The sequence below is a fragment of the Alexandromys fortis genome, unplaced genomic scaffold (genome assembly GCF_014885135.2).
Source record: "Alexandromys fortis isolate MF-2015 unplaced genomic scaffold, M_Fortis_MF-2015_v1.1 scaffold_86, whole genome shotgun sequence".
Taxonomy (NCBI): domain Eukaryota; kingdom Metazoa; phylum Chordata; class Mammalia; order Rodentia; family Cricetidae; genus Alexandromys; species Alexandromys fortis.
The window spans coordinates 3,946,632-4,088,010 of record NW_026067965.1 but is presented as its reverse complement, the minus strand read 5'-3'; the positions used below and the strand labels follow the sequence as shown (position 1 = coordinate 4,088,010).

The following is a 141,379-nucleotide window of genomic DNA, read 5'->3' as shown; positions in this document are numbered from 1 at the left end:
TTTTGACAAGTGCCAGAGCTAGTGGCTGCTGCTCCCCTGGCCCGAGCCTCCCCTGGTTGCCAATGTGTAAGGCTGGGAAATGAGGCCTTGCCACCACCCCACCAAAACAGAGGTGAAAGTTCAAGCCTCAGCCGGGTAGGGGGCAGGCAGGACAGCCCCCCCCCCTTTCAGGCTTAGGGTCCAACCTCAGCCTTCATACTGGATCCTGGGCACCACATTCCCATCCACTCTGCAACCCCAGTGCCCTCATTTCCCCACCAGCCCCTCTGACACAGCCTTGCTAATCAAAGGCACTATGTAAAACTACTTTGCAGCCCTAATTCTGGGAACCCTCAAATCCCCAGCAGGCCCTTAACCTCACGTCTCAGAGCCCCAAGGAGACATGGGAAGAAAGAGGTTTCAGGACACAGCCAGGCCAGGACCACATGAGCCCGAAGTTCTGCAGGATGGAGCCTGAGAATCCAAGAATATAAAACCCCAGGCCTGTGAGATGGCTCACTGGGTCAAGTCATTTGCTTCCAAGCCAGGCAGCTGGAGTTCAATCCTCAACCCTCAGGACCTACAAGATCTGAGGATTGCCACCAGTGCACCTGCAAGTGTGTGTGCGTGTGTGTGTGTGTGTTTATACACAAACAGTCCATACATACATATAATAATAATAATAAATATTTTTAAAATTGCTTCAAAATAACGAAAGCACCACCTCCAATCCAGAGATCCAGAGACAGAAAAGGAACCAGAGAGCAGCCAGCCCCTCCCCTCCTCTGGGACCTTCATTCCTTAGGTCACAGATAAATGACTCAGGACCCATCTACTTAGAAGGCCCAGCAACAGAGGCCTCCATCTCTCCCCCTCCCTGTACCTTCTTGCTCATCAGCCACCCCACAAGCCTGGCCACCGATAAGGCTCCCCAAGGTTCCTGAGGCTCCCAGGAGAGCCCTTCCAACCAGACCCCCACGGGCCTCCTCCTCACACCTTTAGCTCTTGGAGCCATGGAGCTGGCACACCATCTGGAATATATTACTCTGGACCCGGGATAATCTGATTATCTGGTCGTGGGCCAGTTGGATGCTCAGCCAGTGGCAGCCACAGGCAGCAGAGGGGTGATGAGGAGGGAGGGGGTGGGAAAAGAGGAAAGAGATTTGGCAGATCACCCCTCCCCACCCCCGGAAAGGCTCAAGAGGAAATGCCAGAAGCCCCGTGGGTCTGAGGCTGGCTGATAATACGGAGGGAGTAGGTATCACCTCTCTCTTTAGGGGGTCATATTTATGACACCCATCCAGGTAAGTTGGGGGTGGGTCTGGGCCTTAGGGTGAAAAGAGGAGAAACTGAGCTATAAAAGGATTAAGGATCTGAGCTAGCTATCCCCAGAGCAAAGACGCAAACACGTACGAACGCAGGAAATGTGGCACGCCCCCTCGCTTCCTCATTCTAAAGAGATCGGGTACTCTCCGTGTGGAGACCTCTGCCGGCGCCTGGGTGTTTTTACGTTCGTGCCTTCCCAGTTGCTGCCAGCAGAGGGCGGTGTACAGCCACTTGAAAGCTTTATTTGTTGATGCTTTTTTTAATTATTGATTTTTATTGAGCTCTACATTTTTCTCTGCTCCCCTCAACCCTCTCCCAAGGTCCCCATGCTCCCAATTTATTCAGGAGATCTTGTCTTTTTGTACTTCCCTGTTGGTGCTTTTTTGACAAGATCTCCTCCACCGGAGGAAACCAGAACGGCCTCAAACGGCATATATATATATCCAAGACTGGCCTCAACTCTGGGAAATTCCTCCTGTTTCTGACTCCTGAGTGCTGGGATTACAAACATGGAACATCGTGGAAGATTTAAACCTGACCAGGCCAACCTTCCTCCAATCACTAGACTTTTGCTGGAACTGTAGCTGAGGTTATATTTTAAGGTGGGGTGAGATGGGCCAGAGAGAGTGTGGGGGCAGGGGGATAGGGGATGTCCATGCCTTTGGGATGGGCTCTGTGAACTTGTCTGCTCATCGACCTGGCAGAAAAAATGAATTTATATGCAGACAGCAAAGCAAGACAGGGGCCCAGGGAAATGAGAAGGGAGGTCAGGAACACACAACCCTAGGTCCAGCTAAAGCAGAGAAAGAGCTGAGCTTGGTAGTGTGTGCCTGCGACACCAACCCTTGGGAGGTACAGGCAGGAAGATCAGGAGTTCAAGGTCATTCTCAACTACTAGGTCTAGCCTAGGCTCCCCACCTCCAGAGAAACAAAAACAAACAAACAAATATCAGGAAAGTCAGACCCCTTTGCTCCAGCCAATCTGGGAAGATCTGCAGAGCCAGTTGACTACCAACGTGAGGAGTGCATCTGGGGGCTCCTCAAGAGCCCCAGCACCCACCGCCTGAAGGAAGATGGGACAGGACGTCACTCAGACAAGAGGAAGGTTTGGGAAGCTCTGGTCCCTCTGTTCCCCCACACACACCCACCCACCCAGTGAAGCATTAGGCAAGGGGTCTACAGACAGGAGCAGGAGTGGGGATCCCACACCACGCATGTTCCAGGGCTAACCAAGGCCCTCAGATAGCTCCAAGGCTCTGTTTCAATGGCACAGGTACCTGGCATTAAACCCAGGAATGAGCTGGAGACTCTGGCCATGCCAAATGGGCTGTGGAACAAATAGGGGAAGAAGCCGGAGCTTAGACTGGTCACCTGACTAAGAAAAAGAAGAAGGGCCTCGTGGGGTCAGCACTTTGCTCTTAAAACCAAGGATCTGGTGGATCGACCCTTGATTTGTTGAGGTTCCTCTCCCAGACAAGTCCAGAGCCAGCCCTGGGCCTGACGCAGGAGATTTCTTTACCCCTCAGATTATATCCAGTCCCAGTCCCTGGGAGGGCATGAAGGGTGGCCAGGGGCCAGGCTGCTGGCCTCAGCCGCCCATCTCTCGAGCTGGAGTGGGCTGGCCTGAAGTTTCAAAACATTTTCCTACGCACCTCATCCAGTCGTTCTGGATGGGAACCTGTCCTGACGAGAAAGGAGTAAAGGGCAGGTGTGGGCGGGCTGAGCGACAAACTCGGATGCAGAAACAGCCACTCAGTGGAAGACTGTGGCTCCAAGCCTGTAAGACAGCTCTGCACAGCCAGCAGCCTGAGGTGCTGTGTGTTTTGCAAGGGTTTACAGTGTATATGTGCAAACTCAGAGATAGAATCCTCAAGGCTCATTGTGAGCATGTCCTTGGATTGTCAGGATACGGTCTCCAAACCGTATCCTGACACGGCAGTTTGGTCACCATGTAGAATACAGTGGCCTAAACCAAGGGAGCCACCGCATGGTAGAGCAACCGAGCTTTACCGTGGGATCTTAGGGACCGTGATGTACATATTGTTGGCTGTGTCATCACCATGCAGTACTTATGCTGGGGGGAGGGGAAGGTCTGAGTTCAGATTTCAAGAGAAATGTGACTCTTAACTGTAATGTTTAGTTTTCACAAGGAGATTCCATCTATAAATTATTGAAACAAAATTTTCAATATTTGTTTATTATGTATACAGTGTTCTGCCTGCATACCAGATGAGGGCACCAGGTCTCATTACAGATGGCTGTGAGCCACCATGTGGTTGCTGGGAATATAAACTCAGGACCTCTGGAAGAGCAGCCAGTGCTCTTAACCTCTGAGTTCTCCAGCCCTGCTGACATTATTTTTAAAACTTTCTTCTCTTCTTTTTAATCTTTTAAAACATGTGCAATCTATTGTTCTTTTTTAAAACAAGGCCTTGTGTGACCCAGGTTGGCCTCACTGACACTCCTAATCCTCCCAACTCTGCCTGCCAAACACTGGGATTACAGGTGTGTGCCACCATGCCTGGCTCACGTGTGCAATATTAAAATGAGTTTTCAGGGCTGGGGTATAGCTCAGCGACAGAGTACTTTACCCAGTATACATGGGTTTCATTTCTAATAATACGTGAACTGGCTGTGGGACTCACTGGGGTCCCAGCACTGAGGGTATTCCTCAGCTATACAGGGAATTCAAAGCAAGCCTAGGATACTTACGATCCTGTCTCAAAACAAAAGCCTGAAGTACACGAGAGGACCCGAGAGCAGGGACTCAGGTGATTCTTGTATGTTTGTTGGTGTTCAGAGCATCCCTAGTAAAACAGTAAACCCTGGGAATAGCTCAAGGGGCCCAACAGGAGAATGAATGACAATGTGGTCCAAACCTACCATGCAACACTATCCAACCATAAAAAGGATGGCCTGTGGTCCATGCTACAATTTGGGTGACCCTCAGAAACACGATGTTGAGTGAACCGAGGCTGACGCCAAAGGCAGAGGTTGTGTGGTTCCCCTGACGGGAGGTATCCAGGTATCTGGAGAAGGCAAAGCACAGGAAGGGGGCAGGTGAGAGGCTATGGTGTGATGAGGGGGAAGCAGGGCACTTTTGTTGCTTACAGGGTCCTGTTTGAGTGATGAAAACAGTTTGGAAATAGGAGTGGCGGCAGCTGCAGTATCACCGTGTGTCTATGTCATGGAGCTTTCCAGAGGGCTGCCGCTCATCCTGTAAAGGCCTCCCTCACGTGACTGAGGGCCTGGCATGGATTCTCAACACTGAGGGAAAAACCAAACATCTAGGATGGGTGAGGCTCCAAGTTCCACCCCCAAAACAAAGACAGGGGAAAAACGTATGTAAGTGTGGTGTGTGTGTGAATGAGTATGTGTGTGTGTGTGTGTGTGTGTGTGTGTGTGTAGACAGAATATCACTCTGTAGCCCAAGATAGGCTCAAATTCATGGCAATCCTCCTGCCTCAGCCTCCTGAATGACAGACTTGTAGCACAGTCACAAGGCTTAGAAATTTTTAGGTTGAAGATTCACTTTTAAAAATTAAGAATTAATATACAAAATCTTAAATTGTGACTTCTATCTCAACGGGATTTTTACTTTTCTTCTGCTTTTTGTAGGGAAATACAGGGCCATAAAGATGGTTCAGTGGGAGAAGGTGCTCACTGCCAGGCCCAACAACCTAGGTTTGAGGCCTAGTGCCCACATGGTAGAAAGAGGGAACCAACTCCTACAAGTTGTCCTTTGACTTGCACACTCAAGATGGGACATGGCCCTCCCCCTCTTCCACACACTCACTCATTCACTCACACACACACATACACACTAAATGAATGGATTAAAATTTGAAAAATCTTTCAATGGAAAATATACTAGAACCTTACTAAAAATGGAACAAAACAAAAAGCCAAAAAGCCAGGAGCTGCAGAGATGGCTCAGTCAGTACAATACTTGCTTCAACCTGCGTTTGGTCCCCTAGAGCTCACCTAAGACATCATGCCCCTGTACCCCACACTAGGGAAGTGAAGACAGGAGGATGCCCAGGACTTCATGGTCGGTCAGTCTAGCTGAATCCAAGAATTCTGTAGTCACTGAGAAACCCGAAATGGTTGAGGGAGACAGTGTCGGCCTCTGGCCTACACACACACACACACACACCGTGTGTCTCTAAGTGCCTGTGAGGTAGAGGTAGAAGAATCAGGAGTTCAAGGTCATCCTCAGGTATAGAGTGTTTGAAGCCAGCCTGGGCCACAGAAGATCATATTTTTTTTCTTACTTTTTTTATTTATTATGTATACAATGTTCTGCCTGCATGTGTCCCTGCAGGCCAGAAGTTGGCACCAGATCTTAATTAGAGATGGTTGTAAGCCACCCTGTGGTTGCTGGGAATTGAACTCAGGACCTCTGGTAGAACAATCAATGCTCTTAACTGCTGAGCCATCTCTCCAGCCCCCATAAGATCATATTTTAAAAACAGAAAACAAACCAAGTGGTAGAGGTGCATGCCTTTAATCACACACACACACACACACACACACACACACACACACACACACACACACACCAGTCAGGCATGGTGACACACACCTTTAATCCCAGTAGCTGAGACTTAGAATTGAGACAGGGTATGCAAGGCAGAGCTTCCCCCTGAGTGGATAGAAATCGGGCGCTTATTTTCCCCAGTGCTTTCTTTTTTTTTTTTTTTTTTTTTTTTTTTAAATATTTATTATTTATTATATATACAATTTTCTGTGTGTATGTCTGCAGGCCAGAAGAGGGCACCAGACCTCATTACAGATGGTTGTGAGCCACCATGTGGTTGCTGGGAATTGAACTCAGGACCTTTGGGAGAGCAGGCAATGCTCTTAACCACTGAGCCATCTCTCCAGCGCCCCTCCCCAGTGCTTTCTTACTGCTATGTAAGGTCTGTGTATCACTTTGGTAGAAGAAAGAAAAAAGGGAAGGGAAAGGGAGAAGATGGGAGAGGAGAAAGAAAGGGCGGACACTGTAGCCCCTGCCGTCCAGCTGAGTGGAACCCCACCATCACCCCCGTCCCTCTCTCTCCATTGCAACACTGGCAGGTGCCTAGTGTGTGCTCCACCCCCCATTTCACAGAGACTGAGACTCAAACCCAGACTCTGCTGGCCCTGGGTAGGAGCTGCCTCCAGTCAGCCTTGTTGCCCTGCCTGGCTTAGCCTTCTGGACAGAGGAAAGCAGAGGGTGGGCTCCGAGTCCTGGCTGTGAGACAGCTCCCTCAAGGCCTGTGACCCCAGTTCCCTCGAGGCCTGTGACCCCAGCTCCTACAAGGCCTTTGACCCCAGTCCCTTCAAGGCCTGTGACCTCAGTTCCCTCAAGGCCTGTGACCCCAGCTCCTTCAAGGCCTGTGACCCCAGCTCCTCCCTGCCTACCCAGCACATTCTCATTCACACCCTTCCACACACATTGCCCTGATCCTGGCCCAGACCCACTGGACCCTGCCCTGTTCCAGCTCCAGCCAGTTCCCGCCTGCTGTAATCAGAGTGTCCTCTTTCGCTTCCGAGTCCCCCTCCAAAAATATCCCTTGGGTCCACGGCCTTCCTAAGATCAAGTACCCCACCCAGCTTAACCACACCATGTCCTACCTCTCCCCACTCTGTCCCGGGGTTCTAGCACCCCTGGCCCTCCCCACCCAGGCTGACTTCCAGGTCTGTCTCATACTTTTTATTCTGTCCACAACCCCTCTCCCTGCAGAAAATCGACCATTTCAGGTCCTCTTTTACCACGGAGCCGGGCCCTGACTGCCTTCCTGATTTTCAGGCCCCTTGCATACCAGGTCCCCCTCAGACTCAAGAGCGGGCCACTTGTCCCTTAGCCCTGCCCCTGGCGTTATAAAGCGCCTGTGATTCGAAGCCAGGTGCCACTGGGTTAGAGTCTGGCTCTAGAGACCTTCCATGAGAGATAGCTCCTCTGTGGGCAAGAAGGACACTGTCGGATGAGCCGTGGGGTTTGAACTCAAAAGTGCTTAAGATGGCTCTTCTGAATCCTGGCAGGAGACACCCAGACCCTGGGGCGTCTCTGTGGCCTTGCCCTGGTGGCTGTCAGTTTCTGGGGCTCCCTATGATACTGGTGGTGCCTTGTCAGGACTTCTCTGGCTGTGCCCAGCATCAAACACAGCATCCCAGGACCAGAAGGGGCTGACTCAGAGCCCAGGGACACCTTCCATTTCTGGTCCAAAGACACAGCCCTGCCTTTCCTCTGGCTCCCGCCCCAAGGATTCTCTGGGGTGTTGAGAAGCCTCTGCTGCCTGTTTTGGAGGCCCGTGCACACTCCAGTTCCCAAGTTAACACCTTCTGCCCCGAGGGAGGCAGCCTTTCCTGTCAACAGGCAGCCAGAAGGTGTGAAGGCCGCCAGTGACCTGGCCCACGGGGAGCCCAGGCTGGCCCTCTCCACTGGCCAGTAATGAGAATACCACCCAGCCCTGCAGCCCCTGCCCACCTGCTCGTGCTGTGCCCTCCTGCCCTCCCTTTTCCCACAGCCTGACACCCTGGGGCAGGAGACTCATGCGAGGAGGCAGAGAAGCCAGACTTACAGTCACAGGGCAGCCTTAACAGGGCTTCAGCTTCCTGGATCTGCTCCTAAGTATGTACAGCCATCAAGGACAGGTTGGACCAGACACCTCACCACCATCACCCCCCCCACACACACATATGCAAGCACCCACATGGGCATGCGAGTGTTCACGTGTGTGCACACGCTACCCTAACGCACTCCTCCAAAGGGCCAGAAATGGAAGCACAATCCAGGTGCTTCGGGACACCTGGTGTGCGAGGCCGCGTTGAAAGGCCCACAGGGTAGCTGGCTGGAGTCGGGTCTCCCTGCTGTCTGAGGCAAGTAGCATAGCACACAGCACACACCAGGGTGGATGACTGGGGGATTCACAAGGCAAGACTAGCAGAGGGCAAGACAGGCCTTACTTGCTCGTGGGCACCTGGGGCAGATTCTAGCACAATGAAACCTGGTTTAGGCACATCTGTGTTCAGGGGGATGTTGGAGGGCTGAGGGGTTTAAGAAAAGCAGCGAATAGTTTGGGTACATGGGTCAGAACCCCACCCCAACAGGAAGCAGTTCTGAGCCTCCATTTCCAGTCTGGTCTGGTCTGGCTGGCTGGCCAGCACCTACAGCTCTGACCTAGGTTCCCTGGCTCACAGTGCCAACCTCACCCAAGCTGAAAGGGCAAAAGTGATGGTGGTCTTAGAGTCCCAGTCCTGACAGCAGGCTCAGCAGGGCCACGGACCCCAGGCACAGTCAGGACAGGGCGGGACAGTGTCAGGTGGACCCCGGCACACTCCCACTTGGCACTCCCCAGGATCCTCTCTCCGGCTCTGGGCCTCGGGGGGAATCTCATAGGCTCCAGACCCACTAGTCTACTCTGTGACAGTCACCTGCCTAGCCCTTGCAGGGCCCATCACCATCGCCTTCAGGGTCAGGGCACTCCATCTTTCACAAGGCAGCTCTTGGCCAGCGGCTGGACTGGAGCATTGGCTCAGTGGTTAACAGCACTTACTGCTCGTGCAGAGGTCCGTGGTTCTGTTCCCAGCATGCACATGTGGCTCACAACCATCCAAACTGAACTTAAGCATGGTTGTGAGCTACCATGTAGGGGCTGGAACTGAATGCCAGTCTTCTGGGAGAGCAGCTCACGCTCTTAGCCACAGAGTCATCTCCGTAGCCCCTCCTCTGAGGTTGGTTTGGTTTCTGAGATAGGCCTTTACTTTGTAGCTCAGGCTAGCCTCCAACCTGGTACACAGCCTGGGCTGGCGTCAGAACTCCAACATCCTTCTTGGCAATTCCAGCATGGCTTGAGGTTTGCTTCCATGCCCTTGGCACCTGGAAGGCACCCAGCACCACCTCTCCACAGGTGCTGCTTGCCTCTCACCCGATGCCTCCCGAATCTGAACTCTCACAAGGGCTCATGTGGTTCTGTGCACCCCATCTAATTGCGGCTAATGGGGGGGGGGCACAGGCCAGCCTGTCGTGATGACTTTGGATCCTGGCTGGTAGCCATCATTTCCTGAATACGGGTCTCACTCTAAATTAGATCAAGCCATATCACCGCTCAAGATCAGAACCTATCTGTGCCTGGGCTGTAGATATATATATCACTAGAGACCTGTTCCGGGTGAACATGCCCCCAGCATCTTCCAGAATACTAACTCTGATATGAATCCACTTGACCAAGTTGCACCCAGATGACTTGGCTCCTCTGTTGATGAGGAAAGCCAAGCACACACTCAAAATGTCAGCTTAACATAGTGGTTTGTTTTCTTTCACATTAAGGAAATTCAGGGGTGAGCAGTCTAGAGGCAGCAGGGCACTCCATGTTGTTCTCAGGGACGGAGTTTCTTTTGGCTCTCCCATACTTGGCATAGTGCATGGTTTCTGCCCTTGAGATTGCCTTGGAATAATCTGGTTAGCTCAGGTTCCAGCCATTGCATAATTTTCAGGTAGAAAACAAAAAGACAGGAGCGTAGGGGGATAAGCACAGGATGGTACCTCCGAGTCTTGGGGCATTTTCCCAACACAAGCTAGGCAGGAGCTGAGGCAGGAGAATCACAGGTTTGAGTCCAGTCGAGGTAACATAGTAAGACTCCCTGTTTTTTTGTTTGTTTCATTTTTGAGTTCTCCCAGAAGACTGAGCCAATGAAAACCACTGACATCTTGTTGGTCTTCCAATGTGCGGGAGAAACCAGGCTATACCAGGCCTTACCAACAGCCACGGCATCACAGATCCCATTAGTAAGGAAACAGAAAGCAGGTTAAAGCAGAGGAGTGTAATGAGCAGCATCTGCTACACTCCCGAAGACCACGAACATTCTGCTGATTCTGCTGGCCTGATCTAGCCTCTTCCTCCTCCCCTCACAGGAAGAGGGGAGCCTGTGCAGCCAGGACACTGAGGCCCAGGCCCCAACCTTCTCAGCCACAGCACACAGCAGGGAAGATAACAAGAGGGACTCACGAAGAGAAGACTGGAGGGCAAGGCTCAGGCCTAGGGCAGATTACCACAGGGGAAATACCAGGTTCAGGCACACCTATGTTGAACAACACGCTTAAGGGCTCCAGGGCTCCAGGGCTTCCGGGGAAAGAGCAGACAGTTCCAATACCTGAGTGAGAACCCTGCGCCCAGCAGGAAGTGGTTCTCAGTCTCCATTTCTTTTCTTTCTTTCCTTTTCTTTTTCCTTTTTCTTTTTTTGTTTTGTTTTTTCAAGACAGGGTTTCCCTGTGTAACAGTCCTTGCTGTTGTGGAACTAGCTCTTGTAGACCAGGCTGGCCTCGAACTCACAGGGATTCATCTGCCTCTGCCTCTTGAGTGCTGGGATTAAAGGCGTGCACCACCACCACCTGGCCCCTGAGTCTCCATTTCTGGTCTTTTCTGGCTGGCTAGCACCTACAGATCTGCATGTTGCTCAGGGGACCACAGGACAATGTGTGTGCTGAGGATGGACACAAGGGGACAGGAGTGTGGACCAAGGTCAGTGTTGAGAGTTCCAGAGACCAGAACATTTCCCTCTGCCAGGGCTGACACAGAGGAGACCAGAGTCTTCATGGTCCAATCTACCCCTTGACTCATTTGCTGGCCCTGAATGTCCTGGAAGAGGTACATCAGCTATGTGATCCAGGCCATGTGATTTTCCCCCAATGGTTATCCTGAGACCAGAGCCATAGAAGGAAAAAAACAAAAGTAGAGCCAGGCATGGTAGTGAAAAGCCTTTAATCCCAGCACTTGGGAGGCAGAAAAAATCCTGTCTCAAACAAACAAACAAAAAAACTAAATTACCCAAACCAGTTGGAAAGGGGTGTAACTGGGGCCCTAAGCCAGGCCCCATGCTATAGCCCAAAGCAGTAACCACTGACCCACACAGTCTTTTTGTACCAAATAGAGGCTGGCGAAGGATCGGCATTTGTCTACCCCTGGACAAATAAGGCCGGCACAGAGTGTGCCCTATGATTCACGAGTCTGGCTGGGCCGCTTTACATCTTCTCGAAATATGCTCTGAAGCCCTAGGGCCTGGGCTCTGGAGCTAGCCCACACCATAGAAGGGGGGCAGATAAGCCCAGAGAAGAGAAAGTATTATGTACCAGGTTCGGGGCTCTGTGCTGCCGGTAGACTCTCGGGGTTCACCAAATGCCTTCACAGGAAATCCCTTAGGCTGGCTCTGCAGGTCGGAGGAGGGGTAGGATAACGTCAGAAACTCAGAACTTCCTGGAGATTATAAGGCCAGTTTACACACTGCATCCCACGACTGCAAGTCTAGCTGGCTAGGCAGAACACTCCCGAGTAAATAACTAATAAACAGCGGCGGGATTTTTGTTTTGAGAGGCATTCATTAGAAACACCACGAGAAATGTTTATCTGAGATTTCAAGTGACCGCTTTTGCAGTTCTGGGACCTGACCTAGGGCCTTAGCCAGCGCTTTACTGAGCTACATCCCAGTCCCATAGTCTAAAAATTCCAGATGCAAATGCAGATGAAGGTATCCATGGAGCAGCCACAGCTGGGCAGGCAGAATTAACATCTAAGGCTCTATCTCATAGCTGGTAATTGTTGCTAATTGTATATTTTCAAATAGCTAAGGGAAAAAGAGTGACGGCTAACACTTGCGATCCTAGCACTCAGAAAGCTGAGGCAGGAGCATTTCCATGAGTTTGTAGCCAGCTTGATCTAAAAGATGCTGCCCCCCCCCGACACACACACCAAAAAAAATTAGAGCTGGGTGTGGTTTCATGTGTTTGTAATCCCAGCGCTTGGAAGGTGAATATAGGAGAGTTGATTGTCGAGTTCAAGGACAGACAAATGAACTTGAGAATCTGTCTCCCAAAAAAGGTATCAGGGTGTTTTAAACTGAAAAGGGTATAATCAGTCAGTCATGAAGACTTTCAAGGCTGCTGTGTCCTATTGGATGTGGTTTGAGTATATCCCTGCAGGTTCCTAAGTTAGAATTTTGATTCTCAGTGTGGCAATAAGAGGTGGTATAGAAACTGATCTGTTGGCATCAATTTATAATTCCAGCACTTGAGAGACAGAGACAGGAGAATCAGTCCCATCTCTAAGTCCAACCTGGGCTCTATGCTTGAAGAGGGAGGGGACTTTTAAGATGTGGTATCCTGCAGGAGGCAGATGGGTTGTCCTTAGAAGGATCAGTGTGTTCTCACAGGGCCCCAGTCAGTTCCTGCCAGAGACAATTATTATAAAAAGGGCAAAACCGTGCAGTAACACAGACCTCTAATCTCAGCACTTGGAAGGCAGAGGCAGAGGCAGACATATCTCTGTGTGTTCAAGACCAGCCTGACCTACACAGAAAGACCTGGTCTGGGGAAGGTGAGAAGAACATTTAAGTTTTTTTTTTTTTTAATTAGCTTTTAGAAAGTTCAAACATGACAGAGAAAGGAAGAGTCGGTTTTGTTGTTCAGTTTGCAGTACTGGGGATGAAACCCAGGTTCTGGAACATCCAGGAAAAAGGTCAACCACCAAGTTCATCCCCATACTCAAAAGATAGAAGTTAAAATGCAGGGAATCTCCCAGCAAATGAAGCAATGAGATAAATCAAGAGATGGAAATAAAGCCGGGCAGTGGTGGCGCACACCTTTAATCCCAGTACTCAGGAGGCAGAGGCAGGCCGATCTCTGTGAGTTCAAGGCTAGCCTCGTCTACAAGAGCTAGTTCCAGGACAGGCGCCAAAGCAACACAGAGAAACCCTGTCTCAAAACACAAACAAACAAAAGAGATGGAAATAAAAGAGAAAACAGAACTCGAATCCAGGAGGTTCAACTGAACTACATAGTGAGACCCTGTCTCAAATTTAAAAAAACCCGGGCTGGAGAGATGGCTCAGTGGTTAAGAGCATTGCCTGCTCTTCCAAAGGTCCTGAGTTCAATTCCCAGCAACCACATGGTGGCTCACAACCATCTGTAATGGGGTCTGGTGCCCTCTTCTGGCCTGCAGGCATACACACAGACAGAATATTGTATACATAATAAATAAATAAGTATTTTAAAAAAATTTAAAAAAAACCAAAAAGGCTGGATATGGTAATACATGCCTTTAGTCCCGTCACAGGCAGGTGCAAGTTTGTGCCCAGCCTGGTCTACACAATGAGTTCCAGGCCAACTGGAGCTGCATCATAGAGAAACCCTGTCTCACAAAAAGAAAAGAAACTTGTGTCTTTCCGTTCTGGAAGCTGGGACATTCCGGAGCACGGCGCCAATATGCCGCGAGGGCCGCATCCTATGGCAGAAGCCATCCCAAGTCCAAAGAGAGTGAGCACGGCAGAGAACTAGCCTTTTCGACAAAGTCAAATTCAGTCAGGAGAGCAGAGCCCTTGCAGCCCCTGTCACCTCCCAAAGGCCCGCCCTCCACACCGTTGAGGAGGAGGAGTATTTTCAATACAGGAGTTCCAGGGGACTGACCCAACACCTAGTCAGTACTGTGTACTTCCTAAGGAGATCTGAGTTCACATAGATGTCATGACTGCGCTAGACCATGGATGACCACCTAGAGCTGTCAGTTTGGAGAGTCACAGGGCCTTGGGGAGGGGTGGCTTAATCTGTCAGGGTTCCATCTCTCGCCATGAAATATTTGGCTATGTAATTCGCATGATAAAAAGTTAACTTGCGAAATGAGGAACCTTTACATGGCCATTATCGACTCCAGGCTGTGCTGGCTAAATCAGTTCTTGGAAACTTTTAAAATTTATTTGAACTAAAGCTTTTTTATTTAGTTACTTTGTTTGCATGAATATTTTGTTCACGTGCATGTATGTACACCATGTGTGCCCGTTGGATCCTCTAGATTTGGGGTCACAGATGGTCATAAGCCATTATGTGGGTACTGGGAGTCGAACCCAGGTCCTTTGTAAGAACAAGTGCTCTCAACCACTGAGCCATTTCTCCAGCCCCTCTTAAGTACTCAGGTCACACTGACCTTGACTTACTGATATATATATTTATATATATGCATATACACACATGCATATATATATATAATTACATTCAAGGTGTGCCTGGCCCTCACACCCCTGCCCTAGCAGCACCCTGTCATCCCACCACCAGGTCTTACCCTTCTGGCATGCTCTCCATGTCCCCTCTCCCTAATCAAACAATGCTCTTGGTTCAAGGCCCAGCGGCAACCGGTTGCTCAGCCTCCGTGGCCAAGGCCCAACTGTCCCAGGTGCTCTCATTTAGCCCCTTCCCGGAGGTCATGCAGGACATGGGCGCTCCGTTTAAACTGTAATTGTCGCTGAGGGAGCCTGAGCGTCTTAGGTTTTGTTAAGTCAGTTATTTCCCACAGCCGTCCTAGGAGTAGATGCCCTACTCACTCCTGTTTCACCCACCGGAAGGACGAGCTCAGGCAGGTTGAGGGCCCTGCATAACAACAAAAGAGCGCCCATAAACGCTTTGATACGCTCTCACATGGGCTCCGTTTGTTTTCGTTTTTTAGAGACAGGCGCTTCTGCAGTCCAGGCTGGCCTGGAACTTTCTGTGTAACTAGGGATGGACGTGAACTCCTGATCCTCTTGCCTCTGCCTCCCAAGTGCCTGGATCATAGCCGTGAGCCTCCTCCCCGGTTACAGTATCTGCAGAAGAAAAATGTTCTCAGACAAGGTCTTAACGAGTTGTACAGGCTGACCTCACACACTATCCCATCCTCCTGCCTCAGTCTCCCCAGTGCTAAATTGCTAGTATATGCCGCCACACCTGACTGTCAGTCCCTTCTTTATAAGTGGCAGGTGCACTGAAGACCCATGGTAAGGCTTTCAGGACCATTCCAGCAGGGTCAGAAGCCACCCTGCAGCAATCACTGCTGAGAGGAGGAGGAAACTGGAGTTGAGAGGCATTAGATGATGTCGAGGTGACACAAGGCATAATTAGCTTTGGGTACCCACTTCCTTCCACTGCCTATTCTTCCCCCCCCCCCCGGTTCCATTTTTAGGGGGTAGAAAGAGCTGAGGTCAATGAGAAGACTTTCTTAGTGTCACTCAGCAAATTAGCTAATGTGGGGCCCGAGGAAACCCCTAACATGTCCTGCCTGCCACTGGGCCTGTCGCTGGTCCAGTCCCATGCAGCGCACCAGAGAGCACTGGGTAAACGTTACTAGCTATTGCTCATCACAGGCTAATGATAAAGGGCGCCCGCTCCTCAAGTGGGCCAAGGAGGCGCAAGAGGGACAGCCAGATACCCTGCAGTCCGTGGACCGGCCATCCATAGCGGCCGTGGGTTCCTGGGCTGCAGTAGCTGGGCGGAGTGCGTGTGGGGGCTCAGTGAGAAGCTTAGCAACTCCATCCAGATGCGAATTGTCCCTCCCACACTTCCCGGCAGCAGGGGCCTCAATTAGAGCCTTCAAGGGGTCAGAATCCACACCTCCGCAAATGGGCCCGCTTTCCCAGGGCCCCCCCTGCCCAGACCTTCCCTGGGCTCTGTGGGTTTTGACACCTCTCTGCAACCTGGCAGGGGGCCACCTCACACCTTTGGTCCAGATAAAAGTTAGGGCCTGGAGGTGACCGGTCCAGCTTCCCAGAGTCACACCAGCCATGGCCCAGTCACCCCCTCCTCGGAGCCTCCAGGGCCTCGACCACTGGGTCTTCTCCCAGAGCTGGGGCTGGACCCAGCACTCAGACTCCACGTCCCCGGCCTCATCCTCGGATTCATCCGGATCGTGTCCCTGCTACATCACCCGCCGGCCCTCGCAGTCCTCGGGCCTGGCTCGCAGCTCGAGCAAAGCCCAGGCCGCCCCTACAGCGACCCGACGTGCGCGCCCCGCGCCGGCAGGAGGACAGCGGCAGAGCGCCAGCGAGCGGGAGAAGCTGCGCATGCGCACGCTCGCCCGTGCGCTGCATGAACTGCGCCGCTTCCTGCCGCCGTCTGTGGCGCCTGCTGGCCAGAGCCTGACCAAGATCGAGACGCTGCGACTGGCCATCCGCTACATAGGCCACCTGTCGGCCGTGCTGGGCCTCAGCGAGGACAGTCTGCAGAGCAGGCGCCGACGGAGCGCAGACACCGCGTCCTCTCACCGATGCCCTCTGTGCCCCGACGGCGGCCAGTCGCAGGCTCAGTTGCTTGGCTCTGGCCTGGGATCCACCATTAGTAGTGGGGTGTCCTGGGTGTCCCCTCCCGCTTGTCCCGGACCCCGAGTTTCACCTGAAAACCTTGGGAGCAGGATCTCCAACGTGGATCCCTGGGTGACACCTCCTTATTGTCCCCAAATACAGTCACCCTTGAACCAGTCCTTAGGAAGAGTCCACGACACCTCTCACTGGACACCACCCCAAGCCTATTCTGGTGTGCAGACATCCCCAGAGCCTAGCAACAAGACTGGACTCTGGTCACCATCCACTGCTTCCGCAGAGCTGACTGAAGTGTACCAGGTAGGTCCCAGGGCTTCTGCCGCTTTCTCCAGGGAGGTCCCCAGGCTTCGGTTGGAAATAGAGTAGCTGGATGGTCTCTAGCCTGTATGGGGTCTCCAACTTTTCAGGTCCCAGGTTCTCTAGTGAAGGGGAGGATGGAAGGAGCCTTATTGACAGCTATAGGGGAGAAGACAAGTCCCTGGGACGTTAAAGCCACCTCCGCAGTGACCATCACTGCTCTACAAGTCTCCACAGCCTGGGGAAGAGAGGATGGCCCTCGGATTTACACAGAGGCCTGGGTGGAAGATGAGGGGTTGCAATGCCAGGAAATTCTAAGTTCAGGGCAGGATCGAGCCCCGGGGGTACGGGCAGCACTTCCTGAATAGATTCTTCTGGCGTTGGGGACCTTTGTGTTTTCTTTGAGGTCTGTTCATTTGTGAACGCCTTGTGGTTCATAAAAGATTCTATTAATGACTGAGTTTTACTGAGCGCTCAGCGCTTGCTGACACCGTTCTTTGTACGTTACTGCGTCTGATTATTCATCCCTGCTAATACAGCCCTGTGAAGCATTAGGCATTCATCCCCATTTTACAGGTGGGAAAACTGAGATGGAGAGACTTCTCATAGCTAGTGAGGAGCAGAGCTAGTGTCTCCAGAACCAGTGTTCTTGACCTCTCTGCACCCCACTGCCCTGTTGGGGCCATCCAGACACCACCAGCCGCACTCCGGGGCGCGGAGAGGGGGGGGGGGACAGCCAGGTTTGAGATCTCCAAACAGTGGCCAGGGAACAAGCCCTTCTTGTCTCTCTTGCAGAGTCTTTCGGTGTCTCCAGAACCCTGCTTGTCCCTGGGAAGCCCACCCCTCCTGCCCCGCCCTTCGTGCCAGAGACTACAGCCTCAACCTCAGTGGGGCTGCTGGGGCCACCACGCAGAGGCGCTCTCCAGCTCCAAGGACCAAGGTTCGGGTCCGACCTGCCGGCTCCCTGTGGCCAGCCCCACCCCGGGCTCAGGCCTGCAGCTCGGTAGCTGTCCTGAACTTTGGCAGGAAGACCTGGAGGGACCCCCACTGAATATCTTCTACTAATGGCCTTGCCTGTCAGTATGGAGGCGGACTGGTTGGGAGTGCCTTTGTCTGCGTCTTCTGTGACATTCTGAGTTTTCTGTAGTCCCGAATCCCTTTCCCCAGGTGGCGCCTTTCATGGAACCTGTCTGGAACAGACAGACAGTAGGTACCTTCCCTGACTGGAGGGGGCTGTGACAGTCCCCTTCACTCCTAGGTATCCTAGACCAGTGGTTCTTAACCTTCCTAATGCTGCAGCCCTTTAACACAGTTCCTCCTGCCTGCTGACCCCAACTGTAAAATTGTTTTCATTGCTACTTTGTAACTGTACCTTTGCTACTGTTATGATTCATAATGTGAATACCTATGTTTTCTGATGGTCTTAGGCGACCCCTGTAAACTGCCCCCCCTCCCCGGTTGAGAACTGCTGTTCTAATGGCTCCGAGCTCTATGGAGTCTAAGCTGCTCTGAGAATGGGGTGTCCTAGGTCTGGATGATAGAGCATGACCATGCCCTGCTTGCTGGTGACAGCTGGCCGGAATCTTATATGCTTGTTTTATAATTAAAAAGTAAGCCAACAAAAATTTGTTTGCTTCTGATCTTTCTTTTATCAGCTTACATTTTCGTTGCTCTTTTGAAAGGAAGTATTTCTGTTGAGGGGAACGAGCCTGCCACTGCTCCCCCTCTGCAATCCAGTCCTGCCAAGATTGGCATGAGCTTGTCAGTTTGACAGTGTTTGCTGTGCCTGGGTACAGGAGCTCCTGACCTACAGTCATAGATGTCTTCAGGGTGCATGTGTGCCGTCCTGGATAAACAGGGCTGAATGGGGATACTAGGTGCCCAGATACTGTGAGGTAGGCCTCTTTCAAAGTTATAAGAAATGTGATGGCCGGGTGATGGTGGTGCACACCTTTAATCCCAGCACTTGGAAGGCAGAGACAGGCAGATCTCCGAGTTCAAAGCCAGCCTGGTCTACAAAGTGAGTTCTAGGACAGCCAGGGCTATACAGAGAAGCCCTGTCTCAAAAAAAAAAAAAAAAAAAAAAAAAAGGAAAGAAATGAAAGAAATAAATGTGGTGCCAGGTGTGGTGGCTCAAGCTTTTAATCCCAGCACTCCAGAGACAGAGGCAGGTGGTTCTCTGTGAGTTCAAGGCCAGCCTGGTCTACATAGTGAGTTCCTAGGGAGCTAGAACTATATAGAAAGACCGAGGCGAGGCGCTTCAAAAAACTTTTTTGGCTGGGCGGGGTGGTGGCACACGCCTTTAATCCCAGGCAGAGGCAGGCGGATCTCTGTGAGTTCGAGGCCAGCCTGGTCTACAAGAGCTAGTTCCAGGACAGTCTCCAAAGCTACAGAGAAACCCTGTCTCAAAAAACAAAAACAAAAAAAACCTTTTTTGTTGTTGTTGTATTTCTTTTTTTAAAAAAAATTTATTTATATATTATGTATTATGTCTGTGTGTATGCCTGAAGGCCAGAAGAGGGCACCAGATCTCATTACAGATGGTGTGAGCCGCCACCATGTGGTTGCTGGGAATTGAACTCAGGACCTTTGGAAGAACAGGCAATGCTCTTAACTGCTGAGCCATCTCTCCAGCCCTTGTTGTTGTATTTCAAATGATTTTGAGTGACCCCTTCTGGCTAGGCCCAGTTTTAGTTGTGTGGACTTCTATGACAAAAGACACCAACTGGGTGTCTTGAAGGAACAGAGTTCTAGAGGCTGAAAACCCAAGACCAAAGTGCAGGCAGGCTTGGCTGTTTCTGGGGCCTCTCCCTTTAGCTTCCAGGTATCCTCCTCCTTTTATTTGTGTTATAATCTCTTACAGGGATACCAGTCATGCTATGTGTATGTGTGCATATGCGTGCTCACGTGTGTGTGGGGGGGTTGTATGAATGTGAATGTGTAGGTATGCACACACTCCACATGAGGAGACTAGAGCAAGGACCAAAGTTGTCTCTTCCTCAACTGTTATTCTCCACCTTATAGCCTTGAGACAGGGTCTCTCACTAAACCAGAAGCTCCCTCTTTGGGCTAGCCTGTACCTTACAGCCTTGAGACAGGGTCTCTCACTAAACCAGAAGCTCCCTCTTTGGGCTAGCCTGTACCTTACAGCCTTGAGACAGGGTCTCTCACTAAACCAGAAGCTCCCTGTTTGGGTTAGCCTGCACTTTACAGTCTTGAGACAGGGTTTCTCTCACTAAACCAGAAGCTCCCTCTTTGGGCTAGCCTGGCTGGTCACCTCAGGTTCAGTTTGTCTCTGCCTCACAAAGCTGGGGCTAAAGACACAACCCGTCATGTCTAACTTTTTACAAGAGTCCTGGGGATCCTCAGGCTTGAAGAGGTTCTTAATGATCCTCCTGACTGAGCCATTTCCCTAGTCCCTCCTCCCCCATTTCATCTTAATTCCCTCTTAAAAAAAACTGTGTCCAAATTCAGTCCCATTTTGAGGTACTAGATGGTAGGGATTGAATTTGTTTCCTGTCACTAACACAAAATACCAAAGGTAATTAAATTTGAAAGGGAACAATAGCCAGCCAGTGGTGGCACACACCTTTAATACCAGCACTCGGTAGGCAGAGGCAGGTGGGTCTCTGTGAGTTCGAGTTCATCCTGGTCTACAAGAGCTAGTTCCAGGACAGCTAGGGCTGTTACACAGAGAAACCCTGTCTCAAAAAAGGGATCTTGGTTCCTAGTTCTGGAGGTTCTAGCCTAGATCAAGTTGCTTTCGATCTCATGAAGACAGAGGTCATCGCAAGAATGCACGGCAGAGCAGGGCACTCACTCCGGGAACCTAGAAGCAAAGAGAGGTAGCCTCAAGTCCTCTGGTAAGGCCTCCCAGTAGTACCCTCTGGGGCACCAAGCCTTCAATGCATGGACCTGTGAGGGCTCAGGCAAAATCTAAATCACAGCAAGGGGCTTCAATCTCAGTGCTAAGGAGACCCTGTTCAGCCTGTTGTTAAGTACCAGTGAAAAATTATTCCCCAACAAATCAGGCAAATTATAGGGAGCCCCATAATCAGTCCCTAGATTCTAAGTGTAAAGATGAGGATTGTATAGGGGCTTGGGGACCATTTTATTCTTCAGTTACATCAATCCCATCACTTGGATTTGGGCCATCTTCAGCAAGCCTAACAGGCTTCTGGGAAAGAATATGATGATCTACGTGTAGGTAGAAGCAGCCAATGTTTGAGTTGCCTGGGGGAGAGCAGAGAGTTGAAGAGGGAATCTCAAAGGAGGCAAGATTAAGTGGAACCCGGTGAGTTCGTAATGAGGAACTCATCCTTCCTGGGTAGTAGAGTATAGAGGCTGGGAATAGGGGTGAAATGGCCAGGTTGGGTCCTTTCAACACTTCATTAAATAAATAAATAAATAAATAAAAGAGCTATTAGGACTGGGGATGTAGCTCAGTTGGATCAAAAACAAGTCATCAAAACAGCCTAGGTGGAGAGAGGGAAGGAAGGAAGTTGTTGATTCCCTGGCCAGGATCTTGACCTTACATGAGGCCTCCCATATGTGGGGACCCTGGTCCTATATGGAGCCAGTTGTCTGTTGATATGCCCTAAGACAAGTTACTCCCTTGTTGGCACAAGTTTCTATCCCACCAGCAGCTCCCAAATAACACACTGAGGCTTATATTAATTGCAGATATTCAGCCAATAACTCAGGCTTGTTACTAGCTAACTCTTACATTTAAATTAACCCATATTTCTTATCTATGCTCTGTCACATGCCTTGATGATACCTTTTCTCAGTACAGCATGCCCATCTTGTTCTTGTTTCTTTCTCAGTCTGCTGGCAATTTTCCCAGACTCCACCCTTCTCCCTCCCATCATTCTCAGTTTGGCCTAAATTTATCCTGTTCAGCTATTGGCCAGTCAGCTTCTTTATTAAACCAATCACAGTGACACATATTCACACAGTGTAAAGGAATATTCCACACTCCCTCTCTGAGCCTCAGTTTCCCCCTCTCCTAAAGGAAGAACTGGCTTAGGTGATTACTAGAGGTCTATTCTTTTTTTTTTTTTCTTCATCTGTTAGAAGTGGTTTAGTTCCAGCTTCAGGGTCTAACAGTCCTTAAGGATTGTCACTAATCCGGGAAAGATGAGGAAAAGTCTACAGCACACGTACATACGCACACACGCATGCACTCATGTGTGCACACACACAAGCACACTCACACACAGGCTTACTTCAGAGCACACTACACTCAACTCTTCTTTGCTGAGTAACTGTGGGTGAGCTATGGAAGTCCTTTGCGTCTGTTTCTCCAAATGTGTAGTGGAGATCATAATAGACCCCACCTGTCTCTCAGATGGAAGATGATGGCCGCTTAAGAAACGGAGTAGCTGAGTCGGGTCACAGCACTTATGACCCAGTCAGGTGACTCCCAAACTAATTGAATACTGAGCCACCTGGGCACAGTGTCCCACTTAGAGAGGGACTTTGAGGTCCAGCAGGATTAGACTCAATAGTTCTTCCTTACACCTTCATTTTCTTTCTTTCTTTCTTTCTTTCTTTCTTTCTTTCTTTCTTTCTTTCTTTCTTTCTTTCTTTCTTTCGGGTTTCTCTGTGGCTTTGGAGCCTGTGTTGGAACTCACTCTTGTAGATCAGGCTGGCCTCGAACTCACAGCGATCCACCTGCCTCTGCCTCCCAAGTGCTGGGATTAAAGGCGTGCGCCACCACCGCCCAGTATGCCTTCATTTTCCAGTTGAGCAAAGAGATCTAGGGAGGAAAGCAACTTCCCACAGCTCCCAGCTAGGTGTAAGCACCACGCACCTGACTCCAGTCTGCGGCTCCCTCCTTCCCAAGAGAACAAGGGGCTCAGTACCTGGGCTACCTGTCTCCCTAGATCTGGCCTCAAGGCAGAACCAGACAAGTGCCAGAGCTTCCTGTGATTGACACTTGCTTAGGATGAGCTCCCAAAGGGACAGAAAGACATCATTCCTGCCTCAGTCCCCAGCATGGAGGCCCAAAGGGATGCGGGGAGTGGGGGAGGCAGAAGACCCACCTACAAGTTGCTACTGGAAATGAACTTCCTCTGGATTTTGGCAGCCTCAGTCCCCAGCTCTCTTCCATGTGTTCCTTGAAGGCCACCCCCTTTGGGGACCATGCACCTCAATCAATCCAACCAATCGCCAGGCTGGAGTTTCCTGGGAGGCTAGACAGCTTGATGCTTCTGGAACAACAGAAACAGGTAGGCTCAGCCCTGCCTCTCAAAGCTGTAACTCCTCCCTGTCTCCCCACCCATCCCTTGTCTTCGAATCTCATACAGACCGCCAGGAGCTACATCTTAGAGCAGAGGGGATGGAGATGTTGGCGCCAGTTGGGATGACTGGGGGCCCTTTTAGCATCTTTAGGAGACTAAACACTGCCTGAGTATTCTCCCAGGACTTCTAATGGCCATGCTGTCTCTACATGCAGCAGCAGTTGAGGCTTGGAGGAGTGGGCCTGGTTGGCTCAGAATCAAGGGTGGGGTAAAGGTTAACTGAGCTTGGTTCATCCCTCACCTTCAGATGCTATTCTGAGACCCCTGGGACTGCTGCTGTCTGCTGGAAGCACCTTCATCCCTGCTGGCAATGGTCTGTCCCCTGGCAGGCAGAGGCTGGACAGGCCATAGGCAGCCTGCATTCTAGTGAGTTTCTTCTCTGAGACCTTAACTAAACTCCCGTGGGCAAGCTTTTAGCTCTGGGTATCTCGACTGCATTTCAGAGGACTGGCATCTTCCAGCCACACAGAGCCTTATGAATGTCAGCATTTTAAGGAGACAGGGAACAGGAGCTTGTAAATGTGGATGTCACAGACTCTGGCTCAGCTAAAAGGTTCGGTTACCACTAACTTTGACGATGGAGTCAGAGGTCAGCTCCTATGCCAGAGTCATGACTTAAGCTCTCTGGCCTCGGCTACCTTATCTATAAACCTGAGATGAGTGTGGCTCTGTAGCTCCACAGCGCAGCACGAGCCTAGCGTGCATTAGGTTTGGTCCACAGCACTGAAAAAGTCAAATTAAAAACAACAACAAAAAAACACAGGTTAAGATAGTTTATGATCATTTAGCATCAGCTAAGAAAGAGGGGATGCTGATAGACAGCTGATAAGCCAATTCTCCCCTGTGATATCACAGGGACCCGAAACAGTGAGACCGACCCCTCCCCCAGCTGAACGCCAGAAGGTCAAGTGCTAGCCACGGCTGCTGGGTACTGGCGACAGGAAGGGTTGGTGCAGAGTGAAGGAGTCCGGACATTTAATCTAGGGCAGCCCAGGGAGCCTCTCACCAAGGCCAGGCCACAGGATCTTGCCCCTCCTCGCCCTTTGATATGCAGAAGGGGAGAAGTTGGGAGCTTTCCCACCCCTGTATCAAACTACCTCCTTCTCACTTGGGAAAGAGGGCTGCTTGGAGCCAGAGGAAGCTATAGATGATGGTACTTGCTGGGTTGCTAAGCATGACCTTGAACTCCCGTCCCTCCTGCTCCTGGGTCAAAAAGTCACCTACAAGCCAGAGAGGTAGCTCAGTTGATAGTGCCTGCTGCTGCTCAGCCTTGAAGACTGACTTCAGAGACCCTCAGAAGGTGGAGAACAATCCAGAAAGACAGATACTCAATGTGGACTGCTGGTCAACACACACGCAGATACACACGTGCACACACGTGTGCATGTACACACCCACACAAAAGCAGCCAAGAAGATAACAGCTGCGGTATGTCTCACGCCACGAGCCTTTAATTCCAGCTCTCAGGAAGCAGAGGCAGGCAGTTTCTGTGAGTTCAAGGCTAGCCTGATCTATTTATATCTGGAGGCCATCCAGAGCTACAAACTAATCGATCGATCGATTGATTGATTTTTAAGAGGGATTCCTGTTGGGAAGTAATGATTGTGGGTAATAACTGATGTCCCAAGGTCCCCTGTGGCTGTCAGTCACCTTTTTCCTTCAGACCATTCAGCGGGGCCTGGTTGGGCTGAGGTTGTGTGAGCTTCCTACAACCAGGCTATGTTACTGTTTTTGGCGAAAAGAACTGACTCCTTGCTTGGGACCCCACAGTAACAAAAGATAAAAAGCCCTGCCTGCCTTCTCTGTCTGTCTCCTTTTCCATAAAGCTATGAGACAGACCAGGGGCTCGGTCAGTGAAGCACTTGCCTCACAAACATGAGGATCCAAGTTCAGCGACACAGCACCCAGGCATAAAGCTGGTTACAGCGGTGCAAACCCATAACCCCAGCTCTACAAGGGGGGAGACAGGAGGGTCTGCGGGGCTCATAGGTGAGCTCTGGGTTCAGTAAGAGACACTGTCTCACAAAAAATAAATAAATAAGCCAGGCAGAGGTGGCGCACACCTTCAAAAGATGGAGGCAGGTGGATCTCTGTGAGCCTGGTCTACAGAGGGTGGCCAGAGCTGCTATACAGAGAAACCCAGTCTCACAAAAAAACTCAATAAACAAAACAAAATTAAAAATAAGTAAGTAATAAGTAAATAGGTGGATAGTGATAGAGGAAGACCACCTGTGGCCTTCACACACATCTGCACACACACAAGGACTTAGACACACAGATACCAAGATACAAATAAAAGAGGGAGACAGGGAGATGACTCAGTGGCCTTGCAAACCTGGCGGCCAGAGTCTGATCCCAGGAACCCAGGTAAAAGTGGAAGGAGAGAACCAATCCCACAGAGTTGTCCTCTGACCTCTACACACGTGCGGTGGCATGTGAGCGGCTGACCTCTGCCTGCAGGTCTATTAGTCACTCGAGCATCTGGGGGAGGGGGATGTCTGAGCTATCTCACCTCTCCTCAAGGCCAGCGTCTTGCTCTCGGCCTCCTTTTACAGTGTCTGTCCCATTCCCAACCCCATAGGAAGGTGCCACAAAGCATCCAGTGCCAGGTGGAGCCTCAGAGACAATCAGTCCACCACGAGTCAGTCCTCACACAGAGAGCTCCTTCCTCTCAAGCACAAAGGACTTCTTGGATCGTCTTGAACCAGAAAAGGCAGTGATCCCAAACCATACCTAGGACTAAGACGACTTAATTATGAATGACCCCCCTCCTGCCTGCTGCCCCAATTCTTTTCATTCATTCACTCCTAAAGCTTGTGACAGAGATGGACTTGGGAGGCACTGGGGCCCTTTATCAGTACTTCCCAGTGTGCTTATTATGTTTAACTCCGTCTTCTCCCTCTCTCTCTCCCTCCTTCCCTCCTCAGATAGGGTTTCCTTAGGCTGGTCTCCAACTCCTGATCTTTCTGCCTCTGTCTGCTGGGAACTGGGAACAAGAGTGTGCCACTGTGCCTTGCTTGCTCATTTTTTTAATTTGTAAATAGAGACAGGCAGCCCAGCCTGGTGCTTTTGCGCCTCTGCAATCCCCAGGGGCCAATATGTATCTGGCACAAGAGACTATCCTTACCAGCCACTCTCCATTCAAGTCTTCCCAAGTTCTCCTCACCCAGCAGCCTGCTTGGCCCTCACCTTCAGCCCAGCCCTTCTGGTTCCCCAGAAAATCCACCTGGGAGCCTGGAAAAGAGGTTCATGCCCAAGGTCATGACTCAGCATTTAGGTTTGGGGTCTCTATTATACCTTTCCCCCATTCCCAGGTGCCCAGTGTCTCTTTGAGTGCCCACAATAGGAGGGCCACAACCCACCACACTGCCCCCCTTGAGATCTGGTAGAGTGGGTCCTGTGGGAATCACCATACCCACCCCCCTCAACTTCCAGGAGGTTCCTCAGGGCCCAACCCTGAAAACTTGTCCTTGGAATCGGCTGCAAGACACCGTATGGGGCCAGGAGGCATGCTCCTTCCTCCACTTCCCTAGACCTATAGCATGCCCCCCAACTCCCCTCTCCAGCCTCCCCAACTGTGAGTGACAAAAGTCTGTGAGCTGATTTTAGAAATTCTTTATTTACATTTTCTCTTAAAAATATATATAGATCTTGGTGCCCTGTTGATTCTTTGGTTCTGGGTCCTGTGGGGAAAGCGGTAATGTGTGCAGGGTGACTCTATCCGAGCAGCCGTTGGTCCAGTAAAGTCTTCTTAATCTGGCCTCAAAGCTGGGCTTCCCTGAGATCAGCCCCAGAGGCCTGGGCCTGGGGCAGAGTTGGCATGAGGGGCAAGGGCTGGGCGGTGCCAGAGCAGCCTGACCAATAGGAGCAAGGCTGGCTCCACTGGGTCCTTGAGGGTCGGATGCTGGTGTATGGTGCGCTGAGGACAGAGATCCTGCACAGACTGCGGAGATTGGTGTCGCAGGGACCAAGTGGCTCTCAGGTCCAGGTCTCATTCCTGGCTGTTTGCTGTGAACCACTGGAATACCGTGTCCTTGTTCTCCTTCACCCACTTAATGTTGGCTTTCGTCTTCTCCAGAGCTTGCTCCAGAGCCCGGGTGCCCGAGCCGAAGCCTGTGTCTTGGTTATCCGCCTTAAACTGTTCCAGCTGCCAGGAAAACAAAGCGTCAGGTCTGGGCTGGCTCTCAAACTCAGCCCTGAGAAGAGAGGGGCTTTCCCAGTCTCTCACCAGACTCACAGGTCCCTGGGGATGGAGACCGTATCTTATTCCCTGTATAAGGAACTAAATCCCTTACCACTTCGTGGGGCTAGAAGTACTCTCTACACAGAAGTGGGGAAATCACAGCCCTAGGTGGAATCTATAAAGAGGGTATCGGGCTCCGTTGCGCAATATTCCAATGAGTTGGCCCTGACTTTCAGCTGAAGAATCTCAACCCGGTAGTGAGCAAATGAAACAGGTGCCACATAGGAGCAACAACTGCGGGAATTTCTGACCCTCTGATGATCCAGTGGCTTCAATGCCTAAGTAGCTTTTATTTATTTATTTATTTATTTATTTATTTATTTATTTATTTATTTCAAAGAAGTAGATACAGGGGTGGGGGTGCAGCTCAGGAGCACAGAGCTTGCTAAGCCTGATCGAGGCCCTCATCACTTTAAAACAATAAAGTGGGACAGAAGACTTTTTTTTTTTTTTTTTTTTTGGTTTTTCGAGATAGGGTTTGTCTGTGTAGCTCTGGCTATCCTACAACTCACTCTGTAGACCAAGCTGACCTCAAACTCACAGAGCTCTGGCTGCCCCTGCCTCCCTGAGTGCGGGGATTAAAGGCGTGCGCGTGCCCCCACCGCCCAGCTGGAAGACTATTACTATCCATTCACAATATGGTTATGTGCACACCGAATCTTAAGGTGTCCGCGAAAGAACTGTTAGAACTCAGGCTAAGCTACCTCTCACCGACAGTTTGCCCAGCATGTGTGAAGCCCTCGCTTCCATACCCAGGACCAGAAGAAATAAAAGGAAATTGTGAGAGCTAATAATTTAGCAAGGTTTCACAATCCACAACATCAGCGGTACACCTAGGAACAGCCATGACAACCTGAGAAGCGACACGATTGCCCCCTTAGAACAGTACCAGAAAATTTAAGAACTGAGTCAGGCACGCCTTTGATCTCAGCACTCGGGAGGCAGTAGCAGGTGGATGTCCGTGGGTTCGAACCCAGCCTGGTCTACAGAGTGAGTTCCAGGACTGGGCTACAGCTACTGGGAAACCCTGTCTTAAATTAAAGCCAAAAAACAAAAACAAAAAACAAAAAAGAAAACAAAACAAACAAACAAGCAAAAAACCCAAAACCAAAGGTGTAGGGGTGCACCTTAGGGGTACAGCGCTTGCTCTCATGTCAAGTCCTGGGTTGAAGCACCAGTACCACAAATACACTTTTAAAATATTCTACATATGAGAAAAGAAAACAACTCTTTAAAACACACAGGCCTAAAATGATATGACACTCAAGTATAAGCAAAGAAAAATAACAAATTAACTGAATTTCATAAAAAGTAAAGAGTCTCTGCCAGGCGGTGGTGGCGCATGCCTTTAATCCCAGCACTCGGGAGGCAGAGGCAGGCAGATCTTTGTGAGTTCGAGGTCACCTGGTCTACAAGAGCTAGTTCCAGGATAGGAACCAAAAAGCTACGGAGAAACCCTGTCTCGAAAAATCAAAAAAAAATATTAAAGAGTCTCTGCAAGTGGGAAGCAGAAGCAGGAGGATCTTGTGTTCAAGGCCAGCCTGGGCTGTATGGTAAGACGATCTCAACAAAACAAAATAGAAATATGTGCGTATCAAAGGTGAAAAGACAGCCCACAGAACGCGGGAAGGTGTTTGCGAAGCATGCAGCTGTATTAAAATCCACAGAGAACGGTCACAGAACAGCAATAAAAGGCAGCAGCCCAATTTCAAACCAGGCAAGAGACACAGATAGAAGTTATTCCAGAGATATGCCAACAGCCAGTAAGCTCCCTCATTATTCGTCCAGAAAAGACCATAACAACGCCTAGGGACACTGAGAAATTAGAACCATCCTACACTGTCGGCAGGAATGTTGCAACAGTAAATTTGCTCCGGACAACATTTTGGCCATTTATTCAAAAAAGCTAAACGTGAAGGAAAGCAATGACCCAGCAAGTCCACTCTTAGCAAAATGCCCAGGAGAAATGAAAGCGTGTTTGTATAAAACTACGTGCATAAATGTTCACAGCAACACTGTTCATAAAAGCCAAAAAAAGGGGGGGGGAGAACTGAAAAGCTCATCCGCTGAGGAATGGAGGAACAGACGTGGTGCATCAACACAAGGGAATACTACTCTGCCATACAAAGGCACCATGCATCTTACAACAGGAACAAACCTTTTAAACCTGAGATGCTAAGTGAAAGGAACCCGACACGAAAGGGTCACATATTACATAATTCCGCTTTTAAAAAGGTCACAGAATTTCATGGTTCTATTTAATGAAATGCAAGAGTGAAGTAGATGAGTGATTGCCAGGAGCTAGGAGGATGGGACAGAAATGAGGAGGAACTGCTAGCAACTAGAGGATTTCTTTGGGGAGCTGGTGGCAAAGACTGGTTGTACAACCTTATAAATATACTAGAAAGCACTTAAAATGGTAAATTTTATGGTACATGGATGGTAACTCAATTTTTAGGTAAGGGAATCTAGGTATACAATCCTAGTTATTCGGAAGACTAAGGCTAGGAGCTAAGGGTTAGCCTAGGCAATCAATCAACGACTAAATTTTAAAATTCAAGATTTTTTAAAAATGGAAACATTAATATATACAAAGTCTCTCTATTTGGTCCTTGTCCTGTGAGCGGACGCCACCACATTCAACTGGGACAAATAGAGCCTGGGACGGGACAGGTCTGGTCCTTACCTGCTGCAGTTCATATTCGGTGGAGAAGCGCCGGGTCACTCCCTGGATGAGATTGGCAAAGGAGAACGATCCTCCTCCGTAGCTGTGGGGTGGGGGAAGGATGAGTGTGAGCAGTGGAGGGGCAGAGACCTAAGGGACATTCTCTGCGAGCGTCAGGGAACTATAGAAATTTACAACCATTTTGAAGGATACACAGGAGACAAAACAAAATGGACCCCCCCAAGATCCCAAAGAGACCCTGCCAGGACATGCAGAAGCCAAGTCTTGAACACAGCTCAGGCTGTAGGTCCCTGACTCCTTGTCCCTGTCAGAGATTTTTCCCCTGGCTACAGTTTTCTAGGTAAGAAAGTCCAGCACAGGGGTGGGGAGGCATGTGGATCACCCCAGCAACCCCAGCCTTGGCCATTGGTAGTCCAACACCCTAGTCAGACTCACTCCTCAAAGAGCTTCTTCCAGTTGCTCCGGACAAAGTCCCAAACCAGAGATTGCCCGGCCGCATTGTTGGCAATGTTGATGATGGTGGAGGTGGCATCCTGCCTCCGGATGTACTCAGAATTCAGAGTGTAACTCAGGTATCTGCGGTAGGAGGCAAGGGTAGGGACCACTTGAGAACTGTGGGGCCATGATACAGGATTGGGAGCCCGATGTCTCACACCCAATCACTGCCTCTAGCATTGCTCAACATCCCTTTGATGTGTGAAGGGCTGTGGAGCAACCTGAGTGCTACCTCCCCTCTGCAGGTGGGAAACTGAGTCACAGGGTCACTGGCCAAGCAAGCATGTGCCGCCCTACAACTCCCTGAGAACAGATGAAGGAAGGAAGAAGTTCCAGCCATTGCAGTCCTCTCACCAGGTAGGGTGGCCACTCCTCATTTTGATGTAAAACTAGACTCAGTTGAATGGTTTGTCACTAATGCTGAGGGAGCACTCATGGGTCTAGGGGTCATGAGTGTCCTGTGGATCAGAAACAATCTCTAGCAGTGGTCTCTGGAACTTTGCAGGTCTGGCCTCTGAGAGGGCTGGCTACCAGGGTGGGAGAGACCTCACTGAGGTGCAGGAGACCTTGCCCTGATGTTCACACCAGAGTCCACAGCAGTTAAGAGTTAGGGATCCGACCCTGACCGTAACCCTGTATTCCAGTCTTGGCTCGGTCACTTACTAAGCCTGTGGTCATAGAGTTATTAATTGCTTTGCGTCTGAGCTTCTCTGTCCTCACCAGCACAAAGCTGCGAGGCTGTAGGAAGAGGAGCACAGAGGCTTGGCTGAGTCTGTGGGTGGGGCCATGTCCTCACCTGTTCAAAATCCACACATCCCTGCTACAGGCCAGGGCTGTTCGGAGTTTGTCAGCCTCGTTTACGAGAGTGGCGCTCCGGAACTGTCCCCAGGCAAAGTCCCACTCAGCCTCGCCACCGAAAGCAATGGCATTGCAGTAGACAGTAGACCGAAGGTTGGGGTGGATCCTGGCGTGGGGGAGTCGGGAGAAAAGGATCAGTGAAGAACAGGGAGCAAGGAGTAGCCAGTGACTGGCCAGGGGCAGATGAGGACAGGCAGGGAAGGAGCCGGGGAACACTCACGGGTTAACAGCAGGATTGCTCATCCACTGATTATAAAGTCCAGAAACCAGGTTCTTACACTCCTGGAGACCACTGGAGCAGGCCGTGCTGATGGCGTTAACTTCATTGTACCTGTCCCAGGGGTGACGTGTGGTTAGCACATCCTGCCTGGACCCCCACCAAGACTGACCTCTCAACACCACACAGCCAGGACCCTAAGACGCTGGTCCACCTGACTCTTTGGGGATTTTTCTGCTTTCTTCCTGCCTGTGATTTCTGGGTTCCCAAGGTAGCCTCAGGCTTTTGGTTTGAGTCTTTGTTAATGAAGTTAGGACTGGGGACGTAGCTCAGTTTGTAGAGGTTTGCAGCAATCAGGAAACCCCAGGTTTGATCCCAACACTGTACAAACTGAGGGTGGTGCTGCACACCTGTAATTCTACCACTTGAGAGCCTGAGGCAGGAGGATCAAAAGTTCCAGGCCAGCCTGGGCTACATAAGACCCTGTGACAAAGAAACCCACAAAACCCAAAACGCTAGAAGAGCCCACAGGCCAGGTGGGTTCTCAAGAGAGCTCCCAGGGCTTAGAAGGGCTCTCTCCCTGGCTGGTGGTCAGACATGGAAGGATCCAGAGAACACTTCCAGGCGGTATTCTCAGCTCTCAGGTCATGTGGGACGTCCGGGCTCACAAAATTCACACTTACTGTTCCATGAGCGTATCTGGGCGAGTGGCCCAATTGTTGGTTTCAGCTTTGAAGTGATTGAAGAGGGGTGTGACTTGCTTCAGTAGGTATTTCTGGGGAAAGAATGTAGGAGCAGTGTCAAGGATCCAGGTCCACCTGCCTGGGCTGGCAGTCTCTGCAGGCGTGAGTGGGTACTGGCAGTCAGGGAGAAGTCAGGCTGCGCCCAAGGCCAGCACCTCAGTCTAGGTTTCAAATGGCTGAATTGGTGTTCTTTCTCCTCAAATCTGGTCAGTCCTAACCCATGTCATCCACCCATCACTGTAACACCAGGTCTCCCTTCCTGATCTTATTGTGAGCAATTTAGAGAACACAGATGAGCAAACACAGTGGACAGACCCAAACTACAATTTCCAAGCCACAAATTCATCCCCTCTTATTCTTGCATTCCTTTCTTAGCTGTGCTAATTCTGTGCACTGTTCTTTTTTACCTAACTCATGTCAGCCCCAGACTGTTTTAAAGTCCTTTGCAGATTCTGATTTGATGTGGCAGACTGACTTCTGTGACATACTGAAGTTATTCTTCAATGGTAAAAAGAATCAACCTCTCCCCTCCCCAAGAACATTTTGTTCTTACAGGAGAGATAGTGGTGACTGTGATGCCAACACAGGGCCACTGGGAAGGGAGGAAGGAGGTAGGCCCAGTCTGGCAGAGATAAAGGATTTGCCACCAAGCTTTTGCAGAAAAGGACTTGCTAGCCAGGCAGTGGTGGCACACACCTTTAATCCCAGCACTGGGGAGACAGGCCAGCCTGGTCTACATAGCAAGTTCTAGGACAGACAAGAATACACAGAGAAATCCTGTCTCAAAAAAGAAGGAGGAGGAGGAGGAAGAGGAGGAGAAGGAGAAAGAGGGGAAGGAGGAGGGGGGAGAAGAAGAAGGAAGGAAGAAAGAAAGGAAGAAAGAAAGAAAGAAAAAAATGAAGAAAAAACATAAAAAGAACTTGCTGTAATGAGGCTCAAAATTAAAAAACCTGGGGTAAGACTAGGGCTGTGAGTACTAGAGACTGGAATCCAAGTCTGTAAGTCAAACTCCAGTGGCAGCTGGCCCTCATTCACAGGAGATTCTAGACTAGAGACGCTGGGGGTGCTGGGCACCACACACAGTGAGAAGGGTTACAAGGAGGTCAGAGGCAGAGGTTTCCATCAGTTGCCACTTTGTCCCCCTAGAATGGGTACTACCAACTTCACTACACGCAACAGAGACCCATGCAAGGGAAACCAGACTATCCTGAGCGAACATTTAGGACCTATGGCTATTTCCACCTTCCTATGGTGCTTCCAATCCCTTTTTGTCATTGTCTTTATCATCATCATCATCACCACCATCATCACCATCATCATCACTATCATCATCATCACCACCATTATCATCACTACCATCGTCACCATCACCACCACCATCATCATCATTACCACCACCACTATCATCACCATCATCATCATCTCACTATGTAGCCCTGACTAGCCAGAAACTTGCTCTGTAGATTAGGTTGGACTCACACTCAGATACTTCTACCTCTGTCTCCTGAGTGCTGGGATAAGGGTGAGCACCACCACACCCTTTCATTCCAATTCTGGTGTAGCTTCTGGTCACTGTTTATTGCCTCACCCTCAAATCTAAAATTGCCTCTCAGCCTCCAACTTGACAAGAGACCAAAACAAACAGAAAGCTAAGAGGAAAGAAGTCAACAGAGGGAAAAGGAGACTCCGCAAGCCCTGTAATAACCGCCCTCAAGAGAGACGAGAAGACCCTGTATGGGACAGAAACGAGAGGGAAGAATAGAAGCATCCCGCAGGTGAGGGGACCGTCCCTGGGGGAGAGTGAAGAGTCCCCAATCTGGAAAGTAGGAGGGACATAAAAACCAGGCCAAAGCAAGAGAAAGAACTGGAATTACTCAGACTTCCAGAAAGGCAGGAAATGGACAACAGATAGGGAAGAATTTCAGAGGGACAACAAAATAGTTCTGATACAGCGCATCTGTGTCCAAGCTGGCAAGACCCAGACTGGCCCACAAGGACTGCTAGAAGAGCCCAGAAGGTTCCAGGAAGGAAAACTGTTCTCATACCAAGAACTGGAAATGACAAAAGCTCTGGACTTTTCAACTGTAACACGAGAATCCTGGTGTCAACAGATCAAGACCTTAGACATTCTGGGTTGTGATTTCCAGTTCAGACTTTCCAAACCCAGATAAATTCTCAGCCCAGTGTGAAAGCAGAACAAAAGACATTCCTGACAACTTGCCTGAGAAAACCTACCCTCACAAATCCTTCCTCCAAACTCTCAAGACCATGTACTCCCTGAGAGAAAATAGACAAGGGAGCCATGGGATTCAGGAAGCAGAGGGCTTCTCAATCAGAAGACCTAGTGCATGGCCCAAGCAACAGTCCTGGAAGTGGCAGAAGACGCCAGGAAAGGCACGACCCCTCCTATGGGATCAGTCCACAAAGCCTTCCTAGACAGGGGAACACAGGTGCCCACACAGCACTCCAGCTGACTCCGAAGGGCATCCAGACCCCAGGCGTATGCTGCATGCTGGTATTGTGATTGTGCTACAGCACCAGTTTGAGAGGAGCCTGGGCAAGCACAAAAAAGTTCCGTTTACCAAAACAGGCATTTGCTATCCTAAGTCGATAGCGGGTTACTTTTAAATAAAAAAAAATAAATAAAATAAATAAAAAAAAAGATGGTTCAGAGGTTAAGAGCACTTGCTGCTCTTCCAAAGGACCCAGGTTTGATTCTCAGCACCCACATGTTGGCTCACAACCATCTATAGTAAATCTAGTTCCAGGGGCCCCAGACCTTCTTCTCGTCTCTTTGGGCACCAGGCACACACATGGTGTGCAAACATAGATACAGGAGAAACACTCATACACACACACAAAAATTAAAAATTAGGGCTGGAGAGATGGCTCAGAGGTTAAGAGCACTGGCTGCTCTTCTAGAGGTTCTGAGTTCAATTCCCAGCAACCACATGGTAGCTCACAGTCATCTATAATGAGATCTGGTGCCCTCTTCTGGTGTGTAAGCATACATGCAGACAGAACACTGTATACGTAATAAATAAATACATACATATGTACATATTTTAAAAAGTTAAAAAATGTAAAAGTTTTAAAGACTTCCAGGCCAACCGAGAAGTGGTGGTGCACACCTTTAATCCCGGCAATTGGGAAACAGAGGCAGGTTGATCTTTGTGAGTTCGAGACCAGCCTGGTCTACAAGAGCTAGTTCCAGGACAGGTTCCAAAACCACAGAGAAACCCTGTCTTGAAAAAAAAAAAAAAAAAAAAAAAAAAAAAAAAAAAAAAAAAAAAAAAAAAAAAAAAAAAAAAAACAGCCAAAAACTGGGCTAAGGAGTTTGTTCAGTTAATCAAGGGTTTGCCATGTAAACATGAGTTAGTTCACTTTCCAGAATACACACACATGCAGACACACCACACAGACAAACACACACAGACGTATCACCAACACCTGCAATCCCAGGGCTAGGAGCTAGGCTGCAGGGTCAGTGAGCCCAAACAACAAGGTGGAGGGAGCTAAAGTGCTTGCTGCCCAAGCATGAAGACCTGAACTTAAGTCCCTGATCCCATGTAAGTGCATGCCTGGGAGCCCAGCTCTGAGTGGACAAACATAGGCTAGCAAAATAGTATTGACCTCTGGCCTTCACACATACACAATCAATTAAATCCCAACAAGTCTCTTAAATGTGGTCTACAGAGCTAAGACTCCACCAAATGAGCTTCACAGTGTAACCAAGCCAACCCCAGCTACCAGACACGTTAAGAATTCCTTTGCCCATCCCAGCACTGGGGGGGCAGAGGTAGGAGGAGGATCTCTGTGAGTTCAAGGCCAGTCTGGTAAGACTTGCAGGCCTTTATCTTCCAGTGCAATGTCCTCTCCAGGCCTCCCCAAAGCATTAACTTCCATTATTTCCAATGGACAGATTTTGCTAGAAATCTTGTCTTCATCGCAGTGGGGAGGGCGGGGGTTGTCTACTCTTCTAACCTTCTCTGTGCCTGCTCCTTCTAGATCCTCCTAACTCTGTCATCTTACCCACACCTACTTATTTTCTTGAAAGAGCTTGGACAGGTAATAAACCTTCCCAGCGGTCTAACTCGGACGCGGGAAGTAGCAACTCATACCTTCATGGGGCCGTAGACCTCGGAGCGGTCGAACATGAGCTTGAAGTAGTTAAGGCTGGTCAGGGCAGCCTCCCAGGGCATGTATTCTGTCTCTTTGTTGAGGAAGAGGGTGTTGTTTAGTGCCAGAGTGACGGGGATCTTTTGAGCACTGGAGACAAACAGGAAGGCCCAGGTCAGCACCCACCAAACGCAACTACACTCTGGGGACCCTAGCTCAGGTTCTCAAGGGCACACCTAAGCCTGGGTCCCCTGAGGCCTTCATATTTTCCATGGGGGAAAGAGTGGCACCAATAGGGCCCCGCCAGTCATGTTTTCTCGTCTATTATCCTTATTCTGTTTAGTTTTTACTATGATAATTGTTTGTGTGTGTGTGTGCACGTGGGTATGTGTGAATGTTTCTATGAATGTGGAGCCTAGAAGCCAACGTCGGCCTCTTCATCATATTTTTTCAATGACCAATACTCTCCATTTTATTTCTTGAGATGCAGGTCTCTCACTGAACCCGGAACTCACAGAGTCCATGAGGCCGGCTGGCCAAAGAGCCCAGGAACCTGCCTCTCCCCAACAGTGTTAGGGTTACAGCACACACACTACTATAGTACTTTGCTGCACCAGGCTTTTATGGGCTCAGGGAGTCTGAACTTGGTTGTCCTCATGCTGAGTGCCAAGCACTTTACTGACCGAGTCATCTCTCCAGATCCTTCTAGCGGGACCCTTCCTCCCTCTTCTGGCTTAGGCATGTGTGGGCATTGGGTCCACAGATGTCTCTGGGGAATGTCACTCATGTCAAAGAGCTCAGCACCTCACCATGCACAAAGAAAGTGTTCAAAAAACATCGCTGTGCCCAAGCTCTGCCGCTCTGTCCTGCTCAGCCCAGAACTTTTTTTTTTTTAAATTTTAAAAAAGCACCAAGTGTAGGTCTGGTGTGCACACAGCACTCTGGAAAGCTGGGGCTGTGGGGGGGAAGTGGATGGTAGAGCGGGATGGGCCTGTGTGTGGCTGCTGTGACACCTGGGGTAAGGTGTTCTTACGCTGTCAAAATCCTTCTCTGTGAAATGGCCATGTGGGGACCCCAGGAAGCTGCTCTAGGGTAGCCCCTGGCACAGCACCTGGTGGGCATCTAGAACAGCAGGAAGAACATAGGTCCAGTCACAGGCTTCTTTCTGCCTTAGCCAGGATGGCACTCACCTGGCCAGGTTGAAGGAGTCGTGGATAATCTGTGCACGATTGATGGCAGGGATAGCCTAGAAAAGGAAACCGTGTGACTAAGGGGCAGACCCTGCGGTCTGATGACCCATCATCCCATGGGGGGCAGGGCAGAAGGGATACCCACAGTGAGGTCTGACTGCAGCTGATTCTGAATCTTCTTCCAGTTGCCTTCATCGTAGTTCACCTGGTAGTAGCCCGTCACACCCAGGTTCAGCAAGACCCACTCATTGGCTCCAGAGGTCCTGAAGTCAGCATTCTGGCCTGTGGAGCAGGGCCAAGGGCAGGACTGAGTGGAGTGTGCCCAGAAAGTCATGAAGGACCCTGAGCCTCCTCTCAGCCTCTGCCTCTCCTAGACAACTTCCACGGGTAGCCTGTGTAGGACACAGTTCACTTTCTGGACCTTTGCATGGAACCTGATCCTGATTCCTGGCCCACCACCTGGTCATCCCAGCCAGAATCTACAGTTAGACTGTCAGAGAGTTCCTGGATGTTTCTAATTGTGGGCCTTCCTTTCTGCTGCCTGTGATTGGCCTTCACCTTCAACTCTTCAGTGCCTGGTCATATAAGGTAGCTTACTGTACCTGCCAATCACTGTCCTGTTTCACAGGAATTCCCTCCTGGAATTCTCACACAGCTCAATGGAGCAGATGTAGTCAACTTGACAGAAAAGAAAGTAAAGGCCAGAGAGGGTCGGTAACTTGCCCGAGACTACACAGAAGCAAGGTGAAGTGGAAACAAAGGCATCAGCTCCATTTGTGGAGTGAAATAGTAAAGGTAATCTTCCCTCAGCTCTCCCATAACCCCCCTCCCGGAACACAGGCCAGGAGCCAGCAGATAAGATAGGGATGGATTACTTTTCTTGGTTTCCAGCCAGTAGTGACCCTGCTGCTGCTGCGCTCCACTTTTGAGAAACGGAATGGGCACGATCCACGTGTAGCTGCAGTGAGAGACCCAGAGGCCAGTCAGTGATGATGGCAACTCTTGGGCACACCATGGGTACCCCTCTCAGGTGCCCAGTGATGGCCCAACACCGATCCCAAGTGTCACCGTGCTCCTTCCTGTGGTCCACCCTTCCCTGGGACCCAAGCCTTCGTGACCCTATGTGCTCACTCAAACTGGGAGGGGCGGGTAACAGTGGACTCAGGGTCAAGGAGGAAGTGTTCCTGGGAGATGTCTCCTGTAGCGGTGTTCACAGTGACAACGGGAAAGCCCATCTGTAGAATCCAGCGGTCCATGATGGTACTCACGTTGCCTGGGAGTTTGATTGCTGTCTGGTCGTTCACGGCCTGTTTGAGGGACACAGTGTGTCTGACAAACCATCGTCCTCCTGTGCCTAACACCCAGGCAGCCTTATGGCCAGCCTAGGCCTATGGTGCCCCTAATACAGGGCAGGGGAGTGGAGGACAAGGGACTCCATCCAGTGCTGCCTCTCCTTGTCTGCCCAGTGCTGAGTGAGCTGGAGTATAACCGCTCTGCCTCTAGCTGATGCCACACTGGTGACACACCTGGGTGTGACCCATGGCCAGGGTACTTTCTGAATGTTTAGAGATGAGAACAGAGAGAGATAAAGCAGTGCCCAGTGTCACAGGCAGGAGCAAGGGACAGGGCTTCTGGGGTGTGGAGGAAAGGTCCCCCAATAGGAGGGAACGGGGATGCCACATCCCTTGTTACTGTCTTCGTGGGTCTTTTTCATCCTTTCCCAAATGCATGGGCACCACTTTTATAGTCACAGCAAAAAGCCAAAGACATCTGCTAGTAACTAAAGCCGCGAATCCCCGAAAGCCGGGCAGAGGCGGGGCTGTCAAAAGGGAAAGCTGAGGCAGGGGAAGTCTGGAGCCACAGAAGACAGGGAAAGGGAGCAAGCTTTGCTGGAAGGCAGGAAGGCAAGCGGTGGAGGAAGGATCCAATGAAGCACCACCCAGTCAGCTGCCAGAATGGGGGGGGGAGGTGGTTAATAGACAGGCTGGGGGCAAGGGAGGGGGGACTGGAACCTGCCCAACTGTGACTCTGTGACATTCCCTCCCCAAGAGAGATGGCCTTGGGGCCCAGACGGACAGGGCTGCAGTCAAGGAGTGGTTGGGCAGGATGATAGGGGCCCTAGGGCTCAGGAGGAAATACTGATGAGGAGAGGTGGGTGGGGCTGAGGAGGGGTGGGCAAAGTCCACACAAGACTGGGAGGCAAGTTGGGGGGGAGACAAAGTGATGGGGGTTCATGTGCAGGGTGGACTCTAGCCCTAAGGAGAGGCAGGGAGGAGAGGGGCCTCTGGGGAAGACAGGAGGGCTTGGAAGCTGAGGGACGGAATGTGAGGCAGGGAGGGACAGAGGGTCGGAGCTTGCATCCAAGGTGCTGGTGTGTGCAAGGATGTACCAGGTAGGGAGGGCCACAGGGCACAGGGCAGCCAGGAGTGCTGAGTCAGTTAAATGGTTGGTGCCAAAGTTCTGGCAGAAGAAAGAGGAAAAGGAGATAAGGAAGAGGAAAGGGGATAGAGGTAGTAGTTTGGACATAGGTGCCCTGAAGCTCATGTTCTCAGCACTAAGTGATCTCACGAGCTCCACCATGGTGTGTCTAAGCAAGAACATCAAGTAGGCCAGCTCTGGTGGCACAGGCCAGTAGGACAAGCTATAGAGACAAATACAGGAGGATCTCTGAGTTCAAGGCCAGTCTGGTCTACAGAGAAAGTTCCAGGACAGCCAGGGCTACACAGAGAAACCCTGTCTCAATAAAAAGCTGAATATGTTGGCAAGCACCTGTAATCCCAGCACTCGTAAGTGAGACAGGGAGTCGACTGTTCATGCAGAAAAAAGACCCTGCCTCAGAAACAAGATGAGAGAACCAACTGAAGAGAAGCCACTAAAAAAATGAAGAAAAAGAACCCAAAGTGAACAGTGAGCAGGGGCCTTACCCACTGCCTTTAAGGATTCATCTTTACACCCATTTTATAGACGAACTGCTGAGGCTCCCAACAGTTTGCCTGGACTGGTGAACAGGGAAGCTAGGCACGGTCTCATGCATGCTGTCCCCTTAAGACCTTAGTGGAGAAGGCATGTTACCCACCTTCTGCAGATGCTCCCACAGGTCCAGATAAACGGTGTTGGAGTATTCGAAGGCATGGAGGTAAGACTGTAGAACAACAAACCTTGGTAAGGGATGGGTGGTCCCCAGGGCTGTGGAGGGCTGTGCTGGGGGAAAAGCCGCCATGCCGAGGGAACACCTGGAGCGATACTCACTGCAAGGCCCTTCTTGAACAGGTCCTCTGTCAGGAAACTGGACAGCATCCTGAGGACTGAGGCTCCCTGGGGTAGAGGGAGAGGGAGCTCAGAAGGCCAAGATGGCTACCAGGGACAGACATCCCCAGAGCAGTGACTGTGCTGAGGTTCCCTATAGGATAGATCCCTCCCCACAGCCCATGACTCTCAGGGCCTCCAAGAAGCACCTTGCTGTAGGTGATGCTGTCAAACAGCTCGCTGATCTGGGCCGGCGTGTTGACCTCATCGGCAGGACTGGATAACGGGTGGGAGGAGGCTAGTGCATCCACGGCCATCACACGATACACTTCATTCTGCACTATGAGGTCTGTCTGCAGAGTCCCCAAATGCCATTAGGCGACTGGCCCAGGAGGGGTATCCTAGGCAGTCCACTCCCACCTCGGGCCAATTCTCAGGATGGTGGCTTACCAGATTCCAGGTGGGCTCTGCAAAGTCAGCACCCAGATATTCCACATAGGAAGCAAATCCCTCGTTCAGCCACAGGTCGTTCCACCAGGCCACTGTCACTAGGTTGCCGAACCACTGCAGGGGACATGTGAGTCTGCTGAGTGTCACAGGCCTTACCAGCTAAGCATGGCTGACTGTCTACGAGGCACAGGCCAAGTGAGGGCTGGACACTCCAAGGCCTCTGCTCCTTCTTGCTTCTCCCACAGCCATCTATCTACCTGATGGGCCAGCTCGTGAGCAATCACGGTGACCACCCGCTCCTTGTTGCCGATGGAGGAGTCCAGGGGATCGAAGAGCAGGGCATTCTCACGGTAGGTCACTAGCCCCCAATTCTCCATGGCTCCAGCGTTGAAGTCGGGCAGGGCAATCTGGTCTGTGGAGGGGAGACATGTGAGAGCGGGTGGGCATGGGTGGGGATCCTATGAAGGGATCCCCATGAAGGCCCCATGGTCACTCACCAGACTTAGGTAGAGGGTAGGGTGTATCATAATGTTTGGCAAAGAAGTTTAGGATGGGGCCTGTCACCTTCAGGGCATATTCACCATGGCCCGCGTTGATGGCACTGGGCCGAGCCCAGATTCGAATCTGCAGAACGAGAAAGAGATCGGGTTTTATTTATTATGTATACAGTGTTCTGCCTGCATGTATGTCTGCAGACAGAAGAGGGCACCAGATCTCATTACAGATGAGATCTGGAATGTAGTTGCTGAAAATTGAACTCGGGACCTTTGGAAGAGCAGGCAGTGCTCTTAACCACTGAGCTATCTCTCCAGCCCCAGGCTTGAGATCTCAAGGAGAGTACGTGGAGTCCCACAATCCAATGAGTTGGAGGTCCTTGATAAGTCAGAATGGGGACCAATTAGATTAAACAGAAAACCAAGCATGGTATCATATGCCTATAAACTCAACACTTAGGAGCAGGGGTGTCACAAATTCAAGGCCAGCCTGGGCACATTAGTGGACCCTATCTCAAAATTTAAAACAGAAGGTGGAGAGATAGCTCGATGGCTGTGCTGGCTGATTTTATGTCAACTCAACAAGTTAGAGTCATCTAAGAGAAGGAAACCCAATTGAGAAAATGCCTCCATTTCTCATTGGACTGTAGGCAAAATGTAAGCATTTTCCTAGTTAGTGATTGATATGAGCGGGTCCAGCCCATTGTGATGGTCCTGGGTTCTATAAGAAAGCAGACTGGGCAAGCCATGAGGAGCAAGCCAATAAGCAGTCCCCGTCCATGGCCTCTGAATCCACTCCTGACTCCAGAGGTTCCTGCCCTGCTTGAGTTCCTTCCTGGCTTCCTTCAGTAATGGACTAAGATGTAAAAGTGTAAGCCAAACAACCCCTTTCCTCCCCAGTTTGCTTTTTGGTCATGGTGTTTCATCATAGCAATAGTAACCCTAACACTAGGCATGGAAGTGGTACCCACACTTACATATAGGCAAAACACCCACACACATAAATATGTTTTAAATTTTAAAAAAGGGGGCCAGGCATAGTGGCACACAACTTTAATCCCTCGGGAGGCAGAAGCAGGAAGATCTCTGTGAGTTTAAGGCCAGCCTGGTCTACAGAGTGAGTTCTAGGACAACCAGAAGACTCAAAGACTGTCTCAGAAAAAAAAAAAAAAACAAACAAACTTAAGAGGCAGAGAGTTTAGAGGTTTAGAGCCCGAGTGCTTGCTGCTCTTCCAGAGGACCCAGGTTTGGTTCCTAATACCCAAGTCTGGGGGTTCACAACCACTGTAACTCCGCCTCCAAGGGATTGGACACTTCCTTCTGGTCTCCACAGGCACCTGTACTCCTGTGCACGTACCACATCCAGACACACACTCATACACATAATTAAAAATACATTTTAAAATGGGTTTTAAAAAGGAGTTGGTGATATAAATCAGAGGTAGAAGACTTGTGTGGTATGCACAAGGCCCCAGGTTCAATCCCTAATAGTGTAGGAAAAAACCAAAAAGCCAATAAAGGTCTGTCTCCTGTGGTCAGGAGCTTCCTTACCGACGAGGAATTGTGATTTCTGTGTTCCAAACACAGACTGGGAAGTGCTTAAGAGTGCCTGGGGTCACTCGGAGCTGGGACTCAACAACCTAATAATTCAGAAGCTAGTACTGAGAAGATCTAGGAAGGTCCCTCAAGCCAGGGCAGGGCCATCCCAGAACATAAAAGCCCAGTTCCATACCTGAACAGCATTGGATGAGTTCTGAGCATCATTGGTTGAGTTCCCTGGTTGTATAGAAGTGAATTCGCTCACAATGTAGGCCAGCAGGTATGTGGACATCTTGGGGGTGGGATAGAACTCCGTGATGGTCCATTTAGAGTCTTCCGGAAGGGGCTTGGTCTCTGCGCATGGGGCACGTGAGTGTGTGGGCTTCCCGCTCTGCACTCCAGTCCAGAGCAAACCCAGGGTAGCCAGACTCACCTTTGGGATTCATGTTTGACAGGGCTGTGTAACCAGTGGGGTAGATGAGTGTGATATTGAATATGGCCTTCATGGCTGGCTCATCGAAGCAGGGGAAGGATTTCCGGGCATCAGGAGCCTGCATCTGCGTTGTGGCCACCACTCTGTCCAAATCAGTGTGTTAGAAAGGATACTAGAGGAATATCTTTAGGGTACAGAAGAAGGGGTGCATGGAAGGCTGGCCCAACCTGCTTACTGCCCTTCATCCAACTCCAAACAACCTCAGGACCCTGGTCAACATGCTGCCATGGGAAACCAGTTTCCAGACTCCATCCAAACCCTGGAAGGCTCCACGCGTGTGTGAGCTGAGAGGTCGTTCCAAGCAATTTTCTCTCCTCTCAGTATTCCTGTCCATCCAAGGAACCCTTCCACCCTACCTCCCTAGAGGCTGGAAGACAGTACCCCCAATAACTGCCCCTGCCACCACAGATGAGCAACGGGGCTGCTGAAGTCTCCTGAAGGTTCCAGCCCTTCTTTTCCATGATCCCCAGATGCAGCCCTCTCTCAGCCTGTGCCCACAGCCCAGGAACTTACTTCTTGACGCCATTCTCCTCATACTCGCTGCGGTAGAAGCCAGCCAGGTCGTCGGCCAGCTCCCCCTGGAACTGGCTATCCATCTCATACTGATGGCCCGCTACCAGCTGTCCGTTCAGGTGAACCACCAGGTACTCGGTACGCTCTACCAGCTCAGTTCTCATGATGTTAGGTGCTGGGGAACCACCCAGGGCTCGCAGTTCAACCAAGTGGTTTCCCTTTTGGGTATAGTTGAGCTTTTTGCTGTGGATGATGATGACATTTGTGGCTTCATTACAGGTAAAGCGGACAGTACTGTTACCTTGAAAGATGTACAAACCCTGTTCATTGGGTTCGAGGTATGGTTTCAGAGTCACCTGGTAGGAGTCAGGTATCAGAGTCTTGGGCAGGCGGTACCGGTTCCAAGGTATGCTTTCATCTACAGTGGTGGCTGGGGTGGTCGAGGTGGTAGCTGAGGAGGTAGTCGAGGTGGTAGCTGAGGAGGAGGTAGCCGAGGTGGCTGTAGAAGTGGTAGCGTCAGGCAGTGTGGGAGCTGTGGCAGAGTTCTCCGCGTTCTTGTTCTTCTCCTGAGCATAGACCACTGACAGGGCTACGATTGTGCATACAGCTGCCACACCCAGCACAATGCCCAAGATGCCCAGGGTCTTGGAAATGTAGAAACCCTTGGCCATGATGCTGGTGGGCAGGGAGCTCGGAGTGGCTCAGGCCAAGCGAGAAGCAGAGCAGCCCTGGGCCAATTTATATCTCCCAGGGGGCAGAGCCCTACTGTCTTTGGATTGGACAAATATTAACCAGGGCTCAGGCGAAGGTCACTAGCTTAGATAGGGGTATTCTCTGCCCAGGCTCTGGAGAGATCAGAAACGAAACAGTGTGCAAAGCTGGCTTGTGTGTGTGTATGTATGTGTGTGTGTAGGGGGGTGCCTGCTGGGAGCAAACAGTGTCTGGTTACAGGCTGCAGGTGGCCGAGAAGTGGGGGGACCAGGCAGAGCTGGGGCTGAAGGGCAGACTGCAGGCTTGGCACCCAGAGGGCAGAGGGGAAGGCTGGTGACACTGATCCACCTGCAAGCACAAATGGAGGACAGAGAAACACGAGGGTTGAGGTGAGACTCAGCCCAGGAGGTGGAACAGGCAGAGCAGAATAAAGACAATTCCCAGCACACCATCAAAAACAAAAAACAAAACAAAAACCCACTCGATCCACCTTTGGGCTGGGTTCCTTGAGGAAAGTCAGGGCCTGTGGGGACATTCTTCAGATTCTCTCCCTTTCTTTCCTGACCAAATTCTTAACTCCCCAAGGAAAGCAACATAAATCTTTCTTTCTTTCTTCTTTCTTTCTTTCTTTCTTTCTTTCTTTCTTTCTTTCTTTCCTTCCTTCCTTCCTCCTCCTCTCTCTCTCTCTCTCTCTCTCTCTCTCTCTCTCTCTCTCTCTCTCTCATAGTTATAGCTTCCCTCATGAATAATTAATAGTATTTCCCCCTCAGCTTGCCTAGCAGATTTAAGGGGAACATATGGACCATCCCGTGTTCCCATGTTAGAAACGTAGATCTATGACCTTCCCCCAGCACAGCACTGCCCTGCTTTCTGTCCTGGGTAGACATGAACACTTACCAACTCCACTAACACATGGCCTTGCACCAGTCCCGCCTCTCAGACCGCCACACTGACTGATGCTCACCCCAACATGCAGCTCACCCCTATCTCCTCCCAGCATTCGGCAGACCCTGCTGTATTCCCAGGAATTTTCTGCTTCTTCCAGTGACCCTCAAATCTCTTACGCATCAGACTGTTGCATTCCACTGTTTCAAACCTTCTTTTCGCTCCCTGGGACCCAGGCCCCGCCTTCCTAAGGGATCCATACACAATGTGCAGAAGCCAGCCTGCCCACTTGCCACCCTCACCCCAGAGGGACACACACACCACACACATACACACACACACACACACACACACACGCTGTCATAATATTTCAACCATCATCTAGCCCCTCAACCTCAGGGCCTTTGCCTGGACAGACTTCACTCTCACCCTGACTAGCTTCTATAGATCCTTATATTATTATACTCCCTCATCAGCTCCAGCCCCAGTGGGTTGGCTTTCCCATCATGCATGTCCTCTTCAGATCCCTGTACCTCAGCATAGGCTTCTACTCCATTCAGAGGTAACTGTGAACCTCAGGCTTCTTAGACTAAGGCCTAAGCTATTTCTTTTCCTTTTCTCTTTTTTTTCTTTTCTTTCTTTCTTTTTTTGTTTTGTTTTTTGTTTTTGTTGTTGTTGTTTTTTGAGACAGGGTTTCTCTGTAGCTTTGGAGCCTGTCCTGGAACTGGCTCTTGTAGACCAGGCTGGTCTCGAACTCACAGAGATCCGCCTGCCTCTGCCTCGTGCTGGGATTAAAGGCGTGCGCCACCACCGCCGAGCTGCCTTAGCTATTTCTGCCCCCAGACTTGGCTCTGTGCCTGGCACCTGGTAGGGACTCCGCGTGGATCTGTTGGGTACATGCTCACGTATGCAACTGAGTGACTGCGTAAGTCATTCCAGAAGAAATCCCTCTTTCAAGTCCTCCAGCCTTTATCTCCACCCTGCCTCTGCCAATAAGGCATTTTAAGAGAATAATTGCCCTTCCTCTGAGCCCTCCTCCAGCCCATCTGACCCTCCAGGACCTCATCCACCCGCCACCAGCCCTGGCCTTCAGGGAGGTGTGTGGAATGAATGTGTCATGGGGACGCAGGTGTATGAGAGAGCCGGGGTCAAGAGCTGCCCTCTGCTCTGGCTAGAAAGGCCAGGATCTGTGGTTGAGATGTCTGGTTCTGAGTGTCTACGATTCAGACTGAGGGTCTACGGTACTCTGGGGTCTTCCCCGGAGCCTCGATCTGGGGCCTGAGTGGACGTTGCAGCGAGCAGCAGCTCTACCTATGAGGCCTGGGCTGATGGCCAAAGGGCATTAGTAGGAAACTCCGTGTCGTAAAGGCACATAATGGTGCCCCAGCTTGCAGAAATAAGGGTTGAGGCCTCAAAAGGTTTCACTTGGGTCCCAGGTTTCCTGCAACAGAGCCAGCTTGACAGAGCCAGCAGGTTAACCCCCTGAGGGCTATGTCCCCCACCCCCACCCCCGCGTCATACCCCTTCAGTACATCCGTAACTGGTCCTGCAGCTCCCTCCTACCTGAACAGCAGGCCAACCCACAAGTCCATTCGGCTAATCCGGTCTCCAAACAAAGAGCTAGGTTCTGCCCAGCCCTCTGCAACCTCTTCCTGTTTGCTTTGGATGCAGACCATGGGCCAGCTGGTCAAAATCTGGGCTCTTCTGCAAAGGGGCCCTGGTGTCTGGATTTGGGGCAGCTCCAGGAATGGCACCAACCCAGGCTAGGGGTGTGTGGGGTGCCTGGGCTCCACAGCCCCTCCTCTCCATAGCCCCTGCCTCAAGGCAGGTCTCACCACTTCAGCACCCCAGCAGGCAGGTTCTCGTCTGCGGGGTTCTGTGGGGTTCTCGTCACCCTGCCCCGCCAGCTTTGGGAGTATCTTCCCGGGTGTGAGGATGAGATGACCCTCACTGCCTTCAGGGTGAGGCTGCAACTCTAGCTGGGGGCCAAGACCACCCCTGAACCTGACCCCCTGACTGCTCCAGGTTTTCGCAGTCCCCTAGGCCTCTTGTGGCTCGGCCTTTGTTTCTCTGGCCCATTGGCTAGGAGTAACTTTTTCCTCTCTTACACTTTAAAGCCCAGCTCTAACACCACAACTTTGTCATGCTCCTTAGGGACACACTTCTGTGGCCTCCACGTCACTTACAAAAAGACCAGGGCTGTGTCAGCCTCCACACCAGGCCAGCACCAGCCTGTGCTTCACCACAAACATGACAGACAAAAGCTAAAGCACTCAAGGAAAGTCGGACCCTTGATTTGGGGGACAGTTCCGCCCTCTGCAGAGCACACTCCGTCCTGGGCTCTGAGACTGGGCAGAAAAACCACCTCTGCTATCAGCCAGTAGGTCATTTGCTTCATATTTTTCTCAAAACCAATCCATGTTACTTGGCCTGGTGAGCAATAAGGAACCTGACGTCGTGTGTTAAGTTACTTTTTTTTCCTGATCTGTGGCCCACCTCACACCTCAGATGATAACCGAGGCCTTAAGGCAGCCTGAGATCACCCAGCATAGCTGCTGCTGCTGCTGCTGCTGGAGAATAGTACTCTGTCCTGCCTGATCTGGAGGGGATCATTGCTTCAGTGCAGGGCCTTTCTGCAGGTGAGCAAGGCTCTTGCCGTCCTTTTGCTGCTTCCCCCTTTGGGGGTGGCAGCCCTAACCACTGACCACTGTTTCAGATACGCACACGTGTGCACGTGTGTGCACGCGCCCTGACCACTGTTTCAGATACACATGTGTGTGCACATGCACACACACACACACACACAGGTGCACAGGTAGTCTGTGCTCCATACCACACCTCAGGCTCATGATTCCTCTCCAGAGCTCTCTCATCCTGAGTTCTGATGCAGGTACTGTGAAGCTGGCCAATGAGGAAGCTAGGGGAAAGTGTAGTGTGTAGACCATCTGCCCACTGAAGTAGCCTCGAGTAGGACCAGGGTGAAGCCAGCTCTCAGAACAGGGTCATCCTGGCTGATGGCCTGTTCCCATGTCACAGCTGGATTGGGCTGGTCTGGGCCAGCCCCCAGGGTGCTTCCTCTGGGAGCCCTAGACACTGTCCATTCTGTGGGAACAGTATTAAACCCATGGCAAGTGGGCCTCTGTGGGCCGGGGAAGTGTCCCTGAAGAGCGGGAACAGAGAGGCCTTGTGCACTAATCATACAGGCCCACACTCTCTTTGGTAGGAGTGGCTCTAAAGACCACAAGAAGGACGGATTCCTTCACTCAGACCATGGCCAGGAATTGGCAGTTGTTCTGGGAAGTGATACTTGTAAGCTGGGAACCACCAGGGGGCTGCTACAAGACACTGTCCGTGTACACCACACAGACATAAATGAGGCCACCCTGTGGTCCCTTAAGATAGGACTCAGGCCAAAAACAAACAAACAAACAAACAAACAAACAAAAAACCTCACACACCCTTAATCTCAGCACGTGGGGGCAGAGACAGGTAAGTCTCTGTGAGTTCAAGGCCAGTCTGGTCTAGGAGTGAGTTCCAGGACAAGCTCCAAAGCTACAGAAAAACTCTGTCTCGAAAAAACGAATGAATGAACGAACAAACGAACAAAATAAATAAAATAGAATAAGGTCGGACTCAGGCTGAGGTGAGTGGTTACAGCCAGTGGGGATTCTGCTACAAAGGTGCTTCAGGGCAAGCAACTTGCAGCTTCCCCTCAGGTACTCTGGAGGCAGAGCTACCATGCATGCGGTGCCAGGTTCAAACTCTGGGGGTGAAGGGAGAGTCCCAAAATCAAATACAGAGGCCGAGACTGAGGCCGGAGGATTGTCTAGAATTCCAGGCCAACCCAAGCTACACGGCTCACCGCTGGGGGTTCCATCATGCACTAGAGCCATAGCCCTGGTCCCTGTACCTGGGCCCATCCCATGTAGGAACAGCCCTCTTGCCCCTGGGAAATTATGGCCGGTCCTGTGCCGAGGAGGCCCACCTCCTTCTTACTGGCCACCCGTGCTGACAGCAGCAGGAAGCCACCTGCTCCACTTTCACAGTGAACTGGCCAAGGTCCTGAGAGTCCACCTGTCGCCCTAGACTTTACTCTCACGGTCAGCCACAGGGGTGCGCGTTAGTGCCCTGAAATCTCCCAAGTGCACAATTCGCTGGTATCCTTGGAGCAAGGAGGGGCTTTAAGTCACAAAAGCCCTGACAGTCCAGGTCGGTCTGACGACCGAAGGTTATTATTGGAGATTTTCTGCTTGGAAAGACCCCACTCGCAAAACAAGTTCGGGTTGCCACCGGCGCTGCTCCCAGGAGGGCACCGCTTAGGATTGGCCACCTCTGGCTTGGCACGCTTCCAGGAAGAATGCCAATGGATGGGGTGTGGTGGGCTCCAGGAGTCCAGGTAGCGAAACGAGGATAAAGTCTAGTTCCCGCTTCCTCACAAGGGGCTGAGGTCCGGCGCCCGGGCCACCGCTCTAAACCCGGCTGGGCGGAACTGCAGAGCAGAAACTTGTGGCTTTGCTCTCTGTGACTTCCCTGAGCCAGCGCGCGCCCTGTTACACTCGCACTGTCCCAGTCCTCTGTGCCCCAACCATCCAGTATCCTCTCGACCCCGGGTTCCGTCCACCGCGTGTCCCTCGACACCTCTCTCCCCCTGTATCCCTGACTCTGGCCACCCTCTCTCCACCAGGACCCAGCCACCACCCTGCGTTCCCGGACTCCAGCTACCCGGTTTTCCACCTTCTGTCATCAAAGCCGGGACCTCCCTCTGAGCCCTGTAGGCATCTGGAGACGGCTGGAGATCTTGGGGACCCACTCCAACAGCCTCGGCAGCTCCAGGCCCTCAGTTTACCCATCTGTGTGGGGGCAGAATCTGCAGTTGGCTCCCGCATCCCGGATGCCAAGCCCCACGCTGGGTGTCCCCAAACCTCCGAAGCCCAAAGTCGCCGTCCCGAACTTGCCTGGGACACCGCACTGCTCCGAGCAGCTCTTGCCTAGCCGCTGCCACCCGCCTGGCCGGGCCGGTTAAAGGGAAGTAACCCGAGCCCACCGCCGCCGCGCCAGGATTGCCCCCCCCCCCCCGCACACTCCTACCCCCGGCTCCGCCCGCGCTCCTCCCAGCCTGCCAGCGAACAGCCAGTCCCCCGACGGCGCGGGCCCCTGGCCCCTAGAGCGCCAGACCCGGACCTCTCGCCCTCACCCACCCACACTTCGCGCCGCTGTCCCAGTGTCCCGCCCACCACATCTGGGAGACATCTGCAGCTGGAGGGAGGGGCTCCTAGCCTCCTCAAACTGCAGGAGAATCCCCGCGGCCCTGGTGGTTTTCCACACAATTTTATATTATCATTATTATTATTGTCATTTGTTACTATTATTATTGTTGTTGTGTCTTCTTCCTCCTCCTCTTTCCTCTCTCCTCCTTCCTCCTCCTCTTCTTCTCCATTCCTTTTCTCCCCTTCCCTCCTCCTCTCCCTCTTTCATAAAGGTCTGATATATGTACAGCCCAGGCTGGCTGGGAACTCACTATGTAGTCCAGCTTCTAATCTCAAACTAGTAACAATCTTCCCTCACTGCTAAACATTTCCATGTGCTGGGATTATCCACCAATTCCATCCAACTTTTTCTTCCTCTCTCCTCCTCTCCTCCCTCCCTCTCTTCTGTTCTTCAGGCAGTGGGAATTAAGTTCCGGTGTCACTTGTATACTAAAGTGCTCAGCCATGACTTACACCCTCAACTCTTTTCTTTAAAAAGAAAAAAAAAAAAAAAGAGATATAGTCTCACTAAATCATCCAGGCTGACCTTAAACTCACTGTAGCCCAGACTGGCCTTGAACTGTTAATCGCTCTGCTTCAATCTCTCCAGGCCAAGCTCTGGCTAACTCTTGATATCCAGACTGTTTTCAAGAAGTCAAAGTTAGTCTGGTCTACAGGGTGAGTTTCAGGACAGGCGCCAAAGCTGCAGAGAAATCCTGTCTCAAACAAAACAAAACAAACAAAAGTCAAAGTTATCAGGGAGGTGGTGGTCTGTGCTTTTAACCCTAGAACTCGGGAGACAGAGACAGGTGGATCTCTGAGTTTGAGGTCAACTTGGTCTACAAAGTGAGTTCCAGGACAGCCAGGGCTAAACAGAGAAACACTGTCATGAAAAACCAAAAAAGTAAGTCAGAGGTATCAGAAGGATCTAGCAGACAAAGGATTGCACTCTGGAGTGCATGCTTCTCCTGCTTTTTCTGCTTTGAATGCTGCGTGTGTCTGCCAGGGCACGCCCTCTCTGAGCATCTTTTTGTTGGCAGGACAAGGGAACACGTGTGTTAGTTTCCTGCGGCTGCTGCAGTAAGACAAACTGGAAAAGGCACACACTTACTCGCTTACCGTTCTATAAATCAGACTCTCCACACTGAAACTCGGGGTGCTGGCGGGAAGTGTTCCTTCTGGAGGCTCTCCGAGAGGGCATCTTTTGTCCTTTCCAGCAGCTAGAGGCACCCGCATTCCTGGGCTCAAGGCCACCTCTGTCTTTGAAGCCGGGAGTGGCAGGGGCTACCTCTCTCAGCTTTCTCATTCAGGACATTGACAGGCCTCTCCCATGGGATCCGCCCATATAATTCAGGATAATCTCCCTGTCCCAAGTGGGCTCCTGAGCAATTGAATCTACCCACAGCTCTAATTACCCTCAGATGCAGAGCATTGCATTTTCCCAGGTTCTGGGTACCGGGAGGGATAAGGGTATCTATGGGAGATTCGTGCGTCTCATAACAGCTTCCAATTTGGAGGCACTATAAATAGTTTCAACTCTTCCTTCCCATCCCTGGGAGTTGCTGGACAATTTAGCCCACACTGATGGCCAGGGGGCTACACCCTGTCCCAGCCTGGCTCTGTTTTCCTCTCATACTCGCCATTCCTTTGGAAGTCAAAGAATGGGCCAGGGCACCCCTAGGCAATGTCTTGCTTCTTCAGATCTGTCTCTGTGATCTTAAAAGCCAAGTCACAAATCTATGGAAATGTAGAGTCGCAGGAGTTGCGAGTTGCTCCCAAAGCAAGAGTCAGTGGGCCCTGGAGAGAGCCTGAGAGTCAATTTCAGGTCTCCTTTCTCCTTCAGACTCTGCCTGCCTACTTCCTCCATCGTATACGGTGTGGCTGACAAACCAAAGATGGGCTACATCAGGCCAAGAGAGAGTCTTCCGCCCTGGGCCTACCTCTCTCTGGAGGGCAGTGTAGGGTTGGCTGGAAATGAAGGTGGCTCTCAGGAATTCAGCCTAGGGAAGCTGGAAATTTATGTACAGTCATTCACAGTAGTGGGAAAGAAAACACATTTAAACATTCTGCAATAGACTAGCTAAATAAATTATAGCCCTCTCATATGGTGACATAATATACCACTAGTAAAAACACATCATGCTTTGGCTAGCTAGAGGCATGACTAAATGGATAGAGAATGTTCAAGGCCCTGGGTTCAATGGATCCCTACCACCAAATAAATATATGTATGTAATGTTTCATATATAGAAAAACATTTACATTTCAGTGAAACCCTGGAAGGATTTTTTAAAAGGTAACTTGAGAAAAGCCTGCTTAAGTATTTTAGCAAATCTGAGACTTCTAAAGAAAAAAATCAACCAATTTGACTACATAAAGAATTAAAATTGATGCCGGTCATGGTGGCACACGTCTTTAATCCCAGCACTCGGGAGACAGAGGCAGATGGATCTCTCAGTTCGAGGCCAGCATGGTCTACAGAGTGAGTTCCAGAACAGCCAGGGCTACACAGAAACCTTGTCTTAAAACACCAAAACAAAACAAAAGCTGGGGAACTCCAGACTCCAGGACAGACCATATCTCAAGGGGATATGGTAGAGAGTGTTAGAAGAAGTTGTCTAAGACCCTTCTCTGACATCTTCATGTAGGTCCTTGTATCGTGTGCACATGTGTGTGAGCACACACACGCACAGGGGCACACACACACGCAAACATCTTACCTCACCACACACACATTTCCGCATTGTGAAATACCCAGTCTAACCAAAGTAAAAACCAAAACAAAACTGCAGAATTGGTGGAAGATTGCGTCGCCTAAAACAGGAATTCCTTTGATATAGAAAGAGCTTCCGTAGATCATTAGAGAAAAGAACCCACAGTGATTCAAATCGATTGGGATTCAAATCAAAGGACAAAGGACATAAAGACTCAAGTTAATGGAAAGAGAAAGTCCAGTTGAGCCATGGAGGTCTGACAAAAGCTCAATGATCCCTTCCCTTGTATACATTTAAATGTTTGTTTATTTGTTGTTTTGAAAGACTTTGAGACACCTTAGCACTACTGCACCCCCCTTCCTGGGAACCAGGTCCCTAGTAACCAGCCACGCGTGCACGGGAGCTTTGAGTACTTTCCATCCCCATTGTAGTCTTTCTCCAATAGACCCGGACCCTGGAACTGGGGTGAGACGACCTGCAGGTGTTCCTCCTTGTAACCGCCATAACATTGATCAAGTAGAGTTAGCTGACCATTGTATGAACTAGTCAAAACAGTTGACAAATGATTTTTGGACTTTCCCTTTGATTCTGTACTACCCCCTCCCTGAATTTGTGGTTTTTTCCTTTAAAAGAGCTTGTAATGGACAAAGCAGGCGTCCTTCTCCTCTCGAGGCTGAGGGACCTCTGCTGTGGCAGAATAAAAATTCCTCTTGCTATTGCATCAACCGTGCTGTGAGTGTCTCTTGGGGCGACCTCCTCCTTGGTGGGGCTTTAGGGCCCAACAGTATGTGGTGTGTGTAGTATGTGTGGACAAATACTCTATAGTGCAAGTGTGGAAGTCAGAGGGACATGACGTAGCGTGGTGGCTCTTCTTCCACTTTTTTTTTAAAGATTTATTTATTTATTATGTATATAACATTCCTTCCATGTATGCTTGCATGCCAGAAGAGGGCACCAGATCTCATTACAGATGGCTGTGAGCCACCATGTGGTTGCTGGGAATTGAACTCAGGACCTCTGGAAGAGCAGTCAGTGCTCTTAACCTCTGAGCCATCTCTCCAGCCCCTCTTCTTCCACTTTTATGTGGGTCCCAAGAACTGAACTCAGTTCGCTTACATAGCAAGCACCTTTACCTACTCGCCCATCTTGCCCTGTTTCTCATCACAGTTTTTCTGTTGTTGTTTTGGTTTGGTTTGATTATGGTTTTAGGGGTTTTTTTTTGTTTGTTTGTGACATGGTCTCCTATAGCCCAGGCTGACCTAAAATTCCTGGAACTCACTACGTAGCCAAAGGCTGGCCTTGAATTCTTAATTTTCTTGCCTCTTCCTGCCAAGTACTGAGGATGAAGACATATGCCACCATGTCTGGCAAGAAAATCAATAACTCTTAATAAAGTATTTAAAATTTTTAACTATAAGTTAGTTGGTTTTTGTTTTGTTTGTCTGTTTGTTTGTTTTTGTTCCTCGGAATGTATATAGTTCAGTAGTAAATACATATCTGGCACATAGGGGCTCAAAACCCAGAGAAGCAGAGTTACGCGTCCTATACCAGTAATTCCAGCTAAGGCAGGAGGATCTCTACCTCAAGGTCAGTCTGGGCTACACAGGAAAATTTCCTCTCACGGCAAACAACAACATTATCAGCATAGAAACAAAAATAAAGCTGGGTGTGGTGGTACACACCCTTAATCCCAGCAATCTGAGGCAGAGGCAGGCAGATCTCTGAGTTCGAGGGTGTCACGGTTTTCTGTCTCTTTAAGAGTCAAGCCACGCCCACTCCCACTCTGCTCCCTCCCCCATCCTCTGAGGCAGGCTGATCTCCAGCTTCCGCTTCCTTCTGGCCTGAGCTCCCGCTCTTTTCCATCTTCCTCTCAGAGAGGCAGCTTCGCTCCCCACTTCCTCTCTCCCCACTTCTCAGCTTCCCACATTCAACCTCACCCTGCATGTCGCGTCTTTCCACGTTTCTCTCATCTGCCAGCCCGCCATGTGTCTCCCTGCCTGGGACCAGCCATTGCTCAGGGACCAGCAGCCATCTCTGCCTGGGACCCACTGCCTGCTGCCACATGGCCCGCCACCACTGCTCTGAGACCAGCAGCCTTCTCTGCCCACTGCCTGCTGCCACATGGCCCGCCACCACCGCTCAGGCCATCGCTCTGGGACCAGCAGCCATTTCTGCCTAGGACTGGCTGCTCCCAGAGCCTGCTGCCTGCCACCACATGGTCCGCCACCACCATTTGGGACCTACAGCATTTCTGAGGATGTTCCCAGCACACAGCCTTCTTCAGGTTCCCCTCCCCCCCCCAAAGACGACGCCCACAAATCAGCAGGAAGCAGTTTTGAGAATTCGCCGCCCCAATTCCTTCAAACTGGTGTCTAATCTGCTTTTTATTATAAGGAAGACCTGGGAATGTTTTTCCCAGAATGGTTTTCTGTCTCTTTAAGAGACAAGTCACGCCCACTCCGCTCCCTCCCCCCCCCCCATCCTCTGAGGCAGGCTGATCTCCAGCTTCCGGCCTGAGCTCCGCTCTTTTACCATCTTCCTCTCAGAGAGGCAGCTTCGCTTCTGCCTCTCTCCCCACTTCTCTGCTTCCCCCCCCTCCCCTCTCTCTCTCTCTCTCTCTCTCCTCTCTCTCTCCCTCTTTCATCCTTCCTCTTCCATAACCCCCTGAATAAACATTCAACCTCACCCTGCATGTCCTGTCTACCCATGTTTCTGTCTTCTGCCTGCCCGCCATGTGTCTCCCTGCCTGGGACCAGCAGCTGTCTCTGCCTGGGGCCCACTGCCTGCTGCCACATGGCCCGCCACCACTGCTCTGAGACCGGCAGCCGTCTCTGCCTGGGACTGGCTGCTTCCCAGGGCCCGCTGCCTGCCACCACATGGCCCGCTACCACCATTTGGGACCTACAGCATTTCTGCTGCCTACTGCCTCGGGGATCTTGCAGCATTCTTTAAAAAAGAATAATTAGAGGGCAGCCTGGTCTACAGAGTGAGTTCCAGGACAGCCAGGGCTACACAAAAAAAAAAAAAAAAAAAAACCCTGTCTCAAAGAAAACAACGACAAAACCCCAAAATTTTGAGAGGGTAGTTGGACAGGAAGAAGGAAGGGAGAAAAGATCCCATTATTTGGTAAGCAAAGATCAAAAACATCTAGCAAGAATGTTTAGCTGAAGGAAAACAGGTCCCACCTGCCTTTTTGGTAAACACACAACTGAACATCCGCAGAGGTGGTTTGGTTTGGCAATATTTATCATGAATACCACATCTCCCTTCACTTCCTACAAAAAACACTCATAAGTTTTTAAATGCAACATTATTTACAGCTGGAAAGGGTCTAAATGTCCATTGGAGAGGTAAAATAAGTGAATTTACCGCCTGCTGCTCTGAACACAGCAGTGACTGACACCCAGACTCACTCTTTATGGACCAATCCTGGAGATCCAGGAAGGAGGGAGTCACACAGAGAGAGCAGACAGAAAGAGGTACCAGTTTACTGAGTGAGCACAGTATCTATTCAAATAGAAATTAATTAAATCAAGTGTTGAGGTTTATAAGATGGCCAGAAGAGCAACAATATAAAAGTTCAAGGCTTCTTTCTCTTCCTCCTCCTCCTTCTTCTTGAGACAGGATCTCCTGTAGTCCAGGTTGGTCTAAACTTGCTAAGTAGTAAAGATGATCTTGAATTCCTCATCCTCCCACCTCCACCTCCCAATTGCTGGGAGTACCCGTGTGCACCCATGCTCAGCGCCCCGTGAATTCTAGGAAGGCATTCTACCAGCTGAACTACATCCCCAGGCCAGGTTCAAGTTACAGATGAAGTAACTTCTTGCCTGGGGTTTCCTTTGACATAAATCCAAATGGGATTGAGAAACCAGAATGCACAACACGACAGGATTGGACATAGGGGAACCCGAACCGACTGAGCACTCGGTAATTGAGGGTTTGGCTAAATAAATTACGGGTCTCGCTCTGAGAATGAAATGCCGTGCCATCATTTAAAACTAATAGATCATGTATTAAAGGCACTAGAAGGACTTTTTTTTTTGCTTTGTTTTGCTATTAATTGTAGAGTAGAATTACCTTTTAAAGCTTTATTTAAAAAAATTCAGAAGCCACAAAAAGGAATGTCTAAGTAGCTAAAAGCAAAAATTTCTCCACTGCAAAAAAAAAAAAAATCACAAGGGCTGGGCATGGTGATGTGGTGTGGAGGACCCCATAATCCCAACACTCTAGAGACAAGCTGGGCATGGTGATGCGGTGTGGAGACCCCATAATCTCAACACTCTAGAGACTGAGGCAGGAGGATTGTCTTAAATTCAAGGTCCAAATGAGCTACATACACAGCAAGGGAAGGCAAAATAGAGGAAGGGTCAGAATTTTAAGGCCAACTTTGTCTATGCAACAAATTTGAGCCAGTCTAAGATCTATCAGACCCAACCTCAAAAAATAAAGAGCGATGGGACAGGAGAAATAGTTCAGCACTTAAGAGCATTAGTTATTCCTGCAGAGAACCTGGGGTTTGTTTCCAGCACCCACAGAGCAGAAGAAATCCAATACCTTCTTGTACACACAAAGTGCACAGCCCTATATGCAAGCAAAACAGTCACACAGATAAATAAGAGATAAGTAAATAAATCTCAAAAAAGAACAAAAAACAAACAAGAAAAAAAAACATCGTATGTAAAGCCAAAGGAATCATGTGTTGGTGTGCGGGAAAACTAGCCTTAGTGGTGACTGTGGGAGCCCAGAAACGGGCGTGTTTGAGCATTGTCATAACTTTTAAAACAGGACCATGGAGGCACAGGCCTTTAGTAGCAGCACTTGGGAGGCAGAGGCAAGTAGGTATTTGAGGCCAGTCTGATCTACAAAGCGAGTTTCTGGGCAGCCAAGAAACCCTGTCTCAGCCGGGCGGTGGTGGCGCACGCCTTTAATCCCAGCACTCGGGAGGCAGAGGCAGCCTCTGTGAGTTCGAGGCCAGCCTGGTCTACAAGAGCTAGTTCCAGGACAGGAACCAAAAGCTACAGAGAAACCCTGTCTCGAAAAATCAAAAAAAAAAAAAAAAAAAAAAGAAACCCTGTCTCAAAGAACCAAAAATGAAACAAAATAAAAAAAATCTCATTTTATCTTTAATTATGTAAATGAGTATTTGTCTGTGGGTGGGTTTGTGCATGTGAGTGCAGGTGCCTTCAGTGACCAGAAGAGGGTGTTGGGCCCCCTGGAGCTGGAGTTATATAAGTGGTTGTGAGTGGCCGCAAAGGGGTGCTGGGATTCAGACTCAGATTCTCAGCAAGAGCTATCCACAGGCTTAACCACTGTGCTACCACTCCAGCCTGGCTGTGCTGTTCTTATCCAATACGTTTTTGAAGTTATATGTCACAGAGACAAATCACATGTGAGTGACGTCACACTGAGTAATATCTGCAGCTGAGCATAGAGCAGAGCTTCGCTTCTCTGAGGTTCTGGGTTCGACCCCTAACACCCTGCCCCCCACATAACTGACACACATAAACTGTAAGACTGCTACCAACAATGTTCAAAAGGCCTTCCGTGGTGTTTGCAAACACACTTAATAACTGGACAAAGGATTAGAGTGTAAAGTTCTCAGAAGAGGAAATGAAAAGGCCAGTGGACACAGCTAAGACGCCAGCCTTAATTACATTCAGGAAACTGCATCAAAAACAATGAGGTTCCGCCTGTGATCTTGGCAACTGTTTAGACTTGATGTTCTCAACATCTACAGTTGGCCAGGTGTGGTACATTCCCACGCTCCTAAAGAACTTGTCCCTGTCCCCATCAAGACAGAAAAACTGCAAGAACTTAAGTGCATATACTCTGTGACCCACCGACCCTGTTGGGAGAATTTATGCTAAAAACAGGAGGTGGGAGGAGCCAAGACAGACAGGCAGGATCAGGCTTATTGCCAGGGCTCCTTCTTACAGGGTATGACCTGCTCCTTCCTACTGCTATGCCTGAAACACTTGACAAAGACAGCCCAAGGAAGGAGGGGTTTACTTTGGCTCTAGGTCTGGGGAAGCATCCAGCGCTTCACGAGGGGAAAGCTTGGTGGCAGGAGGATGAGGCAGCTGACTGCGTGGACTCCGAGGAGTCAGGATATAAAGAGAACTGGCGCCCGGCTTGCCTGCTCTTTTTTTACTTTTTATTTTTTCTAGGACCCCAGCCCACACATTCAGGAGGGGTTTTTCTTCTGTGAACTAAATCACCCAGGGACCGACACACTGTAGCTTTCTGAGGGTGGTTTCCTCTCTATACAGTTCCAAGATTAGTCAGGTCAACAATGTGTGTCAACCACGGTGGTGTCCAGCCAGCTCACTTAAGTTATAACAGCCCACAGGACTTACTTATACCATGGGTGGGCTTAAACTTTCTAGGGAACCTCACCTGGCCTTGAACTCCTTTAGCCTCCCGCTCCACCTCCCAGGACTGGGATTACAGGCTCATATATTTTTAAGTCACAAAAAACAAGTTCCAAAGGCTGGAGAAATGGATCAGCAGTGAAAGTCACTTGTGGCTTTTGTAGAAAACCTGAGTTTAGATCCCAGCACCCATGTGACCATTCACAGATAACTATAACTCCAGGTAGTGGATCTAATGCCATTTTCTGACTCCGTGGGCACCAGGCATGTATATGGTGCACAGACGTGCATGTAAAAAACAAACAAACAAACAAAACACTCACACTCATTTTGAGAGAGGGTTTCTCTGTGTTACAACCCTGGCTTTCCTGGAACTCACTTTGTACTGTATAGCAGGCTCCGCCCGGCCTTTTCATTTCTGTTTTGTTTTGTTTTGTTCTGTCTTTTGGGGGGTTGGTTTCAAGAGACCTGGTGAGAGGGGACAGGGCGATACCCTGGAGGAAGATTAGAGGCAGCGTCAGATCTCTGCTAAACTGGGCGGACAGAGTTGGATAAGCCATCCCTGAGCTAGTTTTTTAAAAAAGTAATTTCTCGGTGCTGTTGTTTTCAAGAATTTGGTATGGTTTTTATTATAAAATTAATTGAAAACACAATTTTTGGAAGAAAAAAAACCCACCAAAACAAAAAGGCAGAGAGGAACATTTAAAGCGAACTTTTCTCCAGAGAGACAGGAAGAGGGAAAAGGGCCTGTCCTAGCGGCAACCGCGGAGGGGACAGGATGGTCCTGGAGCCCAGCGGGAGATGAAGAGTGTCTGCGATGATGGGGTGCGGAGAGGGAGAGGCACCGGACAGCCAGGCAGGAAGGCTGAGCCCCGCACCCCTTGGCAGATCCCATAGGCACCCAACGTCTACACCGGCCAAGGGCCTCATGCCAGATCTCTATAGGGTATGAGCTTGGCAGGCAGGCGTTGGCTGCACCCAGTGTCTGATGCTCACAAGCTGGACAACTTTTGTCTGCCTGTGCCTCCTCCACAGACGTCAAATCACAGTCCTAAGGCTATGGGTCTGTCTTAGAAGCCCCAAGTCATCTGTCACGTCAAGATCAAGTGATTTGCCTGAGGTCACTGGGGAGGGGCAGGATGCTGACCTCAACACCACAATGACAACCCTAATAGTCACACTTCCTGGCCCCCATGCCATGTTGCTGTCGACCTCACTGGTATGACTTCAGTCCCTCTTGATGCTGTAGCAGGACCAGGCTGCAAAGCCCCTGGGTGGGGAAGAAGGGAGCCCAGCCCCCACATCCCCACTCACCCCCTGAAAGCCATGTGTATGGCTTAACAGCTTGTTGCACCCATTTCAGATTCTTCATAAAGTCTTTTTCTCTTTTGACAGAGTTTTACTCTGAGGCCCAGGCTGGCTTGAACTCTATGTAGCCCAGGCTGGCTTGAACTCTGTGTAGCCCAGGCTGGCTCAACTCTATGTAGCCCAAGCTGGCTTCAACTCTGAGTAGCCCAGGCTGGCTTCAACTCTATGTAGCCCAGGCTGGCTTGAATGCTATGTAGTCCTGGTTGGTTTGAACTCTGTGTAGCCCAGGCCAGTCTTGAACTCAAGATTTCCTACTTCACTTTGTCAAGTGCAGAGAGCACAGGCCCGTGCCACCACAGCCAGCCCTTTGTATTTTTGAACCAGGGGACTCATATTTTCATTTTGAACTGGGCCCTGCAGTTGCTATAGCTGGTGTGAGATGTGGGCTGCTCCCCCAAGCATTTAATAGCCTCATGAATAGCACTGAGGACAAACAGAGGAGGACCAAGTTCCACAGAAATGAAGATCCCAGTAATATGGCTCTGGGTATTGCTCAGAGAGTTTGAGGGGCAGTATTGGAATACAGAAATTTTGGTTCCAGGGTGAGGAAAGTTAAGAACAGATGTCTGAGCCAGGTGTGGTGGCACATACATTTAAGTCCAGCACTCAGAAGCAAAGGCAGGCAGATAGATCTCTGTGAGTTCAGCCTGGTCTACACAGTGAGTCCCAGGACATCCAGGAACATAAAGAAACCCTGTTTCAGGGGCTGGAGAGATGGCTCAGAGGTTAAGAGCATTGCCTGCTCTTCCAAAGGTCCTGAGTTCAATTCCCAGCAACCATATGGTGGCTCACAACCATCTGTAATGGGGTCTGGTGCCCTCTTCTGGCCTGCAGACATACACACAGACATAATATTGTATACATAATAAATAAATAAAATCTTTAAAAAAAAAAAGAAACCCTGTTTCAGTAATAACAACAACAATAACAAAACAACAATAAAAAGAAAAGAATAAAGTTCTACTTGCCAGACAGTATGAAAAGCCTGGAATCCCAAGGACCAGTGAAAGTGAAGGCAGAAGGATTAAGAATTCAAGATTGCCAGCCAGGCATGGTGGCGCACACCTTTAATCCCAGCAATTGTGAGGCAGAGGCAGGCAGATCTCAGTGAGTTTGAGGCCAGCCTGGTCTACTTAGTGAGTTCCAGGACAGCCAGAGCTATGCAGAGAAACCCTGTCTCAAAAACAAAACAACAACAAACCAAATTCAAGATTATCCTTGGTTACCCAATGAGATCAAGGCCAACCTGGACTATGTGAGACCCAGTCTCAGAGACAATAATGGGTATTCAGCAACCTACCTCTGAGGTAAGGAGACGGGGTCAGAGAGGGCCTGAGGCATTCTCCAAATGGCTCAGTCAGCAGGGCAGAGCCCCCAATACATGAGAGACCCAAAAAGGGGTCAGTAACCTTGACTCTTCAAACATATTTCTCCCTAGAGGTGGCAGACTTCCATCCCAGGGATCCGCAGCTCAGGAGTTTCCCTGAGCACTTCACTGGCCACCCCTCCTACAGCCCAGGGGCCTCCTTGCGACCTTGTCTGTCTTGAAACTGCCTCACCAGAAAGTGTCTGTTTGTCCTTTGCCCTTTTCTGTGATAGATCCCTGAGAAAATATCTTCAGGAGGAGAGGTTTATGTTGTCCACGATTTCAGAGGGCTCAGTCCATGGTGGGGGGGGGGGGGCTGAGCCCTTCACACTTGGCTGTTGGGAAACAGGGAGGAACTGCTGAAGTGGTGGCTTTCTCCTCTTTCCTTTTATTCCATCAGAGCCCCTGTCCCCACATTCAGGACAAGTCTCCCCTCCTCCGTTAATCTTCTCTAGAAAACCCTTCACCCAGAAATGTGCTTTATGACTCTCCCAGGGGCTTCTTAACCCATTCAAGCTGCCAACTGTGATTAACCAGGCCCTTCCTGGAGGGCCCTCCCTCCAGTCATGGCCTCCCCAGTCTCTCCCCCAGCTCTTCAGAAGGCTTTGTTCAGCCTGCCCAGCGTCATGTGTCTGCCTTCCTCCCCTTGTTCACCTGCCTTGCCAGTCTTGCCTCCCCGTCCCTGCCCTGCCCAGAGCTGGCAGAGGAATCCCTGCAACATGCCCTGGCCTTTGGTGACAGATGACTGCACACAGCCAAAGCCTGTAACCCCGGCGTCAGTGGGGTGAGGTTCTTTGAAAAGGTGTGCAGGGAGCAGCTCGTCTTAAGGGAAGTTCCAGTTTCTAGGTCTCTGATCTCTCCCTTTGGGGTTACATGGTTTCCCTGTTTGCCCTGTAAGGACAGTTGTCATTGGATTTAAGGCTCCTTTTTCAAGTAAAAGGAAGAGCGGAAAGTAGACGTAGCTTTCAGGTGCTGCATGCTAGCTCACTGTTCTCAGCCTTGTCCTGGACGCCTCTTCTCGGCCCCCGCTCGGCCTCCTCCCGCTCCCTCTCAATGCGGCTCACCTGGAGCTCAGCCCCCGCTCCTCATGAAAGCCTCCCTTGCCTTCAGCACCAGAAAGTAAAATCACCAGAGGTCTTTCCACCTGTGGAGGGCCCCACCCTCCTTGAGCCTGGGAGACTTGCTCCGACCTGTCTCCTCTGCACGCCCTTCCCACTACCTCAGTAGCCTGAGGCCTTTGTGGGAACTCTCCCAACAGCCCACAGGCTCTCACTCCACTTTACCCCACAGCCACTCTCTGGCTGGGCTGCCATGCTTACTATTCCAGATGCCAAAGTTTGCCTCCCTGACCTCCCCTTGAATTCCTTTCATGGCCTTGCCTCTCCAACAATCCCCCACTTCTGCCACACACACACCAGAGTGCCCTTTCCCATCTTGTCTGGATGGGGGGGTTCTTGCCATCATGTGGCCCACCCCTTTCTTGGACTCATGACTCCTGGATCCCATCCCTCGTTTTCAATCATGGCCAGGAAAGTGCAACCCAAACACCCCCTGAACTATCGTCTCTGGGCCCTTTGGGACCCGCAAGTATATATTCAGTAAATTCAGACGAACCTCACCATCCTGCCTCTGAGCTGGCTGCCATTAATTCTCATTCTTGGCCAGGGGCCCTGCCACTAGCCACAAGCTCTTGGCCTCGCTGTTTTCCAGTTAACCTTGGATGTGCCCAGTGTTGAACCTGCCACCCCATGGCCAAGCTCTGTTCTTAAGGGAGGCCTCTGTAGCCCCTCATGGCCTTCCAAGGTTTCCAGGGTCCTCGAGTCCTTGTAGCTTCTGTCCCATCTCTAGCTGGGGGGACCTTACAGTGGCCTCTCCTCCACAGCTATTTATCAACCTCAACCTTCAGAGCTGCTCCTGGGCCAGCCCCACCCCAGGCATGGTTTCTCTCATCTCATTACCCACGGTCAGCGTGGTTACTTCCCTCTGACTCATGAATAGCCCTCTTCCCTGACAAGGGATGGCTGGCAGGCACCCTGGACGTCATCTAGCCCCTTCCAGGGCAAAAATGAAGTCAACCTGCTTGGCACAGAGCCTGGCACTTGACCAGATGTCAGGAGAGCAGGGTTGGGACATGGTCAGCTCTGATTGGTGGGACCTCACAAGGATGTCTTTTGGTTGCTAGGATCTAGAGTGTCATGGCGTCCATGTGAAAAGTCCCCCACAAGCTCATGTGTTTGAGCACTCAGTTCAGCTGGTGGTGCTCTTTGGGGGAGGCTCTGGAACTTTGGGGATGGATATGGGTCCTAGTGTTAGTGGATTGTACCTAACTTCAGTTCATCCAATTCTCTGCTTCTCTAATATACCAGGATAGGGAGCTCTACTACACGCACCACTGGGACTCCACTGTGTTTACCCACTGGGATGCTCCACCAAGCTCCCCCACTGGGATGCTCCACCAAGCTCCCCCACCGGGATGCTCCACCATGCTCACCCACCGGGATGCTCCACCGCCTCACCATGCTCACCCCGGGGTTGCTCCATGACTTCCCTACTGGGATGAACTCAAACTTTGAGCAGTAATAAATCTTTCTTCCCTTAAGCTACTTCTTATGGGTTGGTTTTTTTTTTTTTTTTTTTTTTTTTTTTTTTTTTTTTTTTTTTTGGTCAGAAATGAAACAAAAAAGGAACATAGAAATCCTTTTGGAACCTTTAGGAGACTACAGGGCTGGCCAACTAACTGCTCCTGGTTACTTCAGGAAAAGGCCTATGTGCCCTTGGCCTGGGGCCTGAGGTTTCCCAAGCAGTGTTTTGATCCACACAACACACGGCCTCCAGGAGAAGGGAGCCATAGGCCTGCTGGTGGATGAAGTTCACTCCAGGACAGCTTTGGGTCCTGGAATTGACACCTATTAACCAGGTGATGCTGTGTAAATATCTCTGTGCCTCAGTTTCCTCACTGGAAGCTAATAACAGCACTTGACCTCACCGGGTGTGGTGAGGAACGCATTCTGAAAATCTACTTAGGCAGTAAGACTCAGTGTACACTAGCCGTTTAGGGTGATGACAGAAAAACAGCCTCAGGCCCTGCTGTCACCCTCAACTCCAGACCTGAGCTTGCCACACCCTCTCCCCACTCAAGTGACCCAAGGTCCCAGGGGTCAGCAACGAGACAGCGTACACAGCAAGGGGCGGGAGTAGCTTAACATTTAATACTCTAACATTTGCCAATTTCCATGGTGTAGGGTGTTCCACCTGATCAGCTGTCCAGCTGCCGCAGGAGGTGGAGTAGAGAAGCCAGTGCCAGGGCCACCCCCCTGCACAGTCCCACTGTGCAGATCAACAGGCCCCACAACCCCGAGTAGCATTAGCAAGAGGCCAGTGTGGCACAAGGGTGATGGCTGGTGGGCTTTGAATATTCTCTTCCCCCTTTGAAAACAAATCTATTTTGATTGTAGTGATATGTCTATGTGGGGGTAGGGTATGTGAGTACAAATGCCGTCTAAGTCCAGAAGACCATGTTAGATTCCCTGGAACTGGACGTACAGTTGTGCCTGCTGGAGTGGATGCTGGGAACTGAACTCAAGTGCTCTGCAGGAACAGCCTACATTCTTACCCACAGAGCCATTTCTCCAGCCCCTGTCTCTGCCTTTTATAGGGACTTCTAGGACTGGACCTAGAGTCTCAAGCAGGCTAATCATGTGCTTTGCCCTATACCCCAACCCAGTTTTATTTTTATTTATTTACTTATGAATTTATTTTTTCTTTTTTTTAAAAGATTTATTATTTTATGTACACTGGGGTTTTGCCTACATGTATGTCTGTGCAAGAATGCCAGATCCCCTGGAATTGGAGTTACCGACAGCTGTGTGAACTGCCATGTGGGTGCTGGGAATTGAACCCCGGTCCTTTGGAAGAACAGCCAGAGCTCTCAACCACAGAGTCATCCCTCCAGTCCCAAGATAGAATCTATTTTATCCCAGGCTGGCTTTGAACTCATTATATAGCTGAGGATGACCTTGAACTTCTTCTGGTGGTCCTGCTTCCAACTTCTGAGTACCTGCAGAATTTCACCACACTCTGGGTTATGTGGTACTAAGGTTTTTTGCATGTTAGGCAAGTATTCTACCCATCGAGCTGCTGCGTCTCCAAGCTTCTCCCCACCATTGCTTTTAGCAAACATTAGTTAGCGTGTTCCTTTGAAGATGTATTTTCTTTTTAATTACATGCACATGCGTGAGCATGTGTTCTTGCAGATGAGCTCAGAGAAGGTGCTGGGTCCCCTGGAGCTGGAATTGTAGGTGACTTCGAGCTTCCCAGCCCCTGCTTTCAATAAATTTTAATTGTAAGCATATCTAGTTTAATTTTTCACAAGGGCCGTGCTGAACAACTGACCCATGAAATGGTAGAAGTTTAACAACTGGCTGTCCCAAGCACATACAAGCTGACCCCGGCACCTCACTACATTTCCTTCCCACGAAGGCCCTGGTTACTCTGGTAATTCTAGGGCCTGACCTCTGCCCTCTCAGCACACACAGCAACAAATCACACACACACCCCCCACACTTCCCAGCCCATTCCACTCTTTGGAATGCTAGACACACACGGAGGCTGTCTCTGGAATGCCCTCCGTCACCTGGGGACCCTTGGTCTGCAAGTCACGGCCCATTACAAAGCTGGAGGTGGCGGCACACGTCTTAATCCCAGAATGGGAGAGGCTGAGGCAGGGGGATTGTGAGTTTTAAAACAGCCTGGGCCAGTAATCAAACAATAACAAAAAACAAACAAAAAAAAACAACAAACAAAAAACAAAACTGTTTTCATTCTAGGTGAAACAAGCCCAGGGCTTGGATTCAGGCACACTTTGATATCTATTATGTTGATATCTGTCATTTAATAGCCATGGGACCCTTAGCAGTTAACCTAATCCCCACACTGGTCATTTGCTGTGTCTCTAGAAAGGGAATATTAATTCTAGCCAGGAAGTGGCACAGGTCTCTTATCCTAGACCTTGGAGGCATAGGAATCAGGAGGGTAAAGTTATCCTTAGCCTGGGCTACATGGGTCAGCCTGAGCTACATGAGACTCAACCTCAGACCAAACCAAACCAAACCAAACCTAGGACTGGGCCCTGACTCAGCAGGTAAGAGTGCATGCAACACAAGTGTAAGGACCTGAGTTCAAATCCTCAGACCCATATACAAAGCCAAGTTGTATGCCACAGCTGTAAGACCCAATACTATGGAGGGCAGAAACAGGAGGACGCTAAGGTTTATTGGCCACAGGAGGGGCTGGGCAGGAGGATTCCAAGACTTGCTGGCTGCCAGTCTGACTCCAGGTTCATAGAAAGACCCTGTCTGGAGGGAATAAGGTAGAAAGTGATAGAATGGAACATAGCTGTCCTCCTCCGGCTTCCGTATGAGCATCGGTGCATAGGTGTGTATACCCAGGCACACACCTGTGCAGAGATCACACTTATGCTACACACACACACACACACACACACACACACACACACACGAACACCTAAAACAAAACAAAAACCAAAGAGAATTCTGAAGGGCCTGGGCGAAGAGGTCTTACTTAGCCCTGGTTCCAGCCTGTGCCCAAACCAGTTTTTCCTTTTTTTTTTTTTGATTTTCGAGACAGGGTTTCTCCGTAGCTTTTTGGTTCCTATCCTGGAACTAGCTCTTGTAGACCAGGCTGGCCTCGAACTCACAGAGATCCGCCTGCCTCTGCCTCCCGAGTGCTGGGATTAAAGGCGTGCGCCACCACCGCCCGGCCGCCCAAACTAGTTTTATCAACCTGTTTTGGCATAAAGTCACGTTGGAAGTTTGCAAGTCCGACATTACATACTGGTGCTGCGAGGTGCCATGTCAAGCATATTCAGTGTCCACCCTCTGCAGTCCCTCCAGGCAGACAGCCATCCCCTGTCACGAGGGGATAGTTGGCATTTTCTTTCTTTTTCTTTCTCTTGGTTTTTGAGACAGAGTTTCTCTGCAGCTTTGGAGCCTGTCCTGGATCTCATGCTGTAGACCAGGCTGGCTTCGAACTCACAGAGATCCACCTGGTAACAAACGGCTCCAGTTCTTGAGGTTTCCTCCTTGTTCACATTCCGTGATGTCATCAGTGGCTACGGTTTTGGGCCATGTCACCTGCACTCCAGGACCCAGGTTGAAGGAACAACTCTTATCTGGGGAACGGCCCATTGCCTGGCAGGAATAAAGGGACCCTTGCATCATGCTCTGACCCTGAAGGTGTCTCTGGAGAACTGGCACGCCTCCTTTATGTACACTTGCCACCAACGGAAGCCGGCCAAGCAGTGGCCTATCACTGTCCAAACATTGACTGGGGTAAGATGGGAACAGCAATAATGCTTACTTCAGCTGCCTCCCCACTCCTCAACAGTACTCCTCAACCTTCCTTGAGCTGACAGAGATCACACTCTGTTTCACACCAGGCGGAGCTGCCTCTTCCCCAGGGGCCAAAGTCTTTTGGCAGCGGCTGGTCAGCTAGACTACCTATGTTCATCTCGGGCCATGGTCTACCCTGTACACCCACTTCACAGCAACCGCTTCCCTCGTCCTTCCGCGGACTCCTAGTGTTATGTAGCTAGAAAGATAGTAGCAGACCTGGGGGCCACTGGAGATGGACACCCTATCTCCTGTTTCCCTGGTAACACTCTGAGCAGAGGCTGCTTCGTAGGGCTTAAATTACCATACGGTGGAGTGTCTGGCCTTTGCTGAGGCCCATTAACGAAGGACTTCTTAGCCAGGTGATGGTGGCAGAGGCAGTCGGGAGGCAGAGGCAGTCAGATCTCTGTGAGGTCAAGGCCAGCCTGGTCTACAAAGTAATTTTCCAGGCTTACTCTGTAAGCTGAGGCTGTTATACAGAAACCCTGTAGAAAAGGAACCGCTTCTTGTTTCTTCCTCTTTCTTGGTCAGAAGAATCGCACCTGAGTTCTACTGACAGCCTGGGTAGCAACTTGACATTTTAAATACTTAAAACATGACACACCGTTGTCTCCTTTAAGAATTAATCCAGCTGGCCTGTCAATCACTCACCAGGCCAGGACTGCATCCCTGAGGAAAGCTGGTGAAGACAGGCTAGGGAGAGGGAAAACTAGTCACACACACACACCCCCCTTAGGGAGATAATACAGTCACTTGCCCTTCCAGAAGGCCCTCCCTGGGGCAGTTGCAGGACTTCCTTCCTGTAATCCTTCTCACAGCACTCTAGAGTCCTAACTCAGGAAAGAGTAAATGGTCCCTGCCCCTGTTTTCTTTTTCTTTCAGAGAGCACGCTCTATCAAGGCCCCAAACTCTCCTGACCTGAGGCTGTCTGAGCAAGCGGCCTAGCACGCAGTGGCCTCCCTTAAGCCATGTTCTTCCTGGGCACTGCAGTCCCTGGGTCCTCACCAGTCTCCGTAGATGTCCTTTCGAATACTCCCAGACCCCCCGAAACTCTCTTAGCCTCATCTTACTCTGTTTCTGATCTCAGGGTGCACCCATGTCATCCCGCCTGACTCTAAGCAGGCCCCTGTTACTCGCTGGTCACCAAGGTCTTGCCCTCGGCTTCCCTCTATACCGTGACACTTCCCAAGTCCCGCCAGTTCTAGCCCTACACGTGCTACAAGCCTTGCTTCTTGCTGTCCGGCTCCGACCTGACCAGGGCCACCATGAACGTGCTCCTGATTGCACTCCGAGACATTTTCCTTTCTCTTTCCATCCACTCTCTGCACAGAAGTCAAGGGTAAGAATGAAAACAGAATCGAACATGGCTGTGCCTGCCTGTCACCCTGGCATTTGGGAGGCAGGCTGCAGGGGAGGTCAAAGGCCCTCTGGGCCTCCTGCAGACCCCCCTTGCAGCCTCGAGCTTGTTCTCCCATCTTGGGGACCGTAGTCTGTGCCCAGAGCCTGCAAAGACCAAGAGCTGGAAACTTCACCCCCAGGGTAGCGATGTTGGGGACAGGACCTGTGAGAGCACTGAGCACTCAGGACTGGAGTGGTGTGGTTGTGGAGGGAGTGTCTTTGTTCCAAACTGATTGCCCCTCCACCTTCTGCCATGGGATCATGACCATGTAACACGGAGGACTTCCCAGACTCCAGAAAAGAAAAAGGGAAAATTGTGTTCGTCTGTGTGTTTGTTGTTTGCGGTTTGTTTGCATTAGATACGGAGGTTTGTTTTAGCTCATGGTTCAGGGGACACACTCCTTGCGAATTGTGGAAGAGGGCAAGGGACTTGTTGCTGGGACAGCTCGGCTCCCATCAGTGGCAGTAGGAGGATGCTTGCTCCTATTGCGGTGGGCCAGAAAGCCAAGAAAGGAGACCAGGTGTTCCAAATTCCTGGTCTTTATTATCCACGGCCCAGTCTAATATTCCACTGCAGCTGCACAAAGGGGCCGAGGTGAGCAGTGAGCAATGAGGTCTGTCCGGCCTCTGGCTCCAGGCGCTGTGCATTGCTCCTGGTTCAGCCCAAGGCACGCCCTGGAGGGGTTGGTTAAAGCCCTCGGGGGGCCATTGAGCTGTGCTCCCCCCGCCAAGAGTCCTCTCCTCATCCCCGTCCCCCCAGAACAGAACCCTCCAGCCCCTGAGCTGAGAGCTCTGTATTCAAGGTTCCCGAGAACACAAGTGTCCCTTCCAGCCTCCTGAAAGGGTGCAGTGAGACTATGGCATTAGTGACACTGACGTCCACGGGCTGACACTTCTTCAGCTCACCCACCAGTCAGTCGCCACCCCAAATGCTTCTTACAGATTGGTTTTCCACCCACAAAGCTGTATATTTTGAGACAGGGTCTGATGTAGGCCAGGCTGGCCTCAAATTTGGAGCAATGCTCCTGCCCCAGTCTTCTGGGTGCAGGGCAATATAGCTGTTCATCACCAAGTCTGCTGGTCGCCTTTTCTTTCCCCCACCTGAAGTATAGCATGCCTACAGAAAAAGACAGATTATAATGGAGAACTGAGTGAAGGTTCAGAACACGAGCGCCCAAAAGAACAAGTGAACAAGAGAAGAGAGAGCTCTGCCCTGTAGGAGCTCCACTGTGCCTGGCTGGCTCACCCTCGGAAGACACCCTTCCCTGACTTCTGGCCCCAGAGATCCATCCCACCAGTCTCCAAGGAGGAAATAAATGAAACTTGGCCTTGGGCAAATCTGATTCTGCCTCTCCCAAGAGTCTGCAGGCTTGAGCACCAGTTTCTGGGCTCCATGAAATGAGGCACCGTGGTTAGCTGTGACTTGCTCCTTTGGGATCAGGTAGCCTGCCTTCAGAGAGATCCAGGACTTGCTCCATGTGGACGAGTGCTGTGGTGTTCTAGTTAGCCTAGTTAGTCCTTGTCCTCGACGCAGCCTAGTCACCTGAGATGGCAGCCTCAGCGGAGGAATTGACTAGATCTGGGAGCGTGGCTTTTTGTTTTGTTTGCTTGTTTGTTTGTTGTTGTTATTTTGTTTTGTTTTTCAAGACAGGAACTCCCTCTGTAGACCAAGCTGGCCTCGAACCCATAGAAATCCACCTACCTCTGCCTCTCGAGTACTGGGCATTAAAGGTGTATGCCACCACTGCCTGGAATGTTTTTGGTTTGGTGTATGTGTTGGGTGTGTGTGTGTCAATTGCCAATTGGAAAAGAAAGACCCAGCCTACTGCTGGTGATACCATTCCTAGACAGGTGGTCCTGGGTTGTATAAGAAAGTTAGTTAAAACAGGAGGTGGTGGCACACACACCTTTAATCCCAGCACAGGAGGCAAAAGCAGGCAGATCTTTGAGTTCGAGACCAGCTTGGCCTACAGATTGAGTTCCAGGACAGCCAGAGCTACACAGAGAAAGTCTTGGAAAATTAAGAGAGAAAGCTAGTTAAGACTGAATCTGAGCAAGTACTGTTTCTTCATGGTTTCCGCTTCTGATTCCTGTCTTGATCTCCCTCAACAACGGTCTGTGACCTAGAAGTATAACAAATAAATCCTTTCTCCTCCTAAGGTGCTTTTGGCCAAGGCAACAGGAAGGAAACTCGAACTCTGTGCAATGTCCCAGGCTTTGAGGAGCATGCGCAATGCACCTGTCCTTCTGCCCACATCTTCTGAACCACATGAACCAGTTTGGCCTCCCTGAGTCGTGGGGTCAGTGCACACACTTGGGTGGGCCCCATCAGCTGCACCTGGGCATCCCGGATGAGTGGTGACTCCAATCTTCTGCAGGCCTGTGACAGCCATCTTGGTTCTTCCACACGGGGCACACTCCCCACCCTATGTGCTCAGGACCGGCCTCCTGTTACTTCCTGGCTACCAGGCTTGGCCCTGCACTGATCAAAGTGCCTGCTGGCATTCTGCCTCTGTCCGTGGCCCTCAGGTCCGGTGTTGGCAATGCCAGCACTGAGTCTCAGAGTTCCAAGACAGCCAGGGCTACATAGACAGACCCTGTCTCAACAGCAAAATAAAGCCAAAAGTTCTCCATGCAAAAATGAATGTTTTTAATTCTGTTCCTGGACTGGGTCTTCTGTTTGTGCTGAGGGTGTTGATTCGCACAGGGAGCTGCATCATTTCCATTTCTCAGATGAGGACACAGGTACAGAGGTTAGGGATGTCGCCCAAGTCCCATATCTGGAAGCAGCCGAGCCACTCAGACATATCTATGTTTGTTTTGAAGATTTGTTAGTTTGCTTTGAGACAGGGTTTCTTTGTGTAGCCCTGGCTGTCCTATAACTCTCTCTGGAGACCAGGTTGGCCTTGAATTCACAGAGATCCACCTGTCTCTGTCTCCTGAGTGCTGGTGTTAAAGGTGTGCCCCACTACCACCCAGAATTTTTAAAACATGTTTTTGAATAAAAAAAATAAATAAAAGGGAAGGACATGACTGCTCCTAAGTATGTCCCCAAAGACCTGAATCAAACACAAGATGGAAGCTACCTCAGGGACAGTCGTGGGGTGGGGCTAGCCAAACCTTCAACCTGCAATGCAAGATCCAGAAAAGCTAGTTTCAAAGTTGGTGGTTCAAACACTGCTTTGGTGTGGAAACCATTGCTCTAACAGGAAAAGGGTTGCGCCATAGGCCCAACGTTGCTATCTCTGGCCAGGGAGTGTGGCTCAGATAGCCGGCAGCTAGAACCAGGTGAAAGGGGGTCACCTGCCCGGTGCCCTGCACTTGAGGCTGGAGAAGGGTGGGGGCTGCTCTCATGGTGAGAAAACACCCTGGCATTGTAGCTCATGACCCCAACTGCAAAGGTCTGCTGTGGGAAGGCACTTGTCCCTCTTGCAAAAACAATTGGGTAAGAGGCATGCCGACCAACAAAGCCACAGGAGCAACCACAGGCTTTTCTTTGTCTCTTCCAGGACAACAGAGAACTGAGATGCAGTGACCTGTGTGTCTCCCATTAAGGTCAATCTACTACCCATAGCCCCATAGCCCCCAAATCAGTACCTCCATTGTGATCAGGGCCTTAATCATGATGGTTGGTAAGTCAGGCTGTGTGAAAACCGTACACACAGAAGCTGTCCTTTAGGTGTGGATTTTGCCAGGTCTAGTAATGTGCGGATTAATCTTCTCTGAGGCTGGGCAGTGGCAGCAGCGACAGCCCCATGTATCCCACAGCTCCATGTGGATCACTAGACTGTGGTCCTACAGCAGGCTGAGCTGCATAGGCCGTTCAGTTGCTTTCCACTGAGGGCATTTCCAAATGGTGATGGCTTTATAGCGACAAAACCCCGTTATAAACAGGGGAGCATCTGGACCTTGAGCATTCTCTCAGTCTGAGGGACCTGGGTACCCGTGTTTGACACCTGTACCTGGAACTCCCTTACAGTCATTCTTCTCCCTTTCCAGTCTGTCATTCATTCTCATCACTTGGGCCTGTCACTTTGTTCTTGATCTTATTTCTCAAAGAAAACAGGGGGTCCTTACACTCTAATTGAGCCTACAGGCCCAATTAAAAACAACTCCATATACCTCAGGGATGGACCAACCAGTCTCCTGTCCACTCGTTCACCAGCGGGGATTACCCCCAGGCAACTCCAATTTAACATGCCTGTATTCTATCCTCTCAATACAATCCTTGCTATCTTCCACCTGCAGCAATAGGCCTTCCGACCCCCACATCTCAGTCCTAGTAAGCACAGAGCAGAGAGACTGTAAGGATGAACTGCTGCTCTCCTCGGCCACCCACTCACCCAGCGTTCTTGAATATGGACGAGGCACTGGGGAAGAGCAGCTGGGGCACAGCACTGGGTAGGAGGCTGACCCCTGCCCTTGAGGGTTTACATCCCAAGAGGAAACAGACAACTTAAAGACAAGGTGTTCTGGGGCCTTGAGGAATAGGAAGGCTGAGAATGGCTGGGAGCTGCTGTTCCACATGGGTGTGTGTGTGCACACATGTGTTAACAGACTCTGCCCCTCTGGAGGATAGCAGGACTGAACTGGACTGAGGTCAGCTATGTCCTCAGTTTAGAAAGCCAAGAAAGGATGCGTGCTTCACGCGCCTTTAAACTGCAAGCCCTTGCTGTCAGGACAGCTCTAGGGGCTGGGGCGGGGATAAGTCTTTTGCTCAGAGGCTGGGGAGAGGCTGAGTCTTTTGCTGAACTTGTTTTCTTAAACTGCGACCTGCATGGGGCTGGAGATGGCTCAGCAGTTTGGAGCACTTGCTACTCTTCTAGAGGACCCTAAGTTTGGCTCCCAGCACCCCAAGTCAGGCGGTTTACAACCATTTAACTCCAGCTCCAAGAAATCTAATGCCTTCTGGTTTCTGAGGGCACCTCCGCTCCCCATATAAAAATACTGACCTACATGAATATCTTTCCTATTTGGAAAGGAAAAACTGAAATGAAAAAGAACTCTGGGAAGGATTAATCATTTGCATCGAGCTGCTATTTCCTCAACAGCCACTCTGCCAGAAGGTGCAGGGGAAGAGCACTTTAGAACTTCCGAGAAGGTCAACACTTGACCTTGAGGTTTGGACCTAGGTGAGGCCTAGCCTGGCAGCTCCCAGAGAGCTAGCTCACTCTGGGTGATCAGTGCACTGAGAGCAGTGGGCATCCAGGACATCTGATGGGCGCAAAGGTGGCCATGACCCTACTCTGAGTCTTTACTTCAGGTACCTGTCCCCGAGTCCTCTCTAAAAAGACATGGACAGGCCAGGCCACAGACTGGGCCAGGGACCTGGTTTGAGCCATTTCTCCTGGTTTCTTTTCTGAAGCTGAGGTCATGGAGAATAGCTAGATTGCCTCTCTAGTGGTGAGGGAGGGCTGGGTCTGTATGTGGTAGAGCATGGATATTCTGGGCTTGTGACTCAGGATATCCTCAATGTAACAAGTATGGGGCCATGGTCAGGCTTGGAGGAAGTGATCTGTCCAGCGCCCTGTAGAGCCAGCATGACCCTGGTGAGTCAGGGGTGGAAATGTCCTTCAATCTTCCACACAGCAAGCACCGAGTCCACGGCTCCAAGCTGCCAGTCAGATGCTCATGGCCCAACCATGAGAGCATCATTAGGGAAGCTCACAGTGGAGCACAGAGAGCCTCTCTCTCAGTTGAGGACCGAGCTTGACCTCATGGAGCATGTACACAGAACATGGGCAGTGGGAGGGCTCCAGTTTAACTAGTGGCAGTGAGAAAACCTGGGAAGCCTCAGTGTAAATTCTCCAGGTCCAGGATCCCAAAGCAAACACAAACCCAGTCCCTGGCTGCATAACTAACGTCTCAGAGCAAAGGGGACACTCCTCTCCAAAAAGACCAAGGACTTCCCTTAACTACTCCACGGGAAAGTACACAGAGCACGGAGTACACGCTTGTAATATCAGAATTTTGGAGGTGAGGCAGGAGGATTGAGAATTTATATTACAAAGTGAGACCTTGTCTCAAAACACATAGAAGAGAGGGAGGTAGTTTGATCTCAGACTATGGCTTTGTTGATAGCTGACAAGCTAGCTGCAAGTCATTAGCAATTAACTAACTAACCAACTAATCCCTCTAGGATGACTAGAGGAATGGAGTTTTCCAAGTCCAAATCCACACTATAAAGGGGATGGTGCAACCCATTGTCTGGTGCTTGCTTTTGCAGCCGACAGTGCCAGGCCATAGTTTTTGGAGAACAAAGTTGTTTCCAGCAGGCGAACGGCTGAAATCTAAACTACCTGAAATCCCAGTTCTTCCCACTCAATGGTGCCTCAGTCAATAGCAAGCACACTTCAGAACACTGTGGCCCTCAACAAGACACACTCCAGGTAGCCTCATCTCCAGAGGACCCTCCAGCTCTTAGGCTGGCTATCTCTTAAAAAAAAAAAAATCAAACCTTGGGGCTGGAGAGATGGCTCAGAGGTTAAGAGAACTGACTGCTGTTCCAGAGGTCCTGAGTTCAATTCCCAGCAACCACATGGTGACTCACAACCATCTGTAATGAGATCTGGTGCCCAGAACACTATATACATAATAAATTTAAAAAAAAATCAAACCTCTCTTTATAAGTGTCTGAGAGTATTTCTTTTATCTTTTTTTTTTAGATGTATTTATTTATTATGTATACATTGTACTGCCTGCCTCTGCCTCTGGAGTACTGGGTGGGTGTGCCACCACTGCCTAGCTTCAAAATAAAATTTTTTTTGTTTTTTTTTTTTGTTTTTTTTTTTTTTTTTTTTTTTTTTTTTTTTTTTTTTTTTTTTTTTTTTTTTTTTTTTTTTTTTTGTTTTGAGACAGGGTCTCTCTGTCCTGGAACTAGCTCTTGTAGACCAGGCTGGCCTCGAACTCACAAAGATCTGCCTGCCTCTGCCTCCCGAGTGCTGGGATTAAAGTTGGGCGCCACCACCACCCGGCTTCAAAATAAACCTTAAGAAAATAAAATGTCTGTGGCTAAGACTGTTATGGATCTTGCTCATGTCATTCTACAGCAGATGCGGTTTCTTCATTCCTACTCCATATCCAGCCATTGCAAAAGAGGCCTGAATGTACTAAAATGGCAATAAAATAACAATAAAAATAAATGCTTCAAGAGCATTAGGGATTAGGCATTAGATTTTGTCTCAGGTCTCATCTCCAGCAAACTGCCCTTTACTGCCGCGCCAATAGAAGACTGGAAGGATGGGGACAAGACGCTGTAGGCAGCGATGGGGTAGAATGCAAAGCCTCATGGGAAAATGAGAACCCCTGGGTCCTGACACATGGTTCTCTAGGATCATCAACAATATCCCAAGGCAGTGGGAGAGGGACTAGGGGTCTGGCCAGCAGGAGGAGGTCCTGGGCTGAGATGCAGCTGGAGGCATGGAGAAGAGGGCCTGCCCCCGCAGCGTTAACTCCAAACCAGGCACAAGAAGAAGACTCAGCACGTGTTAACGTTTACAGGTTTCCAGAAGTGCAGGAGAATGCTGCCCAAAGGAGTCCAGTGTGCTCACTGCAGGACGCAGAGTGGAAATACACAGCAGTGTGGCTAGCATGCTGCAGGCTCAGCCCACACAGCACCTAGTTCAGGCTCTCAGCTCTAGAAGCTGAGACTGGACAGCGGGCTTCTGAGCAAGGGGAAATGGTTCATCATTCACAACACAGTCACTGAACCTTCTGCTTCCAGGAAGACAGCATATTTCCAAGTTGGGACGAGTCATAACTCTGGGAGGATCCAACCTTCATATTCTACAGACAGCAGTCTCTCATCTGAGAGAGGGCTGTGTGTGTGTGTGTGTGTGTGTGTGTGTGTGTGTGTGTGTGTGTGTGTAGGAGTACCCTCCCTATTGGCAGGGGTAGTGACATGCACCCAAAGTATGATTTAAATTGTGCCCAGCACACAGAGGCCGGTGACAACGAAACTGGGACTGTGTCCTTGGGGAAGGTGTACTCTGCAGCAACTGTTGACCAAAGGCTTGGCTACACAGAGGGATCCTAGGAACAGAGGCCCTAGCGAAGCCAGCGCACCCTGCACCACCTACCACTCGCCACACCTGACATCTGAAAGGCTGGTCCTTCCTTCTCCCTGGTCTCTTACCCAGTGACTGATACAGGATCTCAGAAGTCCTAGGTGTAAGGGAGGAAGTCAGGCCCTGGGAAGCAGGTGGCTTGTTCCGCAGTCCCCAACCCTGAGGGCTTGTGTGGGAGGCAAAGGAGCAGTGGCTTAGTGCACTGATGTCTCCACGGCCATGTGTATCAGAGGGCAGCAGGATGGCCAGGCAGTGTGCACCAGCTCCCTTCCCACTCTGGGAAAGGCTTAGGGTCCCAAGTCTCTAAAGGCTCAGCAGGGTTCTGGTTCTGGATGTGACTGCTTCGTTCATCGAAAGGACCCCAGTCCAGCCCAGTCCTCCACCTTCACACAAACTGGGACAGGTTGGGAACTTTGATGTTGAGATCGCCAATGTTGATGTTCCTCGGGATCTCAGGAAGGTTGATGTTCTTCACAGCAGACACGGCCCTTGCAGGGGCTGCTGAAAGGCCACCCTGGGAACAAGGGGAGGAGACTGTCAGTTGCTTTCCCAGGGACATCTGTTTAAATCTTAAACTAGATGATGTAGATCTGAGGAATTCCGAACAGCACACACAGAAGAATTCACATCCCTCTGCCTCAAAGGCGGTGGACAAAACCCATTTAGATAGCTGGAGCTTGGCACGGAAACCACAGCCTCTGCCTCCACCCCACTGCATGGTCTGCAAAGGGGGCTGTGTCTGATGCAGTTTTACAGCCGCAGCATCTAACAGTGCTCATGGCCCATGGCAGATGCTCAATAAATGATTGCTGAGGGACTCAGATACGGTTTACCCAAGTCTTAAGTACTGAGGATACTCCATTTACAAAGCAAAACAAAATGAAACCCTTTCCTCAAGAGTCCGCCTCACAGAAAAGCGCAAAGTTAAGGAAAAAGAACGTCAGATTTAGGACACCTGCTTGCCAACTAGTGTGAGCTGTCATGTGGCAACCATCTGGGAAGCACAAACGCTGGGAAAGCTGCATAGACACAGAGGAGGGTGACCACCCCCAGGCTCATCCCGGGAGTGGAGAGGGAGAAATGACGTGCTCAGAAATTCATCGTGCCCTAAAGGACAGCTCCCAGGACACTCATTCCCACTCCACCCAACCCTGCACGGCTGTTGTGGTTTCCAGACCCCTTGCCTGACTCACTCACTGTGCCTGGAAGCACTCACTTCCCAGTCTGCACTCCTCAGAGAACTGCAGCCAGAGCTGTGACTAGAAAAGCTTCTCCAACAGGATTAGCAGTCCTCACAGGAAGAACGCCTGGTTCCGTAAGCCAGGTCCCATTACACAGAGCAAAGAGACCCTCGAGGACACTCAGAGATGTCACCGCTCTACTGTTCCTGCAGCTGCGAGGAGGTGCACCTCTGACCCTGCTCACCGTGGGACAGGCCTGGCTTCACCACAAGCCCCTCCATCAAGCCTGGCCACATGAGGATGGGGTGGGTATGGTATTTTCTATTTTGTTGGTTTTTTTTTTTTTTTTGAGACAGGGTTTTTCTGTGTAGCCCTGGCTGTGTAGATCAGGCTGGTCTCAAACTCAGAGATCCACCTGCCTCTGCCTCCCTGGTGCTGAGACTAAAGGTGTGTGCCACCACTGCCCAGCTGGGTACGGTATTTTCAAATCAACATTATTGTAGTTTTATAGAAGCCTCACTGAAAATAAGGAATCTCGAATTTCTAGAGACTAAAAGATACCATGAGATATGGCTTCTGGAAGAACAGATGCGCAAAAGCACCAGAAATGTGGGCTGTAACTATATTCCAGAAGCTGTTTGCTCTTTCTGCCATCTGCCTATCCTTTAAGCCAGACATCTCAAATTGCCCTACCTGTTTAATGCTTATACTAGCCTTCAAGTTAATGTGAACCAATCAATAAAGACAGTGAGAACCACCCCCTAAGGACCCAGAAAAACACAAGTCACACAAGGTACACTTTCCTCCCTCTGCCCAGTGCTCTCTACCCAGCCAGGACACAAGTATAGCTACTTTCTTACCTCCGACTTCTCCAGCCTGTTTTGAGCTTCAATTTGAGCCACAATTTCATTCATGTTTGTTTCCAACACCATCCCACCCATCACCACCTCCTGAAGGATGTAGTGGACCTAGAAGAGAGGCAATGAGAAGACTCAGCACAGCACAGTGGTTTCCTTTGATGGCAGCAGAAGAGGGGTCAGACAAGCCACATTTTGATCCATGCTGGTGGCCATGTCAGAGGAGCAACAGGTGGCAACTGAGTCAGGAGTCGGCTCACCAGAATGCAAGGCACTGATGCGCGAATCTCAGAGTTATGGCCCTGAGGGCTTCTGCTCCAGAATGCCTCACGCTACTGCGTGCCTTTACATACAGCAAAGGCATTTTCTTCTGGTTTCCAGCATGGTGTGAATGGGTGTGGGGTTTCCCCACTGCCTTTAATGTAGTGTGATTATCTCATAGAAATCTCTTGTTCTGCTGGGCATTTTAATCTATAGATTATTGTGAAGACAATTTCCTCTCAAGCGGAACTTTTCAACTGAAGCTATGATTTTATAAATAATAGTATTAATTTAAATAGAATTTTGATAATTCAAGGTTTTAAACAAGTGTAGTAAGGAATTATGATTGAACATTAATACAGGTAAAAGTAGGATAAGGTGTTGTCCCGTCCCTGATAAAGCAGGGGCTGCAGAGGATAGACAATAAGAACAAGGAAGCATCACACAGCTAGGATTTAAGAGTTTTACTTGAGGATTTGTATAGACTGTGGTGTAGGTTAATGATTAAGGAAAACAATCTAGTTCCAGGAGTTAGCTCCAAGTCTTTCTGATATTGGGAAATGTGTTCATGGGTTTTGGGCACATCACAGCTAAAACAAAAATTTAAATTGACTTCAGGTAAGTAAAAAACAAAGAATTAGATGGTTACTTAAGGAAACTCAACAGCATTCTAAAATGAACAGCAAAACAAATAGTCTGTTGTCGGCAATTATAAAAACTGCAGCCTGTGTAAACGGCTATGGCTGAAACGCTCTGATCTAGAGACGTCTAAACGGGGAACACTAAGCTGAGTGTGCGTTCTTGGGGATAATTAGGTTTTCACCTGTGATATACAAAATATTTACTCATGAAAGGGAAATGGAAACATGTTGTTTTTTTTTACTTATATTCATTGTAATCATTCACTTTAAAAAACAGAATGCAAACATGTTGTAATTTTTATATTGCTGAAAGATTTTGCTGGGGTATATGAGCTGTAGGAGAAAAAAACACAGGCACATGGGAGGGAAACACCAGGGTAGAAGAACAGAGCAGAGCAGAACAAGCAAAATGAAGAACTAAATTTTGTCCCTCAGAAAAATACTCATGTGTCTGTGTGTCTGTCCAGTAGTTCATCTGCTCTGCATCTCCTCTTCAGGTTCTCTGAGCTACTGAAGGCTTGCCATTCATCAGCACCCCAGGTGAGAGCCTGCCGTGTTGGAGATGTGGGTGTGTTTTTCACCAGCCCCATAGTATTAAGTTTCACTCCCTACATAGAAAAGTCAACTGAGGTCAGTCCACCGACTCAGCTCCCTTCAATTCCTGAGCTGCCGAGGACTGGTCCTTATGGGAGCAGATCCACACTCAGCTACCTCACTAGTGAGACCACGAGGGGCCTCTGCCTTTTGGTTTATGGCTTCGTGGTCTTCTATTAGCAATGGCAGAGGGACTGGTGTCCTCAAGACAGTGAGGTGATGGCTGAGGCTTTCAACTCAGACAGGTGGTGTTTAAAGTCTAGCCCTGCTGTTGTTAGCTAAGTGGTCTTTGGCAAATTATCTTCTCAAAGCTTCAGCTTCCCTCCAAAACTACAGGAGTAAATGGCTGGGTAAGATAACTAGATGGAAGACTAGACATAAACACTTTGGCTGCTGCCTGGACACACTGGCTCATACAAAAGAGATGTTTTCCTATCACCCGTTTGCTGCCATCACACTGGCGGGCAGTGAGAAACAATCCCCAGCTATGGAAACGGTCCCCATCCAAGCACCATAAGAACCACATAAAATTTTCTTTGTGCAAGGCTCACACTGGGCTCAGGCTCCACCCATCCAGTGGTTCTCTGGGCAAAGCTAAATCTTGAAGCACAGCTGTAATGGAGCAGAGGCAATTCAGCCACTGTACAAGACAGCAGGAGAGTCCTGGCGGTGAAGACAGAAGTGCTCACTGGGCCTAGAGGGTGGCACTTCCCATTCCTTTGCAGTACTGAGGCTTGAACCTAGGGCCTTGTGCAAGCATTTTTCCCAGCCCCTCTTTCAACTTTAAAATTATTTTCTGACTCATGTATCTCAGACTGACTTCAAACTTCTGATCTTCCTGCCTCTACTTCCCAAGCAGTAGGATTACAGGTATGTGCCACCATAACTGGATTATAGCCATGGGAACTCAGCCCAGTGCTATGTACATACTAGACAAGCACAGCTGACCAATGTCCCTTGGGCTCATCTTTCTGAGAAATATTCTTGTTAAACTGTTCAGGATAGCCCTAGACTCACAATCCTGCCTCATTTCTCAGCTGGCTGGGATTATAGGTCTTGTACCACTAGGCCCAACAAAGCACTTCAAATTCCAAACCAAATCATACCAACAAGACTTGTGTAATGACTTTCTGACAAACCAGGAAGGTGTTGTCAAGTACAGAACTATTGGACCAGGCCACAGGAGGCCAGAAAAGGCCCTGGGAAAAGCAAATCAGCTACAGGAGGGGGGTGAGGGGGGGTGGTTACAAAGCTCATGGGCCGGCCTGTCTGGGACAGCAGCTTTATATAAGAGGGATACTAAAGATAAGACTGAGAAGGTAGCTTGGGTTTGAGCAAGGTGCCCTAGCCTTGATATGGTGTGTACTGAGACTGCCTGTATGTCTACATTCAGAGGCTAGAAGAGGACACCAAGTATGCTGCTCTATTGTTTGCTCTCTGCTTACTCCCTTGAGACAGGTTCTCTTACTGAAGCTGGAAGTAGGCAGGCAGCCAGCAAGCTGGAGAGATCCTCTCATCTCCACCCTCCAGAGCTGGGGTTGTAGGTCATGTGACCTTGCCTGACATGGACATGCTGAACTCACATCCTCAGGCTTGCACACTATGTGCTATTACCCACTCAGCCATCTCTCCAGCCTGAGACGATTCTTTGTTGAGCTTTCCTGGATACTGTAGCATGTTTCTGGTCTCTGAACACTAGCTGCCATAGTTCCCCTCCAGCTAGGATGACCCAAGGTCTCCTCAGACATTGCTAAAAATCTCCCATGGGACAGAGTCTTAGTTTAGACCCCTGACCTTCAGTCTCAAGTCAAGTTTCAATTTGTTCTATGGTACCAAGAAGTTGAGGAAAAGATGTGTTTGCATGCTTCCATGCATTTGATACAAGGAGTTCTTCTCCAGAAAGAAGGCACTAACACATATAACTGGGATTTGTCCTTTGTCCTGGGGGAAGGAGTACATTTTGGAGTAGCCCTGTAAGTATACCCATTTACTAAGTCTTAACAAGACTTCCCAGCTTTCTCTCTTTTCTAAATTATATACAATATATATTACCCATATTATACATTAATATATATCTACATTAATATATATCTCTATAAAATTTAATAGCAAAAGTTTCATATTTAGGCAACTTAAAATGTTATGCAAGGCTGGTTTTCATATTATTCCGTGGGGGAACTCCACTGCTTATACTTCCCTATCAAATGGGCCTCTGGATATATTGACTGTATGGAAGTTCCTCATAAAGCAAAAACAGAACTACTATATGACTCAACAATTCAATTTCTGGGTATATTTCCACAAAAACTAAAAGCAGAGACTCAAACATTTATACATCCATTTTCATATCATCAAGTCACAATGGGCAAAAAAATAGAAGCAACCCAAGTGGCCACCCCCAGATGAATGGATAAAAAAATGTCCTATTCCATAAAATAGACTATTTTGCCTTAAAAGGGAAGCTTCTTTTGTTTTGTTTTGTTTTGTTTTTTTGAGACAGGGTTTCTCTGTAGCTTTGGAGCCTGTCCTGGAGCTCGCTCTGTAGACCAGGCTTGACCTCAAACTCACAGGGATTCACCTGTCTCTGCCTCCTGAGTGCTGGGATTAAAGGTGTGACCACCGGCTGGATAAAAAAGGAAGTTTTGATACATGTATACATCCATTCAATATGGATAAACCCTGAGGGCACTGTGCTAAGTAAACTAAATCACACACACACACACACACACACACACACACACAAACCTACTATAAGACTGGTATGGTGAGGCATGCCTTTAATCCCAGCACTCAGGAGGCAGAGGCAGGTGGATCTCAGAGTCCAAGGCTAGACTGGTCTACAGAGTGAGTTTCAGGACAGCCAGGGCTACAGAAGAACCCTTCCTCAAAAAAACAAAAACAATAAAAAGACATACTATAGGAATTCATTATATGGGGTATCTAAAGTTGTCAAATACATAGAAACAGAAAGCAGAATGGTGGCTGGGCTGGGCAGGTGGGTATTGTGTTGCAAGTGCATAGAGGTGGATAACAATCTCTCAGATGGATGGTGGTAATGACTGCACGCTAATGCAACAAACTCAATGGTACTGACTTGCAAAATTAACAGTGGTAAGGCTGATAACACTTAAACAGAGAGACCTGCATTCAAGTACTCTTAGTGCTCCACCCACCTCTTATTCATCGGTACAAAGCAATACTTTTGTAGAATCTCAACTATGCACCAAGTGCTTCATTGAACTTATTTTGATTTCACAATAACTGTCCTGTGTTTGGTAATTGTGATGGTTAGTTCTGAATGTCAACTTGCCACAACTTAGAACCACCTGGGAAAAGTGAGTTGAGTAATTTGTCTTTTTTGGATTAGTCTCTGAGTATGTCTGTAGTGGATTGTAGATTATTAATTAATATAGGATGACCCAGCCTACTATAGGCAGCACCCGTGGCCTAGGCTGTGGTCCTGAACTACCAGACAGGAGGAAGGTAGAGAGCAAGCAGGCAACCTGGGTGGGCTCGTTTCTCCCTGTTCTTGACTGTGGCTGTGATGGACCAGGTGCATGAGCTCCTGCCACTGTGACTTCATTACGTGACGGTCTGAAATAATAAACCTCTTCCTCTCCCGGAACCTTTTACCACAGTAACAGAAATGAAACTAGGACAGCTCCTTCATTCCATATTAGAGAAATTGCAAATGGAGTCTGCAGTGCCAGGAGCCATCGGTTCCAGAACCAGGTGCTGAGTGCGGGTTGGGCAGACTCCTGGTCTCTGTCACCACATTCACTCCTGACCCCAGAGCACATGACACCACCTAAGGCTTGCTGCTGGTGTGACAGTTCCAGTGAGAACTCTGCCGTGATTCGCCCAAGGTCCAGAACAATGTACAATGCTGAGTCCTGTGAATGGGAAAAGGGTCTCTCACATCTGAGCAGCGCATTCCTTGGACTTAGGAGACGGGTCAAAGTGTGACTGTGGAGGCTTTATGGACAAGACATAGCAAAGGTCTAATTCATAATGTCTGGGAATCAGAAAGTAGAATACGAGTCAAGAACTCTGAATTTGAGCCGGGCAGTGGTGGCGCACGCCTTTAATCCCAGCACTCGGGAGGCAGAGGCAGGCGGATCTCTGTGAGTTTGAGGCCAGCCTGGTCTACAAGAGCTAGTTCCAGGACAGGAACCAAAAGCTACGGAGAAACCCTGTCTCGAAAAATCAAAAAAAAAAAAAAAAAAAAAAAGAACTCTGAATTTGAACATCATAAAGGTAGACTTTCTGAAAGTCATTCAAGTGTGTTCTAAATACAAGAGGGAGAAAAGGAACTGCAAACCCATCTTCAACAAAACTAAGAGAAAACACAGATCCTAGACTCAGACAGTTGCAGATACCGAGCAGGGAGTGCAAGCTCCCTTTGCTTCACAGAAGGAAATGAAGGAAAGATTTGACAAAGAGAGGATGGGGGGCGGGGATTAGTGACCTCAGAAAAGTCTGCAAAAAACCACTTCCTGCAGGCAAAGCACATCCCCAGGTACCAAACTAATTCTTTGCTGGTGGAGGGCAGAAACCTCCTTCGACCTGGAGTTGGGACCACGTCAAAAAATACACAAGCCCACTGTAGGCGCCTCAAAGATGTGGTTCCCGTGGCGGCAGAGAAGAACATCTTTGCATTGGAGAATTCATGGGTTCCGAGCTTTATTAACTGCCTAGAAATAAGGGTAAATGAACTCACCCAGAGCTCTCTAACATGGGAACAACAAAGCCGAGCTTGAAACACCTCCCCAAGCAAATTTCCTAATAGCTGGCACCTGAAAGGCAAACCCACTTAAAAATGATTATAAAGAGCCATCTACTCAGGAGCTAAATAAAGACACAACAAAGAAACAAGAAAACCAAAATAACAGAAAATTGCTGCTAGGGAGCAGCCAAAATTACAACAAAGCCTTCTGAAAAATTAAAAAGAAGAGCGAGGGCAGATGAGATGGCTCATGGGTACAACACTTGCCCAGTATGCACAAGGCCCTAGATTTGATCCCCAGCATTGCAAAGTAGGGGAGCAAGAGATGATGGCAGAACAGAAGACAAGAAGATGAGAGTGTGTGTCGTAGCAGAATTCAGGGACAAAGTAGAAGGAAAAAGAAACTACAGGATTGACGGTAAAAAATAGAAGAAACAAAACTAGAGACAAAACTAAAAACAACAAAGAGCAAAAGGAAGAAATAAGAGAAAGGTGAATCAAACATAAGGAGGTGAGGGGCTGGGATATACCCTGGGCAAGTGCTCGCCTGACACACATAGTCCTGGGTCCCCAGCACTGCACAAACCAGATGTGATGGTTCACACCTATGATCCCAGCATCTGGGAGGTAGAAGCAGGAGGACTGGAGGTTCAAAGTCAACCTCAGCTATATAGGGAGTTTGAATCCAGTCTCCAAACCAAAACCAATGCTTAACGCTAGCAGGAAACAGTAATATTCTCACGGACACAAAGTGCAACCCAAGGGTTTTCTGCCAGTTGATTGTTCTTGAGTTTTCCTTGAGGAATCTAGAATATGGGACAACCAAGAGGCAACTGAGAAATACTAAGGCGTAGGGGAAGATCAACTGTGAGTGGGAAGACAAAGACTGAAAGGCCGGCATCAGGGTTCTGTGTCTTAACAGTGAAAACAAGTAACAACTAGGAAGAGAAGTAGGGAAGAGAGAGCAAGGGACCACCTGCCCTTCAACAGCTGATAGTCCACAGACAGCTCATTAACACTCCTGATTTGCCTATTATGATTTTTACAGATTCTCCCCCACAAAGTCCAACTCTGCTATTATTTGCTACAAAAAAAAAAAAAAAAAACACAAAAACAACAAAACAAAAACCCCGAGAGACACAAGTAAAGGGCAAGAAGATCATCTCTTTTGGATTGTTAGTTCTATGTCACTAGTTTATAAAACTCTCCCAGAAGGCACCATCTATTATGTCAATGCTCTAAAGGAGAACTGGCCAGGTAGGTGCCCGTGATCCCTGGCACACAGAGTAGGAGACAGGAAGATCAAGAGGTCTAGACCAGCCTAGGCACAGAGTGAGATCCTGCTTCGAAAGCCAAAAATCCCTCCTGCGCTGCTTTGGGGAGGGTTGTTGGAAAGAACATCAGGAGTGGGGAATAAGGGAGGATAATGAAAGGTGGGTATAACAGAGATGCATGGAATTGTGAAATAAATAAGGCACTCCTTACGCCCCTTCCTCAAAGGGGAAATCCCAACACCTACAATGTGACAGTAAGTAGATAATCCTTCTCAATTCCTTTCGTTTTTTGTCTTTTGATTTTTTGAAATAGGGTCTCTTTATATAGACCTGGCTTACCTAGAACTCTGTATAACCAGAAGAGCCTCAAACTCATAAAGGTCTGCTTGCCTCTGTTTCCCAGAGTGCTGGGATTTAAGTATATACCATGGGGCTGGAGAGATGGCTCAGAGGTTAGGAGCACTGACTACTCTTCCAGAGGACCCAGGTTCAATTCTCAGCTCACACCTGTCTGAAACTCTAGTTTCAGGGGACCTGACACTCTCACAAAGACATACATGCAGCCAAAACACCAATGGACATGCATAAAATGAAAATAAATTATATTTTTAAAAAAGATGGATCTTTCCACTTTTTTTTTTTTTTTTTTTTTTTTGGTTTTTTTAAGACTGGGTTTTTCTGTGTAGCTTTGGAGCCTGTCCTGGAACTCATTCTGCAGACCAGGTTGGTCTTGAACTCACAGAGATATACTTGCCTCTGCCTCCCAAGTGCTGGAATTAAAGGCATGTGCCTTTCCACTTTCAAATTAAAAAAAAAAAAAAGCAAACGCCACTATATCTTTCTATAGCATTCAGTTTAATTTTTTTTCTTTTCTTTTAGGTTTCTCTGGCTGTCCTGGAACTTGCTCTGTAGATCAGGCTGGCCTCAAACTCACAGAGACTGAAATGCCTCTGCCTCCTGAGTACTGGTATTAAAGGCACATGCCACCACTGCCTGGCTCAGTTCAATTTTTACACAATGATTTTCTCCTCTCATTCCCGGCTTGTTGTGTATATGTGATTAAACTCTGTAATTATAATATTCATGGAAATATGAGCACCCTTTGCTAGGCACATGGCTCCATGGACGTAAATAAGCAAAGGATATGCAGACAGTAGCCCATGGTAATCCTGTGTGGCAGTCAGGAGTTCCGAATAAAGGGCAGCAAAACTTATCTTTTTAATAAAGATAAGTGAATAAAGAGTGAGCTGAGATAGCTGGAGGCCGCCAAACACAGGTGTGAAAGCATGCAGCCAAGATACGAAACTGAACCCAGGCACCCACGGAACTGAAGGGCTGGGCAGAGCACAAAGGGTTCTGTTTAGGACAGGGGGTGGCTGGTAGGCTGGCCTGGAGGGTGCCAGCAGAAATCTAGAGAGCACTGACAGGTAAAGTACTGCCCCGCGGAAGGAGGGGGAGGAAAAGAGGGTTGACACCTGAGTCATCGAGGTAACACTCAAAATAATGGGGCTACGGACAGTCTGCTGTGAGACCACGTCTTAGGAATGTCAGAAGCTATACCCATAAAGCCTCACCAACATGGCTGCCCAACTATCAGCTAAACAAGAGTGGCACCAATGGACTGGCACACTGGGGAGGGAAAAGCCCACAAGATCTTTACCCTATGTAAAGAACTACAGGCAGTTGAGGAAAGCTGAGTGCGAGAAGAGCACACCAACTGGCTCTTCAGGGTCAAACGGTCGGCCTTGGAAACACAAATGCAAGTAACATTACGCAGACTGAACAGGTTCTATTTACATAGATGCATGTACAAGTACATATATGCACACAAAAATAAATGAAAGAAGAGGCCGTGAAATTGAAGGAGAGTGGGGAAGGGTATAAGGAAAGGCTTAAAGAGAGGAAAGGGAAAGGAGGAATGTTGTAATTATAACCTCAAAAATAAAAACAAAAAGAGTAAAACAGATGTGACCAGAAAGAAGCAAAGGTCAAGAGCCCGCGCCTAGCCAAACAGTGTGCACTGAACACAAACGACCCTGGCTATCTCAATAGCCATCTGTCATAATGACACTGGCAAATCTATTAGGATTGCTTACTGGATATAAGAGGTGCTATTTGAGTTCTAAGTACTCTGACCTAAGATACTCGCAGGAGGAGGAAGGGTTTATCTGAGCATCAAGGTTCCAACAGAACCATCTGATGTAATAAAGGCGGAGGTGAGCGATGCACCAGAGATCTTAGGAGTCTGCAGAGTGCGGCAGCAGCTGGGGATCTGCCAGATCAGTCTCTACAGATCCACAGCCACACATCGACGAGTGTGTGCTTACAGCTCTACACTAGTTAAAATTCTTCTCCTGAAACTTCTATCCCCCAACAGCCAAAAGTAGGAGTGATTTCAGCCAAATGTAATTCTACAGACACTCTGACCTCTTTTACCATGTCTCTGTACAGTTCCCATCAGAACGCCCACTCAGATAGCCGTATCCTTTTACCTTCTTTACTAAAAAGCTGCTACAACCTTCTCTTGGGGTACCCACCTCTACAGCTGGATCAACTAAACATACATTTTCTTTTTCTTTTCCTACTTTTGCTGTTATCTTGTCTTTTTGGTTTTCTGAGGAGACAGGACCATTCTGGAACTTGCTCTGTAGACTTGGCTGGCCTTGAAATCACAGAGATCTACCTGCCTCTGACTGGAAGGTCTCAGAAATGTTAAGTGACTTGAGGGCAGCAGAGCACTCACAGGGTGTGTGCTCAAGGACCCGCCTCTGATCCTCAGCACACAACAAAGGACTCTCCCACCTGCTGGGGTCTCCTTGTGGAAAAGAGGGCTTGTAATGCTGAGATTTGCCAATTCCCACACCTTAGCTGCCTTATACTCATTCTTCACGGTGATCCTGCTAAACAGCTCTGTAAAAATCAGAAATATTCTGCCAGGTTTGGGGTTCTGACTACCCAGGGTTGGGGCACCTAAGACAAGGAAGTTAAGGACCTCTGCTGGTAGAGTCAAGATTTTCTTCTCTGTGACTTGAATGGGTGTCGACTGCAATACTTAAGTCAGTGTACTGTTGTGTTGTTCTTTGCATGTCTCTTTGTCCACTGTGATTGAGATTCTATGTTAAATCTCCTGTGGGTGCCCACAGCAACAAGCTTATGAAGCGTTAGGTCATAATTTCTGGTGTAATGAAAGAAAAAGAGTCCACTACTGTGCACAAAGTCTGGATTTCAAGACACAGTGTGTCATCTGGCATGACCTCCAAACTCGACCCTCTGAAACTCCACCGCAAATAAAATAGATTAAAACGAGCCTGCTAACTTCACAAGAAGATTGACAGAGTCCAACAGGAAGGACACAAACGCCACTTCAAAGATACAGAAACTAGGCTGTTGAGGGTGGAGACAAGGCAGTTTCAATAGCCCTTCTCAGGGACACGGGTGCCAGGACCTCCAAGAGAACCATCCCTGCTTACATTTCTCAATCGAGTCAAAGAGCATTCTGCCTCTCACCATGTGCCCACAATCACTGCAATTAGAAGCAAACTATCTGAGAAGTGGAAGGAAGCAAGCGCCCTGAAACCAGGTGTCTCCAAACTTTAACTTGGCTTGTTCCAAAGCTGAAGTATTCAACGTCTCATTCCTTTGCCAATAAATACAGAGAGTAAAGCTCAAGAAGTCAGCTTTGATCCCCAGTGTCACCCCAAAATGTGGTGTCTCAGAACACCTGTAGCACTGACTCCACAGTACAATGCATCTCTCAGTAGAGATGGCAAGACCTCATCCTGGAGGCTTCTTGGGCAGGGAGGGTGGTAGGTACCATCGTCTGGAACACTATCAGACAAAACACCTTTAGCTTAGTGACAGGCACAGAAACCTAAACTGGAGCAATTCCAATTCCTTACAGGACAGAATCTTACAAAAGACAGGGGCACACACACCCCTGCCTGGCCATTAATAAGACAGAATCAATAAAATGCTAACCAAATATAAAAGAACATGGTGACTCTGTTTATGTTAGAAAATCAGGGCATCAACTTCACAACACCCATGCTTTAAAAAGGAATTCCTAATCGCTTACAAACCAAGCTTTCAAGTTCACTACGTGAAAAGCCAAGTATAGATACCGTTTCTATCCCCTCTTGGTTTAGATTGCTTCAGTGATTCTATGACAGGCCTTCAGGAGTAAGTAGGGAAGAGCCTTGGCGGGAGAAGGGTGGCTCACTTTCCTGTCTGCTAGAGGGAGTATGCTCTGAGAGAAGCAGACTCTGGAAGAGACATCACCTTGGCTTAGGGTCAGTTTCTGTTCTCATACTTCCCAAATAAGAACTGGAAAGCAAAGAAGGCAGAAACGTGTCTTAGAGACCAGAGAGCATGGCTTTTCCTCTGACTCCTCTCGTTCTGAAACCTAGTGTCGCACCAGCATCTCATGGTGTGCAGAGCGTCGCTGTTCTTGGGCCCTGCCTCTTCCCAGAGAGTCTGCTGCAGTGCTAGTGGCTGCTGGTATGGGGTTAGAGGCAGACTTTTCTCTGATGTGACTGAGAAGTGAGCCAGGGATGAAGGTCCTGCCACCCCGCGTCCTTGGGAAGGGCTTGTCTCCACCCTCAACATGGGGATTTCTGCAAAGAACACCATAGAAGGCACAGAGAATAACCAGGAATACTTAGTCCATTGAGGAACTCAGGAGATAAAATAATGCAGCAGAGCTAATTCCTTTTTTTTTTTTAATTTTTATTTTATGTGTGTTAGTGTGAAAGTGTTGGATCTCTTGGAACTGAAGTTACAGGCAGTTGTGAGCTGCCAGGTGAGTGCTGGGAATTGAATCCGGGTCCTCTGGAAGAGCAGCCAGTGCTCTTAACCACTGAGCCACCTCCCCAGCCCCAAGAGCTAATTCCTAAACCACCATTATGTTAATTTAATAGAAACTTCTGAAATTGTGTTACAGACTGCCAGGACTTCCCACCACACCCTTGGCCCAGTCAAGGTCACCTGATGTTAGCGCTCCAGCGCTGAGGTGCCTCTAGAAACTCAGACAAATAGCTCTTTGGGGCTAAGCACCTAGACTAAGAGGTAATGTGCAATGCACAAAACGTTCACTCAGCTTCACTATCTTCTCAAATATGTTTAATATCACATAATGTTAAGTGCTGGTAGGAAAAGAGATAAGATGTGGACCATGTCCTCAAGCACTTGGAATCAAGAAAGATAAAACGTGTACAGAATTAACTATAATAAAATAAGATTGTGATAAGCACCATGACCCATAAAGAATGCTATGTCAGCTCAGGGAGGAGGGCCTGAGACTAAGTGTCCATGCTGAACAGGGGCGGGGTCAAATCACCTAGGAACTGGATTGTCTTCATGTTCTAGGAATTCTGTAATGAAAGGGTCATTACTCACTGGCTTCATGATTTATGCTCTTTGAGTACTTACACTTAGCAAACTATGTTCACTGCTCCTTATTTCTTCCTTTTTTAAAAAGAAACCAATTCCGAGCTAGGGTTCTCTAAATTTCTGTTTTTTTTTGTTTTTTTTTTTTTTTAGTTCAGGGCATCAGATGAAGGGCCCTGTGCAGGACAGCAAATGCTCTGCCTCTGAGCCTCGCCCTCCTGCCCTCCTTTACTGCTCTAGAAGTTGGCTTGGTGGTTAAGAGTGCTTACTGGAGGAGGAGTCCCTGTATTGACATGACAATCAAGGCACACATAATACACAGGCACACAGGCAAACATACACACAGACACATACCCAATGCATACACTTAATGCGGACTCACACACACAAAGAAACCTTTTTTATTTTCTAATGTTGTAAAGCTGAAGCTGGAGCTCAATGGTAGAGTGCTTGTCCAGCATGTGTGAGCTCTGGAACTCAAACCCTCAGTCCCTAGCACAGAAAGAAACAAAGAAAGTGAGGAAGGAAGGGAAGAAAGGGAGGGAGAAGGAGAGAATCTAGCATGCTTAAGTCAGGTGGAGTGGTGCACACTGTAATCTCGGGTACTTGGGAGGTTGAGGTAAAAGGACCAAAGTTCAAGGCCAGCCTGGGGAAAAAGAAAAACAAAAGTTCATGCAGGACTTTTTCTTTCTAGTCTATTGTTTCATTTTCCCTCATCTACTGCTTGCATTACTGGTCTCAAATGTCACATGGTACTGAGCATAGAAGACAATCTAGACTTTGTCTTCTTTTTTTTTTTGAAATAATTTATTTATTTTTATTTTATGTGCATTGGTCTTTTGCCTGCATGGATGTCTGTGTGAGGGTGTCAGATCCCCTGGGACTGGAGTTATAGACAGTTGTGAACTGCTGTGTGGTTGCTGGGAATTGAACCTGGTTCTGTGGAAGAACAGCCAGTGCTCTTAACCGCTGAGCCATCTCTCCAGCCCCAGACCTTGTCGTCTTTACTGCTATCCTTGCCCTAGGTATGTGTGGGCTAACAGAACATGAGAGCAGCCCCTCTTCTTCCCTTTGCCTAGGGCACTAGAGTAAGAGAGAACACCATAGGGAGTGTGACACAGTAGGGAAGGGTAGTCTCAGGAGCAAATGCCAGGCTGCAAATTCTGACTCCGCTATTGTTACTTGTGTGACCTATAGACGGGAAAGCCCAGCATCTTAGAGCTTAGACCTGTGTGGTCTGAGGATAAAAAGATGATGCAGGAAGAACACCATTTACGTGACACACCCGGTCACCCTGTGGCAGGCACAGCAAATACCTGACGGAAGCTGGTCTTTTAGTGGCTAACTCTTCCCCTACACCAGAATCCAGTTTTCATCTCCGTCAACTACAATAAAGAACTGTCTGCAGTCAAACACCTCTCTACTGCATGAGCTACATCATGCATCAAAAACTTCCATTTCCCACCCTGCCTGTGTCCTTTGGAGCAACAACAAGGAGAAAGCTTGGCCCTCTACCCTTAATTCTGGCACCCTTTCTATCAGTGACAGTTCAGTCAGGTAATGAAGCACTTTTCATTTGACCGTCACAGAGATAACAAATGCTGGATCACAAGGCTGTCCTCAGGAAGTGACCTCCATTCCCATAATTCCTGCTCCTTCTAAAGCACTGACACAGAGGAAGAGGTTCCTGCTTCTCAGAATCTGTTACTAGATTTTAATTCCTAAAGTAACCTTAAATTCACGTAGGAAGCATGTAAGATATAAATATTAAATACAGTGTTAGCACTTGGAAAGCTACTGTATAAGATGCCCCTTCCTAAAAGTCAACCATGTTTCCTTCCTACAAAAACCTTTCTCTAGTTTTGAAACATGCAATAAAAAGTGTTAGTGAATTAAATGTCATTTTTATCCCTAAAAGAACAAATGAAAAAGCAGTGGTAGTCTGCTGGGCATGATAAAAACAAAACAAGATGCAGTGTTTGTCAAGAGTCACAAAGGAGCAGGGCGGTGGTGGCGCACGCCTTTAATCCCAGCACTCGGGAGGCAGAGGCAGGCGGATCTCTGTGAGTTCGGGACCAGCCTGGTCTACAGAGCTAGTTCCAGGACAGGCTCCAAAGCCGCAGAGAAACCCTGTCTCGAAAAGCCAAAAAAAAAAAAAAAAAAAAGTCACGAAGGAGCTGCTTGTTGTGACACGCCTGGAACCCAGCACGTGTGAGGAAAGGCAGGAGGATCTAGACTTCAAAGGCATCCCTATCTACACAAGGAGTTGGAGGCCAACCTGGGCCACATGAGACCTTGTTTCAAAAAACAAAACAAACAAACCAAAAACCAAATCAGCGACAGTCATTAGTGATATTAAAACAGCTCAGGTCCTCTTCCCTTAGGTCACAAGGTAGGACAGTGTTTCCCAGCCCCTTGGGCATGACAGATAACTCACACTGATTGATGAAATGACTGGTGGTAGGTATGTCTCTGTAAGTCATCACACGAGCACCAGGTGGACTTTCATCAGCCTGGACCTCAGATGACGACAGCGACAGCACAGTGACCAGGCAGCAGTCTCAAGAAATAAACCACTTAGGAGTTACTGAGATTCTTGGAGTGATATTAAGATTCCCAAGCTTCTGCTGAGTCACATCAACAGCAATTGCAGCAAAGGGTTCTTGGCTAATGGTTAAGAAAGTCCTGCTTGTTTCTGAGAAGGCTCAGCCTCTGCTGATACACAGAAATGTATCTCATCTCCAGCCTTTACGGGTGATACAAATCAGCAACCAATATGATCTGCATAATGTGTGATTTATTTCATCTGCTGCTTATGTAAGAGATATCCCTGGCAATTAACGTTGTTCTTAATTACAGGTTGGTTATTTTTAGGATGGAGTTCTACCTCTATATGTCAGGATGGCTTGGAACTCACAGTGAGTTCCTACCTGAGCTACCTTAGTTCTTCCTGCTTAGTTACCCAAGTGCTGGCATTACAGTTGTGCCACAACACCCAGCTTCCTTCAACACTGAATTTTCTTTTTTTTTTTCTTTTTTTTTCAAAAAAGGGTTTCTCTGTGTAAGCCCTGGCTGTCCTGGAAATCACTTAGTAGACCAGGTTGGCCTCAAACTCAAGAGATTTGCCTGTCTCTGCCCCCCCCCCCCAAGTGCTTAGGCTAAAGGAATGCACCATCACCATCTGACCCTTTTTTTGGTTTTGTTGTTGTTGTTTTGCTGTTTTCTGAATTTTCTTGAGAGGACTATATTTCGAACAGACCGCTCTGAAACATCAAACGTTGCTGTTCTGTGTACAGCATTAGCTACCTTGTTGTCCTTAGCTTCTAATAAGGAATAATTAAACAAATCAAAGAGACTGTGTGTGATTTGAACAGCTAGGAGCCACTGAGTCTGGGCCCTCGGCAGGGAAAGGGACGGACACCAGATCTTGGCTCACACACTCCTCCCCTGTTCTTTTTTTTAAACATACTGTACAGATTTTGGAATTTTAAGAAAACCTTTTTGCTAAGCTGTCAGCTGTCCTGAGGGAATGAGATTCTGGCCTCTAAATCAAAGAAGCCAACACTGAGGAAAGGGGACAACAGGTGGACAGAGGGTGTGCGGGTCTTTGACAATAGCATCAAACTGTTGTCTTATTGCTCATTAGCCCTGGCCTACAGCTGGCTTCTGGAGTTGAGATAATAAGTGCATGTCCTCATTCTTTAAGCGAAAATCCCCACTTTTGACGCACCTGCAGGGAGGGGCTAGGGATGCAATGAGACAACAGGCTGGTTTTGACTTCCTTCTTCTTTCTCAGGCATATCCACAGAGGAAAAGATGGCCAGGCCAAGCAATGGTGGCACATGCCTTTAATCCCAGCACTTGGGAGGCAGAGGCAGGTGAATCTCAGTGTTGGAGGACAGTCTGGTCTACAGAGGGAGTTTCAGGATAGCCAGGGCTGTTACAAGGAGAAACTTTGTTGGGGTGGGGGGTGGAGGGGTGCGGGAGCGGTGGGGACCAGCCGGATGGTGGCGCACGCCTTTAATCCCAGCACTCGGGAAGCAGAGATAGGCCAATCTCTGTGAGTTTGAGACCAGCCTGGTCTACAGAGTGAGTTCCAGGGCAGGCTCTAAAGCTACAGAGAAACCTTGTCTCGAAAAACCAAGGGAGGGCTGGAGAAATGGCTCAGTGGTTAAGAGCACTGACTGCTCTTCCAGAGGTCCTGAGTTCAATTCCCAGCAACCACATGGTGGCCCACAGCCATCTATAATGAGACCCGGCGCCCCCTTCTGACCTGCGGGCACACGTGGAAGGAATGCTGTACACATAATAAATAAATAAATCTTAAAAAAAAAAAAAAGGAAAAGAAAAACCAAGGGAAAAAAGAAAAGAAAAGATGGCCAGAGACAGTCAGACAGTCAAGTAATACAGCTAGCTCCTACTCAAGCTCAAACAGTATGTCTAATGTCCTCTCTTCAGTAAACTTACACAAAATTAGGTATCCTCACTCTTCCTTTTGTTTCAAGAGGCCAGCAAGCAAGGCAGAATAGCTGCTGCTTGAACTGTTCCCAGAAGGGCCATTTGACAAACAAAATCCATCCTCACAGTTTCCAGGCCTGTCACCTTAGACTTCAGAAGTTCAACCACGAACACTCAGCATTTTCCCACTTCCGCTGTCTACTTGGCAGTTTTCCTGGTCAGCCCCACCCAGCAGCACACCTGCCAATCCTACTGGGAGAGGACAAGCACGGCCATCCGGCCCCTTGACGAAGCCACTGAAATGAGTCTGAAGACTCGATCCCAAAGACCCAATTGGATTTCAACCCCTTTTGCTGCTGAGATGCTGCAGATGAGAATGCTGTGTCACTCACTCAGTTTTCAACAAAATAAAACAATCACCATAGTCCAATATCAGGACCCTGAGCTGTGTTTAGGGGATGCTGAAAGCACTGAGGACCCAATCACCTCTGCAAAGATATGGTCCTGATGTGTCTAAAGAGTGGATGGCCACCTCACAGACAACAGAACTGGACCCTATTCAGTCACACTGAAAATCTGAGGACAGTGTGTGCTATGAGATGCTGTCTCCAACAAAGAGCAGGACATTAAAACAAGACCATCAAGACAGATTTGAGAATTACCATCAAAAGCGGTAGTTTCCCTGCATGGCGACACACACCTTTAATCCTAGCACTGGGAAGGCAGAGGCAGTGAGTTGGTAGCCAGCCTGGTCTACACAGCTGTTCCAGGACAGCCAGGCCTACACAGGGAGACCCTACCTGGGGAAAAAAAAAAGAGTAGTAGTTTAACTATGAAATAAGTATGAAATATAGAAATATAGCTGACTCTATAAAGGGGGAGGAAAACAGGTTAAAAAATCAGAAAGATTCTGAGGTAACAACAGAAGATCAGAAAGAGCTCACAGCACTACGTACTACAGAGACAATAAGAAGGTGATGATCAGGGCTGGAGAGGAGGGTCAGTGGTTAAGAGGACAAGGGTTAGCTGGGCGGTGGTAGTGCACACCTTTAATCCCAGCACTCGGGAGGCAGAGGCAGGCGGATCTCTGTGAGTTCGAGGCCAGACTGGACTACAAGAGCTAGTTCCAGGACAGAAACCAAAAGCTACGGAGAAACCCTGTCTTGAACCCCCCCCCCCCAAAAAAAAGAGGACAAGGGTTCAATTCCTGGCACCCACATGGCAGCTCACAAATAGTAACTCCAGTTCCAGGGTATCTGGCACCCTCGCATGGACATACGTACAGGCAAAACACCAATCCAAATAAAAATAAATAAATCTTTAAAAGGAGGAGGAAGAGGAGTGGGTGGTGTTGGCCAAGAAATGGTTACAGGATCTGGAGATCAGTAAATCACCTAAGAACGGCAAGTGGTGGTGGGGTTAATGTGTGAAAACCAGGTTATGGGGCTCTAGAAAGGGAATAGATGAAATAAAAATGAAAGATGGGTATAATGTATAAGACTGTTCAGTTTAGCCTCAGCCATACAATAAACTCAAGGCCAGCCTAGGCTACACGAGACCCTTTCCCAAAGCAAACAACAGAGACACCGAGATTGAAAAACTTTCCAAAGTATTAGAAATTCAGTCATACGCAGTCTACAAGACCAGTTGCTCTATGCCCCGAGTGTGAGGTGACATGGAAGCTAACAGGTGGTGTACACCCGCAAAATAGGACCAGGAACTTCTGGCCTCAGGTGGGAAGTCTTCAGTAAAGAAGGATGGAATTCAGTCATAACCTTGCCGTTTTGTGATAGGTCTTTTGCCTATACAAACGAAACAAAACAGCTGATGATGATGGCAAATGTTTCGTGAGGGCGACTGTAATAAGCTAGAAAGGAAATGAAAGGAAAGTCGCTTGCTGGAAAACACCTTCAGACAGTCTAAGGGTGACTAAGATAGGATTCTGACTCCTTCTTCCACCATTGATTTCAACAACTCCAATAGATAAGAGCGGCCATTTCCTGTGCCAATCACCAGCTAAAAATAAACAGTTGTATAAACAGTAAAGGAATCTGCTGTGGCAGCGCGGTACTTTATGGAACTTCACTGAAGATAAGACATATGAGAAAGGGCAGTATTTTTATTGCCACTTCCTTCTAAAAGCCATGCCCAGTAAAACAGAGCTGGAACCACTTTACTGATTGAGCAGACATCATCACAGATGTTTAAAACAGCATTAGAATGAGGCCAAAGGTCACCCAGGAGATAGAGAAAATGACTTCAGAGAAGTCTTGACAGGCTTCATGATTAGAAACACCAGGCAGCAGGAAGAACAAGGAAGAACCCTCCTTAGCCTGATAGAGAATGTTTACAAAAGACCCATGGCAAATGCTGCACTCATAGCGACGGGATGAACGGTGCTTCTGAAACCAGCAACTAAAACCTGATGCCATTCACCCCGTTTCTCGTCAGCACAACGCTAGAGATCCTGGGCAGCAGAGTGGGGGTAGAGAAAACATGAAAAATAAAAGCACCGGAAAGAAATAAACAAAATGTCTAAAATATAAGAGAATTCTTAAGTGTTTAACACAACCACTGGTCATGGTACAAAATATAAACAAAGTAAATTCTATATAGCAACAATACATTGAAAATTAATATTCCTGGGCTGGAGGGATGGCTCGGAGGTTAAGAGCAATGTCTGCTCTTCCAGAGGTCCTGAGTTCAATTCCCAGTAACCACATGGTAGCTCACAACCATCTGTAAAGAGATCTGGTGCCGCCTTCTGGCATGCAGGCAGAATACAGGCAGAACACTGCATACATAATAAATAATAATCTTAAAAAAAAATAATATTCCAAATACCATGTACATAAAAATAGATGTCTAGGATAAAATATAACAAAATGTTAATTAATAGATGAAGACTTTTTCTTTCTTTTTTGGGGGGATGCTTTTTAAGACAGTTTTTCTGTGTAGTCCTGGTTGTCCTAGAACTCACTCTATAGTCTAGGTTGGCCTAGAACTCACAAATATCGACTCCCTCTGCCTCCTGAGTGCTAGGATTGAGGAAAGAGTCACCATCACCTGGCTTTAATTGACAGAGCTAAAGAAATGGAAAAATAGAGCTAGATGTTGCAGCTCATGTCTGTAATCCTAGACTTGAGAGGTGAGGCAGGAGGATTATCATAGGTTTGAAGTCACCTACATAACAGGCTATGGGAAGTTCACAGACAGCCGATCTCAAACACTTTCCCCAAAAGAAGTGAAAAGAAAAAAAAAAAAGAAGTGAAAAGATACATAATGGATGCAGTTTTATTTTAAAAAATACACATTACCTTCAAATAGAACCCTGGTACAGTCAACAGAGAAGAAAAAGAAGAGAAGCCACTGGAAAATGGCCAGGAAGTGTTCAGCACAGTAATGCTAGCAGGGACTAGTCTAAAAACTCTTGCTGTCATGATCATAACAAACTAATAAAATTATGCTCGTAACAATGCACAGTTTTATCAAAACAAGGGAGGCTGGAGAGATGGCTCAGGAGTTAAGAGCACCGACCTCTCTCTAGAGGATGCAGGTCTGATTCCCAGCACTTACATGATGGGTCATAACCATCTTGTAACTCCAGTTCCAAGAGATCCAACACCCTTTTCTGACCTCCATGGGCACTGCACAAGTGGCATACAAACAAACATGCAGGTAAAATACCCATACACATAAAATAAATAATAATAAAATGAGGATTTTTTTAAATTACAATTCCTTCCCAAAGCCATGGATCACTGGAAGGTCATTGGCTGATTTGCCAGTGAACATCACCAAGGACAGCATGTGCCAGCTGGACGAATAACATTACTGTCCTCCTGTGAGCTGTCTCCTGTTTAACTTGGCAGATGAGGACACAGGCCTCATCATAGTTATGCTAACAAAACAAATCTGAGAACACTACTTGGATCTGTGTCAATTCTGTCCAAATAGACTTTCCTAAGAGCATCTTGCATCTGATCTCAAATGATGTTGCAGATGTATTGTTTCCTACGCTGCTCCTCAGCAAAGTTTTCGTTTCGTTTTGTTTTTAAAGACTTTTTTACTTTATGTGCTTGAGTGTTTGGCTCTTTGTATATGTACAACATCACGCCTAGCATCTGTAGAAGCCAGAAGCAATCTCCTGACTGGAGTTACAAACAACTGGTTGTGTGCTCCCATGGGGGTACTGGGAACTAAGTCTGGATCTTCTGCCAAGAGCAGTATGAACACTCAATCTCTGAGCCACACAGTCCCCCAAGATACAAACTGCATTACATTAGAGTTCCCGAGTTCTCTCCATCGCAAAGCTTCACCGTTACTAGCCTATGTCTAGGAAACTCATTTCAGTTTTGTAGGTACAGTTACTTATCCTGGTGTCATAACTGCTATAAACCTGTGAACAAAAGAGCCAGGAAACAGGCCAGGTGCTAATATCTGTGTGCTAAAACAACTAATAGATCTTAGCAAAAACCAGCCACCAACAACACCCAAAATACACTGGGGCTGGAGAGACAGCTCAGCAGTTAAGAGCACAGGCTGCTCTTCAAAGGATCTGGGTTCAATTCCCAGGACCCACATAGCAGCTCACAACCCTCTATAACTCCAGTCCCGGAGGATCCAATGTCATAGCCTTGTCTCTGGGGGTACCAGATACACATTTATTGCACAAACACACATGAAGACAAATACCCATAAACATTATCAAACAAACAAACAAAAAAAAAAACCCACCAACTCTCAAAACTATTTAAAATCTTTTAGAAATAGGGTATGGTGGCACATCACATGCCTTTAGTCCAAACAGAGGCAGGCAGATCTGTTCCAGAACAGCCAGGGCTACACAGAGAAACCCTGTCTCAAAATTAAAAAAAAAAAAAACACCAAAAAAAAAAAAGTAGAAGGATAAAAACATATTTGCTTATCTATCTATCTTGGGGTGGGAGGGCACATCTTGAGGTCAGAGGACAATTTACAGTAGTCAGTTTTCTCCTTTTACCAAGTAGATTCTGAGGATCCAGCTCAGGTGATCAAAGCTTGACAAGCAAGTACTTTCACCCACTAAGCCATCTCACTGTCCCCTCAGAACTATTAACCTTACTAAATAAAACAAGTTCAGGCTTGATGTATGGCTTGGTGGCAGAGTACCTGGTTAGCAAGTGAAAGGCTCTGGATTCAATCTCCAGTACTGCAAAAATTAATTAATTAATTAATTGATTAAAACTAAGACTCTAGAACTAGGTCAGAGCAAAAGAACAAGAGAAGGAACAGGAAGGTACACAGATGGCTAGACAGTCCTAAACTCAGTCTTCCAGGAGCCCTGTTCTAGGAGAGGACATACCTTATCCATATGGAAGATCAAATCCAACTCACATACATTTTCAAAACACTTATCCAGAGTCTCCACAAAAACCTAAGAAAAAAGAAGAAAATGAGAAAACCATTACTAGCCATTTTACAGACGTCACACGAGAAAGAAAAAGGGGCGAGCCTGAAGAGTGCACCAGTCCCCCCAAGACAGAAGCTCAGGCTTGAAGATGGCTGGAGACCAGCCTGAGCCACACACTGAGACCTCAAGGTCATTAAAGAAGTCTGAAACTAGAGATGCCGGCCAATAATCCCAACTGTTCAAGCAGGAGGACTGAAAATTCAAGGACTTCTCGGGCCACCTGGGGCCTTGCTATCTTAAAATGTTATAAAAGCAAAAAATAAATAAATAAAGTAATAGGGGCAGCCATGACACTCCTTTTCCCTCACAATAGAGCTCAAAGCAGATCAGCAAGCCCAGTCTCCAACATTAACTGATGCCTACTTCTTAGCCAACCCCAGGGCCGATCAGCTAGGCAGGAAAGCCTTGTTCTCTGCCTAGCAATCCAACCAGCAGACACACTAAGGCTTTCTCTTCTCTTTTATAAGATGCTAATTTACATTAAAGAATAAAATACCAACTACTTACACTATTAAGTAGTCCCCCAAACCTGAAGTACACATACATTAAAAAACTTCCTTATAGTATTAATTGAAAATTTTGTATTTATGCATTTTTTTCTTGTTTGTTTATTTATTTTTGGTTTTTCGAGACAGGGTTTCTCTGTGTTGCCCTGGCTGTCCTGGAACTCACTCTGTAGTCCAGGCTGACCTCAAATTTAGAGATCCACCTGCCTCTGCTGCCTAAGTGTGCCACTACCACCTGGCAACTATTCCTTTGGTATCTGTCCACCCCTAAGATCTCATATTAACAGTACAATATAAAAATTTAAAACTTTTAAAAACTTGTTTATGTGTATGTATGTCTGTTGTATATGTGCTGAGGAGACCAGAAAGGCGTCAGCTCCCTGAAGCTGGAGATCCAGGCAGTTGTAAACTGCCTGAGGCAGGTGCTGAGAATTAAACTTGGGTCGTTTACAAGAACAATATGTTTAACCACTGAGCCATTTCTCCAGCCAGTTTCAACTTTTAAAAGTTCCAGTCTTTTTTTTTTTTTTTAAGATTTCTTTATTTAATATATGCAGTGTTCCATCTGCATGTATGCCTGCAGGCCAGAAGAGTAAGCCAGATCTTATTATAGATGGTTGTGAGCCACCATGTGGTTACTAGGTATTGAACTCAGGACCTCTAGAAGAACAGCCAGTGTTTTTAACCTCTGAGCCATCTCTCCACAGTCTTTTTTTTTTTAATGTATTTATTTTTATTTTATGTGCATTGATGTTTTTCCTGAATGCATGTTTGTGTGAGGGTGACAGATCTTGGAGTTATAGGCAATTGTGAGCTGTTAGGTGGATGCTGGGAATTGAACCCAGGGCTCTTAACCACTGAGCCAACCCCCCAAAGTTCTACAGTCTTAAAAATCAAACACTTTAAAAGTCTCTTTAAAACATTCAGTTTTCTCCAATGTTCAAAGGTTCTCTAGAACATCCAAAGCCTCTCTGAAATTCCAAAGTCTCTCTAAAACTCCAGTCTCTTAACCGTGGGCTCCTATAAAATAAAAAATAAGTTACATTCTTCTATTTCAAAAACGAAGAACCAGGGTACAGTCAGTCACAGTCAGATTAAAGCAAAACCAAAATTCAACTACAATGAAGTTCAGTGATTGATGTCTGGGACTCACCCATGATCCTCTGGGCTCCAAAGGGCCTGTGCCACTTCTCCAGCTCTGCCCTCTGCAGCATCCACAGCTTGTCTCCTAGGCTCAAGCTAGCTCCCCTTCACAGTTGCTGTGGTGCTCTCTGGTGGCCATCCCACAGTGCTGACATCTCCAAAATGATGCAGTCTTTGCAACTGGGCTGTACCTTCACCAATACCCTCTCCTGGGCTCTCTTCAGGGACTGTGACCCTGCCACGCAGTGCCAAGTCTCAGCTTCTCAACCCTGGGACTTGACTTCAACTGAAGCCGCACCTTCTCTATGGCCTCTGCTACCCTCCTATGGGTGCCAAGGCTCAGATGCTCACCCTAACCTCTTCACGCCTTCAAAACCAATACCACCTAAATGACTCTTATTCATTTACCACAGTTCCCAGCATGAGATACAGCCTCAGCCTCCTCTGGACCAGAGCTTCTGTATGCTGACCCCGAGGAAACACCTCTCAAAAGATTTCACCTCGGTGATGCTGACTTCTTCTTAACTATTGCTGACATCTCAGTTCCAGCTGACCAGCATCAATCATCCTAGCAAAGCAAAGTTTCACTTCAGTCGTACTGGTCTCTTGTTAATCATGGCTGATTCTTCAGCCCCAGCTTACCAGAACCAAGGATTCTTAATTCAAAATATCATATATTTGGCCTTACTAATCTCTACTTCCCTCTGAAACTTCACAAACCAGGTCTCTACCATTTGCATTTCTCTCAGTATTCTTATCGTCCAAGCTCCCATAGAACAAGCCACTGAGCTCTGAGCACTTGATGGCTTTTCCAGCCCAAAGTTCAAATACCAGCACAATCCTCCCAAAAACATATGGTCGAGTCTGTCAAGCAATGCCCCACAACTGGTACCAATTTCTGCCTTAGTTAGCAAAGTGTTATTCCATCCTGAGCTTGACTACCTTCTTCCTTGATGATGCTGATATCAAGATGCAATGAGCAGAAGTGTCTGACATCCTGACCTAGGACTGATAACTGGTACTGGTTCCTATTAGAAACCAAATACTGGAAAATGACTGGCCATTAAGTATTAATACTCTAGGACCTAGCGACTGTATTCCTCGGGTGTATATCTTACAGAAATGCAAGCACATGAAATTCCAAAAATGTCACAGTGGCACTATGACAATATTTTGTTTAAAAACAGCAGTGACAGACTGGGGAGATGGCTCAGTGGTTGTTTTTGTAGAGGTGACATTTGTTGCTCTCGCAGAGAACCCAAGTTCAATTCCCAGTGCCCACATTGTGGCTCCCGGCCTTCCACACTACAATCCCAGGAATCTAAAGCCGTCTTCTTATCTCAGGAGGCACTGGCAGGCACATGACACACAGACATACGTCCAGGTAAAACACTGATACACATTAAAATTAAATAGACAAATCTAAAAAAGTTAAAACAAAACAACAAAAAAGAAATGGTAGTTTAGTAGTTAAAGCTGGAGTAGTGGTGGTACACACCTTTAAGCCCAGCACTCAGGAGGCAGAAGCAGGAGGATCTATGAGTTTGAGGCCTGCCTGGTCTACAAAGCAAGTTCTAGGGCAGCTAGGGGCTACACAGAGAAACCCTGGAAATACTGGAAAATTTTTACCAAATTGAAAAGTTCCTCACGTACATATTCCAAATCAATCATTTCTGGAAAATATGAAAGAATACTCTGAGAAAACAGCGATAACAAGGACAGATTTTTCTTACCATGTATCAGAATCTGTCATAAAACCTTAAGAATTAAAATATTGAAACATTAAAAAGAAAAAAGCATAGGGCTAGCTAGCAAGATGGCTGCTCATGGTAAAGGTGCTTGCTGACAAGCCTGGACTCAGGGTAGAGGGAGAGAACTGACTCCCACAAGATAGTTCTGACCTGGTGCTGGCTAGCTTTTTTTTTTTAAGTTTGTTTATTTATTATATATGCACATGCCATAAGAAGGCACCAGATCTCATTATTGATGGCTGTGGGCCATCATGGTGGTTGCTGGGAATTGAACTCAGGACCTCTGGAAAAGCAGTCAGTGCTCTTAACCTCTGAGCCATCTCTGCAGCCCCCCAGTGCTAGCTAGCTTTATGTCAGCTAGTCACCACATTGGCCTATGGGCAATATGGGCAAGCCTGCTGGGCATTTTCCTGACAAGAAAGCCCAGCTCACTCACTCTAGGTGGAACCACCGATGGGCTAGTGATCTTGGATTATCTAAAAGCAGGTTAAGCTAGTCATGGAAAGCAAGCCAGTAAGCAGCTTCTACATCAGCTCTTGTCTCCAGATTCCTGCCCAGCTTGAGTTTCTTCCCTGACTTCCCCTCAGTAATGGGCTGTGGTGCGGAACTGTTAGTTGAAATAAACCATTTCCTCATAAGCTGCTTTTCGTCCTGGTGTTCATCACAGCCAGAGAAACCCTAACAAGATGGCCCTGTAAACCTGTACCAGGGCACTCACGCTCTTGTGTACACCCCTGTCTCTCTCCCACAAACACATTTAATTGAAATGTACACATTTATAATGTTTTAAGCTGGCGGGGACTGAGCTGTTGTCGGCTGTAGCTACTCAATGGCTAGGTGTTGGCTCACAGCACATTAGTGCTCTACTTTCTTCCCCTGAGTTTCCCTTTCCTGGCTCTTGAAGACCTCCTGGTAGAACTGGACTTGCTTTCGTATCTGATCCACTGATACCACCTTTGAGGTTGCTGTTGTCTTTGCGTGACCTCCCAACAATTACACCGAATATGACTTTATGTTTTTCTTTTATGATTTTGCAATTTTTGTTTGTTGCTGTTGTTGTTTTGTTTTTACAGAGTCTCACTAAGTAGTATTGGCTGGCTGGAACTCACTGTGTTACCAGATGGGGCCTTGAACTTGGCAGTGATTCTCCTGCCTATTTCCCTGAGTGCTGGGATTAGGGAATGCACTGCCACAGCTGGTCCAATTCTGTACTTCAATAGGAATCAGTATCAGGTACATCATAAAAAGTTAATTTGCAAACACTAACCTAAATCACCATGTAATATTTTCTTTAACTATGTATTTTCTAACTGATTTGTAGAAACAGGAAATCCAATGCTTTCTTGACCTCACACTCAGGAAGCATGATTTTCATGTGGAGGCCAGAGGCTACCCTCAGGTGTTGGTCCTCACTTTCCACCTTGTTTGAGATGGAGCCTCTAGTTGTTCACCCTTTTTATGCTAGAGTAGCTGGTGCATGATTTTCTTGTATCTTATCCCCAGCCCATCCCACTTCACCCCCAATCCTGGTAGTTGCTGAGATTTCCAGCATGTTAGTCCTAACGTTTTTATCCTTCAAATTCCAATAAAAGTGCTCATACAGCTTCATTCTTTTGTTTGTTTGTTTTTCAAGACAGGTTTTTTTGAGGGTTTCTCTGTAGTTTTGGAGCCTGTCCTGGAACTAGCTCTTGTAGACCAGGCTGACCTCGAACTCACAGAGATCCTCCTGACTCTGTCTCCCGAGTGCTGGGGATTAAAGGCATGCGCCACCCCTGCCCAGGACCTTCTTAGTCTATTTAAAAACTCTTTCATCTTTAAGACTAAGAGCCCACAAAAGGCATCCTGCAACAATTCGGTCTCAGCCTCCTGAGTAGCTAGGACCACAGCACCACCACACTCAGCTTTCAGCTTCTTTCATTCTGTTTTGTTCTCATGTGTGCCTTTAGACTTCTTAAGATAACTCTGGCTCTTGGTTTTACAACTAAAATTGGCTATGAAATTAACTGGGGGAGAAGACACTGTGTGTGAACCATGCTTTTGCTCTAGGCTACCATCATAAGTAAAAGTTAAATGTGTAGACACTTAGGACTAGGGAGATGATTCAGTAGGTAAGTTCTTGCAGCACAAACAGAAGGACCTCAGTTTGATCTCCTGGAACCCAAACAAAAAGCCCAGGGCGGCAAATCTAGCACTTCAGAGGGAAAAATAAGATGACGCCTGGGGCTTGCTGGCAAGACTATCTTAGCTGAATCTTTCTTTGGCTCTAACTCAAAAATAAGGTACCAGATGTCAATCTCTGGCCTCCATAAGCAGCTACACAAACACAAGTGCACGTGTCTTGTATAAATACTTCAATGTAGTTTGGTTTCAGAGGTGAAAGAAAATTCAAAACATTAAAAACCAAGGGCAGTGCAAGGGCTGGGCAGAAACCAACTGGAAGGTTGCTCACACGCGGTCCCAGAGCACCACCTGGTGGACATTGGGCAACTCTGACCAACGTTGGTGAGGTGAAAGACTCTAAATGCATTTGTTAAGCCCCCTCAACCCTAAGACATTTTTCTAAAACCTTAAACGGGACAGTCGCCCCCTGCCCCCCCCCCCACACACACACATGCTGGACGGCTCATCCTCCTGTGTCCTTGTGAATAATCTTCATATATAACTCCATTCTGGGAATTGAGGCAAAGACAACCCACAGATGTTGATTCAGTTCTGATGTATTGATTTAGTCACCAGAACAAGGTCAGGATGGACCACAGATGCTCTCCCTTATCTCCCCCATCACACAGTTATTCTCCTGCCCTGGAATAGACCAATCACTGCTAGTAACCCTTCGAATAGGCCAATCCAATAAGCTGGAAAAAAACTTACAGGTCCCCCCCTTGTGTCTGTGGCTTTTTGCTTTAAAAGATGGACTGTACCAGCTATCGGATATCCTTCATATCCCGAACCTGAAGGGCCCTGTCATGACAGAATAAAAATCCTCTTGCTTTTGCATCAATTGTGGCTGTGTGAGTGGTGTCTGGAGCAACTCCTCCCTGATGTTTGGACTTCTAGTCCAACAGAGGAGACCAAAAAAAGGATCCAAACCAAGGCAGATTACTCAAAACCCCTGTGGAACTCTGAAAATTGCCTCCATTATCTGTTGGCTACACATACCTGGATAAGGTCCAAGATCCCAAGTTCACTCTCTGAGGAATCCACACAAAATACGAAGTAGAGGGTTGCATAGTGCCGGTAAATCAGTTTGTAGTCAGCACCACCAATCAGACTGCGGGAGACAGGAGTGAACAGCTGAGAACTCAGATGTTAAGTAAGCATATGCAAGAACCTCGCACCAAAGAAGGGAAATGGGCCTAACAAAGAGGAAGGCTGGCCACTCAGAACGGCACATCTCACACGGACAACAACTAAGTTTGGGAGAGGAACTTAAAGCCACTTGACTTCACCCTATAGCTTTCTTTTTACCTATCCTGCCAGTGACCCAAACATCAGAGTGATGGCTTGGGGCTGGAGAGATGGCTCAGGGGTTAAGGGCACCAACTGGTGTTCCATAGCACCAGGTCAAATCCCCAGCACCCACAAGGCAGCTGACAACTGTCTGTAACTCCTATTGCAGAGGTTCTGACATCCACGATGACAAAACACCAGTGGACATAAAATAAAAATAAATTAATTAAAAAAAATTCAGAGTGATGGCTGAAGCCCAGTAAAGCAAGCATCTCCCAAAGAGAGCCAGGCTGTCTCCCTGAGCAGCTCATGCTAAGAACAGGTTATATAGGTCTGGTGTAGTGGTATGCACCTTTAATCCCAGCACTCGGGAGGTAGAGGTAGCAGACCTCTGAGTTCAGGGATAGCCGGGGCTACACAGAGAAACCCAGTCTTAACAACACCCCCTCCCACACACAGGTTACACTGGATCAGGTAGCCACTGATCCCTGAGGTTACCAGAAGAAACAAAAGTAACGAAGGCCCCCCAAACATGGCTCTGGGGACTAGGGGCTGGTGACCTGAAGCTGATGGCTTACCTTCCACCTTCTAAGAAGTTACAGATGTTGTCATCCCGCTTGAGGACCAGATGGAAAGTCTCTCGAACAATCTGCTGCTGAATTTCTTCTGGCTGTGGAACAACAAAAAACCGGGCTGGGGGCAAGTGAGAAACAGAGTGTCCGTCGATAAGGACAGCTATGTAGAAAAGGGGATTTACACTGAGGACAATTGGAAAAGATCATGTATAGACACAAGGAGAACCGAGAATGACTACGGGAAAGACAGGGCCTCCAGAGATTAAGGTGGCTTATTTACCTACATATCTCAGTCACAAATATTGCCATTTTATAGACAAGGAATCAGAATTCATAGACTCACAAAGATCCTCAAGTTTTGTTTTGTTTTGTTTGGTTGGTTGGTTTTTTTGAGACAGGGTTTCTTTGTGAAGCCTTGTCCTGAAACTAGTTCCATAGAACTGGCCTTAAACAGAGATCCACCCACCTCTGCCTCCTGGGAGCTGGGATTAAAGGTACTGCCCAGTTTTTTTTTTCCCCCTGGAAAAAATATCTTTACTGTGTAATTAACAAATCTCAAAGTTCCAGCACTGTGTGAAGGTCAAGATGTAATCATGTACATTGCCTCAAAGATAAATTTGTCAGTGTTTTTAAACTGTAATACCAATGCTACATATAAGATGCTGTTTTGCTCACCAGCAATTGGGAGAAACAGAAAATGCTATATTTGCAGATCTGAATTTTGGGCAAAACTACAAATAAACTTTTCCCACTTAATAGTCACTCGCAATCTTGAGAAACCTCAACTGTGAATGTAACTCTTGCTAAATCACATTTGATTTCCACTTACATGTTGAGTTTTATAAAAAGTCATGTGTGATGGCTCACTTCTGCAAGTCCAGCATGCTGGAGGCTAAGGCAGGACTGTCACTAAATTGAAGGACAGCCTGGTTTATATGGTGAATTCCAGGCCAGCTTGAACTGTACTAGCTCAACAAAACAAAACAGAGGGAAGAGTGGGGAGGGGTAGAGAGGAGCAGAGAAAGAAAGCCCACTGCAGTAGAGCAAGTCTGCAATCCCAGCACTTGGTAAGTGAAGGCAGGAGGAACGTGAGACCCTGTATAAAGGTGGGGGCGGGGTAGGAATGGTAGTGCTTTAATATCAGCAAGAAGCAGGAGGATTGTAAATTCAAGGCCAGCCTAGTCTACACAGTAAGATCCAGGTCAGCCAGGGATACGTGTCGAGACCCTGTCTCAAAACAAACAAAAAGGATTAGGGAAAAAACAGACAGAAACTAGGTAGTTAAAAACTCTAGAAGAGAGACCAGCAGTGGTGGCACATGCCTTGGAGGCAGAGGCAGGCAGATCTCTGTCAGTTCTAGATCACCCTGGTCTGCAGAGTAAGTTCCAAGATAGCCAAGGCTACACAAAGAACCCCTGTCTTGAAAAACCAAACCAACCAACAAATCAAGCAAACAGACAAAAAACGTACAACAACAAAACTCGAGATCAGGAGCTGGAGAATTGGTTTAGTCTTTAAAAGCATTTGCTACTCTTACAGAGGATCCAGGTTCAATTCCCAGTAGCCACAGGATGGCTAACAACCATTAGTTAATCCAGTCCCAAGGGATCCAACGCCCTCTTCTGATCTCCAATGGCACCAGGTACTTATGTGGTAGATACACATAATTTCAGGCAAAACAGTCACACACATAAAATAAATAAATCTAAAAAGAAAATTTAACCCTCTAGATAGTCTTCTCACATCGTAATGTGGGATCAATCAGTCAGGGATGATGTTTAAATGCAGGTTCCTCTTTAATATGCCTGGGCTAGAGCCTGAGACTACTCCTATAAGCTCTAACAAGCTCCTACAGGACACCAGTGCTTCGGGTCTGGGGACCACACTCTGAGGGGCACAGCGTAAGTAAACATTCAACTTGAATCTTCCTTAAGTCAGGAAAACACATTTAAAAAAATTAATCCCAGCCGGGCGGTGGTGGCACACGCCTTGAATCCCAGCACTTGCGAGGCAGAGGCAGGTGGATCTCTATGAGTTCGAAGCCAGCCTGATCTACAAGAGCTAGATCCAAAAACTACAGAGAAACCCTGTCTTGAAAAACAAAAAAAAAAAAAAAAAAAACAAAAGCAAACAAAAAACTAGTCCCTTTCATTCTACACCACCGCACTTAGCTTTGAGAGGGCCAGTTATTTAAAAGCTATGAAGTATGGGGAGGGGGACAACACAAAACCCAGGAACTAGTCACTGAGGAAATGGCTGGCCCAGTGTGGGCTCTAAAGGCTCTCAGCGCCTAGTGAACGCATGGATGCAAACCTGTTAACCGCTGGCCCACAAACTGGAACAAATCAATCACTATCTTTCTGGTTTCCATGTGAACACATCAAGCTCACATTTGCCAGGATGTTGTCAAAGATTAACTCTGCGTGCTCAGAAGCACAAAGCACGTTAAGCATCAGCACTTTTTTAAGCTGACAGAAACATCTTCAACTGAAGCCCTTTATCCAACTATAGGTGAAAGTGGCAAAAATGGGGATGAGCTGGTGGTATGGAACAATGAGGCCAACTAATTCCTAGCTCAACAGAAAGGCAAACTTTGGGCTGCTTCCGTGCCCCAGTTATTTTAACAACCCTTCCTATCTATTAGTCCGCCGCAATTTTCAAGGGAATCTCACTCAAGAGGTTCTTAAACAAGTCTATGATCTTCAAAGACATACAAATAGCTAATAAGCATAAGAAAAGATAGGTAGGTGCTCAGCATCCTTAGTTACTATGAAACAGACATCAAAACCTTTTAAAAAGAGATTCATTTTCATCCACTAAAATGCCTTTAATTAAAGGCAACATGGCTAGGATTTATAGCCCAGTGGAGGAAAAATGCCTAGAATGAGAGAGGCCCTAAATTCACTCCCTAGTTCAGAAAACAAATCAAAGAAGATACACAATGGAAGACATATGAAGAAAATGGAATACTGATACATTGTTGATAACAGTGTGAAAGGGTACAACCACTTGGAAAACACTTTAGAAGGTTCTTAAAATGTTTACCATTAGAGCTGGAGAGATGGCTCAGCAGTTAATCGACTACTCTTGCAGAGGACCCAGGTTCAATTCCCAGCACCCACATGGCAGCTCACAACACCCTTCAGTTTTAGGAGACCCAACACCCTTACAGAGACATACATGCAGGAAAACACCAATGCACATAAGAATAAAAAATAAAAATAAACTACTTAAAAAAAGTTTATCACTGAGTTATTAATGATTCTACTACTAATGCAAGAGAAATGAAAAGCTATGCCTACTAAAACTAAAACTCAACCCATGAATGGTCACAGAAGCATTATTTATAAATGCTAGATACAGCAATAATGGGAAACACGGATTGAGCAGCAGAGCACAATGGCATGCCTCAAACTTCAGGATGTGGAAGGCTGGGCTAGAGAATCTTTTCTACTCTTTTGGCGGTTGGTTGCTTGGATTTTGTTTTTTGGTGCTTATAATGTTTTCATTATGTACCCAAGGTTGGCCATGAACTCACAATACTCCTACCTCAGTTTCCCAAGTGCAGTGAACATAGACCTGTGCCACCAAGCCTAGAGGGACCTCCAGTCCCAAGCCAACCAGAGCTACATAATGAAATCCTGCTTCAAAATAAGAACACATATATATGAATGCTACAATAAAGATGAAACTTAAGTATGTCTTCATAAGTAAAAGACTAAAAAGCCCATACATTATTACAATTCTACTTAGAAAAAACGTTCAAAAACTTAAAGGGAAAGCAAGTGCTTGCTTACCGCCAGTGAAGTAAACTGCTAAAAGGGAGGAGTTTCTTTAAGGGTAGAGATAAAAAGGTTCTCAAACTGTGATATGATAAGTAGCCGTATAGTCATTTATATATCTCTTTTCTTTTTAGTCATTTATATCTCAATAACTTAGGAGAAACAAATGTATACACAAGTCGAAGTTATATTAAGCGTATTTTTTTAAAATGCTGCTTGAAACACCTACTTAAAAAAGCAAATTAACCGGGCAATGGTGGTGCACGCCTTTAATCTCAGCACTTGGGAGGCAGAGGCAAGTGGATCTCTGTGAGTTCAAGACCAACCTGATCTATAGAGTGAGTTGCAGGACTGGTTCCATAGCTACTGAGAAACCCTGTCTTGAAAAACCAAAAGTAAAAATAAAAAAGCAAATTATTTTTCATTTATGACGAAAAAGGAATAAAAATCCTAGAGACATTTCTCCCTTGTCAACTCACACAAGAGAAGGAAAGGAGGGGCTGAAGCCTGAATGTTTTCTAATTCCATTCCCCTTGGGTTTAACCAGTCTCTCTCTCGGTTTTGTATTTTGAAACCTAGCCACGAATAAAATGTTGGGGGACGGGAGACAAATAACAACGTTTGCGTTTTCCCAAAGGAAATGATTCTAGAGAAGGAATATTGCTGAGCCATCCCGTGACAGCATTTGTTTAGTTATTTGCTTTCTTGAGATACGGTCTGGTGCAGCTAAGCTGGCTTTGAACAACTGTCTATCCGAGGATAACTTTGAAGTCCTCATCCTTAGGACTCCATCTTCTGAGTTCTCAGCTTACTGGTGCACACCGCTACATCTGACAGCTTGTAATATACCTCATTTTATCCCTCCCCCTTTTTGAGACAGGGTTTGAGACAGTTTTGGCTGTCCTGGAACTCGCTTTGTAGACCAGGCTGGCCTCAAACTCCCTGAGATCCGCCTGCCTCTGCCTCCCAAGTGCTGGGATTAAAGGTATGCGCCACTAACCCCCACCCCGGGTTAACCCCAATTTTGAAAGAGACTTTCTGTAATCTTACTGGGTAAAGGGTAGACCAACCCTGATAAGTCCCAGCCAACAATGAAGCAAGTAATTCCAGGAAAGAACTTCTCCCCACCTTGAGAAAACAAAAAACTTACAAGAACCCAAAGACCCGACTATCACAAAACTACGCTCATCAATTAAATTAAAAAAAAAAAAAAGCCTAAAGACAATGGTTTTTGTCGTCCAAGATCCCAGTGAGGCACACTGTGTATCGTGTCTGGCCTAAGACCCAAGGGAAAGTGTCAGAGCACAGAAGAGCCGGGTCCCCAGGAGGATGAGGCGGTGGGTCATGCACGGTGCCGGAGCCCGAGGTGCTGGCGAGCGCTGCTGCGCGCCGAGGGGAGGGGAATGGACGCGGGTGCGTGACGGGCCGGGCCGCACTCACAAAACGCTGGTAGAAGCGGACCAGTCGCGGCTTCCCATGGTTGTTGAAAACCAGAATCGCCTGAATCATCTTTGCCGGTCCCGCTTCTCTCGGCACCAGCTGCTCCACGCAAGCTCCTCCTTCCGCCACAACACGGGCACTTCCGGTTGGTGCCCTGCCCAAAACTGCTCCCGGAAACATAGCCGTGGTGCCCTGGGGTCCGAGCACCGAGGGGTCCGGCCGCTCTGGCGCCCTGGAGAGGTCGGCGGGCTAGCCTGGGAATCACGGGTGTGGAAGCCGAGGAGCCAGCCTGATTATCAATCCGAGCCTGCCTAGGACATGAATCCCGTACTGGGCCCTTCACTCTGGTTCCATGACGAAGCCAACCGCGTCATCAACGCGGATCCAGAACGGCAACTCCAGCCAGCAACTGCGCCAGTTTGAGGGACCCGGAGGGAGCTTGCGTGGCTTCTTCGCCGTCCTAACCTTGGGCCAGCAAAAACTGGATTTTTATTTTTTAGTATTACAATGCTGCAATGAATTAGGTAAAGTCGAAATCACATGGGATTTTTCATGCAATCCCATTTAAAAGGTACGGTTGGTCTCGAACTGGTAACACCTTTTGTTCCCTTCTTTATTTGTATATTGTTTTTTTGAAACAGGATCCCACTGTGTAGCCCTGGCTGGCCTCGAATTCAGATTCTCCTGTCTTTCTCTCTCTCTCTCTCTCTCTCTCTCTCTCTCTCTCTCTCTCTCTCTCTCTCTCTCTCTCTCTCCTAAAAGCTGGGATTAAAAACTTGCACCAATACATACATCCCGGTGGGGGGAAAAGGGTTGTAAATAATAATTCAAATGGCCAATTGCCCTGAAGTGTGGCAAAATGATTCAGATGTTGAGTAGGGCAATTGAACTATAACACAATGGTCTGTAGTAAAATAATTTTAAGGATTTGGTTTTAATTGTGTATATGCATGTGTCTTTGTGCTGGTGTGAACGCATTTGTTTAGGTCCCCTCAGAGCTAGAAGGGAGCACCGTGGAGCTGGCATTACACAGTTTAGCTGTGAACCACCCGATATGAGTACTGGGAGCAACTCCAGTCCTTTGGGAGAAGTAGTTTTACCCATCTTTGCAGCCCTTGGCATAAACTAATTTTAATATGTGGTGTAGGGAGTATCATAGTTTGGCTGTGGAGCAGCACCAGTCCCAAAACTGTCTCTCACCTCTCCATATTTGCTGCAGCACACTGTCCCTGTGCTCACGCAGGAACAATAACATAATAACAAAAAGGATATGGTGATGGTAAAAGCTAGGGTTGTAGCAAAGGTGCTAAAGTGCCTCCACCAAACCCGGAGTTCCGTCTCCAGCCCTGTATAAATGCTGGTGTGATGGCACGTGCCTGTAATACTTGAGAGACAGAGACGGGAGGGAGAGACAGAGACGGGAGGGAGAGGCACAAGTTGAAAGTCATCAGCCTTCAAAAGGAATAGGTACAGATACAGGGGCCAGTGAGATGTCTCAGCAGGTGTAGGCACTGTTGCCAATTCTGATGACCTGATTTGGAGTCCCAGAACCCACGTGATGGAAGAACAAACTTCAGCAGGTTGTCTGTCTGCACGCATACATGTGCACACGCGCACACACAGTAAGTAAAAAATGTAACCAAAACTATTTTTTAAAGAAGTAGATGCAGGCCAGACAGTGGGGGTACATGCCTTTAATCCCAACACTCAGGAAGCAGAGGCAGGCGGATCTTTGTGAGATTGAGGCCAGCCCGGGATACTGAGTGAATTCCAGGACAGCCAGGGATACACAGAGAAACCTTGTTTCACACAAAGCAAAAGAAGAAGGAGGAGGAGGAGGAGGAGGAGGAGGAGGAGGAGGAGGAGGAGGAGGAGGAGGAGGAGGAGGAGGAGGAGGAGGAGAAGAAGAAGAAGAAGAAGAAGAAGAAGAAGAAGAAGAAGAAGAAGAAGAAGAAGAAGAAGAAGAAGGAAATGAAAAAAATTAACTTCACTATAAGTAGAAGAAATGATAAAATATATTTAAGAATTTTCACTTTATCAAATATTTGTTCAAAATCTACCCCCCCAGTTCTGGCATGAGTAGCATGAAATCAGTTCTCTCCTGCACTGGCCCTGAGGCTACAGTCTAGAGCAGCCCTTTGGGGAAGCAGGTTAGCAATATAGCAAGAATGTTACAAAAGATGCCTAGATTCCCAGTGACCTGACTCTGGACACCTGCTCCTAAATCATCCAAACACAGTGAGGAGCCCGCTGTAATGATGAGCGCCTTTAGTCTCAGCGCTGTGGAAGCAGAAGCAGGCAGATCTCTGTGACTCTGTGATCAGCCTGGTCTAAAGAGTCTCAAAAAAATATGACTGCGCACTGACCGTCGTTACATAGTAACAATAGGAAGAGTAAAGTCCAATTTTACATGTAGACATATTAAAGAGGCAAGATAATAAAAATTATTAACGGGACAGGGTGAAATTGTGGGTCTTTTCCACGTATTCAAAGTACCTGCGTGCCGGGCTATGGTAGCGCATGCCTTTAATCCCAGCACTCGGGAGGCAGAGGCAGGAGGATCTCTGTGAGTTTGAGACCAGCCTGGTCTACAGAGCTAGTTCCAGGACAGGCTCCAAAGCCACAGAGAAACCCTGTCTCGAAAAAAAAAAAAAAAAGAAAACAAAAAACAAAAAAAAAAAATCAAAGTATCTGCATGAGCCCCCAGGTCCCTACCCAGCTTTGAACCAAGCACCTTTCTATCCTGGGAAGCAGGTTTTAACTCAGTTTCTCTAACTGCTAAACTGAAATCTATTTTGTTGTTGTTTATGTGGAGGGGTAGGTACTTATGAGCTGCAACATGAATAAGTGTAGAAAGTGGCCCAACAGCTGCTGGAGTTGGTCCTCTCTTCCACTATGTAAGTTCTGGAAATCAGACACAGCATCAGGTTTGGTGGCAATCGCTTTTACCCACTGAGCCAGCTTGCTGACCCTTTTGTGTTGTCCATTTGCATGTATGGTTTGGGGTTTGGTTTTTATTGAAGTGTGGCCTCAATCTGTAGCCCAGGCTAACCTCAAACTGTTGGCAACCCTTCTACATTTCTACCTCCCAAGCAGTGGGATTATAGGCATGAGCCACCATGCCTGTCTTCTCTACAGGAAACCTGGTTTCCTTCCCTAGGAGTGTATTTCAGCCTAGCCTCGGGCTGGGCTCCTACTAAACAACCGTATGCACCCCAACACTTATGCTCATCAGTGTCTGAACATATTCTTGTCTCCTTCCTCTCTCCTGGGGCTTGTTGATTCTGCTTCCTACATACTTCTGGGCTCGAACCCTTTCTTTACTCTTTGTCTCTGCTGCAGAGCAAACCACGCTGCCTGCTCACCGAATGATTGCAGCGGATTCCAGCAGATGCTCACTGCTCCCATTTCTTCTTGAGCAACTGAGCTTCAAAATAGATGAATCAGTCCACACTTCTCTCCAGGACTACTAGCGTCCAGGACACTAAGGATAAAGTCCTCAAAGCTTTAGTGAGCATGAAATTGCCATGCCCCATGTCTAGCCTCCTCTAAAACACACACATCCCATGCTATTCTACCCTCTGAACTCCAACTATGTGACCTTTCCTTCTTTAAAGTCCAGGATCAGAGCCCTTTGCCTCAGGACATTAAAAGACTGGCCTGCTCCAGGGGTTGCCTGGAGCTTTGTGCAATAGGATGTCCCAGTGTCCCCAGATAACATATTCCTAACCATCCTCAAGGATAAGATCCCATAATGACCTTTCTGTAAGCTGCCCCAGATACAGGACACCAATGACACGATTCTACATCCTCTTGCCCTTACATCCAAAAACGTTTTGTAGCTAAGGAAGCAGGGACAAGGGAAGAGACAAGAACTTTGCCTTCAGAAGCTCTGGACTCCAAGCCTGGATCCTCCCCTTAGAAAATGGGAGAGTTGTCTGACCTCTCTGATCCCCCCTTCCTTCTCTGTAGTTTGCAGGTAGAGGCAAAAGAATCCAGTAATCAAAAATGTGGACTTTGATCCCAGTATTTAGAAGGCAAAGGCAGGCAGATATCATGAGTTCAAGACCAACCTGGTCTGCCTATAGTGAGTTCAAGATCAGCAAAGGGCACACAGTGAAACCTTGTCTTAAAAAACAAAACAAACAAAACAAGTGGGGGGGGGGGGAATGTGAACTTTGGGACTGGGGATGTAGCTCAGTTGGCAGAGTGCTCACCTAGTATGCACAAAGTCCTGAGTGTGTACTCTGGCATCACAAAACAGGCATGGAGATGCGTGTTTATTATCCCAACACTGGGGAAAGGCAGGAGAATCAGAAGATCAAGGACATCCTTAGCTAGATAGCAAGTTCAAGGTCAGCCTGAAATGTGTGTGGTTCGAAAAAGAGGAGGAGGAAGAGAGAGAGAGAGAGAGAGAGAGAGAGAGAGAGAGAGAGAGAGAGAGAGAGAGAGAAAGAGAAAGAAAGAAATGTAGGCTTTGAAACTGACTGCCTGGGTTTAAATTCCTTTCTCTGGCAATACATACTATTCATAGAGCCTCAAAGCTTCAGTCTATGTACCTAAAAACATGGGGATACTAATCATACATGCATTATAGGAGCGTTGTGACAGAATATTCCAAGGACTTAACACACCAGGAAGAACTCAGTATTGGCAGCGCCAGTCATGGTCACAGAAAGCATCTGGCATTGCACTTGACACATTAAGGAGACTCAGTAATCCTGTCCTCCTTCACCCATTCTTCCCAGGATCAAGCAGGATACATACAGCTGCCATGGCAACATAGAATTAAACTCAAGACTGTAGACTTCCACTTCAGAGCTGGTCCAGATCTGAAAAGGGACACACCTACCCAACGAGAAATGTTCGTCACCAAAGACCAGAGGCTGTCTGCTAGGAAGGTGGCTCAGTTGCAAGATCATTAACACCTCACGAGAACCCAGTAGTGTGGAGGAATTCCTTCCTGAAAATTCACTCATTCATTAACACTTCACGAGAACCCAGTAGTGTGGAGGAATTTGAGGATTCACTCATTCATAAAAGTTCTCCAAGTACAAAACAACAGAAAGAATGCTTCTAAAAATGTGGTCCATGGCTGTGGCTATAGGTATGGCAGATCACTTACTGCGCAAGCATGAAGCCCTAGGTTTGATTGCCGTTTAAAAAATTGAAAATAAATAAAAATTTAAAAGTTATCCTAGTGGAACGAGTCAAGATCTGTGGGCCAGCCAGACACAGCCAGAAAGGCTGCTGGTTTTCCAAGAGAGCAGCCAGGTGGGTCTGTGCTGGCTGGCTTTATGTCAGCTTGACATGAGCTAGAGTCATCTGAGAGGAGGGAACCTTCAGTGAGAAAATGCCTTCATAAAACCTGGTTGTAAGGCCTTTTCTTATTTAGTGGTTGATGGGGGAGAGCCAGCATCACTCCTGGGCTGGAGGTTGTGGGTCCTATAAGAAAGAAGGCTGAGCAAAGCCAGTAAGCAGCATCCTCTGTGACCTCTGCTCCTGCCCCCGGGTTCCTGCCCTGCTTGAGTTCCTGCCCGCACCGCTTTTGATGATGAACTGTTAAATGGAACGGTGAGTGAAATAAACCCTTTCTTCCCCAAGATGCTTTTGGTCGTGGTGTTTCATCAGAGCAGTAAGACAGAGGTCTAAGGCAGGAAACCCCATGGAGACATGGAGCAGAATTGAAGAAAAGAAGTAGGACCTTGGGTAAGGGATGGGAAAGAACAGACCAAGGAGGAGGAGATCAGGAGAACAGAGGCACAAGGAGAAGGCTGGCACAGGATAGAACGGAGAAAACAGCAAGAATAGAAGGAGCCCGTTCATTTCCCCCCAGAGCTCCTCTGTCTCAGACAGGGACATTCCTTAATTGTGCATCAGGACTTGAGGAACTCATCTAGTACATGCCCACGACCTAGGGAAAGGAACACTGGAGAAAGGTCTAGCAAAGCTAGCCTTGCATCCAAAGAGGGACACAGACATACAAAAGTTGTAGCCTAAACTGGGCAGTGGTGGCACATGCCTTTAATCCCAGCACTCAGGAGGCAGAGACAGACAGATCTCTGTAAGTTCGAGGCCAGACTGGGCTACAGAGCAAGTTCCAGGACAGGCACCAAAGTTACACAGAGAAACTCTGTCTCAAAAAACCAAGCAACCAAACAAACAAATAAAAACAAAAATAAAAAACAAAAGTTGTAGCCTGGAAACCCCCTGTGAGTCTCGAGGTCTTAAATTTGATCTCCACAGAATGTGTTAATGGTATTCAGCCCGACAGACTGCTCTTTCCAGGGTGGAAGTCAGGATGGTCACTTCTCAAGGACACCATCTCAGATGCTGGTAGCCGGAGGAGGCACTTCAGTCATCCTGCAGACACACAAAGCAGTCAAGGGATGTGAGTAGAGCATATTTCATAAGAGTCTCTTGGCAATCTTCAGTAGCCATGGGATCCTCAGCCACTCACTACCTTGGCCTCCCATCATTAGTGCCAACTCCCCAGCACTCCCCAGCCCTTCCCTGGCCTTCGTTGGCCAAAGTCGTCCTTGTCCTTTCTGAGGTGAATACCTAACTTTTCTGGAATTTCTTTTCTCTAAATGTCCTATTAGGAAGCCTTTGGTATGAGTTCAGGTGAAACACACACTTCAGATAAACAGCTGCATATAAACTAGGGTGTTAACGGAATAGGGTGTTAACCCTCGACACTGAAAGCATTGGTAAAACCAGGTTAGTATTCAGCCACTTTTCAGGCTTTGGAGTTCTGACTAAGGAAGAAAAAACATTTGGTTGCTCAAAGACCTCCCCGGAATAATGTATCACTTCAAGAGAAACACTTTGAAACTTAATGACACTCCCTGGCTCTTTCTATTATCTTTGCTTCCAGTCCTTGCTTTTATGAATCTCTGAGGCTTTGGGTTCCGTTTCTCCAGCAAGAAATGCCTCAGGTTGTCACCCTCCGATAATTCCTAATTCCGTGAGGGAATTTCCCTGATGCTAACACACCTAGGAATTACGAAGGATTTATCTTGCCTTCAATTCATTTTACTTCAACCATGTCCCATATGTACAAAACTCTAACCAAGGTCCAGGGCCACAGGCATCCCCTTGACCTACCCATTCCTCATCCTCTGCTCCATCTCCTTGCTCTCGGATCTCCACTGTGTCCCTCTGTGAAGACTTTTGAGCCATGATGTTGTCTGTCCAGGATGCCCCTGTCTTTCCATCACCAGCAAAATTACACTTGGTCACGGTCCCCAGCTCCAGTTTGGCTAAGGAATCTGAAAGAAGAGAAGTTGAATGACTTTTCCTCTTTTTTTACCTGGTATGTAAATTCTTTTTGAGGTTAGAGATCTCCTCTTACAGAATTTAGTGTATATAATAGATTTGAAATCCAAACTTCCTGACCTCTCAAGTGGTAAACAACTAAATGTACCAAAGAACAGGACATCAAAGGCTCTGCATTTCCTATGAAACAATATGTGCACAGATTCTTTCAAAGCTAAGAAATGCAATAAAGAGCATAACACACTTTGGTCACTTTATTGTATGACATTAAATAGTTTAAGTTTCAACTACTAAACAGCACTTTGAATGGTGAAAACACAGATAGTGTATTGCCATACTTGAATGCTTTTCTTCAAAAAATAGAATTCCAGTCTATATATATATTACAAAACAGCCTTGAAGGAAGATGTGGTATTTTTTCTACAGTACTTAAGATACTCAGTACAGCACCGAAAAGCAGTCTGACAGAAACCAAGGTCGGTCTTCACAGCTGTATGATAGCAACAGCCAAAGCTGGGTGATGGACTGAAACATTACAACTGGGACAAAACATACACAATACCATAATTCTAGGCCAAAACGCTTTACACCCAGAGAAATACAACAGGTTACAGAATGTGGAGAATTTAGCAGGCAAAACTGTATTACACGCCGAATGGCTTTTCTTCTTGTAGTGAACTAGCCAGGCTAGGGCACTTCATTCTGGTGGGGCCCTTTATGTCTGGGTTGGCTCTGTTCTCTGGTATGGCTACTAAGGTTCTTGGTGGGAATCCCAAAGCACTAGAAAGCACGGGCCGGCTATAAGAGTTGTATAGTATCCTGGGATATGGTGCATCTAGACCAATGGCCCCAGGACACTTGACCACAGACGTAGGAGTAAAGCCCCCATGGAAGGCCACACTGGGCCTTCTCCCACAGCTCTCAGCAAGAGAGACGAGGAGCCTCTGAAGAGAGGCCAACAGTAGTTCTCAACCTGTGGGTCTCAACCCCTTTGGAGGTTGCGTATCAGATATCCTCCAATACAGATATTTAAATGATGATTCATTACAGTATCAAAATTACAATAATGAAGTAGCAACAAAATAATTTTATGATTGGGGTTCACCACAACATGAGGAACTGTCTTAAAGGTTCACAGCATTAGGAAGGTTGAGAACCACTGGCCTATAGGCTATCAGAACAGGCAAAGTGAACCACAGTGCTCACCGATAAAGGGGCCATCACCCCGAGTTTTCAACCGCACTCCAGTCCCCAGTTCGAGTTCCATGGCCTCCATCTCTGACTCCGGTATCCAGAATGCCACCGTCTGGTCTGGGGTGAGACCCTTTGTCAGCTCCAGCAGGTTTGGCTTGTTCACCAGGCCCTTCAGCACCTCGAGCGTGAGCCTGTCAGTGTCCCCCTTAGCTTCTGTCTCTGTGGAGAATATGAGGCAGGGCTGTTAGCATGTAAGGAAACTTCTCCAAGTACTCTCAGGAGCTGTTGAGGGCATCCCTCCTGCCAGGGCTCATCAGAGAAGTCCACCGCAGAGGCTTTATGACCTGGACTCTGGAGCCAGGCTACCTGGAGCAAATCTGGACTCTACTGCAATCTGGGCAAGTGAGCTTTCGCTTTGTCCCTGAGAATAGGGATAAAAATGGAGCCAGTCAGACAATCCTAACATGCAGTACAGGGGAGAAAAAGCAAGTAGAGCATTCAGCCCAGTGGCTGTCGTGGAATCAACCCTCGTCAAGGGTCTTTAGTTTTGTTATTCCCATCTCAGAGATGAGAAAAACCAAGACACAGTGGGGGCAGTGTTCAAACACTCATAGTACAGTTCTGTCTTCCAACCGAGTCTCTGGGACTAAGCAGAGTTCCTTCAGGTTCTAGGACCAGCACTCAGCTTATGGTCCCCACACCCTCTACCGGCCTACTCCAGGCTGGCCCTTGTTGGGGAATATTACTTTCAGGTGTGTGACTTTTGTTTACGCTGCATTTATTTAACTCTGTGAAGCTGTGTTGCTGTGCCTGTCCAAAATGCCCGATGGTCCTAATAAAGAGATGAACTGCCAGTAGCAAGGCAAGAACAAGGATAGGCAGGGCTGGCAGGCAGAGAGTATAAATAGAAAGAGAACCAAGAACAAGGAGCAATAAAAGAACAAGGAACAGAGGACATCAGTGGCCAGCCACCCAGCTACACAGCAAGCCGCAAAGAGAGAAGTAAAGAAAGGTATACAGAAATAGAGAAAGATAAAAGCCGAGAGGCAAAAGATAGGATAATTTAAGAAAAGCTGGCAAGAAACAAGCCAAGCTAAGGCCAGGCATTCATAACTAAGAATAAGCCTCCATGTGTGATTTATTTGGGAGGCAGTATGGTGGGCCCCCAAAAAGCCAAAGGAGTGAAAGACCATACAACACACCCTGGCAGAGCTCTGCAGCTCAGCGAGGAACCCAGGTCCTAACCCTGCAGGTGGCAGGGTTCACAGGGCAGTGGCTGTCTGTAAGGTGCAGAAGGCATGCATGGTTGCTCCCAGACTCCTGTGCTGTGTCCTCAAGGCTTGTCTAGTAGTTCTGCCGCCAGCACTTTCCTGTTGCATGAGTCAAAGCAAATCCCTTCTCCCTTGAAGTCGCTTTCGTTGGGTCATTTTGTCGCAGCAACATGAAGAGTAATTACACACTAAAAGTAGCTACTACAAGGAGATTGAGAGCCACCAAGCAAACATCTGGATAGATCAGAGAGTGCCGGACCTGGCCTGGTCTCCACACACAATGCTAGAGCCCAAAGCCAAGTCTGGAAAATCCTGTCAGACTTCAGGAAATGGAAGCACTGGGGATACTAGCCTGGCTCTTGGGGCTACAGTGGAACACAGACGTTCTCTGAGTAAGTGGGGGGCAGGAAGGAATCCAATGGGGAATGGTCAAGCCAGAACCAGTCTAACAGCCTCTTGGGGAGGAGAGCCCAGGACACCTACTGTAAGATGACATGAGGAAGCCTGTGTTCACCTTCCTGGTGGCACTGAAGTTGGGCTCGATTTCATTTCCTTTGGAGTCAAACTTCCGTCGGTGGATACAACTGGGCCGGATATACAGCACATAGTAGCGCTCCTGGGGGAGGCAAAGAAGGGGTGAGGGCACTACCCCATCCCCCACCCCACTCTGCCCATCTCACCCTTTGTCTCAAAATCCCATCATCCTACACTGATGTGTAGGCTGGGCAGATGCCTGATTCAAATACTCATCCACTCCTATACTCGCTAGAGTACCTGTCCACATACCATGCCACACAAACTGTGGCAGGGCATCACAGGCCTCCACACAACCAATGACCATAACCCAAGCACCAGGGTCCCCAAATGCCACAAGGCAGGGTGGATGTTGCCAACATGTCACAGAAAGGACACTGAGGACCTAACGGGGGGCAACTACTCTGCTGCTCCCAGATATAGTTCTGGGGCAAATGACCCCAAGACTCCCATGCCTCAGTTTTCCCTATCACGTGGGAAGAGCATAATGTTCCTTTCAGGTACATTACAGGGACCCAGTGACACAATGGGGGAGGGGCACCTTTCAAAGCAAAGAATGTGCTGAAAAGTTATCGGCCATGTGTTCTCATCTGGCCAGGCACAGTTAGGAGGCGGGGGAGTAGGAGGAGGGGGGAGGGAGGGGATAGAGGGGGAACTGTGGTGGTCATGTAAAATGGGGAAAAAAAAAATACTCAGATATGGAAGATGCAGATAGTACTTTTGGGACAGTCAGAAAAGGTGAATTCTCAAAAAGCAGAGCATCTACAGGCGTGGGACAAGGGTATAGGAAGAGCAATACAAGCCTGAAATAGGCCTGAGAATGTCACATCCTTGTCTGGAATAGACCAGGCCCTGGGTTTGAACTCCAGTGCTGCATAAACCTGGTGAGGGACCCAGCACTGTGGAGGAAGAGGCAGGAAGATAGAAATTCAAGGTGAGTTCAAATGAACCTGGACTATTTTTTAGATAAGACCCTATCAAAAAAAAAAAAAAAAAGACTGAGCCAGTCAAGAGGCCATATGTACATCTGACCAATGCAGGCCTGCAGACCCTTGAGTGGCCCCTTGGCAGCCCAGGAGATGGGTTTTAGATAGGTCTAGAACTGACACTGGAAATTTGGATCTTCTTTTGGTAAATAAGAAGGAACCCTGAAAAGTTTGGGGGTAACAACAATATCCCCCAGAGATGTCTTTCTGGAAATGAATTAGCAAGGGGCAATCTGTTCCATGAGCCCCTCAGGAATTGACCCGGACCCCACGTCTTAGCCCAGCGCAGGGGACCATGTTTTGTGGATGAGGGAGGAGACCCTGTGAGGGGCACCCAGGACACAGACTCACCTTCCTGCCGTGGGCATCCAAGATGCTGTGCCGAGATACATCCACCAGCTCCCCCTCTAGCAAGACGCCATTTCCCCTGGGGGTTGAGAAGGAAGGAAGGCAAGTTCTGTCAGTCCTCAGGAAATTCACACCAGGGTTTAGCTGCCTGGGTGAGAATCTGCTCTGAGACAGAAACAAGTCTCACCCCAGACTCTATTCACCCTCTCCGAGGGGGCCTGGTGTGAGGCCGCCACTGTCTGCTTCCCTTATCTGAGCCTCCATCCCTGCAAAGAACCTTCCCAGGTTGTGCCGAGGTCAAGGGATGCTCCCCCCTCCCCAGCCACACACATAACACACACAATAATTGTGACCAGACCCTCAAGATTCTTATCCACCAATGAGGAGATAGCAGCTGCCTCACTGTGCTCCTCTTGTTCTGACCTAAGAGTGTAGATGTGCAGGTGATCGTGTAAGTACTTACTAAATGTACAGCGTTGGTTAGAGCTGTGCTTGATGGCACATACCTGGGATCCCTGTACTTGGGAAGGAGGATTGCTGTGAGTTCAAGTCAAGCCTTGAATACATAGCAAAGTGCTGCAAATAAATAAATGATTCTACTATTTTATTTAAGCAAATATGGGAACAAGTGGGTTCTCTCTCTCTCTCTCCCTCTCTTTCTCTTTCTTTCTTTCTTTTGAGGCAGGGTTTTCCCATGTATCCCTAGCTGTTCTGGAATGGAATGTCACTTGTAAACCAAGCCGCTTTGAACTCACAGAGACTAACCTGCCTCTGCCTTCCAGGTATTGGGATTAAGGTTGTAAGTCACGATGCCTGAGTGTTTTGTTGTTTGTTTGTTTTGGTGGTGGTGGTGGTGGTGGCGGTGGGTTTTGTTATGTGTAGGTATGTGTGTCTGTGTGAGTGTTAGCCAGTGTGTACTGGTACCTGTGGAGTTCAGAAGAGGGAATCAAATCCCCCAGAGCTGGACTTACAGGCAGTTTTGAGCCCTCTGATGTGGGTGCTGGGAAGTGAACACGGGCCCTCTGGAGAGCAGCAAGCCCTCCTCACTGGTGAGACGTTTCCCCTGCTTTAAAGAACTTTTACAGTCCTGTTACTATCCATTCCTACATAATCGTCCACCAGGGAAATGGTTATTGTCACCATCAGCTAAAAAATTCGAGACTCAGAAGTTTGGGGAATTAGCCCAAGGTCACAGGGTATCACACAGAGTGACCAGGGCCACCCCTTTACCACTCCCAGACCACAGCATTCACAAAAGCAGAAGCTGGGACCTGGGGGCTTTCTTTGGAGCCATCAGCATGGGGAAAGTGTGGGGTCTAAGCCAGGTAGAGAGTGGAAGAACATTGGGCCAAGACTCCTTGCCTTGTGTATTTTCTCCTCTCAAATTCTTTCTAAAAACATTAAACTGACAAAGACAGTATACACTGGAAGCATTTAACAAGATAACTTGATCTATATCACACAATCAGATCTATGTACACATTAGATCCTCAGAACCAATTCCTCCTATGAACTGAAACTACTTCGCTGAGAACCTTATGAGGTGGACTTTAGATTCCACTTCCTAGATGACACCGTATTTGATTTTCTGGGATTGGCTTCTCTCACATAGCGTGATTCTTTGGTGTATCTGATTGTAAATGGAACTATCCTGCTTATTACCCTGGATAAGGCCTGTACCTCCTGATGCTCCCGCCCTCCCTCTGTCGGTCCTGCCATACCATGCGCTGGCCCCCTATGGTGCACCATGACAAATTACTGGAGTTTAGAGCCCTGGGTTGGGGTAAGGACTGAAGTCAGTGGGAACCAACGCACCGCCTCTAGGGTTCCATTTGGGAGTCTGGAGTCCCTTTGGGAAAATGCCTGTAGGCGGGAATTTCAATTACATCTTTCTACCTGGTGTTGGCAGTCAAGGATGCTGGGAAGAGCAGCCTGGAGGCCAGAGGTGGCTTTTCAACGCCAGTTTTATCTCTCACCTCCAGCGCCCCCTCTGACCCAGAACTTTCTCTGAACAGGACTCAGATTGTGAGCTCAACCAAGGCCTCCAGCCCAGGCTCCAGGGATGCTTGCAGACCATTCTTGGCTAAGAGCAGGGGCCAGAGCCCCAGGGACTCGACGTACCCGGCAGTTCCAAGTCCAGTCTAACCCTGGTCAGCAGCGGGACAAAGTGCAACCCATCCCGGGCCAGCAACCAGGTAGACAGAGCAAAACCCACCCCTGGTCAGCAGCCGAATGGATGGGCGGATCACAGCCTACCCCTGGTGGGCGGCGGGGTCCCAGGACCCCGGCAGTCGTACGCTCTGCACCGGCTTGTTGCGAAGGACACTATCGTGGTAGATGCGGCTCATTTTTCCCCAAGCCGAGGCCGGCAGCTCCAGGAAGCAGCGGGCGCCAAGGGCGGGGCACAAAGGGGACAGGAGCCGGGAGGTCCTAGCAGCGTAGGCTTTCCCAGCTCGCAGATCCCGGAACCGTGTTGCCCGCTCTGGGCGTTCCCAAGCTGGATTTAAAGGAGCCGAGCCTCATTCCTGACCTCCAGACCCTGTGCAGTGGGGACTTTCCAAGTGACTGCTGTCCTTCATGTCCTTGTAGTCTAAGACAGGAAAGATCGAGAGTTCGAGACCCATCTGTAGTATACAAAGACCCTGTCTCAAAATTCATCAGTATTCAGAGCGACAGTTGAGGCTCAGGAATTGTAGATCTTCCTTGGGATCGATTCTAGGAGGATATTTTCCCAGGGAGCAGAAGGGAGAAAAGGGAATGGCATAAGGAACCACAGAGTGATCTGCATAGACGCTGTCCTTTGGCCCTTCCCGTGATCCAGCCACGACCTAGGGGAGTTCCAGGGACGCGTGAAGGGGTACAAATCGGTATCAGATCTGCTGCAAAGGAAACCGGAATCTCTGCCATCTCTGAGGTGTGCGCGCGGCAAGTTCCTCAACCTAACCGAGCCCTCACTTCTTCCTCGGCAAAATAAACGTATCCGATGGTTTGTAAAGATGGAACTCGCCCTCCTCTAGTCTTTCCCTCCCACGCCTCACAGATTCTGATCGATTGCTTCTCTAGTCCCACAGTGCCCTCTGCTCAAGGGTGTCTGCAAGCCTTTTATTCCAAGCTTGCACCCAGGAGTCTCCTCTGACCTGGAAATCATTGGGAAGTCAACTTGTCTTATTGGCCCCTTTGTGCCAAATCCTGGCGCAGGTGGCCGCATTCTGGGATGGCAGGTGTGCCCCTGCCGGGGGGGGGGGGGGGGGGGGTTAGGGCATGGATCTGTGGAAGAGGATCTGTGATAATCTCTATGGTTACGCGGCTGATACCCGAGGAGTCCAGGGTGAGATGGACCATAGAGGCAGAAGAACCTTTCTTAAAAGTGGGTTTTGGTTTGGTCTGTTCTGGAGTTGTCTCCAGTCATCTTGGACGGGGACATCCTGCTGCACTCTGTGACCACTTACCTGGTGCAGGGCACAAAGCAAGTGACCCCCAGGAACAAAGCAGAGGTCACAAGGAGCAGAGATCACAGTAGAGAAATGTCCTACAGAGCTGGTATTGAGACCCTGTGGGTAACTAACGAAGAACAAAGTAAGAAACAAGAAAGCCGGAAGGTAAACCAGACATGGTGGCACATGCCTGGTTCCAGACATAGGGGACTGAGACAGGAGTGTTACTACAGTTTCAAAGCCAGCCTGGACTACCTAAGGAGTTTCTGGATAGCCTGAGCTACAGCGTGAGAGCCTATTTTAAGAAACAACAGCAGGGGGGGCTGGAGGGATGGCTCAGAGGTTAAGAGCATTGCCTGCTCTTCCAAAGGTCCTGAGTTCAATTCCCAGCAACCACATGGTGGCTCACAGCCATCTGTAATGGGGTCTGGTGCCCTCTTCTGGCCTGCAGGCATATAAACAGACAGAATATTGTATACATAATAAATAAATAAATATTAAAAAAAAAAAAAGAAAAAAAAAGAAACAACAGCAGGAACTGAAGAGATGGCTTAGTGGTTAAGATGGCTGTCCATCCAGAGCACCCAGGTTTGATTCTCAGCACTCACATGGAAGCTCACAACTGTCTCCATTTTCAATTCCAGGGGATCTGATGCCCTCTGACCTCTGTGGGTACCAGGCATGCACATGGTGTACAGTCATACACGTAGGCAAACACTCATACATGCAAAAATAAATAAATCTTTTTTCCTAAGTTAAAAAAAAAAGGACCCAGAAGCTAGCGTGTAGAAATTTCTTCCAGTCAGCAGGCAGGTAAAATAGTAAATGAAAGATTTGTTTATCATTAACTCCAGTCAGAAATCGAAATTCTCTCAGGAATGTTTTTTTCTTCTTCTTTTTCTAAAGCAATGCATGTAATTATAAACACACCAATCACTTCCCCCACCCCCTGAAGAAAATAGACATTGTCAAGATCCCTGTTTGGAGCAAAACAGTAAACCACACGGGAGTGCATTCATGCATCGGGTCACAGCTCAGCATATCTGATCCATCTCATAGTGCCGAAAGTCTGGTGGTTCCAGAAGAAATAGCATGCTAAATTGCCACCAAGGCAGTGAAATAGCCTGGAGAAAACACACATGCACACCACGGAGCCGAAGAGAGAAAACAAAGGAAGCACTCGGGAGGGAAGGCATACCTAACATGAAATAAGATGCCAGAAGGAGGCCCAGACCCATCCATCAACAGTCCATCAATAAATGCAAATGCAGGGAGCCTGCCTGGGAAAGAAAATCTATGGTTTCATGTCACTTCCATGTCTCTCCGCCTCACGTTCCTCCAGGCCCATCCTGCTCTCCCTAGTGATCAGCCGACTTCACAAAGAAACAACGCCATCCGTCTCCACGTATGGCCAGTGCACCCCACTTTTCCCTGGAGATGGTCGTGCTCAGAGAGCCCCTGGAAAGAAAACTCTCAGAAGGGGCCTGTAAAACGGGATCATTTCTGGTTCTGATGGTATTAGGGACACTATTCCTAGGGGTGAGTGAGGGGTGACAACCCTCAGCATGGAGCAGGAGCAAAATGTCTGAGGCTTTAGCTGGCCGTACAGGTGAGCACCCCAGCTACTCGGGAAGACTTAGGCAGTGTGGTGCTTTGAATGAAAATGGCCCCCGTTAAATTCATAGGGAGTAGCATTATTTGAAAAGTTTAGCACTGTGCGGCCTTACTGGAGGAAGTGTGTCCCTGGGAGTGGGTTTGGAGGTTCCAGAAGCTCAAGAGGGGCCCAGTGGCTCACTCTTTTCCTGCTGCCTGTGGGCGGATCCACATGGAGAACCCTTAGCTCCCAAGTCTGCCTGCTTGTAACTGTGCTCCCCACTGTGACGATAATGGACTAAATCTCTGAACTGTAAGTCAGCCCCAATTAAATGCTTTCTTTTATAGGAGGACCATGGTCATGATGTCTCTTTGCAACCATATCACAGTGACTAAGCCAGGCAGGAGGATTTGTTGAGCCAAAGAGTTTACAGTGAATCTGGGCAATATGATGAGACCATGCCTGTGTGACTTTTTCCTGCAGAGACAACCAAGTCAGACCAATTCCACTCATGCCAGACTCGGTGAATCAGTGGGTTTATTGGAATGATGTACAGGAGTGTGGGTAAGGGGTTATTTATAGGAGCATGGATGATTCAAAATAACTCCATCTCTAAAAAGGCCACTCCAGCATGGGTGACACTGCGCCCCCAGGGTGCCCAGCCCAGTTTGCAGTCAGCTCCACCAGAGAGTCTCCTCTCCCCTAGCAATGGTTTACTGCTTTAGAAGCTTGCAAAGGGGCCTCAAGAAACCTGTAGCTTTCCTGGCTTCCCGAGCCTTGTAAATTTCACTAGCGTCCTGAGTGCTAGAACCCTTGCTCCAGAGGAAATGTTTGAATTCAAAGGAAATAGTTTCACAATACTGTCTCTAAAATAACAACAACTAAAGGCCAAGGATGCTACCCCACCCCTGTAAACCCAGCATTTAGGAGACTGAGGCAGAAGGATTGCCGTGAATTCAAAATCAGGCTGCAATGATGGTGAGGACCAACCCCAGGCAGGGATACATCTTAAAGCAAAAAATAAAATGTGTCAAGGTTTTACCTGTTCACCGGTGCGAGGCTCAGGGGGAGGGCAAAACTGGGCTAGGTAACAGGTACCACGCCATTTGATTGGCATGGACAATGATCGTTGGAGAGAATGGCAGAGTAAGCCAGCTTTTTGCTCTGTTTTGTTCTCTGATTCGGAGTCTCTCCAGCCCATGCAGTGTAAGTGAGGATGACCAGGAGCTTCTGAAGCTGCTGCTTCCACCCACTAGTTCTGGGATTTGGGCTCACACTCCCAGGTTATGTGATACTGAGGCTGAAACCCGGGGCTCGGGGGAAGCTCTCCAGGGGCTCTACCACCTGAGCTACAGCTACAGTTGATAAGCCAGCGTTTTTTATCAGCCCTGGATCTTGGGAAGGGAAAGAAACAGAAGAAGAAAATGTCATTCTCAAAATAGCTAACAGCCAATGCTGGACTTCTGGGAGTCATGGTGAGTGTCAGGTTAGTACACTGTCGTACGGGCCACAAAGCTGCTGAAGGAGCAGCTTGCTCAATCACAGCTGAGAGTGTGATGAAGGGTGTGTAGTGATATTTTGTTTGTAATCTAGCAAAAAAAAAAGAAGAAGAGAAGGAGGAGGAGGAGGAGGAGGAGGAGGAGGAGGAGGAGGAGGAGGAGGAGGAGNAGAAGGAGAAGGAAGAAGGAGAAGAAGAAGAAGAAGAAGAAGAAGAAGAAGAAGAAGAAGAAGAAGAAGAAGAAGAAGAAGAAGAAGAAGAAGAAGCAGCAGCAGCAGCAGCAGCAGCTTGGCTGAAGATCAGAAGGCAGAGCTAAGCCACTAGTTAGCCATAGAGGTCAGGCGATGGTAGCACGCACCTTAAATCCAGCACTCCGGAAACAGAGGCAGACAGACCTCTGTGAGTTCAAGGCCAACCTGGACTACACAACACTAAATCTGTCTAAAAGAGAAACAGAGCTCACACAAAGGGGATCCCAGCACTAGGGAGGTGGAGATAGGAGTGATATGGCTGGGCAGAGAGAGGAATATAAGGTGGGAAGAGACAGGAACTCAGAGGCATTCTGAGCATTCGTAGAGATGGATGCAGTCTGAGGATGAAGTCTGGAGATGCCGTCTGAGGATTAGTAGAGACAGATCTCCCCTTCTGTCTGAGCATTGGTAGAGGGAAGAACTCTAGTGGCTAGCTGCTCTGCTTCTCTGATCTTCAGCATTAATCCCTATATCTGACTCCAAGTTTTTATTATTAAGAACAATTAGAATCCATGCTACAGGGATGAGCCCTGGGCTGAAGGCATTGGGTTGGCCAAGTCCCAGATTATGGTACATGAAGACATCTGTGTGAACTTCCAGAGCCACTCTGAGGCCATCTTGAGGACGCAGCAATGAGACTCCAACAGAGGAAAGCCACAGTGGATTTACTAAGTAAGATCTGAGCTGCCTCCCCTACCTACCTTGTTCAGAAAGGTCCAGAGGCCATAAGATAGGTCCAATATCTTTGAGATGCCCTTTGAGACTGATGAGAGTATTTGCTGTCAGGGGATGAGGCAACTGGAGACGCCAAGCCCTGATAGAGCCCTTATCTGCTAGGCTAGGTAGATGGAGTTACTGATAGTGGCTGTAAGGATATCATAAGCAGGTAGGTACATTTCCAAGATTTATGGTCTTAGCAGAGTGAAGATCGAAGGACTGCCGTGGAAGTGAGGTTGGATTTGTGGTGTGGGTGTGTGTGTGTGTTTAAATCCACTGTTGAACATGGTGACACACATTGGTAATCTCAGCACTCAGGAGGTGAGGCAGAAAGATTAGGAGTTCTAGGCCAGCTCTTACCACATGGAGGTTTAATGTTAGCCTACTAGGTTACAAAGTGGGACCCTATTTTAGAAAAAACTAAAATGGCCAGAGAGATGTCTCAGTGGCTACAAGTTCTTGCCACTAACCCTGACCACCTGAGTTCAATCCCTGGAACCCACAAAATGGAAGGAAGGGGGAAACTGTCCAAAATTGGCCTTTGACCTTCATATGTGCTCACACTCACACGCGTACATGCACGTGTGTGCGCGCACACACACACACACACACGCACATTTTATTACCAGCCCTTGGGAGGCAGAGGCAGGTGGATCTCTATGAGTTTAAGGCCAGCCTGGTCTACAGCAGGAGTTCCAGGACAGCCAGGGTTACACACAGAAAAACCCTGTCTTGAAAAACCAAAAGAAAAAAAAAAATCAAAACAACCAAAATCTTTAAGGCCAAGAGAGTAAAAGACTAATGTCTAAAAGAAGAAGTTATGGGGCTGGCAGACAGACAGATAAGCAGGTAAGACCTTGCTGCTATTCTAAAAGATCAGAGTTCATTTCTCAGCAACCATGTAGGGTGGCTCACAACTGTCAGTTACTCTGACTCCAGAGGATCTGATGCCCACTTCTGGCCTCTGAAGGTATCTGCACACTATGGCCTGTTTTAATGAGGGCCACTTGTTCGCTTCCCGGCCTCCCAGACTTCCGAAATAACCACACAGAAACCATATTATTTGCAATACTGTTTGGCCAATAGCTTAAGTATGTTTCTGGCTAACTCTTATATCTTAATTGAACCCATCTCCATTAATCTGTGCATCACCATGACGTTATGGCCTACCAGCAAAGTTTCAGCATGTCTATCTCCGGCGGCGGCCCGGAGGCGGCTTCATGGCTTCTCTTTGACTCTGCCTCCCTTTTCCCAGCATTCAGTTTAGTTTTCCCCACCTAGCTCTACTCTATCAGGCCAATCCAGTTTTCTTTATTAATTAACCAATCACATTCACAGCATACAGAAGGGAATCCCACATCAATGGCCTTCTCTCACTCTCACTCACAGACATGTACACAAAAATAAAAACAATTCTTTAAAAAAACATTTTCTTTTAATTATGTGTATGGCTCAGAGGTTAAGAGCACGGGCTGCTCTTCCAGAGGTCCTGAGTTCAATTCCCAGAAACCACATGGTGGCTCACAACATCTAGAATGAGATCGATCTGGTGCACTGTATACATAATAAATAAATCTTTAAAAAATATGTATATGTGTGTGCATTGTGAGTGGGTATGTGAACATGTGTGCAGGGCCAGCAGAGGCCAGAAGAGGGCGTCAGATCCCCTGGGGCTGGAGTGACAGCTTGTAAGTTGCCTGACATAGGTGCTAGGAGCTAACCCCTGGTCTTCCACAGGACAGCAAGTACTCTTTTTTTTAATATTTAATATTACAATATTCTGTCTGCATATATGCCTGCAGGCCAGAAGAGAGCACCAGATCTCATTACAGATGGTTGTGAGCCACCATGTGGTTGCTGGGAATTGAACTCAGGACCTTTGGAAGAGCAGGCAATGCTCTTAACCGCTGAGCCATCTCGCCAGCCCCCAGCTTCTATTTTTAAAGGGAAGTTAAAGCCCTTTATGCATTTCCAGAGGCAAGTCAGTTTTCAGATAGAACTCATTGTCTGGAACAGAGGCTGGGGCAGCCACTGTTGTGGGAGCTCCTTCCGTTCCTTCAGCCAATAGCCGCTGAGATACCAGCCCATTGGGGCGTGGTCTCTCCCTTTAAAATGGCGGCCACTTCGCTCCGTTGGCTTCTGCTCCGGTGACTAGGCTCCCTTCCTGATTGCGCAGAGGGCTGTTGTCTGGGATGGTGATCTGTAAGTGTTTTTCCCCCTTAAATAAATAACCATTCTATTAATCATAATAGAATAGGATTGTTTGTGACTTACGCCTTCAAGCTACCATCCCATGTAGCACGCAACAGATTGTACTAGTCCCGTTTCCAAGGTGTCAGTGGCCGCTTGACCTGATAACTGTGTGCTGAGGTAAAGGGACAGCTGAAGAATTGAAAAGACCTCTAAGGGCAGGTCTCCTCAAATGCTGCCACAGGGGGTCTTCAATGGGGACCATCTTGACATCCATATCACAAAAGGCTGACGGAAACCAACCGGCAAGTGGAGTTTGACCTAACTCTTCATCAGTGGGTCCAACGAGTATCGGGACCATGTGATTCCCTTAAAGAAAAACATGGAGAAGAACTAAAAAGAATTTAGAAGAAATTCTAAATGTGCTGGGGGAGAGTCTAATAATTTAAACATGGGATAGCTTCTCTAAACAACAAAAAGATTTTATTTTTAATTGTGTGTGTGTGCAGGCATCCTTGGAGGCCAGAAGAGGGCATCAGATTTCCTGGAGCTGGAGTTTCGGGCTGCTCTGAGCCAGCTGACGTGGGTGCTGGGCACCAAACTCCAGTTCTCTGCAAGATAAGTAAGCACTCAACCACTGTGTTTTCCTTTGGGGGGCAGGGAGTTATGTGGGTGGGTGGTTTTTGTTTTGTTTTGTTTTTTCCTTTTTGGCTTTTCAAGACAGGGTTTCTCTGTGTAGCTTTTGGAGCCTGTCCTGGAACTCTCTGTGTAGACCAGGCTGATCTCAAACTCAGAGATCCGCCTGCCTTTGCTTACAAGTGCTGGGATTAAAGGAGCACACTGGATGGGTGGGTCTTTTTGAGACAAAGTTACTAGCCCACACTGGCCTCAAACTCTGGACAGTTGAGGATAACGTTGAACTTCTGATCCTCTATCTCCCCTGTACAGGGATATGTTGCCACTTTATAGAGTGCTGGAAAGCAAACCCAGACCTTTAGGCGTGACAGGCAAGAGCTCTACCGCTAAGCCAGAGCCTTAGCCCTTATTTTGTTTTGTTTAGACGAGGTCCTGCTTTTTCTGGTTGGTTTGTTACTCATCATAGACTGACCTTGAATTTGTAGCAATCCTTCTGCCTCAACTTCCCAAGTACTGGAATTATACGCGCCTGCTCAATTTGTGCAGTGCGTGTGTGTGTGTGTGTGTGTGTGTGTGTGTGTACGTGTGAGTACATGTGTGTCAGTATGCCTGCACACCGTTGTGTACTCTCATGCATATCTCTATGTAGGAGGCCAGATGACATCAAATGCTCTGTTCTATCATTTTCTCTGCATTATTCCCTTGAGACTAAACCTGGAGCCTGGCTGGTGCCCAGCAAGGGAGCCCCAGTGAGCTTACACACACTACCATACCCAGCTTTTTACACGGGTGCTTTGGATTTGAACTCGGGGCCCTGCTGCTTGCACACTAAGTGCTGTTATCTACTGAGCTGTCTCCCCACTCCCAGTCTGAGCATCTGTAATTATGAATAAAGTTGGATATCTTTCTTTCAAAGACAAGGTCCCAGGTATCCCAGACTAGCTTCATATTCACTGTGTAGCTGAAAATGACCTTAAATTTCTGATATTTCTGTCTCTACTTCTAAAGTGCTGGGTTACAGACCTATACCAGAAAGCCTGGATTATGAGATACTGAGGATGGGACCCAGGGCTTCACATGTGCTCAACAGGTACTCTGTCAACAGAGCTACATTCTCAGTTGTCACTTTTTTTTTCTTTTTGAGAAAGGATCTCACTGTGTAGCCTCAGCTAGCCTGGAACTCACTATGTAGGCCAGGTTGGCCTCAAACTCACAGAGATCCACCTGTCTCTGCCTCCCGAGTGCTGGGATTAAAGGTGTGTGCCACTATGCCCAGAGCATCTCCCTCTTTTTTAAAAGACAAGATCTATTTTTTTTTTTATTTTATGTACATTGGTATCTTGGCTGCATGTGTTTCTGTGAGAGGGTTCAGATCTTGGAGTTACAGACAGTTGTGAGCTGCCAAGAGGGTGCTGGATTTGAACCCTGGTCTTCTGGAAGAGCAGTTAGTGCTCTTAAGCCGCCGAGCCTATTTCTGAAGTCCAAATAGCCCTTGAACTCTGCATTCTTCTGTTTCAGCCTTCTGAATACTGGGATATCAAGTGTACGCCGCACCCAGTTAGCCTGAGCCTCTTTTAACAGGCTTTGTAAACTGTTTATATTTGTTCTTCCTGTGAAGTCGGAGTGTAGCTTTTGCCAGTTTCCCCGTCAGTTTGGTAAAGATCAGATAACTTGCTAATACAGATTTGGTTACAGCAAAAATAAACAGTCACCCCTGTACCTTTCTAGGTGAAAAAATGCACATCTGAATTGCTCTGACTTTTTGAAGGGATACTCAGGAACATTTGTTAAGATGTAAACACACGCCATTTGACTCAGCAACTCTTTCATTTCCAGGGACAGGAATAGCTGTGTAGGAGATGATGCGTATGTGAGCTTTGTTTGAAATAGCAAAATGCTAAAAGCAACCTTGGTGCCCATCTACCAGAGACCGGCTAAACATATTACAAAATAACAATAAAAAGAAACCCGGCGAAGCCGGGCCTTGTAGTGCATGCCTGTAATCTCAGCACTGCAGAGACTGGGGAAGAAGGGTCGCCGTGGGTTCAATGCCAGCCCTGTCTATATAGTGAGTTCCAGGGAAGCCCAGGCTGCATAGAAAGACCTAAAACAAAAGACAACATGGAGCCTAGTGGTGCACACCTGTTGTGCTAGCAATTGGGAGGCTGAGGCAGAAAGGTCACCTGTTCAAAGCCAGCCTGGGCTACAAAGTCAGCTTCAGTCCATGCTGAGCTATAGATCATGATCCTGTGTCAGGGGCTGGAGAGATAAGAACAGTGATGATTCTCCCAGAATTCAGTTCACACCACCCACAGGGCAGCACACAACCATCTCAAAGTCCAGTTCTGGGGGATCCAATGCCCTCTTCTGCCCTCTATGGGCATACATCCAGGGAAAACACCCATGCACATAAAATAAAATAACAATAAAAAGATCCTCTGTCCAAAAAAAAAAAAAAAATAACAGAGTTGCTCAGTGGTGGCGCACACCTTTAATCCCAGCACTCAGGAGGCAGAGGCAGGCAGATCTCTGTGAGTTTGAGGCTAACCTGGTCTACAGTCTACAAGAGCTAGTTCCAGTACAGCTAGGACTGTAACAGAAAGAAACCCTGTCTCAGAAAAAAAAAAAATCGAGCAAATGGGGGGGGTCACTAGAGAAATGGTTCAGAGATTAAGAGTCCATTGGTTCTTGCAGAAAACCCAAATTTGGTTTCCATTGGTTTCCATCACCCATGCCAAGCAGCTCACAACTGCCTGTAACTTCAGCTCCAGGGATCTAAAGATCTAAAGCTCTCTTTTAACTGCCTTGGACACTTGCACACACACACACACACACACACAGAAAGAGAGAGAGAGAGAGAGAGAGAGAGAGAGAGAGAGAGAGAGAGAGAGAGAGAGAGATCTTTAAATAAATTTTGTGTGTGTGGGAGTGTTGGGTGTGTGTATCCTACATAGTGCCAGTGTGGGTGTGTGCACATGTATGTGCACGTGTGTAAAAGCCAGAGGTTGAGCTGAGAGGAATGGAGAAAGCCATTAATCCCGGCACTCAGAAGGCAGAGGCGGGCAGATCTTTGTTAATTCACTTTGTTGTCACCTTTTCTTTCTCCCTCAAGCCTAAATTTCTCCTCCTATTTACTCTCCCTGACTGG

General features: G+C 48.2%; 4 protein-coding genes across 8 annotated transcripts; 1 reads left to right on the top strand and 3 right to left on the bottom strand.

Moving 5' to 3' along the window:
* Positions 1 to 15,812: 15,812 nt before the first annotated feature.
* On the top strand, positions 15,813 to 18,312 carry Mesp2 (mesoderm posterior bHLH transcription factor 2). Its single transcript, XM_050154005.1, has 2 exons — positions 15,813 to 16,701; positions 17,494 to 18,312. Exons 1-2 carry the CDS (start codon positions 15,868 to 15,870, stop codon positions 17,761 to 17,763), a joined length of 1,104 nt encoding a protein of 367 aa, XP_050009962.1. The 5' UTR covers positions 15,813 to 15,867; the 3' UTR covers positions 17,764 to 18,312.
* Positions 18,313 to 26,603: 8,291 nt separating this feature from the next.
* Positions 26,604 to 50,639, bottom strand: Anpep (alanyl aminopeptidase, membrane). Of its 3 annotated transcripts, none has more exons than XM_050154040.1 (21): positions 50,620 to 50,639; positions 44,290 to 45,348; positions 43,717 to 43,859; positions 43,477 to 43,637; positions 41,748 to 41,874; positions 41,508 to 41,662; positions 41,251 to 41,364; positions 41,010 to 41,153; positions 40,804 to 40,869; positions 40,631 to 40,696; positions 38,686 to 38,861; positions 38,430 to 38,512; positions 37,700 to 37,836; positions 37,555 to 37,610; positions 36,367 to 36,514; positions 32,186 to 32,277; positions 31,506 to 31,616; positions 31,224 to 31,391; positions 30,368 to 30,508; positions 29,933 to 30,014; positions 26,604 to 27,150 (listed from the first exon to the last, which is right to left on the bottom strand). In XM_050154040.1, the coding sequence occupies exons 2-21, from the start codon at positions 44,958 to 44,960 to the stop codon at positions 26,995 to 26,997; spliced, it is 2,997 nt and encodes a 998-aa protein (XP_050009997.1). In that variant the 5' UTR covers positions 44,961 to 45,348; positions 50,620 to 50,639; the 3' UTR covers positions 26,604 to 26,994. The 3 variants fall into 3 exon arrangements, with proteins under 3 accessions (XP_050009997.1, XP_050009996.1, XP_050009998.1); XM_050154039.1 differs by lacking the exon at positions 50,620 to 50,639 and adding an exon at positions 47,449 to 47,467; XM_050154041.1 differs by lacking the exon at positions 50,620 to 50,639 and adding an exon at positions 47,407 to 47,426.
* A 22,772-nt stretch (positions 50,640 to 73,411) lies between these two features.
* Ap3s2 (adaptor related protein complex 3 subunit sigma 2) lies at positions 73,412 to 116,455 on the bottom strand. Of its 2 annotated transcripts, XM_050153948.1 has the most exons (7): positions 116,301 to 116,441; positions 115,187 to 115,240; positions 111,082 to 111,173; positions 110,213 to 110,324; positions 103,546 to 103,617; positions 80,866 to 80,973; positions 73,412 to 79,338 (listed from the first exon to the last, which is right to left on the bottom strand). In XM_050153948.1, exons 1-7 carry the CDS (start codon positions 116,367 to 116,369, stop codon positions 79,210 to 79,212), a joined length of 636 nt encoding a protein of 211 aa, XP_050009905.1. In that variant the 5' UTR covers positions 116,370 to 116,441; the 3' UTR covers positions 73,412 to 79,209. The 2 variants fall into 2 exon arrangements, with proteins under 2 accessions (XP_050009905.1, XP_050009907.1); XM_050153950.1 differs by lacking the exon at positions 115,187 to 115,240 and having other exon boundaries at positions 73,413 to 79,338; positions 116,301 to 116,455.
* Positions 116,456 to 122,281: 5,826 nt separating this feature from the next.
* Positions 122,282 to 130,365, bottom strand: Arpin (actin related protein 2/3 complex inhibitor). 2 transcript variants are annotated; one of them, XM_050153951.1, is made up of 6 exons: positions 130,168 to 130,365; positions 127,915 to 127,990; positions 126,527 to 126,659; positions 124,785 to 124,991; positions 123,408 to 123,571; positions 122,282 to 122,663 (listed from the first exon to the last, which is right to left on the bottom strand). In XM_050153951.1, the coding sequence occupies exons 1-6, from the start codon at positions 130,257 to 130,259 to the stop codon at positions 122,655 to 122,657; spliced, it is 681 nt and encodes a 226-aa protein (XP_050009908.1). In that variant the 5' UTR covers positions 130,260 to 130,365; the 3' UTR covers positions 122,282 to 122,654. The 2 variants fall into 2 exon arrangements, with proteins under 2 accessions (XP_050009908.1, XP_050009909.1); XM_050153952.1 differs by having other exon boundaries at positions 130,127 to 130,255.
* Positions 130,366 to 141,379: the final 11,014 nt, after the last annotated feature.

Excerpts from the sequence above, each read along its gene's own strand:
- Mesp2 (XM_050154005.1), top strand. The coding sequence starts at position 15,868 with ATGGCCCAGTCACCCCCTCCTCGGAGCCTCCAGGGCCTCGACCACTGG. Across the intron at positions 16,702-17,493 it reads AGCTGACTGAAGTGTACCAG|AGTCTTTCGGTGTCTCCAGA; the intron begins GTAGGTCCCAGG and ends TCTCTCTTGCAG.
- Ap3s2 (XM_050153948.1), bottom strand. The coding sequence starts at position 116,369 with ATGATTCAGGCGATTCTGGTTTTCAACAACCATGGGAAGCCGCGACTG. Across the intron at positions 110,325-111,081 it reads AACTTCTTAGAAGGTGGAAG|TCTGATTGGTGGTGCTGACT; the intron begins GTAAGCCATCAG and ends TGTCTCCCGCAG. Across the intron at positions 79,339-80,865 it reads ACAGGCTGGAGAAGTCGGAG|GGTGGCCTTTCAGCAGCCCC; the intron begins GTAAGAAAGTAG and ends CCTTGTTCCCAG.
- Arpin (XM_050153951.1), bottom strand. The coding sequence starts at position 130,259 with ATGAGCCGCATCTACCACGATAGTGTCCTTCGCAACAAGCCGGTGCAG. Across the intron at positions 127,991-130,167 it reads GACCCCGCCGCCCACCAGGG|GGGAAATGGCGTCTTGCTAG; the intron begins GTAGGCTGTGAT and ends CTCAACCCCCAG. Across the intron at positions 126,660-127,914 it reads TGGATGCCCACGGCAGGAAG|GAGCGCTACTATGTGCTGTA; the intron begins GTGAGTCTGTGT and ends TGCCTCCCCCAG.
- Anpep (XM_050154040.1), bottom strand. The coding sequence starts at position 44,960 with ATGGCCAAGGGTTTCTACATTTCCAAGACCCTGGGCATCTTGGGCATT. Across the intron at positions 40,870-41,009 it reads ACAGCATCACCTACAGCAAG|GGAGCCTCAGTCCTCAGGAT; the intron begins GTGCTTCTTGGA and ends CCTCTACCCCAG. Across the intron at positions 27,151-29,932 it reads CCGAATATGAACTGCAGCAG|CTGGAACAGTTTAAGGCGGA; the intron begins GTAAGGACCAGA and ends TTTTCCTGGCAG.